This window comes from Lynx rufus, unplaced genomic scaffold (genome assembly GCF_022079265.1).
Source record: "Lynx rufus isolate CCGP_SWC_20201006 ecotype Redwood Valley unplaced genomic scaffold, mLynRuf1.p SCAF_4, whole genome shotgun sequence".
NCBI lineage: Eukaryota > Metazoa > Chordata > Mammalia > Carnivora > Felidae > Lynx > Lynx rufus.
The window spans coordinates 59445344-59589522 of NW_025814856.1; the positions used below are offsets into that span (position 1 = coordinate 59445344).

General features: G+C 45.3%; 1 protein-coding gene and 1 non-coding gene across 3 annotated transcripts; one reads left to right on the forward strand and one right to left on the reverse strand.

Moving 5' to 3' along the window:
- Positions 1 to 23772: 23772 nt before the first annotated feature.
- On the forward strand, positions 23773 to 112507 carry ALDH1L1 (aldehyde dehydrogenase 1 family member L1). Of its 2 annotated transcripts, XM_047096253.1 has the most exons (22): positions 23773 to 23902; positions 25981 to 26215; positions 26983 to 27148; positions 28920 to 29021; positions 29858 to 29947; positions 30891 to 31028; positions 39450 to 39575; positions 42761 to 42852; positions 70838 to 70985; positions 72634 to 72753; positions 74034 to 74161; positions 78121 to 78271; positions 79431 to 79501; positions 82600 to 82705; positions 84173 to 84260; positions 98801 to 98894; positions 101311 to 101410; positions 102697 to 102795; positions 105736 to 105901; positions 109175 to 109280; positions 110453 to 110652; positions 112452 to 112507. In XM_047096253.1, the coding sequence occupies exons 1-22, from the start codon at positions 23776 to 23778 to the stop codon at positions 112505 to 112507; spliced, it is 2709 nt and encodes a 902-aa protein (XP_046952209.1). In that variant the 5' UTR covers positions 23773 to 23775. The 2 variants fall into 2 exon arrangements, with proteins under 2 accessions (XP_046952209.1, XP_046952208.1); XM_047096252.1 differs by lacking the exons at positions 26983 to 27148; positions 28920 to 29021 and having other exon boundaries at positions 23776 to 23902; positions 25981 to 26204; positions 29882 to 29947.
- LOC124525297 (U6 spliceosomal RNA) lies at positions 68107 to 68213 on the reverse strand. Its single transcript, XR_006965482.1, has one exon. It is a non-coding gene; the product is annotated as a U6 spliceosomal RNA (small nuclear RNA).
- Positions 112508 to 144179: the final 31672 nt, after the last annotated feature.

A 144179-nucleotide genomic window follows, 5' to 3' on the forward strand; every position in this document is an offset into this window, starting at 1 on the left:
GTGATGTATTACATTGATTGATTTGCAAATATTGAACCAGCCCTGCAGTCCAGGAATGAATCCCACTTGATCATGGTGAATAACTCTTTTTTTACACTGTTGAATTCGATTTGCTAGTATTTTGTTGAGAATTTTTGCATCCATATTCATCAGCGAAATTGACCTGTAGTTCTCTTTTTTTTTTGCTGGGTCTCTGTCTGGGAATCGAAATAATGCTGGCTTCATAGAATGAGTCTGGAAGTTTTCTTTCCCGTTCTATTTTTGGGAACAGCTTTGGAAGGATAAGGTATTATTTCTGCATTAAATGTCTGGTAGAGGGGGATTCTAGGGAAGATGGTGGCGTAGGAGGACGCTGGGCTCACCGCATCCTGCTGGTGACTTAGATTCCACCTACACCTGCCTAAATAACCCAGAAAACCACCAGAAGACTAGCAGAATGGAGTGTCTGGAGCCAAGCACAGATGAGAGCCCCACGGAAGAGGGTAGGAAGGGCAGAGAGGCAGTGCGCGCTACACGGACTGGTGGGAGGGAGCCAGGGCGGAGGGGCAGCCTGCCGGCCAAGCAGAGCCCCCGAGTCTGGCTGGCAAAAGCGGAGGGGCCGGACGGAGTGTGTTCGGACAGCAAGTGGGACTTAACATCTGGAAGGTTATAAGTTAACAGCTCTGCTCGGAAAGCGGAAGGCTGGAGGACAAAGGTAGGGAGAGCTGCTGAGCCCCGGGACGACAGAGCTCAGTTTGGTGGGGAACAAAGGCGCTCGCCAGCGACATCTCCCTGGCCCATCCCTCAGCCAAAATCTCAAAGGGAACCTGTTCCTGCCGGGGAACTTGCTGGCACCGCGCAAACACCGAACACTGTGCTTCTGAGGATCCATCCCTCCGGCGGTGGGTCTGACTCCCTCCCGCTGCCACAGGGCCCCTCCTGAAGTGGATCACTGAAGGAGAAGTGAGCTAAGCCTGTCCCTCCCGCCCCCGTGCACCTTGCCTATTCACCCCAGCTAATATGCCAAATCCCCAGCACCATAAGCCTGGCAGTGTGCAAGTAGCCCAGACAGGCCACACCACCCCACAGTGAATCCTGCCCCTAGGAAAGGGGAAGAGAAGGTACACACCAGTCTGACTGTGGCCCCAGCGGTGGGCTGGGGGCAGACATCAGGTCTGACTGCGGCCCCGCCCACCAACTCCAGTTATTGAAGACAGCACAGGGGAAGTGCCCTGCAGGTCCACACCACTCCAGGGACTATCCAAAATGACCAAACAGAAGAATTTCCCTCAAAAGAATCTCCAGGAAATAACAACAGCTAACGAACTGATCAAAAATGATTTAAACAATATAACAGAAAGTGAATTTAAAATAATAGTCATAAAATTAATCGCTGGGCTTGAAAACAGTATAGAGGACAGCAGAGAATCTATTGCTACAGAGTTCAGGGGACTAAGGAATAGTCAGGAGGAGCTAAAAAAAAGTCTGTTAATGAGCTGCAAAGTAAAATGGAAATGACCACAGCTCAGATTGAAGAGGCAAAGGAGAGAATAGATGAACTAGACGATAAAATTATGGAAAAAGAGGAAGCTGAGAAAAAGAGAGATAAAAAAATCCAGGAGTATGAGGGGAAAATTAGAGAACTAAGTGATGCGCTAAAGAGAAATAATATATGCATAATTGGTATTCCAGAGGAGGAAGAGAGAGAGAAAGGTGCTGAAGGTGTACTTGAAGAAATAAAAGCTGAGAACTTCCCTGAACTGGGAAGGAAAAAGGCATTGATATCCAAGAGGCATAGAGAACTCCCTTCAGACATAACTTGAATTGAACTTCTGCACGACATATCATAGTGAAACTGGCAAAATACAAGGATAAAGAGAAAATTCTGAAAGCAGCGAGGGATAAACGTGCCTTAACATACAAAGGGAGACCTATAAGACTCGTGACTGATCTCTCTTCTGAAACTTGGCAGCCCCGAAAGGAATGGCAGGAGATCTTCAATGTGATGAACAAAAAAAATATGCAGCCGAGAATCCTATATCCAGCAAGGCTGTCATTTAGAATAGAAGGAGAGATAAAGGTCTTCCCAAACAAAAACTGAAGGAATTCGCACCACTAAACCAGCCCTACAAGAGATTATAAGGGGGATCCTGTGAGACATCGCTACAGAGTACCAGATTACCAGAGACATCGCTACAAGCATGAAACCTATGGACATCACAATGACTCTAGACCCATATCTTTCTATAATAACACTGAATGTAAATGGACTAAATGCACCAACCAAAAGACATAGGGTATCAGAATGGGTAAAAAAACGAGACCCATCTATTTGCTGTCTACAAGAGACTCATTTTAGACCTGAGGACACCTTCAGATTGAGAGTGAGGGGATGGAGAACTATTTATCATACTACTGAAAGGCGAAAGAAAGCTGGAGTAGCCATACTTATATCAGACAAATTAGACTTTAAATTTAAGGCTGTAACAAGAGATGAAGAAGGGCAGAATATAATAATCACAGGGTCTATCCATCAGGAAGAGCTAACAATTATAAATGTCTATGTGCCGAATACCGGAGCCCCCAAATATATAAAACAATTACTCATAAACATAAGCAACCTTATTGATAAGAATGTGGTAATTGCAGGGGACTTTAACACCCCACTTACAGAAATGGATAGATCGGGGCGCCTGGGTGGCGCAGTCGGTTAAGCGTCCGACTTCAGCCAGGTCACGATCTCACGGTCCGTGAGTTCGAGCCCTGCGTTGGGCTCTGGGCTGATGGCTCAGAGCCTGGAGCCTGTTTCCGATTCTGTGTCTCCCTCTCTCTCTGCCCCTCGCCCGTTCATGCTCTGTCTCTCTCTGTCCCAAAAATAAATAAACGTTGAAAAAAAAAAAAAAAGAAATGGATAGATCATCTAGACACATGGTCAATAAAGAAACAAGGGCCCTGAATGATACATTGGATCAGATGGACTTGACAGATATATTTAGAACTCTGCATTCAAAAGCAACAGAATATACTTTCTTCTCGAGTGCACGTGGAACATTCTCTGAGATAGATCACATACTGGGTCACCAAACAGCCCTTCGTAAGTATACAAGAATTGAAATCATACCATGCATACTTTCAGACCACAATGCTATGAAGCTTGAAATCAACCACAGGAAAGTCTCGAAAACCTCCAAAACCATGGAGGTTAAAGAACACCCTACTAAAGAATGAGTGGGTCAACCAGGCAATTAGAGAAGAAATTTAAAAATATATGGAAACAAACGAAAATGAAAATACAACAATCCAACCGCTTTGGGATGCAGCGAAGGCAGTCCTGAGAGGAAAATACATTGCAATCCAGGCCTATCTCAAGAAACAAGAAAAATCCCAAATACAAAATCTAACAGCACACCTAAAGGAACAGAAGCAGATCAGCAAAGACACCCCAAAACCAGCAGAAGAAGAGAAATAATAAAGATCAGAGCAGAAATAAACAATATAGAATCTAAAAAAACTGTAGAGCAGATCCATGAAACCAAGAGTTGGTTTTTTGAAAAAATAAACAAAATTGATAAATCTGTAGCCAGGCTTCTCAAAAGAAAAGGGAGATGACCCAAATAGATAAAATCATGAATGAAAATGGAATTATGACAACTAATCCCTCAGAGATACAAGCAATTATCAGGGAATACTATGAAAAATTATATGCCAACAAACTGGACAACGTGGAAGATATGGATAAATTCCTAAACACCCACACACTTCCAAAACTCAATCAGGAGGAAATAGAAAGCTTGAACAGACCCATAACTAGCGAAGAAATTGAATCAGTTATCAAAAATCTCCCAACAAATAAGAGCCCAGGACCAGATGGCTTCCCAGGGGAGTTCTACCAGACGTTTAAAGCAGAGATAATACCTATCCTTCTCAAGCTATTCCAAGAAATAGAAAGGGAAGGAAAACTTCCAGACTCATTCTATGAAGCCAGTATTACTTTGATTCCTAAACCAGACATAGGCCCAGTAAAAAAAGGGAACTACAGGCCAATATCCCTGATGAATATGGATGCAAAAATTCTCAATAAGATACTAGCAAATCGAATTCAACAGTATATAAAAAGAATTATTCGCCATGATCAAGTGGGATTCATTCCTGGGCTGCAGGGTTGGTTCAACATTTGCAAATCAATCAATGTGATACATCACATTAATAAAAGAAGAGATAAGAACCATATGATCCTGTCAATCAATGCAGAAAAGGCTTTTGACAAAATTCAGCACCCTTTCTTAATAAAAACACTTCAGAAAGTCGGGATAGAAGGAGCATACTTAAACATCACAAAAGCCATTTATGAAAAGCCCACAGCTAATATCATCCTCAATGGGGAAAAACTGAGAGCTTTTTCCCTGAGATCAGGAACACGACAGGGATGTCCACTCTCACCGCTGTTGTTTAACATAGTGTTGGAAGTTCTAGCATCAGCAATCAGACAACAAAAGGAAATCAAAGGCATCAAAATTGGCAAAGATGAAGTCAAGCTTTCACTTTTTGCAGATGACATGATATTATACATGGAAAATCGATAGACTCCACCAGAAGTCTGCTAGAACTGATACATGAATTCAGCAAAGTTGCAGGATACAAAATCAATGTACAGAAATCAGTTGCATTCTTATACACTAATAATGAAGCAAAAGAAAGACAAATAAAAAACTGATCCCATTCACAATTGCACCAAGAAGCATAAAACACCTAGGAATAAATCTAACCAAAGATGTATGCTGAAAACTATAGAAAGCTTATGAAAGAAATTGAAGAAGATATAAAGAAATGGAATAACATTCCATTCTCATGGTTTGGAAGAATAAATATTGTCAAAATGTCAATACTACCCAAAAGTATCTACACATTCAATGCAATCCCAATCAAAATTGCACCAGCTTTTTCTCAAAACTGGAACAAGCAATCATTAAATTCATATGGAACCACAAAAGGCCCCAAATAGCCAAAGTAATTTTGAAGGAGAAGACCAAAGCAGGAGGCATCACATCCTAGGCTTTAGCCTCTACTACAAAGCTGTCATCATCAAGACAGCATGGTATTGGCACAAAAACAGACACATAGACCAATGGAATAGAATAGAAACCCCAGAACTAGACCCCCAAACGTATGGCCAACTCATCTTTTACAAAGCAGGAAAGCAGATCCAATGGAAAAAAGACAGTCTTTTTAACAAATGGTGCTGGGAGAACTGGACAGCAACATGCAGAAGATTGAAACTAGACCACTTTGTCACACCATTCACAAAAATAAACTCAAAATGGATAAAGGACCTGAATGTGAGACAGGAAACCATCAAAACCTTAGAGGAGAAAGCAGGAAAAGACCTCTCTGACCTCACCCGTAGCCATCTCTTACTTGACACATCCCCAAAGGCAAGGGAATTAAAAGCAAAAATGAACTACTGGGACCCTATGAAGAGAAAACGCTTCTGCACTGCAAAGGAAACAACCAACAAAACTAAAAGCCAACCGAGGAATGGGAAAAGATATTTGCAAATGACATATCGGACAAAGGGCTAGTATCCAAAATCTATAAAGAACTCACCAAACTCCACACCCGAAAAACAAATAACCCAGTGAAGAAATGGGCAGAAAACATGAATAGACACTTTTCTAAAGAAGACATCCAGATGGCAAACAGGCACATGAAAAGATGCTCAACGTCGCTCCTCATCAGGGAAATACAAATCAAAACCACACTCAGATATCACCTCATGCCAGTCAGAGTGGCCAAAATGAACAAATCAGGAGACTATAGATGCTGGAGAGGATGTGGAGAAATGGGAACCCTCTTGCACTGTTGGTGGGAATGCAAATTGGTGCAGCCACTCTGGAAAACAGTGTGGAGGTTCCTCAAAAAATTAAAAATAGACCTACCCTATGACCCAGCAATAGCACTGCTAGGAATTTACCCAAGGGATACAGGAGTACTGATGCATAGGGACACTTGTACCCCAATGTTTATAGCAGCACTCTCCACAATAGCCAAATTATGGAAAGAGCCTAAATGTCCATCAACTGATGAATGGATAAAGAAATTGTGGCTTATATACACAATGGAGTACTACGTGGCAATGAGAAAGAATGAAATATGGCCCTTTGTAGCAACGTGGATGGAACTGGAGAGTGTGATGCTAAGTGAAATAAGCCATACAGAGAAGGACAGATACCATATGGTTTCACTCTTATGTGGATCCTGAGAAACTTAACAGAAACCCATGGGGGCAGGGAAGGAAAAAAAAAAGAAGTTAGAGTGGGAGAGAGCCAAAGCATAAGAGACTCTTAAAAACTGAGAACAAACTGAGGGTTGATGCGAGGTGGGAGGGAGGGGAGGGTGGGTAATGGGTATTGAGGAGGGCACCTTTTGGGATGAGCACTGGGTGTTGTATGGAAACCAATTTGACAATAAATTTCATATATTGAAAAAAAAGTAAAAAAAAAGTCACAAAACAAACAATAAAATAAAATAAAATAAAATAAAATAAAATAAAATAAAATAAAATAAATAAATGTCTGGTAGAATTCCCCAAGGAAGCCATCTGGTCCTGGACTCTTATTTGTTGGGAGATTTTTGGTAACTGACTCAATTTCTTCACTGGTTATGGGTGTGTTCAAATATTCTGTTTCTTCCTGTTTGAGTTTTGGAAGTGTGTGGGTGCTTAGGAATTTGTCCATTTCTTCCAGGTTGTCCAGTTTGTTGGCATATAATTTTTCATAGTATTCCCTGATAATTGCTTGTATTTCTGAGGGGTTGGTTGTCATAATTCCATTTTCCTTCATGACTTTATCTATATGGGTCCTCTCCCTTTTCTTTTTGAGAAGCGTGGCTACAGGTTTATCAATTTTGTTTATTTTTTCAAAAACCCAACTCTTGGTTTCATTGATCTGCTCTACGGTTTTTTTAGATCCTATATTGTTTATTTCTGTTCTGATCTTTATTATTTCTCTTCTTCTGCTGGTTTTTGGGGTGTCTTTGTTGTTTTGCTTCTGTTCCTTTAGGTGTGCTGTTAGATTTTGTATATGGGATTTTTCTTGTTTCTTGAGATAGGCCTGGATTGCAATGTATTTTCCTCTCAGGACTACCTTTGCTGCATCCCAAAGCGTTTGGATTGTTGTATTTTCATTTTTGTTTGTTTCCATACATTTTTTAATATCTTCTCTAATTGCCTGGTTGACCCACTCATTCTTTAGTAGGGTGTTCTTTAACCTCCATGGTTTTGGAGGTTTTCGAGACTTTCCTGTGGTTGATTTCAAGCTTCATAGCATTGTGGTCTGAAAGTATGCATGGTATGATTTCAATTCTTGTATACTTACGAAGGGCTGTTTGGTGACCCAGTATGTGATCTATCTCAGAGAATGTTCCATGTGCACTTGAGAAGAAAGTATATTCTGTTGCTTTGGGATGCAGAGTTCTAAATATATCTGTCAAGTCCATCTGATCCAATGTATCATTCAGGGCCCTTGTTTCTTTATTGACCATGTGTCTAGATGATCTATCCATTTCTGTAAGTGGAGTGTTAAAGTCCCCTGCAATTACCACATTCTTATCAATAAGGTTGCTTATGTTTATGAGTAATTGTTTTATATATTTGGGGGCTCCGGTATTCGGCGCATAGACATTTATATTTGTTAGCTCTTCCTGATGGATAGACCCCGTGATTATTATATAGTACCCTTCTTCATCTCTTGTTACAGCCTTTAATTTAAAGTGTAATTTGTCTGATATAAGTATGGCTACTCCAGCTTTCTTTCACCTTTCAGTAGTATGATAAATAGTTCTCCATCCCCTCACTCTCAATCTGAAGGTGTTCTCAGGTCTAAAATGAGTCTCTTGTAGACAGCAAATAGATGGGTCTTGTTTTTTTTACCCATTCTGATACCCTATGTCTTTTGGTTGGTGCATTTAGTCCATTTACATTCAGTGTTATTATAGAAAGATATGGGTTTAGAGTCATTGTGATACCTGTAGGTTTCATGCTTGTAGTTGTGTCTCTCGTACTTTGTGGTCCTTGCAACATTTCACTTACAGAATCCCCCTTAGGATCTTTTGTAGGGCTGCTTTAGTGGTGACGAATTCCTTCAGTTTTTGTTTGTTTGGGGAAACCTTTATCTCTCTTTGTATTCTGAATGACAGACTTGCTGGATAAAGGATTCTTGGCTGCATATTTTTTTTCTGTTCATCACGTTGATTATTTCCTGGCTTTCCTTTCTGGCCTGCCACGTTTCAGTAGATTTGTCTGCTACTACACTTATGTGTCTACCTTTGTATGTTAAGGTCCCTTTATCCTATGATATGTCGTGCAGAAGATCAATTCAAGTTACCTTCTGAAGGGAGTTCTCTGTGCCACTGGATTTCAATGCCTGTTTCCTTCCCCAAATCAGGGAAGTTCTCAGCTGTGATTTGTTAAAGTACACCTTCTGCCCCTTTCTCTCTCTCTTCTTCTTCTGGATTCCTATGACATGGATATTGTTCTGTTTAATTGCATCACTTAGTTCTCTAATTCTCCCCTCATACTCCTGGATCGTTTTATCTCTCTTTGACTCAGCTTCCTCTTTTTCCATAATTTTATCTTCGAATTCACCTATTCTCTCCTTTGCCTCTTAAATCCGTGCTATGGCCACCTCCGTTTTATTTTGCACCTCATTTATAGCATTTTTTAAAATTCATCATGATTATTTCTTAGTCCCTTGATCTCTGTAGCAATAGATTCTCTGCTGTCCTGTATGCTTTTTTAAAGCCCAGTGATTAAGTTTATGAATATTATTTTAAATTCTTGTTCTGTTATATTGTTTATATTGGTTTTGATCAATTCGTTAGCTGTCACTACCTCCTGGAGTTTCTCTTGAGGAGAATTCTTCCGTTTTGTCATTTTAGCTAGTGTTCTGCCCCTGATGCATTTTTAAAGCTTGTGTGCTCTGCACCTGTGAGCACTGCTATATTAATGGTGGGTCATACACTGTCTAGGGTGTGGCCCTTCAGGAGGTGTTTTTTCAGGGATCGTCACTTACTGTTATTGTGACTTTGGTTATTTTATTACCCTACTCGTATTAATATTTTATACACTCCACCAGGTGTGCTTTGATTTGTTCCTTGGAGTCGCCCTGTAAAGGAAAACAGATAGACAAATAGGAGACAAAAACATGCAAACACACAAATAACAAAAAACAAACAAATAAACAAAAATAAAAACCTCAAGACTTAAAAAAAAGAAAGCCCCCAAACACCGACTATAAGTAATGAAAAGGGTTTAGGCAGTGCTGATGGAAGAACATATACAAAGAAACAAATGCAACTGGAGGGGTGGGGTGGGGAATAAACATTGATTTGGCAGAGAGACCAAAAGGCTGAATTCCGAGAGAGAGAGAGAGAGAGAGAGAGAGCGAGAGAGAGAGAGAGAGAAAGAGAGAGAGAAAGGAAAATAAAGAAGGAGGTGGGGAAAACGAAACAAAGATAAAATTATTCAGGGAAACTATATGGCTTGATTTATTCCAGAGAGAGAGAAAGGAGTATAAAGAAGGAGGTGTAGAACATGTATCAAGACAATGGATTAAATATGCCTGTTCAGACAGACCAGTAACCAGAGTCACCAGCCCAGGGGAGGGAAGAGATAAGGAGGAGAAATGGGGGTGGGGGGGGAGAGTATATCTATATATCCAGAATGGACCTAGACTTAATCCAGGCAATGCTGCACCGCTTGTCAGGTGTAGCTGTTTGCAGGGTCTGTGCCGTTCCAGTAGATATGCAGTTACCCAGTACAAGGGGGTGTGGATTGGCGTTTTCTGGACCCACCTCCACTATGGGCCCTGGGAGTTATCCCTGAGGCCCCACCTTGGTGGTGGTGATGGTGGTGGTGGTGGTGGGCCGGGGGGGGGGGGGGATGGTGATCTCCCGGTCTCTTTTGCACAGAGCCAGACCCAGTGGACTCTGAGTCGTCCTCAATATGCTGCGGGTGCAGACAGCGGTGGTCCTTCTTGCTCCACCAACTCCCCTGACGCTGCTCTTGGCTAGGACTCAAAGTCCCACCCCATGTGCTCTGGTGCTGGGGAAGCACCTCTCAGTGCAGCAGTATGTGGTCCCAGCTGGCTGTGTCTGTGCCGCCACACTACAGGGAGGACTGACTTCTCCTATTGTGAACTGAGAGCTGCTGCCCTCGCCACCAGCCCCCGAGGTGGTGGACGCAGGCAGGCTTTGTCTTTTCCCACAGCACTCCAGGGAAATGGCTGCCTTATCCTCCTGCAGACTGTGCCCTAGCCCCAGCCACTGTACCCAAGGGCGGGGGGGGGGGGGTGGCGGACTCAGGCAGGTTCTGTGGTATCATGCAGCCCTCCAGGGAGGGAACCACTTTCTCCAGCTGTGCACTGAGCCTCTGACCTACCACCTCACCCAGGCCTGGCTCCCCACCTCCCCAGGTGTGTGAACAGGGAGCCGGCCCCAGTCCGGAGAAAGCCCAGCAGTTAGAGATTGCATCCTTCTCAGTCTCAGTCTGAGTGCTTTCTCCTGTCCAGCAATGGTCCTACACTTCCCTAGCCACTCTTTCTCTTCCCTTTGTCTCTCCGCAGAAGGGGGTCCCTCCCCTCCATGCCCACATAGCCTTTTTTTAATCTCCTCCAGTTCGCAGTTACCCACCTATCTTTTTTCCAGCTTTCCAATTTTCTTCCTAGTAAATTCAGTCTCTTTTCCTCCCAGGCTCTGGTGTTCAAAGTCCTTTGGCTTCTACACTTCTTTGTTTGAGAGACGCGGGATGTATGGATCCCCCTACTTCTCTGCCGTGTTTGGTTTCAGGTCTTACATTCAAATTGTTATAATCCATTTTGAGTTGAATTTTGTGTACGGTGGAAGACAATGGTCTAGCCATCATTTTTTTTTGCTTGTGGTAACCCACTTCTGGGTTCTCTATTCTGTCCCATTGATCTGAGTGTCTATTTTTGTGCCAGTACCATACTGTCTTGATGGTTACAGCTTTGTAGTATAGCCTGAAGTCTGGGATTGTCATGCCTCCATCTTCAGTTTTCTTTTTCAAGATTGCTTTGGCTATTTGGGGTCTTTTCTGGTTTCATGAAAATTTTAGGATTGTGTATTCTAGGTCTGTGAAGAATGCTGGTGTTATCGTGTTAGGGATTGCAATTTTTTAATTAATTTTTTTTTGTGGAGTCTTTAGGGCTTTTTATATATAATATTGTGTCAGCTACAGATAGTGAGTTTTAGTTCTTCCATTTCAATTTAGATGGACTTTCTTTTTTTTTTTTTTACCATTTATTCAGTTTTGCTATGAAACTGGAAGTCAACCACAAGAAAAAATTTACATAAGATAGAAGTAACAATCAACACCACAGAGATTCAAAGAATTATAAGAGAATATTATGAAAAACTATATGTGGGGCACCTGGGTGGCTCAGTCAGTGAAACATCTGACTTTGGCTCAGGTCATGATCTCACGGTTTATGAGTTTGAGCCCTGCGTCGGGCTCTGTGCTGACCACTCAGAGCCTGGAGCCTGCTTCAGATTCTGTGTCTCCTGTTGCTGCCCCTCCCCTGCTCATGCTCTGTCTCTCTCTGTCTCTCAATAATAAATAAACATTAAAAATATTTTTTTTAATCTTAAAAAAAAAAAGAAAAACTATATGCCAACAGATTGGACAACCTAGAAAAAATAGGTAAGTTTCTAGACACATAAACTACCAAAACTGAAACAGGAATAAATAGAAAACAACAGACTGATAAACAGCAAAGAAATTAAATCAGTAATAAAAAACTCCCAACAAACTAGAGTCCAGGGCCAGATGGCTTCACAGGTGAACTCTACTAAACATTTAAAGAAAAACTCTACCAAATGTTCTTCTCAAACTATTCCAAAAAATAGCAATGAAGGTAAATTTCCAAACTCCTTCTATGAGGCCAGCATTACCTGAATACCAAAATCAGATAAAGACTCCACTAAAAAAGAGAACTACAGGCCAATATCCCTGGTGAACATAGATGCAAAACTTCTCAACAAAATACTAGCAAATCAAATCCATAAATACATTAAACTGATTCACTACGATCAAGTGGGATTTATTGCTGGGTTGCAAGGGTGGATCAGAATTCACAAATCAATCAACATGATACACGACAGTAATAAAGGAAAGGTAAAAACCGGAAGATCATTTCAATATAGGCAGAAAAAGCATTTGACAGAGTACCACATCCCCCAAAGTAGGGATAGATGCAACATACCTCAACATCATAAAAGCCATATAAAAAAAGCCCACAACTAATATCATCCTCAATGGGGAAAAATGGAGAGCTTTTCCTTTAAGAAGAAAACAATGTCCACTCTCACCATGGTTATTTAACATAGTACTAGAAGTCCTAGTCACAGCAATAAGACATCAAAAGGAGATAAAAGGCATCTGAATTAGCAGGAAAGAAGTCAAATTTTCACTATTTGCAGACAAGATGATACTCCACATAAAAAAAATCCAAACACTCCACCAAAAGTTGCTATAACTAATTCAAAAATTCAGTAAAGTTGCAGGATACAAAATCAACACAGAAATCTGTTGCATTTTTTACATCAATAATGAGGCTGCAGAAAGTGAAATTCAGGAATCAATCCCATTCACAATTACACCAAAAACAATTAAGATATTTAGGAATAAATCTAACCAAAGAGGTAAAAGATCTGTATTTTGAAAACTATAAAACACTGATGGAAGAAATTGAAGATGATATAAAGAAATGGAAAGACATTCCTTGCTCATGGATTAGAAGAAAAAATATTGTTAACAATATCTATACTACCCAGGGACACCTGGGTGGCTCAGTTGGTTGAGCATCTGACTTCGGCTCTGGTCATGATCTCATGCTTTGTGATTTTGAGCCCCACGTCGGGCTCTGTGCTAACAGCTCAGGGCCTGGAGCCTGCTTTGGATTCTGTGTCTCCCTCTCTCTCTGCTCCTCCCCTGCTCACACTCTGTCTCTCTCTCAAAAATAAAGATTAAAAAAAATTAAAAAAAAATCTATACTACCCAAAGCAGTCTACACATTTAATGCAACCCTGATCAAAATACCAACGGTATTTTTCATGGAGGTAGAACAAACCATTGTAAAGTTTGTATAGAGCAACAAAAGACCCCAAACAACTAAAAGCAGCCTTGAAGAAGAAGGGAAAGCTGTAGGCATCATAATTCCAGGCTTCAACTTCTATTACAAAGGTATTGTGATGAAGACAGTATGGTACTGGTACAAACATAGGCACAGAGATCCATGGAACAGAATAGAAAACACGAAGAGATACATGCACCATGATATTTATAGCAACATTATCAACAGCAGCCAAATTATGGAAGCAGCCCAAATGTCCATTGACTGATGAATGGATAAAGAAGATGTGGTATATATATATATACACACACACACACACACACACACACACACTGGAATATTACTCAGCCATAAAAGAAAATGAAATCTTATATAAAACAATGCACAGAAATCGGTTGCATTCCTATACACCAACAATGAAGTCACAGAAAGAGAAATCAAGGAATCGATCCCATTTACAGTTGCACCAAAAACCATAAAATAACTAGGAATAAATCTAACCAAAGAGGTGAAAAATCTATACACTGAAAACTCTAAAAAGCTTATGAAAGAAATTGAAGAAGACACCAAAAAAATGGAAGAATATTCCATGCTCCTGGATAGGAAGAACAAATATTGTTAAATGTCAATACTAGCCAAAGCAATCTACATATTCAATGCAGTCCCTATCAAAATAACACCAGCGTTCTTCACAGAGCTAGAGCAAATAATCCCAAAATATGTATGGAACCAGAAAAGACCCCAAATAGCCAAAGCAATCTTGAAAAAGAAAACCAAAGAAGGAGGCATCACAATCCCAGACTTCAGGCTATACTACAAAGTTGTAATCATCAAGACAGTACGGTACTGGCACAAGAACAGACACTCAGATCAATGGAACAGAATAGAGAACCCAGAAATGGACCCACAAACATATGGCCAACTAATCTTTGACAAAGCAGGAAAAAATTTCCAATGGAATAAAGACAGTCTCTTCAGCAAGTGGTGCTGGGAAAACTGGACAGCGACATGCAGAAGAGTGAACCTGGACCACTTTCTCACACCATACACAAAAACTCAAAATGGTTAAAAGACTTCATTGTAAGAAAGGAAGCCATCAAAATCCTCGAGAAAAAAAGCAGGCAAAAACCTCTTTGATCTTGGCCACAGCAACTTCTTACTCAACACGACTCCAGAGACAAGGGAAACAAAAGCAAAAATGAACTACTGGGACCTCATCAAAACAAAAAGCTTCTACACAGCAAAGGAAACAATCAACAAAACTAAAATGCAACCTACAGAATGGGAGAAGATATTTGCAAATGACATATCAGATAAAGGGTTAGTATCCAAAATCTACAGAGAACTTATCAAACTCAACACCCAAAAAACAAATAATCCAGTGGAGAAATGGGCAAAAGACATGAATAGACACTTCTCCAAAGAAGACAACCAGATGGCCAACTGACACATGAAAAACTACTCAACATCACTCATCATCAGGGAAATACAAATCAAAACCACAATGAGATACCACCTCACACCTGTCAGAATGGCTAACATTAACAACTCAGGCCACAACAGATGTTGGCAAGGATGCAGAGAAAGAGGATCTCTTTTGCATTGTTGGTGGCAATGCATGCTGGTGCAGCCACTCTGGAAAACAGTATGAAGGTTCCTCAAAAAATTAAAAATAGAACGACCCTACGACCCAGCAATTGCACTACTAGGCGTTTATCCACGGGATACAGGTGTGCTGTTTTGAAGGGACACATGCACCCTCATGTTTATAGCAGCACTATCAACAATAGCCAAAGTATGGAAAGAGCCCAAATGTCCATCGATGAATGAATGGATAAAGAAGATTTGGCGTATATATACACAATGGAGTATTATTCAGCAATCAAAAAGAATGAAATCTTGCCATTTGCAACTACATGGATGGACCTGGGGGGTATTACGCTAAGTGAAATTATTCTGTCAGAGAAAGACAAATATCATATGACTTCACTCATATGAGCACTTTAAGAGACAAAACAGATGAACATAAGGGAAGGGAAACAAAAATAGTACAAAAACAGGGGGACAAAACAGAAGAGACTCATAAATGTGGAGAAGAAACTGCAGGTTACTGGAGGGGTGGTGGGAGGGATGATGGGCTAAATGGGTAAGGGGCACTAAGGAATCTACTCTGGAAATCATTGTTTCACTATATGCTAACTAGTTTGGACGTAAATTTTAAAAAATAAAAAATTGAATTAAATTAGATATCCATAAAAAAAGAGAGAGAGAGAATGAAATCTTGCCATTTGCAATGACCTGCTTAGAGGTAGAGGGTATTATGCTAAGCGAAATAAGCCAGTATTGTGGTCCAGGTTCATTCTTCTGCATGTCGCTGTCCAGTTTTCCCAGCACCACTTGCTGAAGAGCCTGTCTTTATTCCATTGGACATTTTTTCCTGCTTTGTCAAAGATTAGTTGGCCATACGTTTGTGGGTCCATTTCTGGGTTCTCTATTCTGTTCCATTGATCTGAGTGTCTGTTCTTGTGCCAGTACCGTACTGTCTTGATGATTACAACTTTGTAGTATAGCCTGAAGTCTGGGATTGTGATGCCTCCTTCTTTGGTTTTCTTTTTCAAGATTGCTTTGGCTATTTGGGGTCTTTTCTGGTTCCATACATATTTTGGGATTATTTGCTCTAGCTCTGTGAAGAACGCTGGTGTTATTTTGATAGGGACTGCATTGAATATGTAGATTGCTTTGGCTAGTATTGACATTTAACAATATTTGTTCTTCCTATCCAGGAGCATGGAATATTCTTCCATTTTTTTGGTGTCTTCTTCAATTTCTTTCATAAGCTTTTTAGAGTTTTCAGTGTATAGATTTTTCACCTCTTTGGTTAGATTTATTCCTAGTTATTTTATGGTTTTTGGTGCAACTGTAAATGGGATCGATTCCTTGATTTCTCTTTCTGTGACTTCATTGTTGGTATATAGGAATGCAACTGATTTTTGTGCATTGATTTTATATCCTGCAACTTTGCTGAATTCATGAATCAATTCTAGCAGTTTTTTGGTGGAATCTTTTTGGTTTGCCATATAGAGTATTATGTCATTTGTGAAGAGTGAAAATTTGACCTCCTCCTGGCCGATTTGGATGCCTTTTATTCCTTTGTGTTGTGTGATTGCAGAGGCTAAGACGACCAATACTATCTTGAATAACAGTGGTGAGAGTGGACATCCCTGTCTTGTTCTTGACCTTAGGGGGAAAGTTGTCAGTGTTTCCCTGTTGAGGATGATATTAGTGTTGGGTCGTTCATATATGGCTTTTATGATCTCGAGGTATGCTCCTTCTATCCATACTTTCTTGAGCGTTTTTATCAAGAAAGGATGCTGTATTTTGTCAAATGCTTTCCCAGCATCTATTGAGAGGATCATATGGTTCTTGTCCTCTCTTTTATTGATGTGATGAATCATGTTAATTGTTTGGCAGGTATTCAACCAGCCCTGCGTCCAAGATATAAATCCCACTTGATCGTGGTGAACAATTTTTTTAATGTAATAATTTGGAGCTGTTTGGCTAATATCTTGTTGAGGATTTTTGCATCTATGTTCATCAGGGAACTTGGTCTATAGTTTTCCTTTTTAGTGGGGTCTCTGTCTGGTTTTGGAATCAAGGTAATGCTGGCTTCATAGAATGAGTTTGGAAGTTTTCCTTCCATTTCTATTTTTTGGAGAAGCTTCAAGAGAATAGGTGTTAACTCTTCCTTAAATGTTTGGTAGAATTCCCCTGGAAAGCCATCTGGCCCTGGACTCTTGTTTTTTGGCAGATTTTTGATTACTAATTCGATTTCCTTACTTGTTATGGGTCTGTTCTAATTTTCTATTTTTCTGTTTCAGTTTTTGTAGTGTATATGTTTCTAGGAATTTGTCCATTTCTTCCATATTGCCCATTTTATTGGCATATAATTGGTCATAATATTCTTTTATTATTGTCTTTATTTCTGCCGTGTTGGTTGTGATCTCTCCTCTTTCATTCTTTATTTATCTGGGTCCTTTCCTTTTTCTTTTTGATCAGACTGGCTAGTGGTTTATCAATTTTGTTAATTCTTTCAAAGAAGCAACTTCTGGTTTCATTGATCTGTTCTACTGTTTTTTTGGTTTCAATAGCATTAATTTCTGCTCTAATGTTTATTATTTCCTGTCTTCTGCTGGTTTGGGGTTTTATTTGCTGTTCTTTTTCCACTTCCTTAAGGTGTAAGGTTAGGTTGTGTATCTGAGATCTTTCTTCCTTCTTTAGAAAGGCCTGGATTGCTATACACTTTCCTCTTATGACTGCCTTTGCTGCATCCCAGAGGTTTTGGGTTGTGGTGTTATCATTTTAATTGACTTCCATATACTTTTTAATTTCCTCTTTAACTCTTTGGTTAGCCCATTCATTCTTTAGTAGGATGTTCTTCAGTCTCCAAGTATTTGTTACCTTTCCCAATTTTTTCTTGTGGTTGATTTCGAGTTTTGTAGCATTGTGGTCTGAAAATATGCACGGTATGATCTCTATCTTTTTGTACTTAATTAGGGCTGATTTGTGTCCCAGTATATGGTCTATTCTGGAGAATGTTCCATGTGCACTGGAGAAGAATGTATATTCTGCTGCTTTAGGATGAAATGTTCTGAATATACCTGTTAAGTCCATCTGGTCCAGTGTGTCATTCACAGCCATTGTTTCCTTGTTGATTTTTTGATTTGATGATCTATTGCGGTGAATGGGGTGTTGAAGCCTCTTACTATTATGGTATTACTATCGGTGACTTTCTTTATGTTTGTGATTAATTGATGTATATATTTGGATGTTCTCACATTTGGTGCATAAATGTTTACAATTGTTAGGTTTTCTTGATGGATGGACTCCTTGATTATGATATAATGCCCTTCTGCATCTCTTGATACAGTCTATTTTAAAGTCTAGATTGTCTGATATAAGTATGGCTACTCTGGCTTTCTTTTGTTGACCATTAGCGTGATAGATGGTTCTCCATCCCCTTATTTTCAATATGAAGGTGTCTTTAGGTCTAAAGTGGGTCTCTTGTAAACAGCATATAGATGGATCTTGTTTTCTTATCCATTCTGTTACTCTCTGTCTTTTCATTGGAGCATTGAGTCCATTGACATTTAGAGTGAGTACTGAAAGGTATGAATTTATTGCCATTATGATGCTTGTAGAGTTGGAGTTTCTGGTGGTGTTCTCTGGTCCTTTTTAATCTTTGTTGCTCTTGAGATATATATATATCTTTTCTCCCCTCAGAGAGTCCCCCTTAAAATTTCTTGCAGGGCTGGTTTAGTGGTCACAAACTCCTTTAATTTTTGTTTGTCTGGGAAACTTTTTATCTCTCCTTCTATTTTGAATGACAGCCTTGCTGGATAAAGAATTCTTGGCTGCATATTTTTCTGATTCAGCACACTGAATATATCCCGCCACTCCTTTCTGGCCTGCCAAGTTTCTGTGGATAGGTCTGCTGCAAACCTGATCTGCCTCCCCTTGTAGGTTAGGGACTTTTTTTTCCCTTGCTGCTTTCATGATTCTTTCCTTACCTGAGTATTTTGTGAATTTGACTATGATATGCCTTGTTGATGGTCAGGTTTTGTTGAATCTAATGGGGGTCCTCTGTGCTTCCTGGATTTTGATGTCTGTGTCTTTCCCCAGGTTAGGAAAGTTTTCTGCTATGATTTGCTTACATAACCCTTCTACCCCTATTTCTCTCTCTTCCTCTTCTAGGACCCCTATGATTCTGATGTTGTTCCTTTTTAATGAGTCACTGATTTCTCTAATTCTTAAATCATGCTCTTTTGCCTTAGTCTCCCTCTTTTTTTCTGCTTCACTATTCTCTATAAGTTTGTCCTCTTTATCACTGATTCTCTTTTCTGCCTCGTTCATACTTGCCGCCGCTGCATCCATCCATGATTGCAGCTCAGTTATAGCATTTTTAATTTCATTCTGGCTTTTTTTTATGTCTTTTATCCCTGCATAAAGGGATTCTAATCTATTTTCAACTCCAGCTAGTATTCTTATTATCATGATTCTAAATTCTTGTTCAGACATCTTGCTTGTATCTGTGTTGGTTAAATCCCTGGCTGTCGTTTCTTCGTGCTCTTTCTTTTGGGGTGAATTCCTTTGTTTTGTCATTTTGAAGGGAGAAAAGGAATTAATGAGGTAGAAAAATTAAAATTAAAAAATTAAAATTAAAAAATTAACCCCCTCACACACACAAATCGAATAAATGATGCTAGATCCTAGGTGTGTTTTGGTCTGGGTGTTGAAAGTGGTTTGACAGATTAGAGAAAAAAGGGGAGGAAAAAGGAAAAAAAAGGAAATCGTTTGAGAATTTCAAAAAATTAATACACTGAAGTGGACTAAAATGAGATGATGGAAGTAAAATAAAATTTGAAAAAATATACACAGAAGTAAAGAATATAGTAGAAAAAATTAAAGAAATATTTTATTAAAAATTAAAAATAAAAAATGAATTTTTTCTTTTTCTATATTCAAGAGAAAGAAAAGAAACAAAAAAAAGAAAGAAGAAAAAGGAAAATAAAGGAAAAAAGGAAATCATTTGAAAATTTGAAAAAGTGAATACACTGTAGTAGACTAAAACAAAATGATGGAAGTAAAATAGAATTTGAAAAAATTTACATAAAGGCAAAAAATATAGTAAAAAATTAAAGAAAAATATTTTTAATAGAAATTGAAGGTAAAAATGAAGTTTTTCTCTTTCTGCTTTCAAGAAAAAGAAAAGAAACAAAAAAGAGTAAAAGAAAAAGAAAAAAAGCAATTGTTTGAAAATTTGAAAAGATCAATACACTTAAGTAGACTAAAATAAAATGGAAGTAAAATAGAATTTGAAAAAATTTACACAAAAGTAAAAAATATAGTAATGAAAGTTAAAGAAAAATATTTTTAATAAAAATTGAAAATTAAAATGAATTTTTTCTCTTTCTGTATCCAAGAAAAAGAAGTGTAAAAGAGAAAAAAAAGAAAGAAAATTGAATAGATGGACCTGCTAACAGATTGAAATAGGACTGAAATTACTTTCTTTTCCCCTAAAAGTCAGTCTATGTAGTGCTTTATAGTCCATAAACTAAGCCGGCGGTGAGACTTGTGCTCCTGAAGAGTGAAGTTGGCCCAGTTGGGCAGGGCTCAGTGTAACGGCCCCGATTTCCACTAGATGGTGCTGGTAGCCTACTGGGATGGATTGTTGTGGAGCTCGTAGGTGCGTATGTGCATGGGCAGGGATGGTGAAAATGCCTCCACCCAGCTACCCAGTCTGTTCTCCCAGATCAGCAATCACGCACCTGCCCTCTGTCTTCAGTTTTCATCCACTCCCTGCTTTTTCACTCTTTGTGACCAGGCCCCAGGCACTACCTCTCTCCTGAGTTTTGTCTCAGATGCAGCTGCTTTCCCCAGCCCCTTACTTCCAAAAGACTGCGGCTTTGACCTGTCCTGCCCCTCTGCAGAAGGGTCTCACCAATCAATGGCCAAATGCTGGTTGCACCCAGGAACACCTGCTGGACCCTTCTGCTGCTGGTGCCCCGACACTGCGGCCAGGTGCCAGCCCACCCCAGAAAAAGTTCATGAGATAGTGTAGCAGCAGCATTTCAGGGATTATGGAAGATCACAACACACATCTGGCACTAGGCTTCACCCTTAATGACCTTGTTCCAGCACCAGCGAATGTGGCCATTTTCTGGGGTCTGCTGGGACCAGGTGGCTTCAACAGTCTCTACCAAATGTCTTTCCAGCAGTGGAACTGCTTTTCCCCGTGTGGCCCAAGATCCTCCCTGACCCCACTCTGTTCCTGGGGATTTGCCCTTCCCTCCAGAGCACTGCCAGATATCGAGCTGCGGAGTTGCAGACTTTGCACTCCCCTTGTTTACAGTCTTAATGGAATTTAAACCCTCTCCTTTCTCCTTTCTCCCTTTTTAGTTTAGTCCCTGCAGCTGTTTCCAATTTTCCACTTTATCTCCAGCTGCTTTTGGGGAGGGGTGCTTTTCCCGTATTCTCTCCCCACTCCCCAGTCTCCATCCTCTCTCCGCTAGCAAAAGCACCTCCCTTCCTGCACCTCTTGCTCCCCAAGTCCACTTCTCTGTGCCACGTACCTGCTGAATTCTGTGGTTCAGGTTGTGCAGATTATTGTGTTAATCCTCCAGTCAGTTTTCTAAGTGTGTAGGATGGTTTAGTGTTGGTCTGGCTGTATTTCATGGACGCGAGACACACAAAAAACTTCCATGCTGTCTGCCATCTTGGCTCCTCCTCCATCCATAATTTCTTTATCCATTCATCAGTTGATGGACATTTAGGCTCTTTCCATAATTTGGCTATTGTTGAAAGTGCTGCTATAAACAACATGCTTAAACCTAGAAAACATTATGCTAAGTGGAATAAGCCAGGTACATGATTTCACTTACATGTGATGCCATGTATGGGCAAATTTACAGAGACAGAAAGTAGATTGGAGGCCAACAGGGGCTACTGGTGGCTAATGGAAAGTTACTGCTTAATGAACATAGAGTTTCTGTTTGGGGTGATGAAATAGTTGTGATACTTACACAATACTGTGAATGTAAAAGAGTTCTGAACTGCACATTTAGAAATTATTAAAATGGCAAATTCTCTATTACATATTTTTTACCATTATTACAAAACTTTTTAAGGTATAATAAACACAAAGATAGACAAACTGACAATGGAACAGAATACAAGCCCAGAGATAGATTTACTCATATATGGTACTGGAAAAATATCTCTGGACTTCCACTTCCTGCTATACACAAAAAATTCTGGAAGAATTGCATGCAATGAAATATAAAACGTAAAACAATAATTTTTTTTCTAATACCTCTCTTTTTAAAATTAACACTTTATTTTTTAGAGCAGTTTAAAGTTTGCAGCAAAATTAAAGGGAAGGTACAGAGATTTCTTACATTTCCACTGCCTTCTGCCACACATAGCACCCCCCCATCCCAACATCCCCCACCAGAGTGATACATTTGTTACAGTTGATGAACCTACGCTCACACAGTGTCACCCAGAGTCCATAGTGTACATTGGGGTTTACTCTTGGTGTTGCATGTTATATGGGTTTGGACAAAAGCATAATATACGTACTCATCATTATGGGATCACACGGTGTTTCTGCTTCCCTGAACATCCTGTGCTCCACCAGTTCATCCCTTTCCTCTTCTCCAACTCCTGGTAGCCACTGATTTTTATTGTGTCCAATAAAAATTGGGGTTTTGCCTTTTCCAGAATATCATAAAGTTAGAGTCCTACATTATGTGGCCTTTTAAGAGTGACTTTTTTTCATTTGATAATATGCATCTAAGATTCCTCCATGTCTTTTCATGGCTTGATAGCTCGTTTCTTTTCAGTCCTATTGTCTGAATGTCCCACAGTTTATCAATCCATTCACCTACAGGAAGACACTTTGGTTGCTTCCAAGTTTTGGAAATCATGAGTAAAGTTGCTATACATATCCATGTGCAGGTTTTTGTGTGTATGTAAGTTTACAACTCCTTTTGTAAAGACCAAAGAGTGTGGTTGCTAGATCATATGGTAATGGTATGTTTAGTTTTGTGAGAAACTGCCAAAATGCCTTCCAAAGTGACTGTGTCATTTTGCATTCCATCAGCAATGTGCGAGAGTGCATCCATTGTTTACTTCACAAATCGTTCCTTTGATGTTGTATCTAAAACTCACTGTATAACCAAGGTGATGAAATTTTCTTCTGTGTTACCTTCTAGGAGTCAGAATTTTGCATTTCACATTTAGGTCTGTGATGTATTTTGAGTTAATATTTAAAAAGGGCGTAAGGTCTGTGCCTGGATTCACATTTTTGCATGTGGATGTCCAGTTGTGCCAGCAACATTTGTTGAAAAGCTCTCTTTCCTCCATTGAGTAGACTTTGCTCCTTTGTCAAACAATAAAGATTTTAGAAGACAGAGAGCACTTCTTCATGAACTGGCAGTAGGCAACAATTTCTTAAGTAGAATACAAAACCCACTAATCATAAAGGGAAATTTTGATAAAGTGTACTATGTGAAGTTTAAGAACCTGTGTTCAGGGACGCCTGGGTGACTCAGTCAGTTAAGCGCCTGACTTTGGCTCAGGTCATGATCTTGCAGTTTGTGGGTTTAAACCCCATGTTGGGCTCTGTGCTGACAGCTCAGAGCCTGGAGCCTGCTTCAGATTCTGTGTCTCCCTATCTCTGTGCCCCTGCCCTGTTCTCTCTCTCTCTTTCTTTCAAAAATGAATACATATTTAAACAATTAAAAAATATATATCTCAGAGGACTCAACTCTCAGTGTTCCATGCCAACTTGGGAAGTTTCAAGGAGGAATCCCTAATTCTCCAATCTCCATGCAACTCACCTACTGTGGCATCTAAAATCCATCCCTTGCAGAACTTTCTCCTCTGGTCCCTTTCACAGTAGAGACTCCCTGCAGCGTCCTGATACTCAGGGAGCCCCAGAGATAACCCCAAGTGGTTGAGGAGGGCAGGGTGGCCAAGGTGCTGTGCAGCTGCCCACTTGGACTAGGGTTGGCTCTCCGAGGCCAGTGAGCCCTGTCTAATGCTGCAGTCTTATTCCATCCCCAGATCCTTCTGACAGATCCCTGCTGCCATGAAGATCGCCGTGATTGGGCAGAGCCTGTTTGGCCAGGAAGTTTACTGTCACCTGCGGAAGGAGGGACATGAGGTCGTGGGCGTTTTCACTGTCCCAGACAAGGATGGAAAGGCGGATCCCCTGGGTGAGTGGGTGGCCCAAGAGCAGGGAAAGGGGGTGCCCGGGCAGGCAGGTAGCAATGGGTGGTGGGTGGGAGCAGAAGATTGCAGGGTCTTGTGTTGTTTGTGGGCATCCCTGGCTGGAGGCAGCTGTACATACTCCACCTTGAATCCTGCTCAGGCACCAACTGGCTGCTGGGATTTTCTGGAACAAAGTAAAAGTCCCTTCCCCACCTGATCATGGGGTGGGGGTTGTGTCCTGGAGAAGGACCATGGAGAAGCCTGGCCTGCTCCCAGGGCCCTGCTCCCTGACTATTCCAGGCTTCTCTGACCCCAGCATCAGGCTCTGAAAGGGCTGCTAGGTGTGAGACACTGCAGGTCAGTGTTCTCAGATATGAATGTGCACCATATCCCCATCACTGGGAGTGCCTGTTATGCCCAGTCCTGAGCCCTGCCCTGGGAGTTTGTTTAGAGAGATGGGTGGGGTCTGAGAATCTGCATTTCTAACAAGTTCCCAGGTGAGGCTGGGCCTCTGGCTCTTGGAGGAGCACCGTTTGACAATCACTAGCCTCTGGGCTGGGAACCCACAGCACAGCAGGAACCCAGGGGAGGAAGGAGGGGTGCTCAGCTCAAATAAAAAGACCCTCCAGGGACATTCATAAGTCCTTCTTGGGCCAGATGGATGCAGAATATAAAGTGGGGCTTAAAAATGGAAGGCCAGATTGGGAAAGAGGCCTTGTGGGGCTGGCCAGGCACAGGGGTATGGTTCATAGAAATATCTCTCTAGACTGAAAAGCATAGGCTGACCCCTGGAACCAGCTCCAGCATCATCCTGATGCTAGCCAGTGCACACTCTTGGACTTGACCCCAGTGTGATCTGTGATACAACCTGAACTCACCACAAAATGAACCCTGATACCAGCCACTAAGTGACCACTGATACCAGTCTATGAGTCTGGACCCAGATGGATCCTGGGTGGGGCTGCTACTTGACCCTGACCTTGGATGTCTTGCAGAAGTATTCCTTGGTCATAGTGTGGACAGCTTTTGCAAGCACAGTCCAGTCGGCTCACTTTGATCCCACATTCCCTCAACGTCCCCAAATGCAGGGCAGAGGCAGAGGGGGCTACAGAGTGGGTCAGGTCTAGTCGGGGACCAGTTATCAGGATGGATGTTCTAATGGAGAACCCAGGATGGGGATGTGTTCATTACGTGCTGAAGAGGGGCAGGCAAAAGGGAACTCCAAGCTATCAGGGTAGTGAATGCAGCTGGCAGCTGCCACCTCCCAGGCTGGGGAAGTAGAAGGAAGCTGTGGTTTCTAAATCTCGGAAGCTTGGGGCTGGAATTCAGACCCATGAGGACTGCATGGTGCTCCTAGGTGTTGGTAACTGGGCAGGTTCAGGTGGGGGTGCTTGCAAGCTGAGACCCAGACTTTGGAAGGCAGACATGGTGGGAGGAAAGTTTACGTTTGGGTAATTCTGCAGATGTTGGGAAAATGGCAAATTAATCCAGCTGCTCCTCTGGGAAAGCACTGCTGCAGCTGGGGTTAAGAAGTGAGGTGGCATGGTTGGGTGGGGCTCTCAGGACAGGAACGTGACAGAAAGGAGCAAACCCCACCTCCCTCACTTTCCCCTTCCCCTCAACCTTTTAGTGTCCCTCCATTACCCCTTATTGGCAGTGCTTGACAGGGAGTATTTGACGAAGCAGGAATGCAGTTTGTAGGGTCCCAGCTGCCATCCCAGAAAGTTGAAGGGTGGAGGACAGAAGCTTGGGGACAGCATGGTGAGGCTTTGGGAGGGGTGAGGAGAAGAGCTTAGCTTTCAGGGGTCAGACAGGAACCTGGGAGAGCAGGGAGCTCAGATGCCTTGGTGGTCAGCAGAAGTGAGTCCAGGCAGAGCAGCCATTGCAACCTTGCCCTTGGCCAGTGGTGTCCCCTTGGTTGTGTTCCCTCTGTGCTGCCCAGTGGAGTCCCGTTGGGCAATGGGGAAGGGCAGGAGGGACAGGCTGGGAAAGAAGATGTAGGAGTCACTTTGCTGGGAAGGCAGTGGTGGCTGTGGGTGGATGGGTGCGGGGAGGGGCCGGTTTCTCACCTGCTGTTCCACAGGCCTGGAGGCCGAGAAGGATGGAGTGCCAGTGTTCAAGTTCCCCCGCTGGCGAGTGAAAGGACAGGCTCTGCCCGATGTGGTGGCAAAATACCAGGCTTTGGGTGCCGAGCTCAACGTCCTGCCCTTCTGCAGCCAGTTCATCCCCATGGAGGTCATCAATGCCCCCTGCCACGGCTCCATCATCTACCACCCAAGTCTGCTCCCCCGGCACCGAGGGGCCTCGGCCATCAACTGGTGAGACAGGGCAAAAACACCCCCATCTGCCAAGAAGTCATCCTCCCCTAGCCCACAACTTTGCTCTGGGGCCACAGAACAGGCATCATGCAGGGGCCCCTCCTGTGCTGCCAGATGGCATCCACATGGCTGACTGGTGAGATGTTCTCAGTAGTGCCAAGAGTGCCAGAGAGAATCAGGTACAGACCTTGCTAAATGCTCTGGGTTCCTACAGTCAACTGTGAAGTACACACATCAGTGGTCCCACCCTGGCAGGCAGAGTCACTGGAACAGAATGGGTTAAGGGACTCGCCCAAGGGTACCAACCCAGGCAGTGTGGCCAGAGGCCTGCTTGAAACCACACCCACTGCCAGTACACAGCAGCATCCTACTTAGAAAGGGATAGAGATGGAGTAAAAGGTCATCTGAACAAGATGGTTTGACATGGTAAGTGCTAAGGGGACAAATGGAACCATGTGACTGATGGTGCAGTTTAGCTGGGTGATCAGCAAGGGGAGGCATCTGAGCTGGGAAGAGTGGGGGTTTGTAGCCAGACTGAGATTCAGGCTCACCGACCTCAGGGTCAGGCTCCCTGACCTCCTTGGTTATGTCTCTTCACTTCTTAGACCTTAGTTTCCTTATCCGTAAAAGGGGCATATAATGCCTGTGATACCTGTTGGGGTATTATGTCACATCAAGCATATAGGGCTTTTACCACAACACCTAGCAGGTGCTAGGTGCTCCCGGATTGCCCCCTAGACTCAGGCTTTAAAACTTGTGCTCCCTAGGACCCTTATTCATGGAGACAAGAAAGGGGGTTTTACCATCTTCTGGGCAGATGACGGTCTGGACACTGGGGACCTTCTTCTCCAGAAGGAGTGTGAGATCCTCCCGGATGACACCGTGAGCACTCTATACAACCGCTTCCTCTTTCCTGAAGGCATCAAAGGGATGGTAAGGGCTGGGAAGCGGCCATGCCATATGTGGGCCTCCCCTTACTGGTATCCAGGCCCAGCCTGCCCCCCAGGCTCTTTCCCCAGTTCCAGGATTCTAGAGGGAGAGAGCTCTCAAAGAGGCAGGATTAGGACATACAATGTATTGTTGTTAGCCAAGACTCTTGCTTACAACTGACCGAACCCAATTCGGAAAGCTTATCCACAAAGGGAACATTTTTGGCTCATTTAATATAGAAGACAAAAGACAAGGATGGTGCCAAGCATGGCTGAGTCCAGAGGTAGAAGCCATGTCTTAGGATTCTGTATCTTTGCCTTCCTTCTGATTCTACTTTTCTCTCTTTGATGAGCTTCATCTTCAGGTGGGCTGCCCTCAAATGAGAGGAAAAGTAGTCACTGATGGCTCGAGGCTTTTGCCTCTGGATTCCAAAGGAAGAAAAACCCTCTTTCTCACAAAATTCCTGAATGAAAAATCAGAGAAGCCCAACTGTAGTCATATAGGTTAAGTTGTCTGCAGGAGACAGGGTTCTGTTACCAGAGCAAGACAGACAAGAAGGACTGATGTCAGACACAATTGTGATTGGTACAGCAGGCAGGCCCCATGGGACCTGACCCCTTAGGGACTGGTGTTCTGTGTGGCTGCTGGTGGTGGAGCCAAAGGAAGCCAGCCAGAGTTGACCAAAAGGCAGAGACACACATGAACTTCTGGTTGGTTCCAGCAGCAGTCAGGAGTCAAAGAGGAGGCTATCTCAGAGAGGAGAACGTTCCCTGTTTGGGAGTAGCAATAAGCAGAGCAATGACGTGAGAGTGCTCACTGCTGCCCAGATGTCAGCCATCTTTTATTTTTTGTGTATGTCAAACAGATGCCTCTTGTATTCCCTCCCATGGAGTCCACCTGCTTACAAAAATAATGAACAAAGTAGACTTGCTGGAGATTTGATAGGAGAGACAGAGAAGGGGCTTATCTGACATATCCCACAGGAAACAACTTTAGTGGTTTAGAGCTGTGCCATCCAATATGACACCTGCTAGTCACATGCACCTATTAAATTCATTAAATTGAATTCTAATTAAAAATTGAGGTCCTCAGTTCCCATAGCTACCTTTCAAATCCCCAGTACAGGAACTACACTGGCCACTGTATTGGACAGTTCTGACACAGAACATGTCCCTCATCCAGAACGTTCTTCTGGGCAGTCCTGCTTTAGATGTTTCTGACATTCTCATCACTTCTTGGTTTGGGTATCTCTGGGGGTCCCCCCAGGACCCCCTCAGGATGGACCTAGGCTCCTTGTCTCTCCTGCCTATTTCCCTGATTCCTTCTTCTACAATCTTCCCTTTTCCTTCACAGAAAAACAGCTTCCTGCTTAATCTCAGACCTCCAAACACCTCATGGGGCTCAGAATCCACTCCCCTTAACAGACAGGGAAGGTTTTAGATGAAAATATGGGAATTGTGTTTGTTACATCTGTATAGGGCTTTGTAGTTTATATAATCTAAGTTCTCAGAAGGTATAAGATCTTCTATATAATCTTCTAAAACTGTGGTAGAGATGGCAGGGTTTTGTACTCCTCCTTCAGAATGGAATTAGATTCAGACTAATTGTACCCATTTCTATCAGGGATATTCCTTGGGTACCCATGGAGTACCTGGCATGGGGTCAGGCAAGTCTGGTCAGTGTGGGGCTGAGTCCAGGTTCATGGTGAACCCAGGGCCTGGGAGTGAGGGGAGGGTTGTAATGCTGGGGATGCCAACTGACCTGGTCTCCCCAGGTGCAGGCTGTGAGGCTGATCGCCGAAGGCAAAGCCCCCAGACTCCCCCAGCCTGAGGAAGGAGCCACCTACGAGGGCATTCAGAAGAAGGAAACAGCCAAGGTGAGTGCAGAGCCCTGCCCACCCCAAAGGCTGCCCATGCATGTGCTGGAGTGCAGAGGGTGTCCCAGGGAAGCTGGGGTTTAGGCTGACTAGCCAAGCTATAATTGTTTAAGGCCTGAAGAGAGAGCAGCCCACGCAGGAGAAGTGTGAGCAAAGTTCCTGTGACACCTGGACAGGCAGGCAACAGGATGTGTTCTGGGTTGTTCTCTGTTCCCCTTTAGGAAGAATGGACAGGCAGGGTCTCCAGGGAGAAGAGCTGAGGTGGGGCAGTGTGTAAAACATCAGCCACAGTGCTGGAAGTCTCTAAGATGAGATCCGAGAAGTAATTCAGTTTCTCAGAGCTACTGCAGCTTTGGGCATGGGGAAGCTTATGGGCTGTACCTCTGATCAGGGCTTATGGGGTGCATAGGGGTCTATGTGAGCCCTACAAGTGAGGAGAAGCTGTTGGGGGGCCTATGGGATGAGCCTGCACTCTGCTGGGGTGTCTGTGTCAGGCCTTGGCCACCTTAACTGAGTGTTATCTTCCCCAATCATCCTCCTAAAGTTTACACAACCAGTGAAAGGCTGGGGTCAGAGAGCACCCAGAGCTGGGGTACCAGAGAGAGGCCTGTTCCAGCTCAGGGACTCAGACCAGTGCCCAACAGGAAGCCAGATGTCCCAGCTCATTCCCCAGGGCTCCACTCAGTCAGGGTTCATCAGGGTGCAGGACAGGTTGGGGAGGGTGGGAAGTGGGAGGTTGGAGGGTGGTGGGGAAGGGAAGGAGAGAACAGGTGTGTTGTCTGGATAGCCAAGGAGTGGGGAAGAGACTGGCTGAGCACACACGTCCTGCCCAACAGATCAACTGGGAGCAGTCAGCAGAGGCGATTCATAACTGGATCCGAGGGAACGACAAGGTGCCAGGCGCCTGGACAGAGGCCTGTGGGCAGGTGTGTTTGTACTTGGCTAGGATTGGGTTGGATACACTCGTGTGCCCTGCTATCAAAATATGTCTGAACTGGCTGTCAAAGAGTCACTGCCTAGACCCCCAAACCCACCCAAGTGCCCCCAGTCACCTCAGTCCCTCTCCTAGGACCATTAGGTCTGTCCACCATCTGGTGGCTGAAGGATAAAGTTCCAGCACATCTCAAGGCCTCCGGATCCCTGCAACAGCTCTGGGTTCAAGCTATGTTGGTTGTAAAATATTTTGACTCTCACCCATGGGCTTACAGAGATCCCAAGTCCAGCTGTGACTTTGACTTGGTCCCAGTGGGGCGGAGTACCATGCTCAGGCTAGGGCTTGGGCAGTGGGCAGTCCATATACTGCAGATGGTGAGCCCTGGCACTCACAAGCTCTCAAGAGGTATAGGGATTTGGCAGGACTGTCATTGGGAACAATCTGCTCCCCACAGAGGGCAGTCTTGTTCTCCACAAAGCCTCAGACTGTCCAAACCCCTGACTGCTGACCAACTCCCCAGACTCCATCCATGAGTCTCTCTGCTCCCCCCATTGCCACAAGATTCTGTGCAATGTGACCAGTGCTTAGTGGCATCCCCAGGGTACTCTGTGATGCCTTGGGCAGATTTTCTCCTAGTGTCTCTCCACCTGAGGTCTGAGGCCAGCGGCCAATACATAGGATCCTAGGGGCACATAGAACTTGAGGGCTCCCTGAGGACTCTGAGGCTCTTCCAGGTCTTGTTTGTGCTACTGGAGGCAAAGTCCTAGGTGTTGCCTAGGACTAGTCTTGTGTTGTGGCTGCCCTAGCTGCCTCTCTCCTCCCCCTAGCCATGCCCAGCTCCCTTTCATCCCCTTAGCCCTGTTCAACTTTGCCTGGAATGCCAGCAGTGGGGGCCTCTTTCATCTACCATCTTTTGGTTTTCCTGTCCTCAACAGAAGCTGACTTTCTTCAACTCAACGCTAAACACTGCAGGCCTGGTGCCCGAGGGAGAAGCCTTGCCTATCCCAGGAGCCCATCAGCCAGGGATAGTCACCAAAGCGGGACTCATCCTTTTCGGGAATGATGACAGAATGGTAATGGTTCTGCTATGGGTCACATGTCTGTACTTTAGGCTCCAGGCAACACATACATGTCCAGGTGCTCAGCCCTGGCAGTTAGACCCCAGGCTACTCTGGAGAAAACATGGCAAAGTGAGGCTGCAGGCTCCAGGAAAACCCCTGGAAAACCCCTTGCTTGCACCCAACCCACTTCCCTGTTCAGGGAAGGCTGGCCCCTTGCTCTTTGTGACCAGGCCCCCCAGCCAGAGTTGGGTGCCCTGTGAGGGTATCAGAATCAGGGAGAGGCTCTGTACTGGGAGCCCTGAATTTGCAGCCTCCTTTCAGTCCAGCAGAGTGTCCAGGTGCCACTGGGTGTGGTGACTGAATCTCTGTGCCTCAGTTTCCTTCTTTCTGAACAGGGACATCATCGTGAGAACCCCGGGAGCCATGCCAGGCACACAACATGCCCTGACTCATGTTAGCAGACTCCACGACTCTGAGTAACAGCTACTATTTATGCAGTGCCTTCTGTGTGCCTTGGCACTATTTTAAAACAATTTAGATCTATTAAATTTGAGTTTCCCAACAACTATATGAGATATGTATTAATATTATACCCATTTGACAGCAGAGAAAACTGAAGCAAAGAGGTTTAAATAACCCTCCCAACATCACCAAGTTAATTTGTGGCAGAGTGGGGATTTAAGCCTTAAAATTCTGGCTCTGATGCCCAGGTTAATACTCCCTCTGTACGGTGGTTGGGCAGGTCTGGACTTTAAGATACTGGGGGCAGGGAAAGAGTACAAGCAGGGGTCTCCAAACACTGTGGAGATTTCAACAAATCTCATGGATATGGAATCATTGGCTGCATCAGTGTGTATAGACCACATAGAATGTGGAACAGCTTTGCTGGGGATGGATGCGAGCTCACTCTGGGTGCCTATCTTGCTGTGTCTTGCCATTGGAGGGCCTGAGGATGCCATTAATGTCTGCAATGTATAGTGAGTGGGTGTTTTAGGTATTCATGATGGATACATGCAGTTGAAAGATGCTATCTGTCTTGGGTCAAGTTCCTTTGAAGCAGTGTCTGAGACAGGAGTTCTTGTGCATGTGACTTATTGAGGGAGTACTCTTGGAAAATCTCATACAACATAGGGCTAGACTGGGGCAGAGGACAGTGCTAAGCAAAGATATAAGGGTTCTGGAGTCTGCCATCTTCTGTCTGATCCCAGGCACTGCAGTGTGAATTGCATCTGCTGATTATGCCCCTGCATACTCACATCGCTAAGTCCTCAGTTTCTGTTGCCCCTGGAGAAGGAGGGTGGCAATGAGGCATCAGCCCTGGGCCTCTCTATGCATGGCTGCACTTATCCGCCAAAAGCCATGGAGGAGGAAGGTACATGTAGACTGCTAACGACCTATACCGCATCAGCTGGAGGATGGGAACACGGGCTAGGAGGAGCTCTGGGTAGGGGGCAACAACTGTGCCCTCTGTGATGTCCACAGGGACAGCAAAGCAAAGGAAGTAGCCTTGGCGGAACCCTTGGTTGAAGTATCTTTCAGGAACTTTTAGCTGGGTCTAGCTGGGCTTTAGCTCACAGAAAGCTCCAGAATATCTTCAAAAGTCAAGAGGGTGGAGGCCAAGCAGGGAATCTGGCTTCAGATATGTCAGGGCATATAGAGAGTGTACCGTTCTTATCATTTGTTTTAAATTTTTAATATTTATTTATTTATTTATTTATTTATTTATTTATTTATTATATATAATTTATTGTCAAATTGGTTTCCATACAACACCCAGTGCTCATCCCAACTAAAATTTTTTTTAACGTTTATTTATTTATTTATTTATTTATTTATTTTTTTATTTTTTAAATAGGAGAAATTTATTGTGCACACACCAAAAAGGCAGTTTGCAAACTGGGAGCACTCAGACCAGAACGTGGAATGAGGCTCAGGAGTATATTGCTGTCAAGCAGCTTAGATAATGAGAAAGCAGTGATTGTTTATTCTTCACAGTGATTGGTTACAGCATGACAATTTTCAGTGGTTCCCTCCTAGCAAGCTGGGAAACAGTTCAAGTTTTGCTTATCGTTTGCAGAGGCACAAGCAAGAAATAATCCAGGTCAGGTTAGCCTTGCAAAATAAGCTAAATTAAGCTTTGCCTGCATGACTAAACTGGTTCTTTTATATATATATATATATATATATATATATATATATATATATATGAAATTTATTGTCAAATTGGTTTCCATACAACACCCAGTGCTCATCCCAAAAGGTGCCCTCTTCAATACCCATCACCCACCCTCTCCTCCCTCCCACCCCCCATCAACCCTCAGTTTGTTCTCAGTTTTTAACAGTCTCTTATGCTTTGGCTCTCTCCCACTCTAACCTCTTTTTTTTTTTTCCTTCCCCTCCCCCATGGGTTCCTGTTAAGTTTCTCAGGATCCACATAAGAGTGAAACCATATGGTATCTGTCTTTCTCTGTATGGCTTATTTCACTTAGCATCACACTCTCCAGTTCCATCCACGTTGCTACAAAAGGCCATATTTCATTTTTTCTCATTGCCACGTAGTATTCCATTGTGTATATAAACCACAATGTCTTTATTCATTCATCAATTGATGGACATTTAGGCTCTTTCCATAATTTGGCTATTGTTGAGAGTGCTGCTATGAACATTGGGGTACAAGTGCCCCTATGCATCAGTACTCCTGTATCCCTTGGGTAAATTCCTAGCAGTGCTATTGCTGGGTCATAGGGTAGGTCTATTTTTAATTTTCTGAGGAACCTCCACACTGCTTTCCAGAGCGGCTGCACCAATTTGCATTCCCACCAACAGTGCAAGAGGGGTCCCATTTCTCCACATCCTCTCCAGCATCTATAGTCTCCTGATTTGTTCATTTTGGCCACTCTGACTGGCGTGAGGTGATACCTGAGTGTGGTTTTGATTTGTATTTCCCTGATGAGGAGCGACGCTGAACATCTTTTCATGTGCCTGTTGGCCATCCGGATGTCTTCTTTAGAGAAGTGTCTATTCATGTTTTCTGCCCATTTCTTCACTGGGTTATTTGTTTTTCGGGTGTGGAGTTTGGTGAGCTCTTTATAGATTTTGGATACTAGCCCTTTGTCCAATATGTCATTTGCAAATATCTTTTCCCATTCTGTTGGTTGCCTTTTAGTTTTGTTGGTTGTTTCCTTTGCTGTGCAGAAGCTTTTTATCTTCATAAGGTCCCAGTAATTCACTTTTGCTTTTAATTCCCTTGCCTTTGGGGATGTGTCGAGTAAGAGATTGCTACGGCTGAGGTCAGAGAGGTCTTTTCCTGCTTTCTCCTCTAAGGTTTTGATGGTTTCCTGTCTCACATTCAGGTCCTTTATCCATTTTGAGTTTATTTTTGTGAATGGTGTGAGAAAGTGGTCTAGTTTCAACCTTCTGCATGTTGCTGTCCAGTTTTCCCAGCACCATTTGTTAAAGAAGCTGTCTTTTTTCCATTGGATGTTCTTTCCTGCTTTGTCAAAGATGAGTTGGCCATACGTTTGTGGGTCTAGTTCTGGGGTTTCTATTCTATTCCATTGGTCTATGTGTCTGTTTTTGTGCCAATACCATGCTGTCTTGATGATGACAGCTTTGTAGTAGAAGCTAAAGTCTGGGATTGTGATGCCTCCTGCTTTGGTCTTCTTCTTCAAAATTCCTTTGGCTATTCGGGGCCTTTTGTGGTTCCATATGAATTTTCGGATTGCTTGTCTAGTTTCGAGAAGAATGCTGGTGCAATTTTGATTAGGATTGCATTGAATGTGTAGATAGCTTTGGGTAGTATTGACATTTTGACAATATTTATTTTTCCAATCCATGAGCAGGGAATGTCTTTCCATTTCTTTAAATCTTCTTCAATTAACTTCATAAGCTTTCCATAGTTTCAGCATACAGATCCTTTACATCTTTGGTTAGATTTATTCCTAGGTATTTTATGCTTCTTGGTGCAATTGTGAATGGGATCAGTTTCTTTATTTGTCTTTCTGTTGCTTCATTGTTAGTGTATAAGAATGCAACTGATTTCTGTACATTGATTTTGTATCCTGCAACTTTGCTGAATTCATGTATCAGTTCTAGCAGACTTTTGGTGGAGTCTATCGGATTTTCCATGTATAATATCATGTCATCTGCAAAAAGCGAAAGCTTGACTTCATCTTTGCCAATTTTGATGCCTTTGATTTCCTTTTGTTGTCTGATTGCTGATGCTAGAACTTCCAACACTATGTTAAACAACAGCGGTGAGAGTGGGCATCCCTGTCGTGTTCCTGATCTCAGGGAAAACACTCTCAGTTTTTCCCCGTTGAGGATGATGTTAGCTGTGGGCTTTTCATAAATGGCTTTTATGATCTTTAAGTATGTTCCTTCTATTCCGACTTTCTCAAGGGTTTTTATTAAGAAAGGGTGCTGGATTTTGTCAAAGGCCTTTTCTGCATCGATTGACAGGATCATATGGTTCTTCTCTTTTTTTTTGTTAATGTGGTGTATCACGTTGATTGATTTGCGAATGTTGAACCAGCCCTGCATCCCAGGAATGAATCCCACTTGGTCATGGTGAATAATTCTTTTTATATGCCGTTGAATTCGATTTGCTAGTATCTTATTGAGAATTTTTGCATCCATACTCATCAGGGATATTGGCCTGTAGTTCTCTTTTTTTCCTGGGTCTCTGTCTGGTTTAGGAATCAAAGTAATACTGGCTTCATAGAATGAGTCTGGAAGTTTTCCTTCCCTTTCTATTTCTTGGAATAGCTTGAGAAGGATAGGTATTATCTCTGCTTTAAACGTCTGGTAGAACTCCCCTGGGAAGCCATCTGGTCCTGGGCTCTTATTTGTTGGGAGATTTTTGATAACCGATTCAATTTCTTCGCTGGTTATGGGTCTGTTCAAGCTTTCCATTTCCTCCTGATTGAATTTTGGAAGAGTGTGGGTGTTCAGGAATTTGTCCATTTCTTCCAGGTTGTCCAATTTGTTGGCATATAATTTTTCATAGTATTCCCTGATAATTGTTTGTATCTCTGAGGGATTGGTTGTCATAATTCCATTTTCATTCATGATTTTATCTATTTGGGTCATCTCCCTTTTCTTTTTGAGAAGCCTGGCTAGAGGTTTGTCAATTTTGTTTATGTTTTCAAAAAACCAACTCTTGGTTTCGTTGATCTGCTCTACAGTTTTTTTAGATTCTATATTGTTTATTTCTGCTCTGATCTTTATTATTTCTCTTCTTCTGCTGGGTTTAGGCTATCTTTGCTGTTCTGCTTCTATTTCCTTTAGGTGTGCTGTTAGATTTTGTATTTGGGATTTTTCTTGTTTCTTGAGATAGGCCTGGATTGCAATGTATTTTCCTCTCAGGACTGCCTTCGCTGCGTCCCAAAGCGTTTGGAGTGTTGTATTTTCATTTTCGTTTGTTTCCATATATTTTTAAATTTCTTCTCTAATTGCCTGGTTGACCCACTCATTCGCTAGTAGGGTGTTCTTTAACCTCCATGCTTTTGGAGGTTTTCCAGACTTTTTCCTGTGGTTGATTTCAAGCTTCATAGCATTGTGGTCTGAAAGTATGCATGGTATGATTTCAATTCTTGTAAACTTATGAAGGGCTGTTTTGTGACCCAGTATGTGATCTATCTTGGAGAATGTTCCATGTGCACTCGAGAAGAAGGTATATTCTGTTGCTTTGGGATGCAGAGTTCTAAATATATCTGTCAAGTCCATCTGATCCAATGTCTCATTCAGGGCCCTTGTTTCTTTATTGACCATGTGTCTAGATGATCTATCCATTTCTGTAAGTGGGGTGTTAAAGTCCCCTGCAATTACCACATTCTTATCAATAAGGTTGCTTATGTTTATGAGTAATTGTTTTATATATTTGGGGGCTCCGGTATTCGGCGCATAGACATTTATAATTGTTAGCTCTTCCTGATGGATAGACCCTGTAACTATTATATAATGTCCTTCTTCATCTCTCGTTACAGCCTTTAATTTAAAGTCTAGTTTGTCTGATATAAATATGGCTACTCCAGCTTTCTTTTGGCTTCCAGTAGCATGATAAATAGTTCTCCATCCCCTCACTCTCAATCTAAAGGTGTCCTCAGGTCTAAAATGAGTCTCTTGTAGACAGCAAATAGATGGGTCTTGTTTTTTCATCCATTCTGATACCCTATGTCTTTTGGTTGGCGCATTTAATCCATTTACATTCAGTGTTATTATAGAAAGATATGGGTTTAGAGTCATTGTGATGTCTGTATGTTTTATGCTTGTAGTGATGTCTCTGGTACTTTGTCTCACAGGGTCCCCCTTAGGATCTCTTGTAGGGCTGGTTTAGTGGTGACAAATTCCTTCAGTTTTTGTTTGTTTGGGAAGACCTTTATCTCTCCTTCTATTCTAAATGACAGACTTGCTGGATATAGGATTCTCGGCTGCATACTTTTTCTGTCTAGCACACTGAAAATCTCGTGCCAATTCTTTCTGGCCTGCCAAGTTTCAAAAGAGAGATCAGTCACGAGTCTTATAGGTCTCCCTTTATATGTGAGGGCACGTTTACCCCTTGCTGCTTTCAGAATTTTCTCTTTATCCTTGTATTTTGCCAGTTTCACTATGATATGTCGTGCAGAAGATCGATTCAAGTTACATCTGAAGGGAGTTCTCTGTGCCTCTTGGATTTCAATGCCTTTTTCCTTCCCCAGTTCAGGGACGTTCTCAGCTATTATTTCTTCAAGTACCCCTTCAGCACCTTTCCCTCTCTCTTCCTCCTCTGGGATACCAATTATGCGTAGATTATTTCTTTTTAGTGTATCACTTAGTTCTCTAATTTTCCCCTCATACTCCTGGATTTTTTTTATCTCTCTTTCTCTCAGCTTCCTCTTTTTCCATAACTTTATATTCTAGTTCACCTATTCTCTCCTCTGCCTCTTCAATCTGAGCCGTGGTGGTTTCCATTTTGTTTTGCATTGCATTTAAAGCGTTTTTCAGCTCCTCGTGACTGTTCCTTAGTCCCTTGATCTCTGTAGCAAGAGATTCTCTGCTGTCCTCTATACTGTTTTCAAGCCCAGCGATTAATTTTATGACTATTATTCTAAATTCACTTTCTGTTATATTATTTAAATCCTTTTTGATCAGCTCATTAGCTGTTGTTATTTCCTGGAGATTCTTCTGAGGGGAATTCTTCCGCTTGGTCATTTTGGATAGTCCCTGGCGTGGTGAGGACCTGCAGTGCATTTCCCCTGTGCTGTGGTGTATAACTGGAGTTGGTGGGCGGGGCCGCAGTCCGACCTGATGTCTGCCCCCAGCCCACCGCTGGGGCCACAGTCAGACTGGTGTGTGCCTTCTCTTCCCCTCTCCTAGGGGCGGGATTCACTGTGGGGTGGTGTGGCCTGTCTGGGCTACTTGCACACTGCCAGGCTTGTGATGCTGGGGATCTGGCGTATTAGCTGGGGTGGGTAGGCAAGGTGCACGGGGGCAGGAGGGGCAGGCTTAGCTTGCTTCTCCTTAGGTGATCCACTTCAGGAGGGGCCCTGTGGCAGCGGGAGGGAGTCAGATCCGCTGCCGGAGGTTTGGCTCCGCAGAAGCACAGAGTTGGGTGTTTGCGCGGAGCGAGCAAGTTCCCTGGCAGGAACTGGTTCTCTTTGGGATTTTGGCTGGGGGATGGGCGAGAGAGATGGCGCTGGCGAGCGCCTTTGTTCCCCACCAAACTGAGCTCTGTCGTCCAGGGGCTCAGCAGCTCTCCCTCCCTTTGTCCTCCAGCCTTCCCGCTTTCCGAGCAGAGCTGTTAACTTATGACCTCCCAGATGCTAAGTCGCGCTTGCTGTCGGAACACAGTCCGTCAGGCCCCTCCGCTTTTGCCAGCCAGACTCGGGGGCTCTGCTTGGCCCCCCTCCGCCCCGGCTCCCTCCCACCAGTCCGTGGAGCGCGCACCGCCTCGCCGCCCTTCCTACCCTGTTCCGTGGGCCTCTCGTCTGCGCTTGGCTCCGGTGACTCCGCTCTGCTATTCCTCTGGCGGTTTTCTGGGTTATTTAGGCAGGTGTAGGTGGAATCTAAGTGATCAGCAGGACGCGCGGTGAGCCCAGTGTCCTCCTACACCGCCATCTTCCCCTAGTTGTTTTCTTGATTCATATCCCGAGTAGTGCTTGAATTACTTTTGTCTAATAAGTAGGCATTTTTATGGAAATAATAAAATCATTACACTTAAAAAGAAGTGAGAAGGGGGGTGGGTGATGGAGAAGTGAGCTCTACAGTTTCCTCTGTGTTCCTGGAAGAGCAGTGTCTCCACTGTGAATGTCCCTCCTCATTAATCTTGTACCTTTCTTGTGGTGAGGGTTGGAGACGAAGTGTGTGGGGAGCCCAGCACAGTGCTCCGTGTGGAATTGCTCTCTTCCCTGCCATGCAGACAACCACAGGTACTGTGAAGCCTTCTTTTTGCAGCTTCTGGTGAAGAACATCCAGCTGGAGGATGGCAGGATGATCCCAGCCTCACGCTTCTTCAGCGGAGCAGACAGCAGTGTCCTTGAGCTGACAGAGGCAGAACTGGTCATGGCAGAGACTGTGCGGGTAAAAGCCCCCTTCAGGGATTCTGTCTGGTTTTGCAGGTTGTGCACTGCATCTGTGTTTTTTGACTCACACTCCCTGGAGTTGGATGTGCACACCCTCTGTAGATGTATGTGCTGACCCTGGGCACCATGTTGGTTCTATCATGTCTTGGGACTTTCTGATGCCCCCTTGCTCTTTTCCTCTGTCACTGGGACACTGGGATTTGGCCAGCTGGGTCTGACTCTTCTAAGGACTCACTGTCAAGAGTGGACAGATGAAGAAGCCCCTGGAATAGGTGGAAAAGGTTGGTGCCAAATCCATGGCCCTTTGATGAGAATGTGTGCAGTGTAACCTTCCAGAAAAGCTCCCTGAGAGGGAGCCTCCTGCACTGTGACCAGCCCAGGTGTCATAGTCAGGCAGACCTGGACTCCAGTACAGCAGTCATGGATGATGCAGGAGAGCACTTCACTCTCTGAGACTCAGTCCCTTCCACTGCAAGCGCAGTCAGTGGTCACCTCCCAGACTTGTTCCTGTTCCTTCCTGCTCCCTCTGCCCACTTCCTTCTCCCTGGAAGGCATAGTATGGATGGTATTTAACCTTTATGAATGAAGGCTGTGGATGAATTTTCAAGCATTCACTCGTTCAACCATGTAATCAATGACTTAAGAAATACATATGAGCTCCTATCAAATGCTGAGTGCTAAGCCAGCACTTCTCATGAAGTGTCCCTTTCCATGGGGAAAACAGCCAATGAACAGCCAAAGAAATGAACAGATAATTTCAGGCTAAGAGTGAAATAACAGGTTGATGGGAACAAGGTCCTTGGAGGCTGGGGGACAACTTTAGAAGGAATAACCAGGGCAGGCTTCCTTGGGCAGGAGAAGGGGAGGGTTTGACTTGAGACCTGAGTGGAGAGAATTCTGGGGGAAGGAGGGCTGGATGAGAGGACATGGGCCAGTCAGCAGCCACAGTGGTGACTGTGGGTGTTGATGACAAGTGCTAAAGACAGTACCCAGCAGGGAAGGGACACGAGAAGCTTACTCTGCTCCAGAGGGCACCAAGCACTTCCTCAGTAGAAAGCTGAACTTTCTGAATGTCTATAAAGAGAGACAGAGACAGAGACAGAGAGAGAGACAGAGACAGAGAGAGAAGCCTGTTCATTCAAAAATATTTTGGAGGAGCTGCTCTGGCCCCAGCCCTGTACTTGCCCTGGAGTTACAGGGCCAGCTGGACAAACTAGCCTTCTGGGGCTTATAGCTGAGTGGCCCTTGGGGTAAGGTAAGGTTGTGTGTGTGTAGAGCTAGGCCTGTGTCAAAAGCTGTTGTGACTGTGTCCTTCATCTGTGCACTTGAATAAACTGCATATCCATGGGTGTTGTGAGTGGTAGAGGAGAGAACACACATGGAAACGGGCAGTTTAACAGCACCTATAAGGACCTCAGTAAACATGGGCAGGGAGCCTAAGGGTCATCAAAAGAAGCACGTGCTTGCAGAGTATGTACACTGTGCAGCAGTGTTCCAATCACTTCAGGAACAGTAGTGTGTTTAATTACTGTAACAACTATGAAGTAGGTGTTTCTATTACTTTCAGCTCCCAGCAGAGGAGCCTGAGGCCCAAGGTGGGGTCACAAGAGATGAGCGCAGGCCTAGGCATGGAGCCCAGCTGGTGGTCCTGAATTCCTGGCCTCCACCACTATCATGCTATGCCACATGGCCTCTTGGTCATCCTTGGCATCATTGTTATTACACCTGTTGGTCGTAGCTGGACTGGCTCTTTCAGAATGCATGGTCTGGAGGTGACTGGGGTGGAGCAGAAATGGCTGGGGAGGAGAGGCCAGTGTGGGCCTCTGGTGTTGGTGGAGAGAGCCTAGCAACGGAACAAAATTTGCATTGTTGTGGTCTTTCTGTACATCAGGTACTCTGCCTGCCTCGTGTGAGGAATCCCCCACAGCCATTATCAGATCCTTTCACAGATGAGGAAACAGAGGCACTGAGAGACTCTCTGCATCTCCATGGCTTATCAGGAGCCAAGCTAGAGTGTGAACAGGCTGTATGGGTTTAGGGTCCACTGCCTTTCAGAGGTTCCACACTCATCTGATGAGGGCTGGTGCATCCCATAGGCATCATGCTGGTGTCCACATACCAGCAGGTGACCTGTGGCCCCAGGCCACCTGAGTCTGAAGAGCAGGCAGAGCAGTCAGTGAAGGGTTCAGGGAAGAGGGGCCACGGCAATTGGTCCTGGAGGATGCTTAGGATTTAAACATGAGCTGGAGGTCCAGAGAAGGACCTCACTGGTAGGCAAGGGCCCAGGCAGAGGTGTGGAGGACAGGCAGTAGTCAAGTGGGGACAGGGAATGGCTTAGCATGGCTGCTGATGGTCATAATGAGGATGGGAAGAGCAAAACCATGACACCTTTCAAAGAACAAAAGAAGGAGCCAGGTAGAGGTTGGGCCAGGTCCTAATTGGGCCTGACCACTTCCATCTGGCCCAGTGACCAGCCAAACACTGTCTGAAGCTCAGGCAGAGTGTGAGGCATCTTGATGCTCCTGTCCTCATAGGCCTGACTGGGAGCTCACCCAGAGAACAATTGTCCCATCCTGATCCACTGGACAGCCTTCTTAGAATTCTGGATGGTGTTGCCCACTCACACTGGCCTTTCCATACTCACCCACAAGGCTGGCTGGTGGGCACTGCTGACTTTTGCAGGCCGTGGGACAGATGGGCACAGAACCAGCTAGCCTGTCTGTGAGAAAAAGACCCAGGCCTCCTGAACCCCATCAAAGTACCTTGTTTTCACCCTCAGAACTCCCACCCACTTTTCTTTCCTTTCTACACTGCAACACACCCAAACACCAGGATCACTCTGGGAACCTCACCCGGATGAGAGCACCAAGGTGAGGCTGGGTGTGAAGGGGGCTGGGGAGCAGCTGGTGCACAGCCAAGCCCTGAGCTCTGCATGTATACTCTTCCTGCTGCACTGAAATGGTGTAGGGATCCCAAAGGAGCTGAGGACAGCTGAACTCCCTGGGCTCCTACTTCCCCAAGGACACAGTCACCCCAGGATCCTGGGAGCAGCAGCACCATGGAGTGGACAGAGCCCAGCCTGGCAGCAGGTGGGGCAAGCCCACAGCAGGGGCTGCTCTCACCCAGAAGACACATGCCCCTGGTTCCCCAGGGAGCCCTGTTCTCACCATGCCTGTTTTTCAGAGTGCCTGGAAACGGATTCTCCCCAGTGTCCTAGAGGTGGAAGACTCCACTGATTTCTTCAAGTCAGGGGCTGCATCAGTGGATGTTGTGAGGTAAGGCTGGGATTGGAGAGGTCTGGCCCCATGTGTCAATGGCCGTGTCACAAGCAATGCCAAGACTCAGTAGCAGGAAACAACCATCATTTCTTATGCTTTGGATCATTCCGGTCAGGGATTCATAAAAGACCTGCGTGTGCAGGCCTCAGGGGATCATCTTGAATGGCAGTGGGTGAGTGGGCTGGTAGCAGCTGGAAGAGACAGGCAGGGATATCTTCCTCCAAGCTAGTCTCTCTCTGTCATGCCTGGTGCATGGGCCTGGAGGGCTGGTGGCTGCTGAGGTGTTACTGCCAACCAGGTACCTATGTGTTGAGGCCCCAAAGTGGCTGCTTTGGGATTTGGACTTGTAAGTGGTGGCTTGTGGCTCTGAGAGTGCTGATGCCAGGAAACAAGGTAGATGTGGACCCAGCCTGGGGGACACATGACATCAATGCCACTGACCTGATTGGTTTCAGCAGTCACAGGCCTGACCAGATTTGGGGGCAAGGGCTGGGCACTGAGACCCAGGCCTCAGTGGGAGGAGGATCAAAGACTGTGTGACTCTGTTTTAAAACTGCTATAAGCCCTAACTCCCTCCAGTGAAAGCCAAGGTGTGTAGGGAAAGAAAATGGGCAGCTAGAGATCACCACAGAGTAGGTTACCCATTCTTCAACCCCATACGTATTGTCCTGCTTTCCATTTAACAGCAGTAAGTTCTAATTTGTATAAAGGGAAGAATGTGGATATGGTAGAACATCTTTGTTTGCAAGCAACAGTAGCTTAGTTCAGTCTGGTTTAAACAAAAAAGAACAACCAAGTCAAACCTTCCATGGTAGCTTTCTTTAGGCAGGGCTGGTTACTCCAAACACTCAAATTACATCGTTAACATTGTCATTGTCTGTTGCTTCATTTCGGGGGAGGATTTCTCCTCATAGTGACACATTGCCTGCACAGTAGTTCTGTTCTAATTTCTTGTGTTATCAGCATTCCCAGTGAAAAGGTGGTTGTTCTCATGGCAGTCTCCACATAAGTCCTAGACTTGAATTTGATAGGAGTTGGTGGAGTCATGTGCCCCAATAAGAACCAATCGCTGGCCAGGAGCAGGCATGCTCTGATTGGCCAAAGCTGGGTCATGTGCCTACCTCTGGCGTCAAGGGTTGAAAGGACTACATTCAACCCACATCTCTGGAAAGGGAGGAGAAAGTTGTTTCCTTGGAAAGTGTCAGTGCTATTGGTAGAGGCAGGAGAAGTGGGTGCTGTGAAGGCAGAAGCAGAGATGTATACCACATGTGGGGAGAGGATTCTCGTACTTGAAGAAGGTGCAAAGGAAACTCTGTGGAGCTCACTCAAGTAGAGAAAAATTCACATGGGAAATTAAGCAAAGCTGTGATATTGATAAGGTGTGCAGGAGAATGTCAGAGAAACACTCAACAGCCCTCTGCATTTTGGTTCCCTCGGTAGGGCTGTAGAGTGAGCAGTGCTGATCAGAGGAGGCACTGATAAGGGAAAGGGACCCAGGATGAAAAAGGATGTGTGAACTCTAGTCCCCCTGAACACAAGGGAAGACTTACATGTTTCCAAGACCTTTGGGGAAAAAACAGGGAGGAGACTAACCTCTGCACTCTGGGGTGAGCCAAGAATGCAGCTGCTGTCTGACCCAATTGAAAAATCCACCCAAGGCTGAATTGAGTAATGCCCAGTCATCCTGACAACAGGCCTCTCCTTTATTTTAAAATTGTTTTTAAAAAACATCATGTAAATAGTATTTGAGAAGGAGTTGTATGTCATCCACCTAGGGAAGGTTTTGGGGAGGGTTTGATTCAGAAGAGCAACTATGAGATAATGAGAATTGGGGGTACATATTTTACCTGTTAATTTTCGCTGTGTATCAAAGCTTCCCAAAACATAGTGGCTTAAAACACCACTACTTTTTAGGGTCGTGGTTCTGTGGGTCAACAGTTTGGGCTGGGCTCAGTTGATTTGGGCCAGACTGATGTTGGCTGGACTCACGTATTTTCAGTCAGTTACCAGGTCAGCTGGAGGGCTGGCTGGTCCAGGATGGCCAGTGCCATCAGAGGTCCAGTGCAGGTTTGTTCATATGGTCAGGGTAGGGTCTAGGAAGCAGAAGGTTCAAGTGAGCACATCATATCCACTACATGTATCAGCCAAGTCAAGTCATGGAGTTGACCCTATTAAGGAAATGGACACCATCTCCCAATGGCAGGTGCTGCAGTCACATCTCAAGGCTGGGACTACAGAAGGGGGGTGGGGAGTCTTGTGGACAGTTTTTCAACCTACCACACATATAAAAGCTGAATTGAGCCTCTGTGCTTGGAAACCTTGGGCACTACAGGTGTCTTATACCTCACTCTGACTTGTGTGGGTGGTGAGTATGAATTATAAAATCAATGGTTTTTATTATGCTCAGAAGAAGAATCAGACATCTGAGAAAATGATGTCCTGAGGACAACCCAGGGCTGTCTAGAGCTTCTGAGCTGAGGTTGATGGAGGATGAAGATAAAGCTGACTTTTTGTTTTGAGAATACTTCAGACCATATATCCTTTTGTTTTTATTATGATAAAAAACATATGAATTCTACATTCTTAACAAATTAAAAAAATTTTTAAATGCTTATTTATATTTGAAAGAGATTGAGACAGAGACAGAGCTTGGGCAGGGGAGGGGAAGAGAGACAGACACAGAATCCAAATCAGGCTCCAGACTGTGAGCTGTCAGCACAGATGCGATGTGGGGCTCAAACTCACCAGCAGTGAGTTCATGACCTGAACCAAACTCGGACGCTTAATGGACTGAGCCACCTAGGCACCCCACAATTTTTTTTGATAAGAGCTGAGGGAGGAGACAGACTGATAATCAGCCAAAGAGTCGTTTTTTTTTAAAATATGAAATTTATTGTCACATTGGTTTCCATACAACACCCAGTGCTCATCCCAAAAGGTGCCCTCCTCAGTGCTCATCAACCACTTTCACCTCCTTTCCACCCCCCAAAACCCTCAGTTTATTCTAAGTTCTTAAGTATCTCTGATGGTTTGCCTCCTTCCCTCTCTATAACTTCTTTCCCTTCCCCTCCCCCATGGTCTTCTGTTAAGTTTCTCAGGATCCACATAGGAGTGAAAACATATGGTATCTTTGTATGACTTACTTCACTTAGCATAACACTCTCCAGTTCCATCCACGTTGCTACAAAAGGCCATATTTCATTCTTTCTCGTTGCCAAGTAGTATTCCATTGTGTATATATAAACCACATTTTCGGGGCGCCTGGGTGGCGCAGTCGGTTAAGCGTCCGACTTCAGCCAGGTCACGATCTCGCGGTCCGTGAGTTCGAGCCCCGCGTCGGGCTCTGGGCTGATGGCTCGGAGCCTGGAGCCTGTTTCCGATTCTGTGTCTCTCTCTCTGCCCCTCCCCCGTTCATGCTCTGTCTCTCTCTGTCCCAAAAATAAATAAACGTTGAAAAAAAAATTTATATAAACCACATTTTCTTTATCCATTCGTCAGTTGGTGGACATTTAGGCTTTTTCCATAATTTGACTATTGTTGAAAGTGCTGCTGTAAACATTGGGGTACAAGTGCCCCTATGCATCAGTACTCCTGTATCCCTTGGATAAATTCCTAGCAGTGCTATTGCTGGGTCATAGGGTAGATCTATTTTTAATTTTTTGAGGAACCTCCACACTGCTTTCCAGAGTGGCTGCATTAGTTTGCAATCTCACCAACAGTGCAAGAGGGTTCCCGTTTCTCCACATCCTCTCCAGCATCTATAGTCTCCTGATTTGTTCATTTTAGCCACTCTGATTGGGGTGACATGGTATCTCAGTGTGGTTTTGATTTGTATTTCCCTGATGAGCAGTGACGTTGAGCATCTTTTCATGTGCCTGTTGGCCATCCGGATGTCTTCTTTAGAGAAGTGACTATTCATGTCCTCTGCCCATTTCTTCACTGGATTATTTGTTTTTCGGGTGTGGAGTTTGGTGAGCTGTTTATAGATTTTGGATACTAGCTCTTTGTCCGATATGTCATTTGCAAATATCTTTTCCCATTCCTCGGTTGGCTTTTAGTCTTGTTGATTGTTTCCTTTGCAGTGCAGAAGCGTTTTATCTTCATGAGGTCCCAATAGTTCACTTTTGCTTTTAATTCCCTTGCCTTTGCACATGTGTCGAGTAGGAAATTGCCGCAGCTGAGGTCAGAGAGGTTTTTTCCTGCTTTCTCCTCTAGGGTTTTGATGGTTTCCTGTCTCACATTCAGCTCCTTCATCCATTTGAGTTTATTTTTGTGAATGGTGTAAGACAGTAGTCTAGTTTCATTCTTCTGCATGTGGCTGTCCAGTTCTCCCAGTAACACTTGTTAAAGAGACTGTATTTTTTTCCCTTGGATATTCTTTCCTCCTTTGTCAAAGATTAGTTGGCCATACTTGTGTGGGTCCAATTCTGGAGTCTGTCTTCTGTTCCATTGGTCTATGTGTCTGTTTTTGTGCCAATACCATGCTGTCTTGATGATTACAGCTTTGTAGTAGAGGCTAAAGTCTGGGATTGTGATGCTTCCCACTTTGGTCCTCTTCTTCAATATTACTTTGGCTATTCGGGGCCTTTTGTGGTTCTATACAATTTTTAGGATGGCTTGTTCTAGGTTTGAGAAGAATGCTGGTGCAATTTTGATTGGGATTGCATTGAATGTGTAGATTGCTTTGGGTAGCATTGACATTTTAACAATGTATTCTTCCAATCCATGAGCGCAGAATGTTTTTCCATTTCTTTGTATCTTCTTCAATTTCCTTCATAAGCTTTCTATAGTTTTCAGCATACAGATCTTTTACATCTTTGGTTAGGTTTATTGCTAGGTAGTTTGTGATTCTTGGTGCAGTTGTGAATGGGATAAGTTTCTTTTATTCTCTTTCTGTTGCTTCATTGTTAGTGTATAAGAATGCAACTGATTTCTGTACATTAATTTTGTGTTCTGAGACTTTGCTGAATTCACGTATCAGTTCTAGCAGACTCTTGGTGGAGTCTATCGGGTTTTCCATGTATCATATCATGTCATCTGCAGAAAGTGAAAGCTTGAGTTCATCCATGCCAATTTTGATGCCTTTGATTTCCTTTTGTTGTCTGATTGCTGATGCTAGAACTTCCAACACTATGTTAAACAACAGCAGTGAGAGTGGACATCCCTGTCGTGTTCCTGATCTCAGGGGGAAAGCTCTCAGTTTTTCCCCATTGAGGATGATATTAGCTTTGGGCTTTTCATAAATGGCTTTTATGATGTTTAAGTATGTTCCTTTTATTCTGACTTTCTCAAGCATTTTTATTAAAAAAGGATGCTGAATTTTGTCAAATGCTTTTTTTTCCATCGATTGACAGGATCATATAGTTGTTTTCTTTTATTAATGTGATGTATCACATTGATTGATTTGCAAATATTGAACCAGCCCTGCAGCCCAGGAATGAATCCCACTTGATCATGGTGAATGATTCTTTTTTTACACTGTTGAATTCGATTTGCTAGTATTTTGTTGAGAATTTTTGCATCCATATTCATCAGGGATATTGACCTGTAGTTCTCTTTTTTTGCTGGGTCTTTGTCTGCTTTGGGAATCAAAGTAATGCTGGCTTCATAGAATGAGTCTGGAAGTTTTCTTTCCCTTTCTATTTTTGGGAACAGCTTGAGAAGGATAGGTATTATTTCTGCTTTAAATGTCTGGCAGAATCCCCCAGAGAAGCCATCTGGTCTTAGACTCTTATTTATTGGGAGATTTGTGATAACTGATTCAATTTCTTTGCTAGTTATGGGTCTGTTCAAGCTTTCTATTTCCTCCTGATTGAGTTTTGGAAGTGTGTGGGTGCTTAGGAATTTGTCCATTTCTTCCAGGTTGTCCAGTTTGTTGGCATATAATTTTTCATAGTATTCCCTGATCATTGCTTGTATCTCTGAGGGATTGGTTGTAATAATTCCATTTTCCTTCATGACTTTATCTATTTGGGTCTTCTCCCTTTTCTTTTTGAGAAGCCTGGCTAGAGGTTTATCAATTTTGTTTATTTTTTCAAAAGCCCGACTCTTGGTTTCATTGTTCTGCTCTACAGTTTTTTTAGATTCTCTGTTGTTTATTTCTGTTCTGATCTTTATTATTTCTCTTATTCTGCTGGTTTTGGGGTGTCTTTGCTGTTCTGCTTCTAGTTCCTTTAGGTATGCTGTTAGATTTTGTATTTGGGATTTTTCTTTTTGTTGAGATAGGCCTGGATTGCAATGTATTTTCCTCTCCAGACTGCCTTCGCTGCATCCCAAAGCGTTTGGATTGTTGTCTTTTCATTTTCATTTGTTTCCATATAGTTTTTAATTTCTTCTCTAAATTCCTGGTTGACCTTTCTTTCTTTCTTTCTTTCTTTCTTTCTTTCTTTCTTCTTTCTTTCTTTTTTGAACTCTCGAGGGTTTTTATTAAGAAACATTGCTGAATTTTGTCAAGGGCCTTTTCTGCATCAATTGACAGGATCATATGGTGCTTATCTTTTCTTTTATTAACGTGATGTGTCACATTGATTGATTTGCGAATGTTGAACCAGCTCTGCATCCCAGGAATGAATCCCACTTGATCATGGTGAATAATTCTTTTTATATGCCGGTGAATTTGATTTGCTAGTATCTTATTGAGAATTTTTGCATCCATATTCATCAGGGATATTGGCCTGTAGTTCTTTTTTTTTACTGGGTCTCTGTCTGGTTTAGGAATCAAAGTAATACTGGCTTCATAGAATGAGTCTGGAAGTTTTCCTTCCCTTTCTATTTTTTGGAATAGCTTGAGAAGGATAGGTGTTATCTCTGCTTTAAACGTCTGGTAGAACTCCCCTGGGAAGCCATCTGGTCCTGGACTCTTATTTGTTGGGAGATTTTTGATGACTGATTCAATTTCTTCGCTGGTTATGGGTCTGTTCAAGCTTTCTATTTCCTCCTGATTGAGTTTTGGAAGCGTGTGGGTGTTCAGGAATTTGTCCATTTCTTCCAGGTTGTCCAGTTTGTTGGCATATAATTTTTCATAGTATTCCCTGATCATTGCTTGTATCTCTGAGGGATTGGTTGTCATAATTCCATTTTCATTCATGATTTTATTTATTTGGGTCATCTCCCTTTTCTTTTTGAGAAGCCTGGCTAGAGGTTTGTCAATTTTGTTTATGTTTTCAAAAAACCAACTCTTGGTTTCGTTGATCTGCTCTACAGTTTTTTTAGATTCTATATTGTTTATTTCTGCTCTGATCTTTATTATTTCTCTTCTTCTGCTGGGTTTAGGCTATCTTTGCTGTTCTGCTTCTATTTCCTTTAGGTGTGCTGTTAGATTTTGTATTTGGGATTTTTCTTGTTTCTTGAGATAGGCCTGGATTGCAATGTATTTTCCTCTCAGGACTGCCTTCGCTGCATCCCAAAGCGTTTGGATTGTTGTATTTTCATTTTCGTTTGTTTCCATATATTTTTTGATTTCTTCTCTAATTGCCTGGTTGACCCACTCATTCTTTAGTAGGGTGTTCTTTAACCTCCATGCTTTTGGAGGTTTTCCAGACTTTTTCCTGTGGTTGATTTCAAGCTTCATAGCATGTGGTCTGAAAGTATGCATGGTATCATTTCATTTCTTGTATACTTATGAAGGGCTGTTTGGTGACCCAGTATGTGATCTATCTTGGAGAATGTTCCATGTGCACTTGAGAAGAAAGTATATTCTGTTGCTTTGGGATGCAGAGTTCTAAATATATCTGTCAAGTCCATCTGATCCAATGTATCATTCAGGGCCCTTGTTTCTTTATTGACCATGTGTCTAGATGATCTATCCATTTCTGTAAGTGGGGTGTTAAAGTCCCCTGCAATTACCACATTCTTATCAATAAGGTTGCTTATGTTTATGAGTAATTGTTTTATATATTTGGGGGCTCCGGTATTTGGTGCATAGACATTTATAATTGTTAGCTCTTCCTGATGGATAGACCCTGTGATTATTATATTATGCCCTTCTTCATCTCTTGTTACAGCCTTTAATTTAAAGTCTAGTTTGTCTGATATAAGTATGGCTACTCCAGCTTTCTTTTGGCTTCCAGTAGCATGATAAATAGTTCTCCATCCCCTCACTCTCAATCTGAAGTTGTCCTCAGGTCTAAAATGAGTCTCTTGTAGACAGCAAATAGATGGGTCTTGGTTTTTTACCCATTCTGATACCCTATGTCTTTTGGTTGGCGCATTTAATCCATTTACATTCAGTGTTATTATAGAAAGATAGGGGTTTAGAGTCATTGTGATGTCTGTAGGTTTCATGCTTGTAGCGATGTCTCTGGTACTTTGTCTCACAGGATCCCCCTTAGGATCTCTTGTAGGGCTGGTTTAGTGGTGACGAATTCCTTCAGTTTTTGTTTGTTTGGGAAGACCTTTATCTCTCCTTCTATTCTAAATGACAGACTTGCTGGATAAAGGATTCTCGACTGCATATTTTTTCTGTTCATCACATTGAAGATCTCCTGCCACTCCTTTCTGTGCTGCCAAGTTTCAGTAGGGAGATCGGTCACGAGTCTTATAGGTCTCCCTTTATATGTTAGAGCACGTTTATCTCTAGCTGCTTTCAGAATTTTCTCTTTATCCTTGTATTTTGCCAGTTTCACTATGATATGTCATACAGATCAATTCAAGTTACGTCTGAATGAGTTCTCTGTGCCTGTTGGATTTCAATGCCTGTTTCCTTTCCCCGATCAGGGAAGTTCTCAGCTATTATTTCTTCAAGTACACTTTCAGCACCTTCCTTTCTCTCTTCCTCCTCTGGAATACCAATTATGAGTATATTATTTCTCTTTAGTGCATCACTTAGTTCTCTAATTTTCCCCTCATGCTCCTGGATTTTTTTTATCTTTTTCTTAGCTTCTTCTTTTTCCATAATTTTATCTTCTAGTTCACGTATTCTCTCCTCTGCCTCTTAAATCGAGCTGTGGTTGTCTCCATTTTATTTTGCAGCTCATTGATAGCATTTTTTAGCTCCTCCTGGCTGTTCCTTAGTCCCTTGATCTCTGTAGCAATAGATTCTCTGCTGTCCTTTATACTGTTTTCAAGCCCAGCGATTAACTTTATGACTATTATTCTAAATTCACTTTCTGTTATATTGTTTAAATCGTTTTTGATCAGTTCGTTAGCTGTTGTTATTTCCTGGGCGATTTTGAGGGGAATTCTTCCATTTCGTCATTTTGGATAGTCCCTGGAATGGTGAGGACATTCGGGGCACTTCCCCTGTGCTGTCCTGAATAACTTGCGTTGGTGGGCGGGGCTGCAGTCAGACCTTATGTCTGCTCCCAGCCCACCGCTGGGGCCATAGTGAGACTGGTGTGTGCCTTCTTTTCCCCTCTCTTAGAGGCGGGATTCACTGTGGGGTGGCATGGCCCATCTGGGCTACTTGCACACTGCCAGACTTGTGGGGTGGGGATCTGGCCTATTAGCTGGGGTGGATCAGCATGGTGCACGGGGGTGGGAGGGGCAGACTCAGCTTGCTTCTTCTTCCATGATCCGATTCGGTAGGGGCCCTGTGGCAGTGGGAGGGAGGCGGGGTGGATCCGCAGAAGCACAGCGTTGGGGGCGCGGTGCAAGCAAGTTCCCTGGCAGGAACTCCTTCCCTTTGGGATTTTGGCTGAGGGATGGGCGAGGGAGATGGTGCTGGTGAGCGCCTTTGTTCCCCGCCAAGCTGAGCTCTGTCCTCCAGGGCTCAACAACTCTCCGTCCTGTTGTCCTCCAGCCCTCCCGTTCTCTGAGAAGAGCTGTTAGCTTATAACCTTCCAGATGTCAAGTCCCACTTGCTGTCTGAACACACTCCGTCTGACCCCTCTGCTTTTGCCAGCCAGACTTGGGGGCTCTGCTTGGCCGGCGGGCTGCCCCTCTGCCCCGGCTCCCTCCCGCCAGTCCGTGTAGCGCGCACTGCCTCTCTGCCCTTCCTACCCTCTTCTGTGGCCTCTTGCCTGTGCTTGGCTCTGGAGACTCCATTCTGCTAGTCTTCTGATGGTTTTCTGGGTTGTTTAGGCAGGTGTAGGTGGAATCTAAGTGATCAGCAGGACGTGCGGTGAGCCCAGCGTCCTCCTACACCGCCATCTTCCCTCGATATCTTGTGATTCTATTTCTTCTGTTTTGTTAATGTTTGTTTATAAATTTAAGTGGTCTGATGTTGAATTCATATATATTTATAATTATTATATCTTCTTGGTGAATTGGGCCTTCTATCATTATATAATGTCCCTCCTTTTCTCTTGTGATAGTTTTTGCCTTAAAATTGATTCTGTTAATACAAGTATAGCCACCTTTGCTCTCCTTTAGTTACCATTTTCACAGACTACCTTTTTTCCATTCTTTCACTTTCAGCCTATGTGTGTCCTTGAACATGAAGTGAGTCTCTTCTAGACAGCATGTTGTTGTATCTTGTTTTATCTTTTTTTAAAATCCATTCAGCCACTCTATCTTTTGATTAGGAAGTTTAATCCATTTTCACTTGAGGTAATTATTGATAGGGAAGGACTACTATTACCATTTTCATTAATTTTTTTTAATGTTTCTTTATTTTTGAGAAAGAGAGACAGAGCATGAGTGGGGGAGAGGGGCAGAGAGAAAGAGGGAGACACAGAATCTGAAGCAGCTCCAGGCTCTGAGCTGTCAGCACATAGCCCAATGTGGGGCTTGAACCCACAAGCTGTGAGATCATGATCTGAGCTGAAGTCGGACACTTAACTGACTGAGCCACCCAGGCGCTCCTACTATTACCATTTTTAAGAATTGATTTATGTCTTGTAGCTCTTTTGTCTCTTTTGTCCTTTTATTGATTTTTTTTTTTGTAGCGAAATGCTTTGATTTTTCTCATTTTCTTTTGTGTATCTTCCATAAGTATTTTCTTTGGTTACCATGGGGTTTATATAAAACATTCTATTTTAAGCTGATAAGAACTTAAGTTTAATTTTATACAAAAATTCCACTATTTTACCTCTCCCCCTCACACTTCGTTATTGATATTGTAACTTACATCTTTTTATATTGTGTCCATTAACATATAGTTTTAAAAAATTATTTTGTCCTTTAATTTCTGTTCCAGAATTTAAAGTTGTTTATGTACTGTTACAGTATTACAGTGTTCTGTATTTGTCCATATACTTACCTTTACCAGTGAGCTTTATATCTCCATATGCTTTCATGTTGTTCTTTAGCATCTTTTAACTTAACCTGGAAGGACTCCCTTTAGCATTTCTTGTAACGAAGGTATCTTGGTGATGCACTTCCTTAGCTTTTGTTTTTTAAGGAAATGTCTCTTCTTAATGTTTAAAGGACAGTTTTTGTGGATTTAGTATTCTTGGTTGGCAGTTTCTTTTTCTTTTAGTACTTTGAAAGAAATACTCCTTGCTGTTCTGCAATGTTCTTGCTAGAAATCTACTGAGACTGTTATGGAGGTCCTCTTGTATATAACAAATTGCTTTTTTATTTCTGCTTTCCAAATTTTCTCTTTGGATTTGACTTTTGACAATTTGATTATAATGCTTTGTGTGGACTTCATTTAGTTCATCTTTTTTTTAAATTTATATTTAGAATGTACATCCAAGTTAGTTGGCATATAGTGCAAAAGTGATTTCAGGAATAGAATCCTTAATGCCCCTTACCCATTTAGCCCATCCCTCCTCTCACAACTCCTCCAGTAACCCTCTGTTCTCCATATTTAAGAGTCTCTTATGTTTTGTCCCCCTTCCTGTTTTTATATTATTTTTGTTTCCCTTCCCTTATGTTCATCTGTTTTGTATCTTAAAGCCCCTATATGAGGGAAGTCATATGATATTTGATTTTCTCTGACTAATTTCACTTATCATAATATCCTCTACTTCCCTCCATGTAGTTGCAAATGGTTAAGATTTCATTCTTTTTGATTGCCAAGTAATACTCCATTGAAAAATATACCACATCTTCTTTATCCATTCATCCATTGATGGACATTTGGGCTCTCTCCATACTTTGGCTCTTATTGGTAGTCCATTTAGTTCATCTTATGGAAATTATTTGGATTTAAATATGTCTGAATCTTTCCCTAGATTTGGGACATTTCTGGCCATTATTATTATTTTTTAAATGTTTATTTAGACAGAGGGAGACAAAGCATGAACAAGGGAGGGATAGAGAGAGAGGAAGACACAGAATCTAAAGCAGGCTCCAGGCTCTGAGCTGTCAGCACAGAGTCAGATGTGGGGCTTGAACTCGTCAACAACGAGATCATGACCTGAGCTGAATTTGGACACTCAACCGACAGAGCCACCCAGGCATCACTGGCCATTATTTTTTAAAAAATAACCTTTCTTCCCTTTTTCTCTTTCTTCTTCTGAAATTCTCATAATGTATATATTGGTCCATTGATGGTCTCCCATAAGCCTTTTAGTCTTTCTTCTCCCTGTTTATAATTTTTCTTTTTGCTTCACAGGCTTGATCATTTCAGATGACCTCTCTACAAGTTCACAGATTCTTTCTTCTGCTTGATCGAGTCTTTTGTTGAATGCTTCTGGTGAATTGTTCACTTTAGTCATTGCATTCTTCAGCCCCAAAATTTCTGCTTGGTTCTTTTTTTATATTTTCTAGCTCCTTGCAGAATTCTCATTTTATTCATATATCATCTTCCTGAGTTTGTTGAGCATCTTTATGATGGTTATTGTGAATTCATTTTCAGGTAATTCATACATCTGTTTCTTCAGGGCCAATTTATGGAGTTTTATTCCTTTGATGGGGTGATTTCTTCATGTTTCTTGTAACTTTGGGTTTGTATTTGTGCATTTGAAAAAATAACCACCCCTCCAAGTCTTTACAGACTGACTTTGTACAGGGAAAGATCTTTACCCATAAGCCCGGCAAGAGATCCTGGAGGCCTCTCAAACATTTTCTGTGGATGTGTCTTCTTTGGACTTGTATATGTAAATTTCTAATTTGAGGAACTTGCTGGGTGTTTCTTGGTTTATTTGTTCAGGAGCTCATAATCTTTTGCTCCCTCTGGTGTCTGTCTGTTGTATCACAAGTTCTATGAAGTAGAATGACGCCCAGCTCTTTTTTTGTTCCTAACAGACTTCAGGCATCTAGAGTATTTTGGGTCCTGTCACTACCCTAAGTCAGACTAGACAGAGACCAGCACATTGAGTAACCCCCCAAAGTTGGAATACTGGATGCATGTTCCACATTCCACTCTTCTCATCCCCCTTGAGGGAGGAGACGCTGCTGAGCTGTGTTAGCCTTTGGCTCCTGTACCATGGATCCTCTGGAGCAGCAGCACATCGCCCAGATGTTTTGTTTTCCAATGGTTGCCAGGCATCTGGAACATGCCAGGTCCCATCAGTACTCTGAGACTGGTAAGACAGAAACCAGACCCTTGAGCAGCTCTCCTGAAAGATCAGAACATTGGACATGTGATCCATGCTTGTCTTTCCCTCCCAGTAAGAAGCTGGGAGCTTGGAATTTCCTCCCAATCACATAGTGCTGTACCAGGGGACAGACAGTATGGCAAGAGGGTGCCACAAATTTCCTAATGGCTTCAATGCAGCTGGTTTTACACTTGTCAGAGGTATAGGAGCCTTTATCTGGTTTTCTCTGGATTTCTCACAAAGGGGATTGGCTCATGTATTACTGAGTTAGTGTTTCTTTGGGAGGAAGAAGGATCTGGGTCTTTCTATTCTGTCATTTTCTTGATGTTACTTCAAGAGCATTAAGAACTCTGATTCTTTACCTTTCATTCTGCTTCCAACTTTTCCATCCACACACAGATGCTCTTGTTGGGGACAAAAACCCAACTAATGAGCCAGATTCTCCTAATGCTCAACTAATGACCTTATTCTCCTGAACTATCTGAACTCTTTCTTCTTAACCTCCAGTCTCCTACCAAAATCTTCTATTAGCCAAATAAAACCAGAGGTCCAAAGGTGAGTGACTTTACAGTATAAATGACTTTAATATAGTCCATGAAATCTAGCCTGCTAGGACACAAGATAGAGGAGAATGAAAAGGGATTCTGCAGAAGTAGAGGGAAAACACACATCTCACTGTGAGAGCTGGACTGCAACAGGCTTATGAAAAAAAAATACCTTGGCTTACATCCAAAATGCAGAATTAAGAATTAAAGATCCACCACAGAATGAATAATACTACCGAAAGCATATACAATAATAGAGAGATACCAGCATCTGCCCAAAGCTCACTTCTGTGTTCTTGGCTCTGTCCTTTACACTAGGCTATTCAACACTGCTACATATGTGTGCTGTATAGCCAACTGATACCTCTTAGGAATGCAGTAAAGCTGGGAGGATGGGAACACACTGGCTGAAAAATCAGGGTGTAAAGGCCCTTTGTGGAGCTGGACTCTTGTCCCCTTGCAACCAGATGAAATATATCAAAAACAAATGTAAGGTCCTCTTTGGAGCTCAGAAAACTCAAATACCTGCTAGAAGTGGAGGATGGAGGTTGTGGCTCAGAATTTGTGTTAATGAGAACCACAATGTGAGGTCATGTATTCATTAGTGGCTTCAACAAATTGAGCACTTAGTAGGCATTGTGCTGGAGTTATGATTTTAGTAGGGGACAAAACATATAATTCCAAGACTGTAAGTGCTTTGGGGAAGACAAAGTAAACAGACAATTAAAATTACACTAGTCTCTCATTCAAGTACTAACCAGGCCTGACCCTGCTTATCTTCCAAGATCATATAAGATCAGATGTGATCAAGGTGGTATGCACCGCCTGGGTTCCATTTTCAGTAACAGCTCCTGTGGAAGTGCAGAGTATCTTGGGGAAGCCATCCCTCACCATCCCTTTCTCCCCAAGGCTGACCAAGGTGGCCAAGCTTTTTTTTCAGGAAGTCCACTCTCCCATTCATGACTACAGTGTTGGAGTCCCCAGAATTCTCAGAATCTCCTCAGGCTACCAGTAGCATAATGATGTGTGACTTGGCTCTGGAAACCATTAGGAAGCAGCTGTGTGGCCAGCTTGGCAATGCCTACACTGGGCTCCAGTCCTGAGTGGCCACCACCAGCCACCAGGCTTCAGGAAGCACATGGCTCATCAGAGCCCCTTTGCTTCCCTCCCTTCAGATAGGCAGGCTGCAGCAAGCAAAAGCAGTTGGGATCTTTTATATCAAAACAGCAAAACACCAAAAAGGAAGTTGAGAGAACCCCACTCTTTACTATCCAAGCCACACACAAGCCTTGCTAACATTCTGTAAGCATGTGTGCCTTGTACCAAGTGGAAAATAAACTCTAAGTAGCCAGTAAATAATAATAACAATAATAATAATAATAAATAAAAGTAATAAAACTACATTTAACTATTATTTATGAATTGTCCCATTTACTCATCACAAAGTAGTAGAGGACTATTATTTTTCATAAACTTTTTATTTTATAATAGTTTTAGATTTCCAAAACCTTGTGAAGATAATACAGAGCATTCCCACATACTCCATATCTAGTCACCTCATTATTAACATCCTTCATTAGTATGGTACATTTGTCACAATCAGTGATCCAATATTACTACATTATTGATCATTAAAATTCATCTACTTTATTCAGATTTCCTTATTTTTCTGTGTAATATCTCTGTGTACTGTCCCAGTACCCCATTGGGACGCCGCATTACATTTAGTCATTAGGTCTCCTCTAGACTGTGATAATTTCTCAGACTTGCTTTGATTTCGATGACGTTAACAATTTTTAGGAATACTGGTCAGGTATTTTGTAATCTGTCCCTCAGTGGGACTCCTATGATTCAGGTGTTATTCCTTTTCAATAAATGAGTTCTCTAATTCTTGTACCACACTCTTTCCCTTAGTTTCCGTCTTTTTTTCTGTTTCATTATTCTCCATAATTTTGTCTTCTATATCACTGATTCACTGTTCTGCTTCGTCCAACCTTGCTGCTGTGGCATCCATTCAAAATTGTATCTTGTGGGGCACTTGGGTGGCTCAGTTGGTTGAGCGTCCAACTTCGGCTCAGGTCATGATCTCACAGTTCTTTGGATTCTCTGTCTCCCTCTCTCTATGCCCCTCCCCTGCCCTGGCTCTCTCTCTCTCTCTCTGTCTGCAAAAAATAAACATTGAAAAAAAATTTTTAATTAAAAAAAAAAAAGATTGCATGTCAGCTATAGCATTTTTTATTTCATCCTGACTAGATTTTACTTCTTTTATCTCCACAGAAAGGGATTTTATGCTTTTTTCAACCCCTGCTAGTATTCTTGCTATGATGGTTCTAAATTCTATTTCAGACATCTTGCTTGTATCTGTGTTGATTTAAAACCCTGACTGTCAATTCTTCCTGTTCTTTTTTTTTGGGGGGGGGGTGAATTCCTTTGTTTTGTCATTTGGATAAATAAAAATAATTTATAAAATAAAGATTAAAAACTAAGAAATTAAAACAACAGAAAAAATTTAAAAAAGGGAGTTAGATCCTAGGTGTGTTTGGTCTGATTGTTGAAAGGAGTTTGGTAGGATAGAAAAGAAAGGGAAAGAAAAGAAAAAAAAATGTAATAAAAAGTTTAAAAACTTTAAAAATTATCTGCAATAAAATAGAATTAAATGAAATAAAGAAAGCAAAATAGAATAAATTTACAAAAAAAAGTAGCAAAAAGAATTAAAATTTTTTCAAAAAAGAGAAATAAAGACAAAATTTTCTCTTTCTCTATACAAGAAAAGAAAGGAGAAAAAGAGGAATAAAAAACAATTTAAACGGGGTGCCTGGGTGGCGCAGTCAGTTAAGCGTCCGACTTCAGCCAGGTCACGATCTCGCGGTCCGTGAGTTCGAGCCCCGCGTCAGGCTCTGGGCTAATGGCTCGGAGCCTGGAGCCTGTTTCCGATTCTGTGTCTCCCTCTCTCTCTGCCCCTCCCCCGTTCATGCTCTGTCTCTCTCTGTCCCAAAAATAAATAAACGTTGAAAAAAAAATTTAAAAAAAAAAAACAACAATTTAAACAAAAGCAAAAAAAAAAAAAACAAAAAAAAACAACCCTGAATAGATGAACCAACAAACAGAATGAAAGCTGAATGGAATTACATCCAGTTTCCCCAGAACTGAAACTATGAAGCACGCAATAGTTCATACACTAAGCAGGTGGAGAGACGTGGTGGTCCTCTAGGGTGTGTGCGTGGTGGGTGCAGCTGGGCAGGGCTTGGTGTTACAGCTCTGTTCTCCACTAGATGGTGCTGCTTAGCTTCCTGGGGTGGATGGCTCTGGTGTGTGAGCATGTGTATGAGCCTGTGTGGGAGAGGTGAAAATGGTGTCACCCCGTTTTCTAGTTTCTGGCACAGGAACTCTGCTCTCACTGACCTGCAATCAAGCACCCCTCTTTTTGTCTTAGGCTTCTGTCCATGCCCCACTTCTACAATGTCCATGTTCAAGCCATCAACCTGTGAGGCAGCACCTCCCTCCCAAATTTTATCTCAGATGAGGCTATGTTTCCAAATCCATCATTTCTGAGAACCCTGCAGCTTGGACCCAGTCTGACCCTCTGGGGGAGGGTCTTGCTGAGCAATGGCTGAGTGCTGGCTTGCCCATGAAAAAGTTCGTGGGATCACACAGCAGCAAAAGTTTGGAGATTATGGTAAATCACAATACACAGCTGGCGCCAGGTTTTACCACACTCTGGTGTCTTTGTTCTAATATCAGCAAATGTGGCTGTTCTCCGGGGTCTGCTGGGACCTTTGCCTATGGAGAGTCAATATGGCTTCTACAAAATGACCTCCATGCAGGGGAAGGGCTTTTCCCCATGTGGTCCATGGGCCCCTTGGACCTCGCAGCCTGCTTCTGGGGACTCACCTTGTTTCCTCACCAGAACACCACTGGGTATTGAGCTCCAGAATTTCTGACTCTGCACTCCCCTATTTATAGAGTCCTAATGGTATTGAAACCCTCTTCTTTCTCACTGTCAGTGGTTTTGGGAAACAGATTCTTATTCAGTCCCTTGTGACTGTTTCCACTCTTTCTCTTTCTCTCCAGCACTTTGGCAGGGAGTGCTTTGCCTGTACTCTCCCATTATACCACACTCTCCCCCCACCCTTCCTTGTCCTCTCTCTGCAGAAACAGCTCCCTACCCTCCATGGCTTCTCTCTCTCCCAGTTCACCTCTCTGGAGTGTGTACCTGCTGAATTCTGAGGCTCAAGTTATGCAGATTGTTGTGTTAATCCTCAGATCAATTTCCTAGGTGTGCAAAATGATTTGGAGCTGATCTAGCTGCATTTCAGAAGCTGAGAACTTCCATGGTGCTCAGCCATCTTGGCCCCCTTTAAAACTGTCCTTCAGTGGAGATTTATCTGATGTTTTCCCTCATAATTAGTAAGGGGTATGGGTTTGGGGAAATACAGAGATAAAGTGGCATTTTCCTCACATATAAAGGGAGCATGCTATCAACATGATGTATCACTGTTGATGTTGACCATAATCACCTGGCTGAGTTCATACTTGTCGGGTGTCTGTATTGTGAACTTACTCTTTTCCTCCCATTTCCTTATTGTATTCTTTGGAAGGAAGCTACTATATGCAGCCCGTGTTCAAGGCTCCTGAAAACAAGAGTATTTACCTAAATTACTTAAAATTCTTCTGCATGGAGAGTTGTCTCTCTTCCCCCATTTATTTATTTATTCAGTCATTTATTTATAACAGTATGGAGTTAGAGATATTTTTCTTATACTTGGGTTAAATCCAATACTAATTTATTTATTTTTCCCCTCAGATTGTTTAAGCTTTGTCTATTGAAAACTCTTTCTGTTGTATCTTATATACATTTGACATGCCCCCATCCTTTTACAAACTCTTCCTTACTTTGTGGCACTACAAGATGTTCTTGTATATTCCCTGCCACAGCCCTGGAATCAAGCATTTCTCCTAGGATTTTTGTTTCCTTTTATTGGAGAATGGAATTAGAAACCAAGATATGGGTGCTAAGTGTGCTCATTTTCACTTGTGTGTTATTGCTTCTTGGCTCTCCCAGCTGACAGAGCAGAAAATATATCTATACCTATCATTCTCTCTATATATGCATGTATATCTACATATCTATATTTATGTATCTGTATTCCCCCCCCATATCTAATATATATCTGTGTCTATAAACATGAGGGTGTCAGGGTCTCCAAGACAAAGCAAGTAATGTCAACAAATTTCCTCAATTTTTGTTTTTCTGAGAAAGTCTTTCTTTTTCTTTCACTTAAAAACATTTTTTAAAGTTTATTTATTTTGAGAGGGAGAGAGAGCAAGAGCAGGTGAGAAGCAGAGAGGGAGAGAGAGAATCACAAAGCAGACAGTAGAGAGCCCATTGTGGGGCTCAGTCTTACCAACCATGAGATCGTGACCTGAGCCAAGAGTCAGACGCTTAACTGACTGAGCCACCCAAGTGCCCCTTATTTCACTTTTTAAGAATAATTTTGGGGCCAGGGTGCCTGGTGACTCAGTTAAGCGCCCAAATCTTGATTTTGGTTCAGATTATGATTTAATGGTTTCATGAGACTGAGCCCCACATCTGGCTTTGCATCGATAGTGCAGAGCCTGCTTAGGATTCTCTCTCTCCCTCTCTCTCTCTGCCTCTCCCCTGCTCATGCATGTGTACTCTTTCTCTCTAAATAAATAAATAAATAAATAAATATTTAAAAAACAAAAGAATAATCTTGCTGGATACAGAATTCTATGTTGACTTCTTCTTTTAATACTCTAGATAGTTCACTCCATTCTCTTCTTACTGGCATGGTTTCTGAAGAGAAGCCCAATGTAAATATCTTTCTTGTTCTTCTGTAGGTAAGACTCTCATTCCTCTGATTTCTTACAAGATTTTCTCTTTATCTTTGATTTTCTACAGTTTGAATAGGGTGTGCTTATGTAGATATATAGTTTTTTTAAAAAAAAATACTACTTTGTGTTCTTTGAGCTTCCTGTATCTGTGATTTAATGTCTCTCTAGTTTTGGAAAATTCTCAGCAATTATTACTTCAAACATTTCTTTGATTCTTTTCTCACTTTTCCTTCCAATATTCCAATTATGTTTACATTATTCCTTTAGTAATTGTCTCACAGTTTTGTACATTCTGCTCTTTTGCATTCCTTCTTCTTTTTGCGTTTTGGTTTTAGAAGTTCCTATTGACTTGTCTTCACACTTACTGATTCTTTTCTTCCTTGTGTTCAATCTACTGGTGAACCCCTCAAAGGCATTCCTCATTTATTACTGTGCTTATTTCTAGCATTTCCTTTTAATTCTTTCTTAAAGTCTCCATATCTCTGCTTACATTACTACTCCTTTCTTACATGTTGTCCACTTTTCCCATTAAAGCCCTTATCATATTGAGCATATTTATCTTTAACTCCCTAGTATAATAATTCCCAAATCTCTGCCATATTTGAGTCTGGGTCTCATCCTTTCTTGGTCCCTTCTGACTGCTTATTTTTACTTTTAGTATGCCTTGTAATTTTCTGTTGAAAGGTGGACATACTATATTGAGTAATGGAAATGAGTAGATAGGCCTTTACTGTGAGGTTTTATGTTTATCTGGTTAGGGGTTAGGCTGTGTTATAGTTGTAGGTGTCAAAGAATAAAACTTCTAGCATCTTTGTGTGTTCTCTCTTGTCTTTGGGTTTTCCTAGAGACTAAAGAGAATCTGCCTTCTTTTCACAACAACCCCCTATTATTTTGCAGGAGCACTCTTGATACAGAGTTAAGATGTGGTATGAAAGGAAGCCTTAGATAGTTGTATGATTAGGTCTCAGTCTTTTAGTGAGTCTGTCTCCCTGTGATATGACCTTCACAAGTATCTTTCAGTCTTTCTCTACTCTGGTGTTGCAGGAAAGGTAGAGAGGGCCAGAGGTGGGTATTACCCTTCCCTCAGGTTGGTTAACTTCTAGTAAAACAGTTTCTCTTGAGGGTAGGCCTTGTTAAGGCTACTACTACTTGTTAAGGCTAATGACTACTTTCCCCTCCTCCTGCCAGAAGCACTAAGGGATTTGCCTCCGATCTTCCCCTGAGAACCTGATGTGTGACTCCTAGAGGTAAAACTCACAAAATCATGGGGTCCCTCATAAGACCAGACCCCCAAGAATTTTTAATTCTCAACTAGTTCTCTATTTAGTTTTATTTATTTCTCAACAATTTTAATTCTCAATTAGTTCACATGATGCTTCCAGCAATTTTAAAGTGTTCCCATCAGCAGCTTCTACTTGTGCATTTCTGCTCAAGCAAGCTGTGTTTTTCTGCCTCTCCAGTGTTGGGGGCAGCACTCTGCCCTGTGACCTCAATTCTCTTGTGGATCTAAGAAGAGTTTTGATTTACAGTTTTTTCTTCTTGTGAGAATGGGAGTGAGGACCTCCAAACTCTTTACATGCTGGACTGAAATCTGGAAGGTTAGCAATCAATCGCCTCTAGATCATGAAAACAACATGGCTTATGCTCAGCACTTGCCTTGCTTTGGGGAGTCCTTTTGGTAAGTGCAAGGCATTGGGTGTATAGATGGCTAGCGTTAAGGAAATACCTTAGGTGCTGATTCTCTGGAGACACGGTGTAAAGACCTGTATTGTCATAATTCATTGCTGGAAGAAATAAGCATGTCCTTTGTGACTCCACTGGGAGACAGTCCTTGGCACCTTGCATCCGGCTTCCTCCTGGCTTTGATCATATGCCTTCTTTTGCTAGTTTTCCCTTATTTCCTTTCCTTGTAATAAATCTTAGTGAGAAGTATGATTACATAGTGAGTTCTGTGAGCTGTCTTGGTGGATCAGTGGGACTGGGTATGAAAAAAACAAAACAAAACAAAACATAGGAAAACAAACATGTTGGGATTTTAATAGAAGTGTCATTGAAACTGAAGATCACTTTGGGTAGTGATTCATCTGAACAATATTAAATCTTCTAATTCATGAAAATGGAGATTTTTTTCATTTTATTCAGGCCCTTTAAAATTTCTTTCTTATAGTTCTCAGTGCACAACTCTGTTTTCTCCTGAGTTACTTTATTGCTATTATATTCCTCTTGATGCTATTATAAATGAAATTGTTTCCTTAATTTCTTTTTTGTAGTGTTCAGTGCTAATGTATAGAAATGCAACTGATTTTCATGTATTGCTTTTATACCCCGCAACATTGCTGAGTTTGCTTATTGGCTCCAATAATATGTCAGGTTTTTTTAAAAAAATTATGTCAGGGGTTTTTTTTTTTTTTGGTGTGAAATCTTTGCAAGTGTGTGTTCTGATAAAACTTTATTTATAAAAACAGGCTGAGGCTAACTGATTTCTGCTTTAAACCAAAAACCTGGGGGTAATTTGCTGTGACCATGCACAGAGACACTGAGGACGCAACCCAGTTTGCTTATTATGTGAGCAAATAAGTCCTTTCTTCCTCCTTTACTGCCTTTTCTTGCTTCATAGCTTAAAAGCAGTTTTATTAATTTTCCTTTATTTAATAAAAATGTAAATATTTAAGGTATACAATAGTATGCTCTGATATATATAGTGAAATGATCATTACAATCAAACTAATTAACATATCCATCTCACATAGTCACTTTTATTTTTTGGCAGTGAGAGCATCTGAGAATTACTTTTTTCTTTAATTTTTTAAAACATTTATTTATTTTTGAGAGACAGAAAGAAACAGAGCATTGAGCAGGAGAGGGGTAGAGGGAGAGAGAGAGAGATGAACCCAAAGCAGGCTCTAGGCTCTGAGCTGTCAGCACAGAACCTGACATGTGACTTGAACCCACAAACTGTGAGATCATGACCTGAGCTGAAGTTGGACACTTAACCAACTGAGCCACCCAGGGGCCCCTGAGAGCTACTCTTTTACCAAATTTCTAGTACACAGTACAATATTATTAACTATAGTCAACTTGATGTACATTATATCTCTAGAACTTGTTCACCCTGTATAACTGAAACCTTGCCCCCTTGGCCATAAGGGGGCAACTGAGAATTCCACTTATTCACAGTGAATTCAGCTTACTAGTATTTTGTTGAGGATTTTTGCATTTTTATTCATAAGGAATATTGGCCTGAAATTTCCTTTTCTTGTAGTGTCTTTTTCTGGCTTTGGTATCAGGGTATTTTTGGCCTCATCAGATTAGTCAGGAAGTGTTCCTTCTTCAATCCTTCTGGGGGGGGGGATGATTTTGAGAAGGATTGGTGAAGCCATTCAGCCCTGGGCTTTCTTTGTGGGTGGTTTTGTGATTATTGATTTAATTTCTTTAGTAGTTACGGGTCTATTCAGATTTTCTACTTCATGAGTTAGTTTATGTAGATTGCATGTTTCTAGCAATTTGTCATTTAATCTAGGTAATCAATTTTTTTTTGCTGTATAATTTATCACAGTATTCTCTTATCCTTTTTATTTCTGTAAAATTGGCATAAGCACTTTCATTTCTGATTCTGGTAATTTAAGTCTTTTTCTATTTTTCTTTTTCTTGGTCAGTCAGATTTGTCAATTTTGTTGATTTTTGATTTTCTGTATTGTCCTTTTATTCTCTAGTTTATCTATATCTGCTCTAATCTTTATTATTTCCTTCCTTCTACTTGCTTTGAGTTTAGGTTACTCTTTTAAAAAATTCCTTAAGATGTACAATTAAGGTATTGACTTGAGATCTTTTTCAATGTATGCATTTACAGTTACAGATTTCTGTCTGTACTACCTTTGTTACAATCCATAAGTTTTGGCATGTTGTGTTTTTGTTTTTCTTTGACTAAAGGTATTTTCATTTTCTTTGTGATTTCTTCTTTCACCCATTGGTTGTTTAAGGGCATGCCATTCAATTTCCACATATTTGTAAATTTTCCAATTTTTCTTCTGCTACTGATTTCTAGTTGCATTCCACTGTGATCAGAAAAGATGTTTTATGAGATTTAAATCTTTTAAAATTTATTAAGACTTATTGTGTATCCTGGGGAACCTGGTGGTTCAGTTGGTTAGGCATCCCACTTTGGCTCAGGTCATGATCTCTCAGTTGGTGGGTTTGAGCACCACACCGGGCTCTGTGCTGACAGCTCAGAGCCTGGAGCCTTCTTCAGATACTGTGTTTCCCTCTGTCTATACCCCTCCCCTGTTTCACTCTGTCTCACTCTCTCTCTCTCACACACACACAAATAAACATTAAGGGAAAAAACAACAAAAAGATTTATTGTGTAGCCTAACAAATAGTTTATCCTGGAGAATATCCCATGTGTACTTGAGAAGAATGTGCATTCTGCTCTTCTTGGGTAGAGTATTCTGTATATGTCCGTTGTGTATGTGTATAATTGGTTTATAGTGTCGTTTAATTATTGAAAGATGGGCATTTTAGTCTCCAACTACTATTGTAGAAAATTCTATTTTTCCTTTCTGTTTTTGCTATATATATTTCGGGGGCTGTGTTGTTGGTGCCTGTATGTTTATAATTGTTATATTCTCTTGCTGTGTTGAACCTTTTATTAATAGTCTCTGTTTCACATAACCCATTTTTATATACAGTCTATTTTTTTCTGACAGTAATATAGCAACCCAGCTGCCTTTTGGTTAGTCTTTGCATGAGATACATTTTCCATCTTTTTGCTTTGAATTTTTTGTGTGTACTTACATCTGAAGTGAATATCTAGCAGCATCTGGATGGATGATGTATTTTATCCAACTTTTCAATGTATGTTTTTAATAGGAGAGTTATTTTCATTTAACCAGATTACTGATAAAGAAGGATTTACTTCTCTTTACCTATTTGTTTTGGGTATGTCTTTTATGCTTTTTGTTTCTCAGTTTTTTTATTACTGCCCTCCCTTTTCTGGGTAGTGTGCCACTTTGATTCCCTTTTTAACAGTTATTTCTTAATTACCTTAGAGATTACAATTAACATATTACAGTGTAATTTAAATAATATCAACTTAGTTTCAATAGTATATACTCTAATCCTATATATCTCTGTTCCTACCCCAACTATTATTGTCACAGATGACATCTCTATGCACTGCATAGCCATTAATATTGACTTAAAATGATTGTGTTCTGCATTTGGCTATTATATAGGAAAAAGAGAGAAGTTGCAAACCATACCAAAAGTACAGTAATACTGGCTTTCATATTTACCCATGTGGTTACCTTTACCAGTGTTCTTTACTTTTTTCTTATTACTTTGAGTTACTCTTCAGTGTCCTTTCATTTCAGCCTGAAAGGTTCTCTTTAGTGTTTCTTTTTTAAATTAACTTTTTAAGTTTTTTAAAATTTATTTGTTTATTTTTTTAACAGGAAGTTTTTTAAAAATTTTTTTTAATATGAAAAAATATGGAACGCTTCACAAATTTGCGTGTCATCCTTGCGCAGGGGCCATGCTAATCTTCTCTGTATCATTCCAATTTTAGGATATGTGCTGCTGAAGCGAGCACTAAAATTTATTTTTGAGAGAAAGTGCGAGTGGGGGAGGGACAGAGAGAGAGAGGGAAAGAGAGAATCCCAAGCAGGCTCCACACTGTCAATGCAGAGCCTGATGTGGTCTCAAATCCACAAGCCATGAGATCCTGACCTGAGCTGAAGTTGCCGCTCAACTGACTGAGCCACTCAGGCTCCCCAAGGGAAATCAACTTTTAATTTTAGGGAAGATCCTTTGTAGGTGATGAGTTCGTTTTCTCTTACTATTTTCCAAATTCCTTATTTGTCTTTGGGTTTCAACAAATTGTAATGTGTTGTGGCATAAATCTCTTTGAGTTTATCCTCCTTGGAATTGATGGATGTATATATTCATGTGTTTCCTCAGACTTGAGAACTTTTGGGACATTATTTCTTCAAATATTTTTTCAGCCCTTCCTATCTCTCTTCTTTGGAACTCCTAAAATGAGAATGTTGATGAGTTTGATGGTGTCCCACAGACTCTATTCATTTTTATTCATTCTTTTTTCCTTCTTTTCTTCATACTGGATAATTTCAAGTTCAGCAATCCTTTCTTCTGTTTGGTCAAATCTGATTTGAACCTCCCTAGTGAGTTTTTTATTTTAGTTATTGTATTCATCAGCTTGAGAATTTGTTTGGTTTATTATTAAAATTTCTATGTCTTTATTGATATTCTCATTTTTTCTTACATCGTTTTCCTTATTCCCTTTACTGTTTCCCAGGGTTTCCTTTAAATCATTGTACATCTTTAAGATAGTTGATTAAATATCTTTGACTAATAATTCTAATATCTGGTTTTACTAAGGATGATTGCTTCCAAATTCTTTTATTTTTACTGCAAATCAGCTATATTTGCCTGTTTCTTTGTATGTTTTACTATTTTTTGTTCAAAACTGGACATTTTGAGTGTTATGTTGTATAATTCTGAGAATGTATCCTCTCAGTCCTCAGTAATTGCTAAGTCTTGCTTGTGGAGGGTTTCATTTATCTGTTTGTGACTTTTCCCAACTTTTTTTCTTTTGTAAAGTGTGTATTCCTCATTGTATGTAGTAATTGAAGTTTCTGTTTTGTTATCTCTGTGATCAGCCAGTGGCCTAGCAAGGATTTTCTTAAATGTCTGACTCCCAAAAGAGGGGGGAAAGTACTGCCTTTTAAAATTTCCTGGAAGTTGCTTCAGCCTTTGGGGGTTAAAACTGCAGCTGCCAGTCTTTGTGCTGGCCCCTCAGTGATCAAAAGGAACATCAGCACTCAGAACATACAATCTACATGTAGGGAGGAGAAGGTCCTTACTGCCCACCCTGGCTCCAGAAAGCTGCACCAGGAACAAGTTCAGCTTCCCCCACTGCCTCCTACAGAAGGGATGGGGAGTAACACCTCATGAAATGCTGAAATTTGCTGACATTTACCAACCTCTTCATCATCTTCTTCCCTGGGTGTTGCAAATGTTTGACTGACTCTAGAGTTCCAGAATATTTGATTCAGACAATTCTGCCAGCTTAGGAGCTGTTTAGGTGGAGGAATGGATCTTTGGAGCTTCCTACTCTACCGTTTTCTGTCTATATGTAGGTTTTTATTTCTCTTGAGTAAATATCTGAGAGTAAAATGGGAAGAATATGTTTAATTTTTAAGAAACTGCCAAACTGCTCTCCAGCATGGTTTCCAAAGTACCATTTTAAACAATCCCACTAGCAGTGTATGAGAGCTCAGTTGCTCTGCATCTTTCCCAGTGATATGTATGGTCAGTCTTTAATTTTAGATATTCTGGTAAGTGTGTAGACATATTCCATTGTCATTTTAATTTGCATTTCCCTAATGATGGGAAATTGTGATGTTGAACATACTTTCATATGCTTTTTTCCATCTGCATTTCTTCTTTGGTGAAGCATCTGTTCAATCTTTTGCCCATTTTTACTTGGATTGTTTCTTTTTTTGTTAGTATTGAAATATGAGAGTTCTTTATATATTCTGATTGAAAGTCCTTTATCAGATATTATTTGGAAATATGTTCCCCCAATCTGTGGTTTGCCTTTTCATTATTTTTATTATTATTTTTTTTTAGAGAGTGAAAAAGCAGGGGAGAGAGGCAGAGGGGGAGAAAGAGAGACAGAGGATCTTAAGCAGGCTCCACACTCAGTGCAGAGCTCGATGTGGGGTTCTATGCCACGGCCCTGGGATCATGACCTGAGCCGAAATCAAGAGTTGGACGCTTAACTGCCTGAGCTGCCCAGGCGCCCCAAACTTTTCATTATTTTAACATATCTTTCAGTGACTATTATTAATCTCTTATTATTATCAACATGTAGATTGTCTCATTTGCTTATCAGAAAATAGTAGAAGAGGTATTATTCCAGTTTTGCTGGTGAAGAAACTAAGGCTCAGAGGAGTTTTCCACTTGTGCAAGGTCACATATTAGTAAGTGGTGGAGCCACAACTTGAAACTAGGGCCTTCTGAATCCATGGATTGGGCTCTTAGCCCCAGTTCTAGCTTAACACCCACACTTTGGCTGTTAATATTAAGTTCCCTTCTGGGTAAATGTTTGGCACCATAACCTCTGCCACTACAATGAGGCAGGTCTGCCCAGCCTCTTTCCATGATCCCGCTTTTCCATCTTCTTTTCTCCAGACTGGTTGAGGAAGTGAAGGAGCTGTGTGATGGACTGGAATTAGAAAATGAAGATGTTTACATGGCAACCACCTTTGGGGACTTCATCCAACTATTAGTGAAGAAGCTACGAGGGGACAACAAAGAGAGCGAGTGCATCATTGACTATGTGAGTCCTGGGCCCCTCCACGTGGGCTTGGCTCTGCAGACTTCTCAAACACTCACATCCGTGGATCCACAATGACACATGGGGAAAACCTGGACATCCCAGAAACCAGGGCACTCAAGAGCCCAGCTTCAGTGTCCCAAACTCTCCCTGGTAACCCTGATAGCCTGAGGCTGCCTGTCCAATTAGCCCAGTGCAACAGAGGAAATTGTTGTCTATGGGACAAATTCCGACCCCCAAAGATATGAGAGTAGGATATTAAGAAGTGGCTTTTACAGAGTACTTCTCACCCTCTTTCTCCTTTGGTGGTTTTTCCCAGTAGTTGCCTCCTTGCTGCTGTGGCCCTGGCCCCTACCGGATCACCCTTCCAGGACTCTAGTTCTGCTGGGGGACCCTAGACCCTAGTTCTGGGACCACCACTTCCTCCCTTTGTCCTTCTAATCTAGTAATGGCAGGCGCTTGCTGCTGTTATCAATCTCTGGGTTGACTCATGGCCTCTCAGCTCTTTCATCACCTGTGCAACCAACTGCATGCATTAAATTCCTTTTGTTGAAATGCCAAAAGAGAGAGAAGAAGGGATGGAGGGAGGAAGCTAGACAGGAAGAGAGGGAGAGAAAGAGACAGAGAATGAGGAATTGGGAACTTTTTCCCAATAAGGGAAACAAGTGATCCTATACATCCAATTTGTATATATGGAAGTGTAATGATGTAATTGCAAATTTATTTTTAAATTTTTAAATGTTTTATTCATTTTTGAGAGAGAGAAAGAGAGAGAGAGAGAGAGAGTGTGTGTGTGTGTGTGTGTGTGTGTGTAAGTGGTGAGGGACAGAGAGGCAGGGGGCAGAGTATCTGAAGTGGGCTCTGTGTTGACCATAGAGAGCCCAATGCAGGGCTTGAACTCATGAATCTTGAGATCACCCAAGCACCCCTGCTAGCTTATTTTTAAAAGAAACTCTTGAAAAATCATCCTGAGGTGTATTGGTAGGCTACGAGCTCCCACAGGAATTATCATTGGGATAGTTTGGAACAAAAGCTGATGAAGAAAGTGTAGGCAGCCAGGATGGATACCAGGTTGGCCTTAGGATTGCAGACAGATGACTGATGAACAGATTTCAGGAGAAGAATGGTGTCCCAGAGGATGCCATTTGGGATGGAATTTCAGGTCTACAGGGAAGTGAGTGATGGGGTTGGTGTCATGTCTGGTGACTCACAAGTGTCTGTCTGCCAACTGGCACTTCCTACTTGCAGAGGCCTAGCAACCAGCCTGAGATCACACAGCAGGTAAATGGCAGGACAGGGGTTGCAGGCCAAGCAGCCTGACCTCAGATTCTGTGCTCTTCATCGCTTCTTATTGTTCAGCTGCCACCACTGCCCACATAATAGCTCCCCGAGCCAAGGAAGGCAGCAGAACTGGATTTGGCTAGAGACCTGAGAAGGCCAAGGGGCCTTGAGCCCTGGCCCCTTGGCTATCTGTGTGTGTGTGCATGAGTGTGCACAAGTGTGCATGAGTGCACACGCATGTGTGTGCATGAATGGTTATCTATCCATCTCTGAGTGTTTCCTATGTCCTTCTGTGGGTCCGTATCTGCCACTGATGCACATTGTGAAGGATCCACACTGCAGTGAATCCCTGTAAAACTTCCTTTCCCAGGTGGAAAAGGCGGTGAACAAGCTCACCCTCCGAATGCCCCACCAACTCTTCATTGGGGGACTGTTTGTGGATGCTGAGGGTGCCAAGACCTATGAAACCATCAACCCAACAGACGGAAGTGTGAGTGCAGGTTTAGCACCCCCTTCTGCTCTCCTTCCACCTGCCCCCTCCTTGGCCTTTTCTTCTCTCTCATCTACTCCCTCACCTGGTGTCTGGGGACCCCTGCTTAGGGGACCTCTATTCGCACACAGAATGGTTGTAGTCAGTTTCCAGCCTTCCCTACAGGAATGGCCCAGAGGGGAGCTAGACCAGGAAGGCAGGAGGATTCCAAAGGTCTGGAGCCTGCTTCAGAGATGGACCAGAGCTAAAATCCCCCATGGAAGAAATGAAGCCATTCCCTCCCCCTCCACGCATCAACAACAACCTCAGCATGGGCCTTACCCTCTTGAATATGTGTACACCCCACTGTTGGGAATTCTTCCTTGAATCTCATGTTTGTCAGACTTTCTTGACTGTGACCCTTTTTTGTCATAACCCAGTATGTGCATATTGTATTCTCACATACACACCTACCTGAAACAACACTTACTCCTACAGGTGTATACTCAGTTTTCCATTCTGCCCTACCTATGGCATCCCTCAGGGCCTGCGGAAAGCACATAGCACACTCAACTGGGTCACTGGAAGGGAGTTTAAAGAAAATAATTGACAAAGGGGTGGACTGGCTGTGGGGACACAAACAAGGGGATACAGTACCCTCGGGCAGAAACATGAGCTGTTACCACCTTGAGGCCTATTTGGGGAATCCCAGAAGGGAAGCTGTCTGGACAGGGTTGCCTGGGTGCTGGGCCCTTGGGCAGGGAGGGTGTACCATGCCTTTGGTAACAAGAAGGGTGCTGGCCTTGCACCTCCCACTTCTTCTCCTCCTGGCTTTCCTTTGGCCATGCCCAGGTGTCAGGAGGTGTGGGAACCTGCACTATAGTGCAAGTGGGCACTGTCAGGACACAGAGCAAGGATGGGGGACAGGAATGGTCCTGTCACCTTCAACATCTAGACTATTTCACTTAAGAAATAGACTTTCTGCCTAGAACTTACCAAATTAATGGGCTTCTGCTCTTGGTTTGACAATGCTAAGCTGATCCTCAGCCTCATAGCTGCAGCCTGAGTCTGTTACTCTATTTGGGCTCAGTGGGCAAATGAAAAGAAGGGTCCTGGTATGTAGAAACACAAGCAAACCTCTTTGAAGGTCCCTAGCTTTCCTCATTGTGCACACCCTTCCATGGCCCTCCTGTTTGCCTACTGTCCCCACTGAGCCCTCCCAGGTAGCCAGGGGAGCGGCGGCATGGGGCGTCTGTGTACGCGGAGTCCAGGGAGGGCTTCATGGCTCTGCTCCACCATAGGTCATCTGCCAGGTGTCCCTGGCCCAGGTTAGCGATGTTGACAAGGCAGTGGCTGCCGCTAAGGATGCCTTTGAGAATGGATTGTGGGGGAAGATCAGTGCACGGGATCGAGGCCGGCTCCTGTACAGGTGAGAACCCCACAAACTCCTGTCAGCTACTTCACCTTATGTTTGGGTTGGAACTGCATGCTCGGGTATTGCCAGGAGGAAGTTGGGGTCCCAAACAGGTTGTGTGACCAAGGCCTGAGACTCAGAAAAGCTTCTCAGAGGAAGTGACTTGAGATGCAGGAAGAATTTCACCAGACACAAGTAGCCTTAAGGGAAAAATGTCCTCACTGGAGGGAACAGTGTGATTGAAGATAAGGAGGCACAAAAATGAAAGTGCTGATAAGATGGGAGCGGCAAACTGGCAAAGTTAACGGATGGTCCTGGGCAGTCTCAGACATGTACAACACTTTTCTGAGTGGACTGGACCAGAGGAGGGATCACAGCTACTTTATGCAGAAGCCAGCAAGGGAAGGATGGGGTCTGTTCTTCCTGCTGGTCCTTGCTCAGATCTCCCTGACTGCTGGAATCTCACATTTTCTTTTTTTTTTTCTAAAACCAGGGAAGAAGGGGCTCTCTCCCCTTAGCTTCATCAGAAGTATTAGGGAAGGATGTAGAGTTTATCCACTTATGACCATGGGGTGGGAGTGTGGCCTGGAAGAGAGATACTACTCCCCTAGAAATAGGTGGTCCCAATGGGGGAAGAGCAGTTGCCCCCCCAAAGAAGTGGGGTGATGGTTACAGAAGGGAGGGTGCTGCACAGATGAACTAAGCAGTGTCGAAAAGCCTAGTGAACAAGCCAGTTTCAGGAACCTGACTTTATGCTCTGGGTCCTGGGGAAGCTGTCAGGCATAGAGTCTGGTCATGATGTGGTCCAAATGTTCTTGTCATCTGGTGGGAGAGAGGCCCCATCTTGGCCTTGCGGTCAGAATGTCATTTTCTTTCCTATTCAGAGGCCAGAAACACCAGGACAGCCTCCAGCACAGGAAACCAGAGAGAGGGTCCTGTCTAGTTTCCAAATGGAATAGAGATGGTACGGGTTGGGGCAGGCAAGGGTGCACCCAGCCTGCTCTAACTCAAGTTAGTTTCAAGACCCCTTGAAGAGCCTATCAATTTTAGGAAGCCATTGCCTAGTGACCTAGTGACCCCAGATTAGGCAAAACTGAAACATGCAAGCCCAGGCTGGTGATCCTGAGAGAGGAGCCTTCTGGCCCTGAAGCAGACTCCAGAGGTAGATGTTTGCTGATCCAAGAGTGTTTCCCTTGAGCAGTTCTGCTGCCATCTAGTGGCATGTGTCATAATAACACCACCAGCAACATGATAGTGAAGGGTTGGGTGCCTGAACAGCTCTAAGTAGAGACCTGGACTGCTTTGACAGACATCTCAAGCCCAGACCTGAGAACTCCTAGGAACCTGGTCCTGCCTCATGCAACCTCCCAGTCCCCATGGTGGAGGTTCGCCCATTGCTGGCTCAGCAGCCCCTGGTTCAATGAGGAAAATAGACCACCATGGATACATATTATGGAATGCAGAATGCATTACAGGGTTCAGACATTATGCAATTGTGGGAGAAGCTGGGAAGAAAGATCTAGAAAAGAGAGTTAAAGAAAGTCACTAGATGGGCCCCAAGAACCACTGAGGGACAAGATAGAGCCTCTCAGGAACCTAGAGAGCCAGTGTCCCCAGCTGCCAGAGACGGACCACCAAGAGCTGGTGGCAGAGTCTGTAGGAAGCTGTCACCTTTTGTTCAGACACTTCCTTAGGTCCACAGACAAGAATCTGGTGGTGAACCAGGCTGCTGGGAGTGAGGCTGAGCCTTGTGGCACCCCACACTTGCCTTTTGCTCATGGCTGTCCTGAGGACCTCTGGGGTGACTTTGGTTGCTTCACTGCCTTTCCCACCCCTGGTACTTTCTGGGGACAGGATGCTGGAGGCAGAGGTACAGCTCAGCAAAGTTGACAGTGAACAATCCCACTCAGTTCTCGCTGAGCTTTCCAAATGGCATGCTCAGGTGATAGTTACTTTAGGGTTTTATGACATGGCCACATCACATGCAGGTGACCTTGTCTGGTAGAATTGGAGGGGTTTGGGGCTGATCAAGGGAAAAGATAGGACTATGAGAAGTAGAAACACAATACAAGTTTCAGGAGGCATCACTCCCATAGTGGGAGACCCTCCAGAGACCTCCCTATAGTGGGGGGTCTCTACTCAGAATAGGAAGAGTGCAAAGCAACTCTTGGAGGTTGGGGGATCAGAGGGGGGCGGGCTCCCATGTCCTGGCAATGTTGCTCAGCAGCAGAACAGGGATCTTTGGGTCAGAGGGCTGGGAAGGCAACAGCTGTAAGTGCATAGTCCATCTCTCCAATGATAATAGCTGTCAAGTGGGATTCCCAGGGGATGTAAAGCAAGACTTTAAATAGCTAAAAGTCTGCTTATTTGGGTTATGTTTAAAATAATTGGATACCTAAATGTGTATCCAGCAAGCTTTTAAGCTGACAGGTCTCACCCTGCAGTGAAGAACCTAGGGGCCAATACACAGAGACCATCTTTGGCTTATTTATTTTTTTTAAGTTTTTTAATGTTTATTTTTGAGAGAGAGAAAGAGACAAGCAAGGGAGGTGCAGAGAGAGAGGGAGACAGAATCCAAAGCAGGCTCCAGGCTCTGAACTGTCAGCACAGAGCCCAATGTGGGGCTTGAACTCGCAAACCTCGAGATCATGACCTGAACCAAAGTTGGATGCTTAACCAACTGAGCCACCCAGGTGCCCCTGGCTTATTTATAATATAGATTTATACCTGTGACACATCTCTTTTTCTAGTTGATAGAACCCTAGTCTTTGAAATGCCACAACATGGTGTTTCATTATTTGGTCTATAATCCTTCTCAAAAAGTTATTTACACTTTTGCTGTTCTTAACTAGAGAAGTACCTGGGTGTGTCACTCTGTCTGAAGTAACCATGTGACTATGCCACTAAATTGCTCATGTCTGTTCAGCCCACAGTTTCACTCACAAGCCTTATGCTACATACTGACTGTGTGCCCAGTGGGTGTAGGAGGTCCAGTAGGGAGCAGGAGACCAAATCCTGTCCCAGGCGTCAGGGAGAGGCAAATAGTCCTGGAATACTCAACTAAGTGAATAACTGTAACAGTCATGCAAGGTTTGAAGAAAGGTAGAGGTTGCTATCAGGACACTGGAGGGATATGTTATTAGTGTAGAGAGGGCAGGAATTAGGGTTGGCTTCCCAGGGAGAGTGTGTACTTGGGGTGTTTAGGCCATGCCATGGCTGAATGCAGAGAGGAGCTGGTCAGCAGTCTTTTGTCCCAGACTTCTCTCTGGGCCAGAACTCCCCCATGTACAAGTTTGAGAGCCACTCTGGGTCTGTGGCCTCCACCTTCGTCTGGGCACCCTGTTCCCTGGGCACTCTGCTTTTGGGGCTCCTTTATATCAGAGAGGGGGGCAGAGTCCTAATTCCCAGGCTGCCCATAGCAGCACACCCACCAGAATCACAGGAGGGCAACTGGATTTCAGAGAGCTAACAAGGAGAGCTGTGTAGATGAACCTTCCCTTGAATCTCTCCCATCATCTCCCCTCCCCCTTCCCACAGATACCATCCTTGGGGGCACACTCCACTGGATCAGCTGGTGCTTGAAGCTGGACATGCTTTCCCCTCATCAAGGTTGTCCAGAGACAGGGTGACCTTTTTGGATGGTGACCTCCTTACTGCAGAGGCAGAGGGACTGCTTTTGCAGAATCATGTGTGTTATTATAAAGTAGTTAATGCATCCATATTTTATGAAGGAAGAAAGGAAAAGAGAGGAGAGGAGAGAGGGACAGAAGGGCATCATCCTCATACCCATCCAGCAAAGTAAACCTTACTGTCCCATCTCACAGATCAGAAAACCGAGGTCAGCACATCTGAGTGTGACAGAGCTGGGAGTGCAGGGCAGAGGCGCTTGTTCATTGAAGAAGGGCCTCGAAAGAATAAGCAAGGCTGGTCCTGACCTGAGCCCATCTCCCTCCCCTTCTCCACCCCTTGCCCAGGTTGGCAGACCTCATGGAACAGCACCAGGAAGAGCTGGCCACCATCGAGGCTCTGGATGCAGGCGCTGTCTACACACTGGCCCTGAAGACCCACGTGGGCATGTCCATCCAGACCTTCCGCTACTTTGCTGGCTGGTGTGACAAAATTCAGGTGGGGCTGAGGCTCTTACCCACCAAGTGAGAGCTCACACAGGCAAGCTGGGCTCAGCAGGAAACTCTAGGGCAGTGTGTTAGCCTACATACTGCATAAAAAATGACCCAGTTTATTGGTTTAAAACAACCCATCAGCTTACATTTCTGCAGATGGGAAGTTCAGGCAGGCTTGGCTGGGTTCCATGCTAGGATTTCACAAGATCAGTGTCTAGGCTGGGCTTTATCTGGAGCTCTGGGGAGACCCTGCCTGCAGGCCTGTTCAGGTGTTGGCAGAACTCAACTCCTGTTGTTGCAGGACCGAAGGTCCAGGTCCTTGCCAGCTTCTGGCCGAGGCTACTGAAGGCCTCACTCTGGCCCTTGCCACCGCCCACCCCCCCTTGCCTTTCTCAGGCTTGGCATCCCTCTCTCTTAAACTGGAGAAAACTCTGCCTTTATGGAGGTTCCCGAGGTCATGCTGGGGCCATCTGCATCATCTCCCTGTCCTCAGGTCAACTGTGCCATTCCACATCTTTGCAGAAGGGGTAGCTCACCATCTCCTGGATCCCAGGGATCAGGATGTGACCTTGGAAGCCATTTCCAGTGGTTTGCCCACCAGAGGCAGGGATGGGTCAACCCTTCCCCAGAGATATCCATTACCAACAGGTTCATTGGGGTCTCTGCCAGAAATGGGCTCCACGCCTCCTATCCTCTCCATGGGGCTGAGAGGTGCAGGTATGATGGCAAGCCCAACTTCTGCTCCTCCTTCTACTGTTGCATCACTGTTGGCTGGAGCCGGTCCCCACCTGGGGCCTCCTGGGCCGGCACAGTCTCTAGAGACAACTTGGCCCCCCACCTCCTCCCTTGTCTGCCCCAGTGTCAAAGCCAGAGGCCTTACCTGTACCAGGACCAGTTTCTTGTCTGAGGATTCTGCCAGTCTCAGTGCAGGAGGCACCTTACCCCTGATGGCTGCCTGCTCCACCTGTACCTGAAGTCCTCAGATACCCCTGTTGTACATAATCTGGAAGGTTTGTGTCTCTTGCCTGTCTCAGTCATGGGGGTTTCAGGATGCAGACAAGACCCTGTTCCTTTCTGAGCCCCAAGCACAGTCTGGCTGCCCAGGGGGAAGGGGGAAGGAAACAATGGAGCCCCCTATCAGTGACTCCCCTTGTTTGTTCCAGGGCTCCACCATCCCCATCAACCAAGCCAGACCAAACCGCAACCTGACCTTGACCAGGAAGGAGCCTATTGGGTGAGTCACAGCGTTGGGCGAAGACTCGCCTCACGTTAGGCACTTTTCGCGCGATTTGTAGTGTGAGCACTCATCCCCTTTTTACACATCTATCGAATGCTATTTATTCACTAATTACTACATGCCATACATTTCAGGTGCTGGATATACAACAATGATCAAAACTGATGAGAATGCCTGTCCTCAGGGGACTTATATTCTAGCAAATAAAACAGCTTTCACGTCTAAAGTAGCTGCTCTGTGCCAAGCACTGTTTCAGTGGCCTTATAAGTATAATTTTACTTAATCCCCACAATAGCCCTGTATCAGTCAGGGTCATAGTGGGAAACAGAGGGCACACCTGAAAAATTTTATCTGCAAAGAGTATAATAATGAATATGCATAAAAATTAAGAACTACACAGAACCAAGGAGCAGGGTAAAAATAATAGAGAAATAGACAAGGATAGGAACCAGTGCTCAACAGGAGACAGACACCTGCCCAATCAACATAGAAAAGACTAGGAATTGGGGAAATTATGTTAAACCCAGACGTGAGGGGCCTTGCCTCACCATCAGATGGTCCAAAGGCCTAAGGAGAGAGAAGCCTCCTCACACTGCCTTTTGGGGTGGGGGGGAGGTGAGCAAAGGATCCACCTTTGTGAAAGGCAATGTGGCAGTGCCTATTCAGTCCCCAAATGTACCCCATCACAGGCATAACTATGGTGGCTCACTGACACAGGTGCACAAGGAGACAAGCCCAAGAGCACTCACAGCAGCTGTGCTGGGGCCTTGACAACAAAACCCTGCACAACCCATGCTGAACACTGCAGCCTCCTAACCAGGGCATGGCTTGTGGCTGTGTGAAGGCATGGGACAGAGCTATGGGGACCATGAAGAACAGCTCCAGGAGAAACTTGTTTGAGGGAATCACACTGATGAATGCCCTCTAAATCATCAAATGTGCACCAGAGGCCCAGAGTGGTCAGCACCCAACAGGCATTCCCACCTACCCTGTGCCCCTTACAAGCGAGGGGCCTCTGGGATCCACCAGCAGGGACCTCACATCCCTGTGGATGGTAGTCAAGGGCACTCAGCTTCCTTGGGAATGTGGGGGTATGTCAGAAGGAGAATGTGTTCAGATGTCATTTGCATCGACAGAAATGAGTACAGATGAACACACCAGGTCCTGAAGGACAGGCCTGCTGGTGAGGGCAGCCCCTGTTGGGAGAGTGGGCTGTGGATATAGGAAAACCCTGTCCTGTAGCCCCCAGAGAGGGGGCAGCCTGGGAGGGAAGTGGCACTGAAGGCAGGGGTTCCCACCCAGCCTTTCCCCCAGAGGACACAATATGTAGACGGTGCCCCAGGATAGGCCCCCACAACAAGGAACTCCCCTGCCCAGATGTCAGAGTGTAGAGTGAGAGCCCTGCATAGCCCATGTGCTTGGAGTCCCTTACTTGGGCGCAGGCCTGAGAAGGGCTGGGCAGGGGGACCAGGGCCCACCTGGCTACCAGTCACAGGAATTTGCATGGTCACTGCTCTTCCAGATGCCTCCCAAGGAGTCTGTCCCCATCAGACTGAGGAGGACACTAATGCAGAGCCTCCCAGGGAGTTTGGGGGACTAGGAAAGTTGTCCCTATATGGGCAGGTTTATGGGTCTGCTAGAGCTGCCATAACAAAGTACTGAAACTAAGAGACTCAAGCAGCACACATCTGTTGCCTCAGCATTCTGGGGCTGGAAGTTCCAGATTCAGGTGTCAGAACGTTGGTTTCTTCTGAGGGTATGAGGGAGAATCTGCTCCAGGCATCTCCCCCAGCTTCTGGTGGCTTACTGGCAGTCTTGGGTGTTCCCCAATCTCTGCCCTCATGTTCACTTGGTGTCCTCCTTGTGCATGTCTGTTCACATGGCTCTGTTTTTTGAAGGACATCAGTCCTATTGGGTTAGGTACACACCCTATTTCAGTATGACCTCATCTTACCTAATTACATCTGGGATGGCCCAATTTCCAAATAAGGACATTCTGGAGTTAGGATTTCAACTGCGAGTTTTGGGGAGTACAGTTCAGCCATGACAGTGGGACTTCCTGACGTCCATTCTCCTTTGGAGCCCCCACAACCCTGATGACCTCACCCTCTTCCCTGGACAACTCACCGTGCTCCCTCCACCTTCTCATCCTGTTGGGTCTGCTGGGTGTACATGGGGTGGGGAGTGGCTCTCCAAACCCCCGAGTGCACCCTGTTGTTCCCAGGATGGTGTGCTGGTCCCCAGATTGTCCTGATCTCAGCCTTCACACACGCTCTTCCCCTTCCTGGGTTCAGCTAAGTCCTCTTTTGGGAAACATTCTGTGGTGATGATGATCATGAATATGATGAAGAAAACAAATTAGGTAGCCTGAGCAGTTCTGTGTGGACCGGCTCATTAATTGTCGACACTGATGAAGACAGTGCCCTGGGTTTTACAGGAGTCAGGGGAATGCAGGGCCTCATGCCTGCTGGGACCACATGTGTCATCATTAGGCCCCCCAGGACCATGAGGGGCTTCCCTTTGATGGAGTCTCTGCTCACCCAGAGGCTTTCTCTGGGACCAAGGGGCACACTGATCCTGGGTACCATCTCTTAATACAAAGCAGACAAGCCTTATTAGGCCTCCTCAGCTGACTGCTTCCTTCTCTCCATGGGACTTCACCCTGGCCTCACACCCAAGAGGACCATCACCGACTTCCTCCTGTCCCACCCGTGTGATCCCACTTCTCTCCCATACTCTCTCTGCCCACCTGGGTGGTCCCTGGCCTTCTCCCTGGCCCTGCCTTCTGTCAACTCCTGCACTGCCTGGTGTCATGCCCTACTGGACTATCCTTAGACAGGTCTGACAGTTCCGATGAGAAACCATGTTCCCTAGCATTTTGCCATGCCAGGAAGAGGGGCTATTGCCACGCTGGACATACTGCCCCATCAGGGGCTGGAAGGCCAGGGGTGAGCTCTCTCAGGGGGACCTTGGGCACCATATCAAGATGCTTGGAGTAGAACGGGTGTCAGGCTTGGGGAGAGGAAGCAGTTGGCAGGTGCAGTCTGGCACCCAGGCTGAGTGGAGAGATGAAGATACACTTCTTTGTACCATAGGGTCTGTGGCATCGTCATCCCCTGGAACTACCCCCTGATGATGCTCTCCTGGAAGACAGCTGCCTGCCTGGCTGCTGGGAACACAGTGGTGATCAAACCTGCCCAGGTGGGTCTGGGTGTGTTCCAGGTGGGGCCTATGGGCTGTAGAGGAGGAAACAGGTGCCCTGTTGGGCCCTTTGACCACCTGGGACTGGTTCTTCCTCAAGGGAGGAAAGGAACTACTGATGAGGGCTGGCCTTCTGTGGGCCCGGCTCACAGCAGCAGAGGCAGCAGGCAGCAAGGGTCAATGTGGGGTGTAGGCAGAGTCTGTTCATTCGACCATGGGGTGGCTGAGTCAGGTTAGCCATGTGTGTACCTGCAGCTGCTTGGTGAGCAGAGTTATTTTCCCACAGATACCAGCCCTCTGGATTTGGGGGAGCAGAAACTCTATTTGGTCCCTTGTCCAGGCCCCATGCTCTGAGACAGCTTTGGTCGCTTATTTGGCTTCAGAGACTGAAAGTCCTGGAGGGAGCAAAGGAGTGGTGGGATTTGTGCCCCTGCACCCTCCCCCCCCCCCACCAGCCCTTCACACAGAAGCTGCGCAGGTCAAGGTCACTCAGGCAGGCTGGAAGAGCCTGAGCAGGGTCCCCTGGGGATGAGGAACCCCTTGCACGAGCCTCAGCTTCTTCACCTGTATACTGAAAGTAACAGCCTGTCCCCTGCCTGCCCCCAGGGGTGTTAGGAACTGAAGGCAAGATGCTCCATCATGTGGCTCTGGACAGCATGCCCAGGTCTCCTGGCTACTTTGGGGAAACTTGGCTCCAAGAAAGTTATAATTTAAAACCCAACAATAGCGACAGCTAGCATTTACAGTATTCACCCTGAGGCAGCATTTTAGTCCATAACAAATTACATGAAAATTAAAAATTTGCACACATTTGCTTGTTTGAGCATGACAACAACCTTCTGAGATGACCCATAACCTCTCACATTACTGGGGGCTTGTTGTGCACAGATCCAGGCAATTGTCCCTGGAAGACCCGGTAACAGGCCTGTGCCCTCCCAGCGCCAGCACCCCACAGATTTGGAGGCTCAGCCTAAGGCCAGGTGGTAGGTGGGACACAACCCAAACTTTACAAGGAAAATTACCTGGGCCAGAAGAGGAACCACTGCTAGCAGGCCAGGGGAGAGGAATGGCCTCCAGCCACGACATGGTAATTAGAATCTCACACCCACCAGGGAGTTCTGGGCACTGCCTGGCACTGAGGTGCTTCCAGGCAGTCCTGGGACACTGCACTCTTTGAGTGAAGAAGGTATGAATGTTCAGGAAGGGGCCAGGTCTGGCCACAAGGCTGGAGCCTGCCAGGAGAAGGCACTAGAAGACACAGGAGGTAGCAGGCCTTACTCCCCACTTTCCACTGAAGCTCTGGGGGAAGCTGGCTGGGTTGGCAGTACCCACTATGATGGGGCTTACCCTGGAGGGTCCTCCTGCCATGACTGCTCCTCCCTGCTTGCTACCTAGGCTGCTGGGAGAGGAAGGCCGAGCCCCACTTCCTGGTCCTTCCTGACCCAGTCTTCTTCCCTCCCTCCCCAGGTGACTCCACTCACAGCCTTGAAGTTTGCAGAGTTGACCTTGAAGGCTGGCATTCCCAAGGGCGTGGTCAATATCCTCCCTGGGTCTGGTAAGAGATGTAGACAGGGGCATCTGGAGGTGACAGGGCTCCAGGAAGTCAGAGATGCACTTGGTCAGAACAGGGCTTGCTGCATGATGTGCTCTAGTAGGGAAGAGTTATTGCTGGCCCAGTGATCCAGTGGGGATGGCCAGCCTGTTGGAGAGATGGCTGTCTCCCACCGTGGGAGGGACCCAGACCTGGAAGGGTTCTAGCTTTCAAATGTTTCCCCAAAGGTTTTCCATTTTTTGTGTGTTGTATATACATGCTCTGGAATAAATTACATGTCTTGGGAATTATTATACTTAAGAGACTTTATCTGTAGAACATTCTAGACTTAGAGCATTTAGGGAGGTATTACATGAATTGCTTGTTTAGTTTCTTCTGTGGTTAGTGGTCTAGTTTATTGGAAATGTTGTCCCTTCTGGCACACACTTAAAATACATTGGCATAGAGTCGTATTAATAATTTCTTATAATTAATTCCTTTTTTGATTCTCCCTTTGATTGTTATAATATCCCCTTATACTTTTCACTTTTTCTTTCTCTTTTAAAATTGATTATATTTGTGAAAAGTTCTTGTTCCTGTACTTCCCTCAAAAAACAAACAAAATAGCTCTTGAATTTCCTTACCCATCCCATTACTATTCTGTCATTTTTTTCTGCTTTTATCATTTTTATTTTCTTCTCTGTCCTCCTGTGTGCTTTTTTTGGTAACTTTTTGAGTTGAAAGTTTAATTCATTTATTTTTTTTTTTTGTCATTTAAAGGAAAGCATTTAAATAGAACTTTGGCAATACCTCATACTTTTTTATTAATATTTTCATTATTATAAATGTCCCTATTTATTTCCTTAATAGTTTTTGTCTTAAAGTTTGCTTCATCTGATATTAGCATAACTACTCTAGCTTTCATGTGGTTCTTGTCTGCATGATGTATTTTTTTCATCCCTTTACTTGCAACATATTTATATCTGATGTCTCCTTTGGACAGCATATATGTGGATCTTGTTTTGATCCGTTGTGACAGTTTGCCTTTCTGACTGGATTGTTTAATCCATTCACATGTACTGTGATTATTGACATAGTGGATTTGTGTCTGCCATTTTACTTTTTGCTTTCTGTGTTTCCTGTCTTTTGTTTCTATTTCTCTTTTATGGCTTTCTTTACATTAGTGAATATTTTCTAGTGTAACATTTTAATTCTTTTAATCATTTTTTTCACAATAGAAATTTTAGTTATTTTCCTAGTTGGTTTCTCTAGGATTTTATCAGAAAATACTTCAGATTTATGCTAATTTAATTCCAGGGAAATATACAAATACTATTCCTAATAGCTCTATTACGTCTGTGCTGTTATACCACATATTTTTGTGCACACCTCACATTGATATACATTACAAACCCAATAGTATGCTGCTATAATTTTATATAATTTTATGTCTATGAGAGAAGTTAAAGAGAAAGGGGAGCAAATATATAATTACGTAGTTTGCTATATTAACCTTATTTACATTTCTGGTTCTTTTCATTTGTTCCTCTTGTTGAGTTACTCTGGTATCTCTTCCTTACTCCTTTTCAGTTTTGCTCCCACCTACCTCTTTTCTGCTATTGTTGTCAAATATATTTCATTTATATTTGTTGTAAATCCAACAATACAATTATATACACATTGTTTTTATACAATTGCTTTTTAAATCAGTTAAGAAAAGAAAGAAAATATACATTTAAGCTGTTTTTTATAATTATATAATTACCTTTCCTGGTGGTCTCTGATGGATTACTGTCTGAGTCACTTGCTTTCAGCTTGAAGAACTTCCTTCAGTATTGCTCACAAGGTGGGTCTGCTAGCAACAAATTATCAAAGTTTTTGTTTATCTGGACATGCCTTTATTTTTTGCTTTTATTTTTTGAAAGATAACTTTGCTAAATATGAGATTCTTGGTTGACAGTTTTGTTCTTTCAGTGTTTGGAATGTATCATCCCACTACCTTCTGGCCTCTGTTGTTTCTGATGAACAATCAGTTGTTTCTGTTAATCTTATTGGGGTTCCTTTATAAATGGTTAATCATTTTTCTCTTGATACTCCCAAAATTTTCTTCTGTATCTGTTTTTCACTATTTTTACTAAGATGTGTTTGAGAGTGGATCTCCTTATGGCTAGTCTACATTAAGCTTCATGGATTGAGCTATTTACTGAACTTCATGGATTTTTAGAGTAATGTTTTTCCATCAAATTTGGGAAGTATTCAGCTGTTATTTATTTTAACATTTTTCTCTGCTCCTTTCTGTTTTTCTCTCTTTCTGTAACTCCCGTTATGCATATGTTGGTGTGTTTAATGGTAACCCATTCCTTTCTGAGGCTCTTTTCATTTAAAGAAGTTATTTTTCTCATTTTTAGATTGCATAATGTCTATCTTAAAGTTCACTGATTCTTCTGCCAGTTCAAACCTACTGTTGAGCCACTCTACTGATACTTTTATTTCAGTTACTGTACTTTGTAATTCAAGAATTTCTAGCTGGTTCTTAAAAATTTTATTATTGGGGGAGGGGCCAACATGGTGGAGAAGTAGGGGGAATCCATACTTCCCACATCTCTCAAACAAAGAAGTGTAGAAGCCGAAGGACTTTGAAAACACCAGAGCCTGGGAGGAAAATAGACTGAAACTACAAGGAAGAAAATGGGAAAGCTGGAAAAAAGATAGATGGGCATGGAGGGGAGGGACCCCCTTCTGTGCAGAGACAAAGGGAAGAGAAAGAGTGGCTAGGGAAGTGCAGGACTGTATCTAGACAGGAGAAAGACCTCGGACTGAGACTGAGAAGGATTCGATCTCTAATTATGGGGCTTTCTTCCAACTGGAGCCGGCTCCCTGCTCTCACATCTGGGGAGGAGGGGAGCCAGGCCTGGGTGCTGTGGTAGGTCAGAGGCTCAGTCCGCAGTTGGAAAAAGTGGTTCCCTCCCTAGAGGGTTGTGTGATAATACAGTACCTGCCTGCATCCGCCACCCCTGGGCACAGTGGCTGGGCCAAGCATGTGGTCTACAGGAGGAAAAGGTGGCCATCTCCCTGGAATGCTGTGGGAAAAGACAAAGGCTGCCTGCGTCCGCCACCCTGGGGGGTTCCCGGTGAGGGCAGCAGCTCTCAGTCTGCAGTAGGAGAAGGTGGTCCTCCCTGAAATGCAGTGACACAGACAAAGCCAGCCGGGACCACATATCGGACCACACTGAAAGGCACTTCCCCAGTGCCAGAGTGCATGGAGCAGGACTTTGCATGCTAGCCAAGTGCAGGGTCAGGGGAGTTGGTGGAGCTAGAAGGACCACCCCATCTGCACTCTTGTCACAGTGAAGACAACTCAAACTGACTCCATGGGGTCCGGCTCCATGGAGAAGAGACTGGGGAATCACCATTTCCCCCCCACACCAACACCACCACCAAGACTGGGCCTCAGGGATCACTCCCGGGGTCCTTAGTGGAGGTGGGTCCTGATTACACAAAACCACACCCCTTTGCACTGGGTAACTGTGTATTCACTGGAGCTGCACAGATCCTACAAACAGCTACTCCCGACAAGCAATGCATTACCTGGATTAACTCTAGGTCCACTCTGCATATATAGATATATTTTCCTCCCCCACCATTTCTCTTCCTTATCTCTTCCCTCCCCTAGGCTGGTTACTCTGGTTATTGGTCTGTCTAAACAGACATATTTAATCCATTGTCTTGATACATGTTCTACACCTGCTTTTTTACACTCCCTTCCCCCTCTCTGGAATAATCAAGCCATAAGTTTCTCTGTCTGGGTAACTTTATCCTCGTTTTGTTTTCCTTGCCTCATTCTTTATTTTCCCTTCTCTCTGGATTAAGCCTTTTAGTCTCTCTGCCTAATCAATGTTTATTCCTCCCCCCCTCACCCCACTCCTGTTGTTTCTCCCTTTGTATGTACTCTTCCATCAGCACCACCTCCATCCTCTCCTTTACTTGTAGTTGGTGTTTTGGGTTTTTTTTTTTCTTTTTTGTCTTTAGTTTTTTGTTTTTGTTTATTTGTTTGTGTTATTTGTTTGTGTGTTTGCATGTTTTTGTCTCCTGTTTGTCTATCTGTTTTCCTTTACAGGGCTACTCCAAGGAACAAATCAAAGCACACCTGGTGGAGGGTCCATATTATCACTATGAATAGGGTACTAAAACAACCAAAGTCACAACAACAGAGAACAAGTAACAATCCCCGAAAAAACTCCTGAAGGGCGAGGCCCTGGACAGTGTATAACCTTCATTTAATATAGCAGTGCTCTCAGGTGTAGAGCACACAAGCCTTTAAAATACATCAGGGGCAGAAAACTAGCCAAAATGACGACATGGAAGAATGCTCCTCAAAAGAAACTCCAGGAAGTAGTGACAGCTAACGAATTGATCAAAGCCGATTTAAGCAATGCAATGGAACAAGAATTTAGAATAATAGTCATAAACTTAATCACTGGGCTTGATAGGACAGCAGAGAATCTATTGCTACAGAGATTAAGGGACTAAAAAATAGCCATGATGATTTAAAAAATGCTATAAATGAGGTGCAAAATAAAATGGAGACAGCCATAGTGCAGATTGAAGAGGCAGAGGGGAGAATAGGTGAATTAGAAGATAAAATTATGGAAAAAGATGAAGCTGAGAAAAAGAGATAAAAAACCTAGGAGTACGAGGGGAGAATTAGAGAAACTAAGTGATGCAATCACATGGAACAATATCCATATCATAGGAATTCCAGAAGAACAATGAGAGAGAGAAAGGGGCTGAAGGTGTACTTGAACATATCATAGCTGAGAACTTCCCTGATCTGGGGAAGGAAACAGGCATTGAAATCCAAGAGGCACAGAGAACTCCCTTCAGACATAACTTGAATTGGTCTTCTGCATGACATATCATAGTGAAACTGGAAAAACACAAGGATAAAGAGAGAATTCTGAAAGCAGCGAGGGATAAATGGGCCCTAACAGGTAAAGGTAGACACATAAGGGTAGTAGCAGACTTATCTAATGAAACTTGGCAGGCCAGAAAGGAATGACAGGAAATCTTCAATGTGATGAACAGGAAAAATATGCAGCCAAGAATCATTTATCCAGCAAGTCTGTCATTCAGAATAGAAGGAGGGATAAAGGTTTTTCCCAAACAAACAAAAACTGAAGGAATTCATCACCACTAAAGCAGCCCTACAAGAGATCCTAAGGAGGATTCTGTAAGTGAAATGTTGCAAGGACCACAAAGTACCAGAGACACCACTACAAACATGAAGCCTACCAACATCACAGTGACTCTAAACCCATATCTTTCTATAATAACACTGAATGTAAATGGACTAAATGCTCCAACCAAAAGACATAGGGTATCAGAATGGATAAAAAAAAAAAAAACCCCACAAGACCTATCTATTTGCTGTCTACAAGAGACTCATTTTAGACCTGAGGACACCTTCAGATTGAAAGTGAGGGGATGGAGAACTATATTACACTACTGGAAGTCAAAAGAAAGCTGGAGTGGCCATACTTATATCAGACAAAGTAGACTTCAAATTAAAGGTTGTAACAAGAGATGAAGAAGAGCATTATATAATAATTACACGGTCTATCCATCAGGAAGAGCTAACAATTATAAACGTCTATGCACCGAATTCGGTAGCACCCAAATATATAAAACAATTAATCACAAACATAAGCAACCTTATTGATAAGAATGTGGTAATTGAAGGAGACTTTAATACTCCACTTACAACAATGGATAGAACATCTAGACAGAGAATCAATAAAGAAACAAGGACCTTGAGTGATATATTGGAGCATATGGACTTGACAGATATATTTAGAACTCTGCATCCCAAAGCAGCAGAATATACTTTCTTCTCAATTGCACATGGAACATTCTCCAAGATAGATGGCATACTGGGTCACAAAACAGCCCTTACCAAGTATAAAAGAATTGAGATCATACCATGCACACTTTCAGACCACAATGCTATGAAACTTGAAATCAACCACAGGAAAGAGTCTGGAAAACCTCCAAAGCATGGAGGTTAAAGAACACCCTACTAAAGAAAGAATGGGTCAACCAGGAAATTAGAGAAGAAATTAAAAAATATATGGAAACAAATGAAAATGAAAAGACAACAATCCAAACACTTTGGGATGCAGTGAAGGCAATCCTGAGAGGAAAATACATTGTAATCCAGGCCTATCTCAAGAAACAAGAAAAATCCCAAATACAAAATCTAACAGAACACCTAAAGGAGATAGAAGCAGAACAGCAAAGACACCCCAAACCCAGCAGACAAAGAGAGATAATAAAGATCAGAGCAGAAATAAACAAGAATCTAAAAAACAGTCGAGCAGATCAATGAGACCAAGAGTTAGTTTTTGAAAAAATAAACAAAATTGGTAAACCTGTGCCAGGCCTCTCGAAAAGAAAAGGAAGAGGACCCATATAGATAAAGTCATGAAGGAAAATGGAATTATTACAACCAATCCCTCAGAAATACAAGCAATTATCAGGGAATACTATGAAAAATTATATGCCAACAAACTGGACAACCTGGAAGAAATGGACAAATTCCTAAGCACCCACACACTTCCAAAACTCAAACAGGAAGAAATAGAATATTTGAACAGACCCATAACCAGTGAAGAAATTGAATCAGTTATCACAAATCTCCCAATAAATAAGAGTCTAAGACCAGATGGCTTCTCTGGGGGATTCTGCCAGACATTTAAAGCAGAAATAATACCTATCCTTCTCAAGCTGTTCCCAAAAATAGAAAGGGAAAGAAAACTTCCAGACTCATTCTATGAAGCCAGCATTACTTTGATTCCCAAAGCAGACAAAGACCAAGCAAAAAAAGAGAACTACAGGTCAATATCCCTGATGAATATGGATGCAAAAATTCTCAACAAAATACTAGCAAATCGAATTCAACAGTGTAAAAAAAGAATTATTCACCATGATCAAGTGGGATTCATTCCTGGGCTGCAGGGCTGGTTCAATATTTGCAAATCAATCAATGTAATACATCACATTAATAAAAGAAAAGATAACAACCTGTCAATCCTGTCAATCGATGCAGAAAAAAGCATTTGACAAAATTCAGCATCCTTTCTTAATAAAGACCCTCGAGAAAGTCGGGTTAGAAGGAACATACTTAAACATCATAAAAGCCATTTATGAAAAGCCCACAGCCAATATCATCCTCAATAGGGAAAAAACTGAGAGCTTTTTCCCTGAGATCAGGAACACGACAGGGATGTCCACTCTCACTGCTGTTGTTTAACATAGTGTTGGAAGTTCTAGCATCAGCAATCAGACAACAAAAGGAAATCAAAGGCATCAAAATTGGCATGGATGAACTCAAGCTTTCACTTTTTGCAGATGACATGATATGATACATGGAAAACCCGATAGACTCCACCAAGAGTCTGCTAGAACTGATACGTGAATTCAGCAAAGTCTCAGAACACAAAATTAATGTACAGAAATCAGTTGCATTCTTATACACTAACAATGAAGCAACAGAAAGAGAATAAAAGAAACTTATCCCATTCACAACTGCACCAAGAATCACAAACTACCTAGCAATAAACCTAACCAAAGATGTAAAAGATCTGTATGCTGAAAACTATAGAAAGCTTATGAAGGAAATTGAAGAAGATACAAAGAAATGGAAAAACATTCTGCGCTCATGGATTGGAAGAATACATTGTTAAAATGTCAATGCTACCCAAAGCAATCTACACATTCAATGCAATCCCAATCAAAATTGCACCAGCATTCTTCTCAAACCTAGAACAAGCCATCCTAAAAATTGTATAGAACCACAAAAGGCCCCGAATAGCCAAAGTAATATTGAAGAAGAGGACCAAAGTGGGAGGCATCACAATCCCAGACTTTAGCCTCTACTACAAAGCTGTAATCATCAAGACAGCATGGTATTGGCACAAAAACAGACACATAGACCAATGGAACAGAAGACAGACTCCAGAATTGGACCCACACAAGTATGGCCAACTAATCTTTGACCAAGCAGGAAAGAATATCCAAGGGTAAAAAGACAGTCTCTTTAACAAGTGTTACTGGGAGAACTGGACAGCCACATGCAGAAGAATGAAACTAGATAGACCACTTTCTCACACCATTCACAAAAATAAACTCAAAATGGATGAAGGACCTAAATGTGAGACAGGAAACCATCAAAACCCTAGAGGAGAAAGCAGGAAAAAACCTCTCTGACCTCAGCTGCGGCAATTTCTTACTCAACACATGTCCAAAGGCAAGGGAATTAAAAGCAAAAGTGAACTATTGGGACCTCATGAAGATAAAACGCTTCTGCACTGCAAAGGAAACAACCAACAAAACTAAAAGCCAACCGAGGAATGGGAAAAGATATTTGCAAATGACATATCGGACAAAGGGCTAGTATCCAAAATCTATAAAGAACTCACCAAACTCCACACCTGAAAAACAAATAATCCAGTGAAGAAATGGGCAGAGGACATGAATAGACACTTCTCTAAAGAAGACATCCAGATGGCCAACAGGCACATGAAAAGATGCTCAATGCCACTCTTCATCAGGGAAATACAAATCAAAACCACACTGAGATACCATGTCACCCCAATCAGAGTGGCTAAAATGAACAAATCAGGAGACTATAGATGCTGGAGAGGATGTGGAGAAATGGGAACCCTCTTGCACTGTTGGTGGGAATGCAAACTGGTGCAGCCACTCTAGAAAACAGTGTGGAGGTTCCTCAAAAAATTAAAAATAGATCTACCCTATGACCCAGCAATAGCACTGCTAGGAATTTACCCAAGGGATGCAGTAGCACTGATGCATAGGGGCACTTGTACCCCAATGTTTACAGCAGCACTTTCAACAATAGTCAAATTATGGAAAGAGCCTAAATGTCCACCAACTGACGAATGGATAAAGAAAATGTGGTTTATATATACAATGGGATACTACTTGGCAATGAGAAAGAATGAAATATGGCCTTTTGTAGCAATGTGGATGGAACTGGAGACTGTTATGCTAAGTGAAGTAAGTCATACAGAGAAAGACAGATACCATGTTTTCACTCTTATGTGGATCCTAAGAAACTTCACAGAAGACCATGGGAGAGGGAAGCGGGAACAAAATTTACAGAGAGGGAAGGTGGCAAACCATAAGAGACTCTTAAATACTGAGAACAAACTGAAGGTCGATGGGGGGTGGGGGAGAGGGAAAATGGATGATGGACATTGAGGAGGGCACCTGTTGGGATGAGCATTGGGTGTTGTATGGAAACCGATTTGACAATAAATTACATATAAAAAATTTTTATTGATATTGTCTACTTGATGAAGACAAGTGTGGTCTTTATGCATGGTTTCCTTTAGTTCTTTGAACATATATATAATGGCTGCTTTGACATCTTTGTCTGTTGAGTATGACATCTGGGCCCTCTCAGCTTCTATTGCCTGCTTATTTTTCTCTATCCTGTGATAGGTTATGCTTTCCTATTTGTTTGCATGCATCATAGCTGTGTTAAAAGCTGGGACAATTTAGGTAATATCCTCTTCTTCCCTTTGCAAAGTTTGTTTTCATTATTTGCTTGTTTATGTCTTTAATGACTTGGCCAGGCTATTTGAGTGAAGTCTATTTGCCCTGTGGTGTGTAGCCAGTGATGGCACTCGTTAGGGACACAGCCTTGAGCATGGGATGATAGCAGTTTTAGCAGGGCTCTCTATGACTCTCTTTTCCCCTGTTCTCTATGTTGCTATCTGCCCTTTTGGTGTCATATTCAGCAGTTCAGCTCCACTAACTAGTCTGGTTGCTCTATTGTTTTCAACAATGGCCTGGGACATCAATTGCTCCATGATAGGATCCAATTAAATTTGGACCCCTTTGCAGGGGTAGTTTTTGAGGCCAGACTTTGAGGTTTGTTTCTATCCAGAGGGCTCTCCCCTGGTTCTCTCTGGTAAACTAACTGACCTATGGCTTACCTTAATGCTGTCATAGAGCTATCAGCCTTCTCTTAAGGGCTCATCCCCAAAATCTCCGTTGTTTTTGAGAATGCCCTTAAAATTCAACCTCACCACACAGTTTCAAATAAAGTCAGTATTTTTTAGAAGCTCTCAGTTCTTACAGAAATCTTCTCCCCCTGCCCCAAATCTCTGAACCTCTGGCACAAGTGATGGGTCCTATGAGGGAGCTGGAATTAGGCAGATGAGGCCCCCTGGTCTCAGCCTGCCACACCTGGGTTAGAGCCTTCTCTTTATGAGTAGGGACTAGGTGGAAGCCATAGTCAGCAAGAATTTAGCCTTTAAAACACAGAGTTGGGGGCACCTGGATGCCTCAGTTGTTTATGCATCCAACTTCAGTTCAGGTCATGATCTCACGGTCTGTGGGTTCAAGCCCCGCGTAGGACTCTGTGCTGACAGCTCAGAGCTTGGATCCTGGAACCTGCTTCATGTTCTGTGTCTCCCTCTCTCTCTGCCTGCCCCTCCCCTGCTCATGCTCTGTTTCTCTCTCTGTCTCGCAAAAATAAATTTTTAAAAATGTAAAAAAAAAAATTAAAAGAGTTGGAGGAGGTGAAAAATGGTGAGATGTCATATCCCTGGAGTGGGAAATGGAGGAGAGGAACCCTGCCTTCGTGGCCACACCTGTCTGGGGTAGAGTTTCCATCACCTGGAGGGAGAGAATGGTTCATGGCTTGGTTACCACAGACTCTCACTGTTCTTACTGAGATTTAGTAGATTTACTTGAATAAATGTTTCTTCATTTGCTTAAATGGAAGTTTAGGAAAATTTTCAGAGATTGTATATGTTTTTTTTTTTTTGTAAATCATTTTCACCAGTTATTGTTATTTCCCTGGGAATTGTCATACTAGTCTTCAGCAGTGACTCCAACCTCATGCTTTTTGAATTTATTGTGTTCATATTTTTATTATTCTTTTAAATTTTTTTTAATGTTTATTTATTTTTGAGACAGAGAGAGACAGAGCATGAACGGGGGAGGGTCAAAGAGAGGGAGACACAGAATCTGAAACAGGCTCCAGGCTCTGAGCTGTCAGCACAGAGCCTGACGAGGGGCTCGAACTCACGGACCACGAGATCGTGACCTGAGCCGAAGTCAGCCGCTCAACCGACTGAGCCACCCAGGCGCCCCATCATATTTTTATTATTCTTAAATAACATACAACTGTAGCTTTGATATCTTATTTGACTCAGTAATACTTTAAAAAATCCAATTGTTTTTTCTTTCTAAAATTCTGTTTCTATGTTTCTAGTTTTATTATGTCATGATCAGAGAATATGGCCTTTGCCTGTTTGTTAGTGCTGCCATAACAGAATACCACAAACTAGGTAGCTTAAGCAACAGAATCATACCGATCAAGTAGACTAGAAATCAGAGAGGAAGGTGTCACTAAGGCGATGCCCCCTCTAATGGCTCTAGAGATGATCCTTCTTTGCCTTTTCCTAGCTTTAGAAGCATCACTGATTTCTGCTCTGATCTCGACATGGTAATTTGTCTCTATGTGTGTCTGTATTCAAGTCTCCCTCCCACTTTTTTTTAAGATTTATTTATTTATTTATTTATTTGGAGATGAGAGAGAGAGAGAGAGAGAGAGAGTGCCAGCAGGGGAGGAACAGAGACAAAGGGAGAGAGAATCCCAAGCAGGCTCCACACAGCACAGAGGCCGATGTGGGACTCACACCCACAAATCATGAGATCACGCCCTGAATAGTAACCAAAAGTCAGATGCTCAACTGGCTGAGCCACCCAGGCACCTCTCAAATTGTGTCAGAGGATACCATTGACCTAATAAATCCATTACTGGGTTAAGGCCAACCCTAATGATGTTATTTTAACTAATTACATCTGTAACAACACTATTCCCAAATAAAGTCACATTCTGAGGATATCAACATATGAATGGGGGAAGACACAACCCAACCCACAATAGCCTGTAAACATTCTGCTTTCTAAAATGGAGAATTTCTGGGGCACCTGGCTGGCTCAGTCAGTGGAGTGAGCGACTCTTGGTCTCAGGGTTGTGAGTTCAAGCCTCACATTTGGTGTAGATATTACTTAAAAACAAAATCTTTAAAATAGAAATTTTCTTTTTTTTGATGTCCTTTTTTAAAATGTTTATTTACTTTTGAGAGAAATAGCTCAAGCAGGGGAGGGGCAGAGAGAGAGACACACACACAGACACAGACACAGAATCCGAGGCAGTCTCCAGACTCTGAGCTGTCAGCACAGAGCCCAATGCAGGGCTCGAACCAACAAGTTGTGAGATCATGACCTAAGCCAAAGTCAGACATTTAATCGACTGAACCACCCAGGTGACCCTAAAATGGAGAATTTCTTTGTGATCTGATATATGACACATTCTTGTGAATATTTCTTGAACAGCCTGAAACAGTGATGGTGATGATGATGATGATATACACTTTATTTTTCAGAGCAGTTTAAGGTTTACAGAAAAATGGAGTAAAAAGTACAGAGAGTTCCCATATACCTCATATCCCCACGTGTGTACAGCCTCCCTCACTATCGACATCGCACAACAGAGTGGTACATTTGTTACAATTGACAAACTTACACTGACACATCATTATCACCCAAAGTCCATAGTTTTCATCAGGATTCACGCTTGGTGTTGTACATTCTATGACTAATGTGTTATGACATGCCTCCACCATTGTGGTATCATATGGAATAGTGTCACTGCCCTAGGACTTCCCTGTGCTTCACCTACTTTGCCTCCCTTCCTCCAACCCCTGACAATCTTTCACTGTCTCCATAGCTATGCCTTTTCCAGTACATCATATAGTCAGACTCATATAGTATACAGTCTTTTCAGAGTGGCTTCTTTCACTTAGTAATATGTATTTAAGTTTCTTCCACATCTTCTCATGGCTTGATAGCTCATTTCTTTTTGGTGCTGAATAATATTCCATTGTCTGGATGTGCCACAGATTATTTATCTATTCACCTACTGAAGGACATCTCAGTATCTTCCATGTTTTGGTAGCTATGAATAAAGCTGCCATAAACATCTATGTGTAGTGCTTTCTGTAGACATAAGCCTTCAACTCACTTGGTAAATACCAAGGACTGTGATTGGTGGATCATATGCTAAAGTTATGTTTACTTTTGTAAGAAATGACCAAACTGCCTCACAAAGCAATTGACCCACTTTGCATTCCTACCAGTAATGAATGAGAGTTCCTCTTTCTCCACATCCTCTCTAGCATTTGGTGCTGTCAGTGTATTGGATTTTGGCCATTCTAATAATTGTGTAGTTGTGTCTCATTGTTGTTTTAATTTGCAATCCCTAATGACATATATTGAGCATCTCTACATATACTTATCTGCCATCAGTATATCTTCTTGATGTGGTATGTGTACAGACACTGCCTGTGCAATTTTTTCATTGGGTGGTTTACTTTCTTAGTGTTGATTCTTTTTTTGAGATCTTTGATATATATTTTTTAATGTTTATTTATTTTTGAGAGAGAGAGACAGAGAGAGAGGGAGACACAGAATCTGAAGCAGGCTTCAGGTTCTGAGCTGTCAGGACAGAGCCTGATGTGGGGCTCAAAACTCATAACCATGAGATCATGACCTGAGCCAAAGTTGGACACTCAACCAACTGAACCACACAGGTGCCTCGAGATCTTTGTATATTTTGGATAGCAGTCCTTTATCAGATGTGTCTTTTGCAAATATTTTATTTCCCAAACAGTTATTTTCTTTTTAACAAGAATTGTGGAATGGAATTAGTTTCTTAACTATATGTAGAGGATGAGAGTGTCCTACTTCAAACCAACTGAACCAGAATCTTCACAGGTGCACCTGGGCACATGCAGTTTTACAAGCTCAGAGGCAGGGGAGCCATGGAAATGAAGGGGTGACTGGGTGGAGGAGACCAGGAATAGGCAGTTGATAAGGTGGGGAAGGGAAGTAAGTATCAAGACTGACTCCCAGTTCTTGGCTTGAACAACTGGTTGCAAAGAGAGGTTGTTTACTGAAATGGAGAACCTGGAGAAGGAACACGTCTGGGGAAAGATTAAGAGTTCAGTGTCAAATATGTTGGATATGAGAGGCTGCAAGGCATCCAAGTGGAGATGCCGAGCAGTCAGAGGAATCATAAATGGATCCAGATCGCAGGCAGATTTAGAGGATGATGTGTCTGAAGATGGCATTTGAAGAGGCGAGCCAGGGTGAGGTCAAGCTGAGGAGACAGTGTGCGTTGAAGAAAGGAGAAGATGGCCTTATTTTAACTTACCTCTTTAAAGACCCTGTCTCCAACACAGTCAGATCTGAGGTACTAGAGGTTGACATAATGAATTTTTAGGGCATGCAATTCTGCCCACAGCAGAGAGGGAATAAGCCCCGGGCATGGAGGGTACTAAGTACTTGGGGTGCACAGCCCAGAGGCCTGGCCTAAAGAGGCACGTGTGAGGGGTGGCAGAGCTTGTACCTCACCCTCAGCACCTGCTGGCTGCCCTGACTCCCTCACTGACTCCAACCTGCAGGCTCGTTGGTTGGCCAGAGACTCTCAGACCATCCCGATGTGCGGAAAATTGGGTTCACAGGTTCCACAGAGGTGGGAAAACACATCATGAAAAGGTAGGTGTTGGGGGTACCCCTAGTCACAGTGTGAAGATGTGGACAGTGCTGTGTGTGAGCTTGAGGCAGGTCCGGGCCCAGTGTCTGAGTTTCTGACCAGCCCCTGTGGAGGCCAGTGCAGCTGCTCCACGGAGCACACTCAGACCTGGGGCTGCTGGAGGCTCCATGCGATTTGGGGCCCTGAGCATGCATGGCCACTTGGGACAGAGCTGCTCTGAATTGAGATGGGCTTCAAGTGTCAAAGGCCCCCTGGATTTTGAAAACTTAGCGCCCAAAGTAGCTCATTAATAACTTTATATTGATGGCAGTTTGAAATAATTTATGAATTGGGCTAAATAAAATACATTTAAATTAATTTCATTGGTTTCTTCTTAGTGTTTCTTTTAAAACTAAAAGGAATTTACTTTTGTTTTTTAGTGGTTAGTAAAACAAAAATTCTCTTACATTTGTGGCTGGTCTTTGAGGCTTTTGTTCTATTCTATTGGACAGCCCTGTTCTAGAACATCCTTTTGTCTCTTTTTCCCGGGACTTGCCTCAAACCACCTGGGTTTCTATGCCCTGGCTCTGTTAATAATTCATGATAGGACCAGGGCCAAGTCCTGACCCTCCGGGCCTCAATTTCCCTACCAGTTGAGTTTGCATGCTCCGAGGTGCTGGTTTGTGCAAACAACAAGCTTGGGGCTACAGACAGGGCTGGACTGCAGCACAGTACCTCATAGCCCTGGCTGTCCCAAGACAAACACTGGATGCCCCAGCACGACCCCACTGAAGCTGAATTCTGGGGATGGGTTTCAGGCATGTGTACTTGAGTAATAGTTACAAATAGAGAGGAGCTGGAGTTTCTGTTGGACATAGTGATGCCTTTCTCTGAGGTCACATGACCACCCACCACTGCCTGTGCTATAAGACTCGTGTGTGAGACCTTCCAGAGCAGTCCAACTACATGACAATTACACGGGAGAAAGGCTTCTCTTGTGTTAAAACACCACCTTATTGTAGCCCCCAGTGCAGAGCAGTGTTCTTTTTCCCTGGGACACTTCTGTAGCCCATGACCCTGCTCTCCAGGGGCCTCTCTGTGCCCCCACAAGATGGGGTCCTCACCCCTTGGCCCCACACATGCTCTCTGTGGGACAGGATGCATCCTGGGCCCTGGTGCCTTCCTTAAGTGGGCACCATGTTTATGAGGATCACAGCAGCTTTACATGGCATCCTTTTCTGGGCCAGGAGCCACAGCCAATGTGGCTGGTAGAGTGTATCTTTAGGGTCAGTGGAGGCTGACATCACAGCCTGTGAATGGGTCCAGGAAGAGCAACTCTGAAGTGTTTTGAGTGCAGCAGAGCAAGCCTCAGCATTGAAGAGAGGGAGGCTGGTGGTGGTGCAGGACTGATAGTTGGGGTGCAGATGGATGGATGCGGGAGTGGGGGCAGGGGCTAACTGCAAGTAGTCACAGCAGTTGATTTACAAGTAAATCAGCTGGTCTTCCCAATGCTGTGTAGGCGATAGTCCCATGTAAGCACATATGTGCTAGGGTGAGTGAGGGCTCAGTAAATGTCAGCTCTGAGGACTTCAGGGCAGGAGGGCTTGGGTGGATGTCCTGTGGCTCGGGGACTGCCATCATCTGAGGACATTCCAAGAATACCCTGAGGCTGGCGCCTGAGATGAGAGCCTTCTTCCCGGGTAAGTCCTGAGTGAGGAGACCCCCCCCACCACTCCCACCCTGTGCCATGCTTGTGTTTCACTGGCCCACTCCTGTGAGTGTCCCTTTGAGGACAGTATCAGTAAGTCCACTTTGTGCCCACTGATATAGCATGCGAAGGACCCCCAACTCCTCTCTGTTTGCACCTGTCACTAAACATCCAAGGGGACAAAGGCCCTATGGCACTGTAGCCACCCCAACGGGGGAATGGTTCTGTGTTTGGTTTATTCATTGGATAAACACAGCTGCATGACCAGACACATGCCTGTCCACCCTGGTGGGGCTTATTCTCTGATGGGCAGGGTCAGACACAAATACTCCACACAGCAAAGCACATCAGGCACAGAGCTCAGGAGCATGCAATTTATAGGGAACAACCAGGGCAGGCACCCCAGCAAGGGGACATTGGAGCAGAGGCCAGAAGGAAGTGATGAACCAAGTTCAAGGATATGTGAAGCAGGAAGGGTCCTGAGGGGGCTGTGAGAGCAAAGACCCCACTGTGGGCATAGCCTGGGTGTGGAGGAGGAGGAAGGCAGTGGTGTGGAGAGAGGAGTGAGGCAGGGAGAGCAGATGAGTGTGGGAGTGGGGAGAAGCCCCCTCTGACCCTCTTCTTGCTCTTTGAGTACAGCATGCTTTGGAGCTTCCCTCGGCTCCTCCACCTGGAGCCCCTGTGTCCCCATCTCCCAGGGACTCAGCCCTACCAACCTATGTCCCTTTCAGCTGTGCCCTGAGTAACGTGAAGAAGGTCTCCCTGGAGCTGGGCGGGAAGTCGCCCCTCATCATCTTTGCTGACTGTGACCTCAGCAAGGCTGTGCAGATGGTGAGGGCCGGCCTGAGGGGGGTGGGGGTGGACATGGGGTGCCCATCGCTGATTCCACAAACTCACAAAATTGGCCTAGACTGGCAGGAAGGGGCCTAGGGGACAAAGAATTCCATATGCCTTCCAGAAAAACAAACTTCCCGAGAAGTTTCATAACTGTCAGGATTTGAAATCAGCCTCACCGAATGGGAAATGTTAGCCATGTTCCCATCTGTTCTGGTCAGCATGAAAACCTTTCCTTTTTGCTATGTCTGTTTGCCCAGTTCCACCACTGACTCATTGGGCAGTTTCAGGCAAGTTACTTAACTTTTCTGGCCCTTGCGTTCTCACCTGTATCATGGGGAGAATACACCTATGGTTGCTACAGCGATTCAACATGCTAGTAAGTCTGAAGGGCTTAGAAGATGTAGCAGGTGCTGTGTGTCAGTTGTCCTTATGTTCGTATTGTCACTCATTGTTATGCCTCAGTCCCCCTCTCCACACTTTGGGAGCAAGCCAGTAAGGCCATGTTCAACCATGTGCCCAAATATGCCCCATTCTGTCTAAGTCTCAAGGTGTCTTGAAGCACAATGTGATGCCCAGCATGGACAGGAAAGAGAGTACAGCCTCAGGGAAGCTGAGGGAGACAAGTACATCAGCCCAAGGGTCTTGACCCTGGTGCCAAGGCCACTGCTGCAGGGCCAGCAGCCCAGGCCATGTCATTGGGCAGTGCAATCCCAGCTGCCATGAGAGCTGAGCTTGACCCAGAGCAGTCAGGCTCACCCTCCTCCCCTGGCCCCCCACATAGGGCTCCCCAGGTCCAAAATACAGGCTCCCTTGAACCACTGAGGACAGTCATTCTGGACCCCTGCCAGGAGTTCTCTCAGGCCTGAGCTGGCACCTTGTCCCTCAAAGACATGGGGCTGCTGCCTGCTCCAAGCTAACAGACCCTCCAGGCTCAGCCCCAAGAGGGTGAGTTCTGACCCCTCCTGTATCACCCCAGGGAGCATGCCTGTATACAGGGTCTCCAGGCTCACTCCCCGACTCCCACTTGTGCTCCACTCTCTGCAGTGTGGACACAGGTGTCCCCAGGGGATGGGACTCATCTCTCCTCTTGAGGTGACTGAGGAATGAGTGGACCCTGTATGCCCAGCACTGGCTGGGTCTGGCCCACCATCCCATCAAAGGTCAAGACATACACATTCTTCCCCTTCCTTATAGGAAGGGGGTACCTGGGGCCGATGGGATGTGGGGGGATGGTGCCTTGGGAGAGGTTGTAAGCCAGCATCTTTATCCATTCTCTGAAGGGGATGAGCTCTGTCTTCTTCAACAAAGGTGAGAACTGCATTGCGGCGGGCCGGCTCTTCATAGAGGACTCGATCCACGACCACTTTGTGCAGAAGGTGGTAAGTTATGCTGAAGAGTCCTCACCAGGAAGACTTGGGCTGCAGGGGGTTGGGGACAGGGAGACAGGGCTGGGCCAGGTGGAGTCGGGCACTGTTCATCTGAGCAAGGAAACCCTCAGGCAAAGCCATATCATTTTTACTGGTTTTTATTGTTTCAGCAAGAAATAGCAACCCTGCAGCTCACACTGGCATAACCAGAAAGGGCCTGTGCTAGGGCACGTCTGCAGCAGTGAAGCCTGAGCCAGGAATTCAGGTGCATGTGGCTTACTAAGGATGAGCTCTCAGGTGAAGACTAAGAGGTGAGAGGGACTAGGAGAGGACAGAGACAGGACATGGTCTCAAGTGACATCCCGCCCTAGCCTGACCCACACATAGGAGCTCTGGAGCAAGAAGGACAGCTCTTAGGTGTACCCCTGGGTCAAGGGGCCAGGCTTTTATCCCCTCTCAATAGTTGTTGGCTGTGAGTGTCCATGGACTAGAGGAGTTCTCCCTGGGACCTGGGACCATCAGCAACCACTTCTCATGGCTGCTGTGGGATGGGTGCCCACACGGGCATGGCGCTGATAGCACAGAACCAGAGGGAAAGTCACCCTGTCCCCACTGACTCTGTTAGAAAAGGCTGTGGGGGAGGATGTTGGTTGGCATGACTGGGTCCCAGGTCCATCTCTGGTCCATTTAGTGATTGCCGGACCCACAGGGCTCTGGTTGGCTCAGCTTCAGCCAAGAGCCCTTCCCCACATCCTGGAAAGGAGAGTCTGATCACAGTGGGTAAGGGAGGGGATGCTGGAACACAACCCCTGTGTGCAGGTTTAAACACACTGTATGAAGCCAGGAAAAAAGAGAGAGCAGGACTGAGACAAGGCAGGACAGGTGTTCAGAAGGAGTTCTGGAGAAGGTCTTTTGTTTTAGAGAGAGAGAGAGTGCATGTGCACTTCAGTGGGGGAGGCACAGACAGAGAGAGAGAGAATCCCAAGCAGGCTCCATGCTGTCAGTGTAAAGCCCAACATGGGGCTCGATCCCACAAACAGCGAGATCACTACCTGGTTCGAAACTGAAAGTTGGACACTTACCCCACTGAATCACCCAGGTGTCCCTGGAGAGGGTCTTGCATAATGGGTAAAAATATGAAAGGCAGGGAGGAAAGGAGCAGACCTTCTAGAAAAGGGAGTGTAACAGCTTTTTCCATGTCATAAGCTAGTCCCCAAACTTAGTGGCTTTGGTAAATGCTGTTCGTGCAGTCATAGTCCTGTGGGTTGGCACCGTGGGCACCAACCCAGTTTCACCTGAGGTTGGCTCGTGCATCTGCAGCCGGCAGGAGCACTGGTGGCTGCACTGGGGAGGCTCATCTTTGTCCTTGTGTTGCTTCCTCTCACAGTGTGTGCTCGGGCACATGCGGGGCCAGTGGCAGGATTCCCAAGAGTGAGAGCAAGAGTTGAGAGCCCTCTTGGATCTCTCAAAGGTTGCTCATGCCACATTCTACCTGCCAAAGCAAGTCACAGGCCACCCCAGTTTGAAAGGGTGGGAAACCAGCTCCACCCGGATGGGAAGTGCATACAGTGGGTGTATAACCCACTGTAGTTTGGGAGCTGGGCAGCCTGGTTGAGCAAGTCCTTCGCTGTGACATGCCCAGCACAGGAATAGCTGAACCTGGGACACGGATAGGGAATCATGATGGAGGGGATGGCTCACTGAGTGGATGTGGTTATGGGGAGTACAACCCTTCTGGAGTCTGCAAGAGAGTTATGGAACCCCCGCAGGATGAGGCCAGGGGTCAAAATCCCAGGATAACTGTCAGGATCATCTCAGTTCCCAAATATAGCAAGGGAGACGTGCACTCAGGACACTCAGCACTGTTGCTCTTGGAGTCCTAGGGAGATTGGGTGGAGGGTGGCCAAGTGAGAGCAGAGAAGGGGAACAAAGCAGGAGATGGGGACCCCCTTCAGCACAGAGAAGGGGTTCTTGGTGAAAGGGCAGAGGGTGTTCCTCGGGGACTTGAGTGTCTGCTGCATCTGATTAGGCCTGTCTGGAGTGTGTGCGCAGAGCCTGAATGGAGGGGTGAGACAGCCCTCGCCTCAGAGGTAGAGGAGATGGCCAGTCAGGCCTGATCTTGATGCAGCCACAGGGAGGGTGTGGATGACCTTGTTTGATTTTAGGAAACCAAGGAAGGAGCCTGGAGAGAGAAAAATGGAAGGGGTGGATCCTAGCCTGGAGCCCAGAAGTTCTGATGTCTACATCCCACTGGTTATGCCACCTGAGTTCTTTTCCATAGCACAGCATCCCATACTCAGAGGCTTTTATGACTCTCTGCATTCAGCCCCAGAATCCAGCAGACACCATCTGGCACATCCTTTGTGGAGACCCAGACCTGCGTCTCCAGGCAGCAAAGACTTTTGTGTTGGCTGAGGCAACAGGGAAGGCTTCCTGGAAGGAGGAGGCCCTGAAGCTGGGCCCTGAAGCAGGCAGAAGTGGGAGCAGGAGTGGGTGGACTCAAGGCCCAGGCCCCTCTGCTCTACTCTTACCACCGGGGCATTGCAGCAGGACTGGTGTTCCCTGGCCCCATCCCCATCCCCATTCCATGTTCTGGAATCCCCAGACAAATGTTCTTTCGGCTTCTCGGCCTGTGAAGCTGGGCACAGGACCAGTGTAGAGACACACTCTGTTGACACCACCCCCAACCCCATGTCCGGCCCTCACCCATATCCCTGGACACCTCTGTTTTCCCAGCTCATCTGATGGGTCTCCTTGCACATAGGATACATCTTGGGTTTCAGCCTGGAAGGCAGGTTTGGAACCAGAATATGGAACATCCTGAGGGTGTGTGGAATTTCTTCAGGGGCCAGTGGCTGGTGGCCAAATGCAGAAATGTCAGTGGGTCAGGTTTGGAGCATTGCCAGGAACTTGGGCACCTGAGCAGGACCTGACTGGGAGAACTTTCCACAGGTAGAAGAGGTGAAGAGGATGAAGATCGGTAACCCTTTAGACCGGGACACCAACCATGGGCCGCAGAACCACCAAGCCCACCTACGGAAGCTAATAGAGTACTGCCAGCGTGGCGTGGAGGAAGGGGCCACGTTGGTCTGTGGTGGGAGTCAAGTCCCTCGGCCAGGTCAGTCAGAGCACTCCACTTGGGTGAACTGAAAGGCCAGTAGCGTGGCCTCTGGTTTCCTGTCTACTTCTGATTGGAGGTATGTGAAGGCCATGGTTAGGCTCCCAGGCCTCAGGGCCCATCTGTGACACTGGATGCCATGGCCTTGGCTATCTGGACACCTGCCAGACCAGGCGCGGTGCTGGCAAGGTGAAGACAGCAAAGCTGAAATCCAGTCAGTGCTGGTTTAATGTGTATCATAGTGGACTTTAATTTGCCATAAACCTCTGTGCATCCTTGAAATTCTCTCTTCCTATGGATTCCATGGCACTGGCTTTCATGGCTTTCTATCTTTGGCATTACTTCTCAGTGGCCACTCTTCACTGAACCTCCCTCACCACCTGTCCCTTAAGTGGAGGTATGCTCAAGTCTCTCCTGAGCTTGGAGTGTTGCTTATGGCAGACACTTTCCCTGGAGGATCTCACCCCCTGCAGTGGCTCGTACCCTCCCAAATATCTGTCTCCAAGCTCCTCCTCATCCAGAAATCCTGCCCACCTGGACACCTGTATGTCCACGGCCCCTTTGAACTGAATGGGTACCGAATCCGTCACATCTGAGTTCCCCCAGCCCCAACCTGACCCAGGCATACACCTGCCTCTCTGGAATCTTCCATCTGATCAAGTCACTGGAGCCAGAGGAGCAGGAGCTGCAGCATAGACTATTTGAACTGCTTCCTTGTTAGACTGCCTGCTACATGGGGAAAGACACTGTGTCTGTCTCTGTCTACACCATTAGGTCCTTCATGCCAGCACTGAGACTCATATGAAACCTGAGTTAATTTCATGGAATGAAGGAGGGAAGGAAACAATGAATATTAGACTCCTCTCTTTTCTTGACCCCCTACTCTAAATTAACTGCCTGATTCTCTTAAATTAAAAATCTTTCTTGCCTGCCCTGCATCCCTCCTACCATCCTGCCGACTCTCCACAGCTTGTCCTGCCTGGACCATCATGTCTGCTTCCTGAGGAACCTCTTGAGCCATGCTAACCCTTCACTCATGTAGCTGCCAGAAGTCTGCTTATATCTTCCCCAACATTGGAGCAATTTCTACAGGGACCCATCCCCCTGCAGTGACAAGCTCAATCTCCTCACTTCATACACAGGGTCTTCCATGATCTGTTTCTAACTTGCTCGCCCATGACACATGCTCCAGCCATTTTTTATTCTCTCTGAATACATCTCACCTTTTCTTGCTCCCTGTGCATTTGCTGCTCCTCTGATGAGCAACCAGCTCCCGTTTCACCACCTGGTGAATTCACCGACCAGCTCAAATAACAGCCAGACCCAGACCATGTGTGCTCCTGTGTCACAGCTGCTCCCTGGCATCTTCTACAGTGACAATTGTATAGCCACTGACTGCCACTCTCTGCAGAGTTCAGAGGCTGATTGGAGAGAGTGAACTGAAGGCATGGTTTGCAGAGCAGTGAGGGGAGGGAGTGCATTACCTCGAAACCAGAAACAGTGGGGAGCTACCATCACCACCCCCTGGCCTGAGGGCCAAGAGGAGGGCATAGAATTCCTGGTATCCGGTGAGGAGTAGAGCTATGGGGTACAAACTCTACTAGAAGCCAGAAGATGAGGGAGCGTGGGCATACAGTCCCCCTCATGGGGCCCAGAAGGGCAGAGAAGAGTATGAAGGAACAGGAAAGGGACAGAGCCTGGCCAGCCCAGAGCCTCCAGCACCTGATGGGCAACAGTTCGTTTGCAGATTGAGTGAATACAGGCCACACCACATGAGCCAATATGTGTTCATACCTAACTTTTAAAAAAAGTATTTATTTATTTTTGAGAAAGAGAGAGAGGGAGAGAGAGACAGTGTGAGTGGGGGAGGGGCAGAGAGAGAGGAGACATGGAATTTGAAGCAGGCTCCAGGCTCTGAGCTGTCAGCACAGAGCCCGACACGCGGCTCGAATTCACGAACCACGACATCATGACCTGAGCCAAAGTTGGATGCCTAACCGACTGAGCCACCTAGGCACCCCTCATACCTAACTTTGGTTTTAAAAATTGTAATTAATGTTACAATATAATTTACAAATGTGTGAAAAATATGGAATATTTTATTTAAGCTACTTTTAAATTTTTTTTAAATTTTTTTTTAACGTTTATTTATTTTTGAGACAGAGAGAGACAGAGCATGAACGGGGGAGGGTCAGAGAGAGAAGGAGACACAGAATCTGAAACAGGCTCCAGGCTCTGAGCCGTCAGCACAGAGTCCGACGCGGGGTTTGAACTCATGGACCGTGAGATCATGACCTGAGCGGAAGTCAGCCGCTTAACCGACTGAGCCACCCGGGCGCCCCTTAAGTTACTTTTAAAGTTAATTTCTTTTTGTTTTTCTTTTTTTTTTTTTTTTTATTTTTTTTTCAACGTTTATTTATTTTTGGGACAGAGAGAGACAGAGCATGAACGGGGGAGGGGCAGAGAGAGAGGGAGACACAGAATCGGAAGCAGGCTCCAGGCTCTGAGCTATCAGCCCAGAGCCCGATGCGGGGCTCGAACTCACGGACCACGAGATCGTGACCTGGCTGAAGTCGACACTTAACCGACTGCGCCACCCAGGCGCCCCTCTTTTTGTTTTTCTAAAAACCAGAAAGAGAAAATTTCACGTCTCTCAATTTTCCCTAGTGAGGCTAAATGAAATCTCAGTCAGGTAGTGTCTCAGGGCCCCTGCACTCTGTTTCTAGAGGAGAAATAGAGGAAGCATTTCTGCGGTCAGAGGTGGTTCCACCTAGAACCAGGGCCTGTAGGGGCAGCAGTCTGGATGGGAGTAGGTGGTGGACATGTGTTGACAGGAGAGCAGGAGGCACTTGCCTCTGTGCCTGGGGCATCAGCACCCACACTGAGGTGTCTGGAAGGAGATGGGAAGCAGTTCTGGGAGATTCTGTCTATCAGAACTCGTGTCCGACCTCCCCCTACTCAATCTACTCCACAGGGACTGATGGAGAGCCACCTGAAGGGCTATACTAGGTACAGAATCACTGTTCTATCACAGACCAACACTGAGCATTAGCCTCATTTTCCTCAGCAACGTTTAGTTGAAAAAGTTGTGATAATCCCATGGACTCATATTCCTGAGGCAGGAAAGGCACCCACAGCATGTGGTCTTCACCACACAGGTGTCACAAATTGCAGTGCCAGAGTGGGAATGTGTGCATGGTGGCCAACAGGACCAGGTCTGGCCTGGGAGAGGACCACCCACCTACACACCACGGACCTCTGTCTCCCCCTTAGGTTTCTTCTTCGAGCCAACTGTTTTCACGGATGTGGAGGACCACATGTTCATAGCCAAGGAGGAGTCCTTTGGGCCCATCATGATCATCTCTCGGTTTGCTGATGGGTAGTGTGCCCTGCTTATGTCTCTTGAGAACCGGATCCTCTTCCATGCTTTACTGGGTTCTTCCCTTGAGCTTTGTGGGTGGTGGGTGTGGCCAGAAGGAGAATTCAGGTGGGGTGGAGGCTAAGGATGAAGCCTAGCCTAGTCTTCCCAGTCCTTGTCAACCACTGAAGTTAGGAGAGTCCCAGGAGGTCCAGGAGGGCTGGTTCCAACTGAGAGCATCCACTTCATCTCTCTGATGCCTCTCACAGCCTGCTGGTCCTGTTCCCATTATCCACTGCTGTGTAAGAAACCATCCCAAACTCCAGTGGCTTGAAATAACAAGTTACTTATTTCACTTGTGAATCTTCAATTTGGTCAGCATTCGATGGGACTGGCCATATCTGCCTCCATGTCAGGGCCTCTCCTTAGGCTTTCCGTGGCATGGCAGTTGCTGCTTGGCACCTCACTCACCCAAAGAGGGCCAGTGGAAGATGTAACCCTCCTCAAGAACCATCAGTCAGCCTCAGAAACACTGGAACCTCACTTTCCCCTCTCTTATTGGTCCAGCAAGTCATCGAGGCCAGGAGAGGAATAGGGACCGGCCATAATTGCTTTACCACAGGTTCTTTTCCTGACTATTATTTTTCAAAGTAGCACCTCTGAGCAGATTCTAGAATGGCACCTCATCCTCAATACACCATACTTCCAGCTGTCAAAAAATTATCAAAATTATCTTCACATGCTGTGTTAGAATGAGACACTTTTCTGCCATCTATCAAGCAAATATTGTGCTGAATCTTCAAGCCTATAATGTCTGTGGTGGGGACGCCCCCAGGACAGCTCCATGAGGAATGCCTGACAGGTGTTCCTTTCCATGTGGGTGTGGCTTGAGCCTATCCCACTCTCTGGGCTCCTATCCCCTGGTCTATAAAGTGAGGGATTCACCCATGATGACCAGAATGGTCTGACTTTACTCTGCCTCCTCCCTGTCATTCTTTCCTCTTCTCTCAGCTGCCCTATCTCCTCCATACTTGCTGTCGGCCCAGCATGATTTCTCAGAGGGTCCTGCATGATGGGAAGCTTGGAGTGGGTGGCACCTCCCCTCGGAGGAGGGGGGTAGGTCTCCCTGCATCCCATGCCTCAGGTGGCCCCATGACCCTCTTCACAGAGTTCTTCCTGGGTTTTCCCCGCAGTGACGTGGACACCGTGCTGTCTCGGGCCAATGCGACAGAATTTGGCCTGGCTTCTGGCGTCTTCACCAGGGACATCAACAAGGCCCTGTATGTTAGCGACAAGCTGGGGGCAGGCACCGTGTTTGTCAACACATACAACAAGACCGACGTGGCCGCTCCCTTCGGAGGGTTCAAGCAGTCTGGCTTTGGCAAAGACCTCGGTAACCTAATCCTGAACACCTGTAAGGTCTCTTGGCCCCCGCCCGCCCAGTCCTGGGGGCCAGGGGTGTAGCACTGACAAGATGGCTGCCAGTGCTCACCTCTTACCAAGAGGGGACAGGCGATAATTCAGGCGGTATGCAAGATCTTGCTAGAAAGTGAGGACTGCAGGAAGCAGACAAGACAGAGTGATCTGGCCAGGGAGACTGGGAAGGTGACTTTAGCGGGGACCAGGGTGGGCCTTTCCCAGGAGGAGGTGCCTGCACTGAGACACCAGTGTCTGGAAGAGGCAGAATAAAGACCTGAGGGTGTGTGCTCCTGGCAGAGGGGATAGCAGGTCTTGAGAGACCAGCTTTGGTCTTGGAGCTGCAGAGAAGGGCCTCAGTTCAGGGACAGGAGGGCCGGAGGAGAAGAGGCTAGGGAGGCTGGCAGGGGCCAGAGAGCAGTGTCCTGGTGGCCATGGTCAGAGCTTCATCCACAGAAATAGGGGAAGCCATGGAGGCTGAGTATGGAGGCCTGTGGGGCGATGTGAGTCCCCAGTTAGGGACAATGTCACCCAAGCGAGTAGCCACATACAACCCGCCTGGCCTGCCAGGAGAAGTGGAGATCTGGTCTGGCACTCCTCTTTCCCTGGGCTGTTGCATGATTTAGGATGAGTGCCACTCTCCCCATCCTGGCACTATGGAGTCTAGCAGTTGAAGACTGGTTCCAGTTGGGGATTCTACCTCTGAGGCCCAGCCGTGGTGAGGGGGGCAAGGCGTGGGAGAGCAGCTGTCTCCCAACACTCCATCCCTGAACCCAGCTCAGGATCCTCAGGGAGGTGGTTGCTATTTTGTTTTCTCTCCCACCCCTCCATCCATCCTTCACATGCTGTGGGAACCCCCAAAGGTTCTGGTTAAAGGGACCCCAACAACACCCCCCAAAGCCTGGTACCACACTGTGCACACAGAGGTGGGGCTCGCTCACATGCACGTGCACAGGTGTGATGTTGGACAGTCCTGCTCCATTTGTCCTTGTCTGCCACCTCTTCCCACCTCCTCTTCTTGGTGTCCTCCATGGAAATATGCAAGGGCTATTGTCATCCAGGAGACTGTGGGTGCCAAGTCCCCAGAGTCTAATCTCTGGCACTTAAGGCTATGCCCCCCGAGCTCCTCAAGCTCATCCTCTCTGCTGCCACCTCATCCCCAGTGTCCTGTGCACATAAACCAGGCATCCCCAATAGCCCATTGAGGCTGAGCCAAGAGAACTCAGCAGGCCCTGTCTGGTGAAGTGTGGCTCCTGGAACTAACCTTAGTGGGTGGGGGAGATGTCAGGCAACCACAGACCCAACATACTGGTCATGGGGCCAGACATACAGCTGCAGAACACAGACAGCTTCTGGGTGCCTGTGAGTTCCCTTTCCTAGTAACGGCATGACCTAGAATTAGCTGGGGGGCAGCAGTGGGAACAGGCACCTCTGGTTAGTAAGGGCCCCAAAAGAGCCTCTTGGCTGCCCTCTGGCTGATGGGGCTGCCATCCCTCGAGAGGAGGTAGTCAGAGGAGGGAAGTTTCTGGAACATTTGCCCCAGATTGGTCTGTATTCTGATGCCTGTGGTGGAATCCTCACCTCCCCCTATCCACCCAATTCCTGACCCCCCAGGGCCTCAACTTCTCATCTGTAACTGGGGCTGAGCCTAAGCTGACCCCACATGGTTGCTGCATGGATCTGTGTGACAACAGGGGTGCAGTGCTCAGAACAGTGTCAGGCCTGCTATAGGGGCTGCTGTGAGGATGTTTCCCAATGGCACATGGTGTCTTGCAGGAGAGGAGGCCCTGAACGAGTACCTGCGGGTCAAGACAGTTACTTTTGAGTACTGAAGAAAAGATGTCCTGAGAGAATGCCCCACTCTCTACGATGTGTCCTCGCCCTGCACAACCGGGCCTGCCCTCTCAAGGGGAGGCCTAGGCTGCTCCCCCAGAGGTCTCATGCTCTCACCCCCTCCCGAGTGCACAGCACCCCACTTGAGACACTGTTGGAAACCTTCCTATCCACACTCTCTGTCCCTGCTGGGACAGCCCCACCCTTGCCCAATCATAGTGCCCTTTGTTTGGGTGAGAAATTGGCCCCAAGGCGAATAAAGGTTCTGACCAGTGGCAGCAGGACTTCCGTGTCTCTCCACTCCCTCTGTGGGTACCCCTGGTGACCCTGCAAGTCCTGGCACTCGAGTGGCATTGCCCAAGGAAGGTGTCCTGGGGAGAGGTGCAGGAGTAAAAAATGTTCATCAGCTTCAGCCTGAGAAGATGGGTGCTGAGATGAAGCTAGGAGTGTGAGATATTTGTGGCGTGATCCCTGGGAAATGCAGAGCAGAGGAAGAGGGATGGGCAGCAGAAGCGTCGTGCCGGGATGCAGCTGTCTCCCTGTGTTGCAGCAGCCTCCCTGGATGGGACAGGCCCTGCCCCGCCTGCCCAGCCCTCCACTTTGTTCACTCTTTCTCCTGTCACCCCGCAGGACTCTGGGGCCCTCCCTTCTGCACTCCCACTCCTGAGGGCACAAACATTACACCTTCACTTACCTGCTGTTGCCCCAGTTTACCCCACATGGCACTCTGCTCGGCATCCCACCCCTCCACCCCTACCCGGCTCTGCCCCTCTGAAGTTCCCCTCCTCCCCCTGCAAGTCCTGGCCATGCTGGGAGTGTCCTGGCCCAGCCTCTGCTCATCTGGGAGCATCTTCAGTCCTCCTCCTTTAGCCAAGTCTGTCCCCCAGGACCTATGAAATCTGTCTCCCTCCCGCAATGGGAGGTCCCTATGCCTGGCTACCTTCCATGATGGCTTCTCTTCCTTTCAGGACACACTTTTACAGAAGGCCCGTCCAGACTACCCTGGTAACAGTGAGTGGTAATAGTAGTGAGAAGCAGTAGTTCACTGAGTACTAACTGGAGGCATGGAGGTTCCAGGCCCTCACTATGTATTTATCTCATTTAATCCTTCCATTAGCCCAACTGCTTTTGTCCCCATTTATAAACAAGGAAATTGAGGCAGAGACATTTACTTGCCCAAGGTTACAAGACCACTTGAAATTGCATTCCCTCTAGTTTCTGAGTGAGAAGGACTCTGAAGCCCTTTCTGCCTACAGAGCAATTCACCCCTCTGAGAGCCCCTCAGTATTGAGTTCCTGACTCCCTCCATTGCTGGGGGTCAGGCCCACTTGGATTTGCTCTTTGACAGGCCTTAGCTGTTGTGGTCTGGGGGGAGCAAGCTAATCCACTGGCTACTGCTCCCGTCTTGGGGTAGGGGTCCTCTACCTCCCCATGTCTGCTGTAGCCCAAGCAGGAAGTGGGCTCTTCTATCAACCCCCCATGTACCACTGCCAGGAGGCTGTAACTTCTCATAAGGGCTTCTTAGAGGGTCATGAAGAACTGACAATTCTTACTCCATGAGCCAACTCAGAACCCCGAAGCCCAGACCCATAGCCCTGAAGTGTAGGCCCCATGGGAGGCACTTGTACCCATTTCCCACCTGGCTGCTTGCAGCAGGGCCAGCTCACCCCACCACCAGAACTGTGGTCTCAATGCTCGTGCCCACAGAAGGGAAGAAATGTGTTGTTCACCTCAGCCTAAGCCTCTTGGACCCTGTTTCCTCCCTGGGAATTGATCGTGATGATTGATGGCAGAGAACCACTTCTCTGAGAGAAGACCTTCTCCCCCACCCACTTATTTTAAGTTCATTTATTTATTTTGAGAGAGGGGGCATGAGTGTGTGAGTGGGGAAGGGGCAGAGAGAGAAGGGATCTTAAACAGAGACAGAGAACTCTAAGCAGGCTACACGCAGAGCCCAATGTAGGTTTCCATCCCACAAATTGTTGGATCATGAGCTAAAATCAAGAGTCAGATGTTCAACTGGTCTAGCCATTTAGGCATGCTGAGAAGAATTTTCCTGTCCCAAAGGGGTGCAGATCTGCCTTAACACACATCCAACAAGATGAGTCCCTTATCTTCCCCTTTCCCAGGTCCCCTTTGTTTCACCTCAAACAGCCCCAGGGCCAAGGGGGTCCAACTAATGCAGCCAGAAGCCTGCCCAGTGTCTGGCGGGGTCTGCCCTGTCTTCCCTGCAAACAGCTCTTCACAGTAGAAGAGCAGGAAACATTTGGAGCGCAGGCTGATCCAAACCCAAATTGAGCCCAGAAACCTTCTTCTCCCCTCTTTAGACACACACACAGAGCTTGGTTTCAGCCAGGTTGCCCCACTACACTTCCATCTTGACACCTCTGGTTTGAATGTGCACAGCTGGGCTCCTACCTTTCTACCTTCTCCTCTCTTCAAGAATTCTTCTGAAACTATAAGGTAAGTACTTGAGAAAAACTACCCTGCTTTCCCTTCCTATGTACTTCTTTCCTATTGTGTCTCCTTTACATTTACATAGAACACTTCACTTCTGATGCTTCTGGTCACCAAATGTGGGGGGTGTTTCCCACATCAAGCAATTCTCTGTGACACCAGCTGCGTGTCCTACAATTTAACTCAACTGTCGACACTATCCATCACAGACAGTGTCAGATCCCACAGGTTAAGAGCTCAACTCCAAAATACTGTTCCAACCTACTTTAGATGTCAGTCACAAGTAGTAGGTGTCCAGGTTACCCACAACTTGTATCTGATTTGGCTATAAATTGGAGGTTCCCATGAGTCCCACTTTGAGTTATATTAATTTTCTAGAGCAGCTCACAGAACTCGGGAAACACATTTGCCACTTTAATAAGGATATGATAAAGGATACAGATGAATAGCCAGATGAAGAGATGCATAGGGTGAGGTCTGGGAGGGTCCTGAGCATGGGAGTTTCTGTATCTGTGGAGTTGGGGTGAGCCACAGTCCCCTCTCACACACAGTGTAGATGTCTTTACTAGGACTGGAAGCTCTCTAAAACCCATACTGCTGGGATTTTTATGGCCACTTCCTCACATAGTCATGACTCATCGTTAACTCCATTTCTAGCCACTCTCCCCTCTCTGGAGATTGGTTTGGTGGGGCAGGAGGGGGTGAAAATGCCAAGTTTCTAATCATGGCTTGGTCTTTTTGGTGATTGGCTGCCATCTGGGAGCCCACGCAGAGTCACCTCAATAGAATAAAAGATGCTCCTATGCCCTTCTCACTTGGGCAATTACAAGGGTTTGGGGAGCACTGTGTCAGGGTCAGAGACAAATATTAGCATTCTTATCACTTAGGAAATTACAAGGGTGTCAGGAGCTCTGTGCCAGGAACCATGGGCAGAGACCAGTACACATTTTCTATTATCTCACAGTAAGAATGGTAAGACTATCGGTTTATGCATTTCCATTCCTTTATCCCCTTCTTTCTTGAGTTCTAGAACCCCAAAGTTTGCATGGGTCCATGGCTGACCTGAAGAAAGACAGAATTCCCAACCTCCTTTGCAGTTAGGTCTTGGTCATAGAACCAAGTCCAGTGGACAGAATGTGAGTAGAAGTGCTCACTCCAGAGATGTGCCCCTTAAAGCAGGGAGTCATGCTGTTGCTCTCCCTCTTTTCCTTCCCTTGGACTGGCTGGAAGCAGACCCAGGAAAGAGGGTGGTGGGCATTTTCAGACCATGCGGATATGGCACTACCTTTGGAGGGGGACGGAGCAGCACACAGTGGCAGACATCTGAATCCCCAACATCATGGAGGTGAATATGATCCAAGGTGACCTGCCAGCAGTCATTGGTACATGGGAGAAATAAAGTTGTCTTTTTGTAATTTTTTTTTAATTTTTTTTTCAACGTTTATTTATTTTTGGGACAGAGAGAGACAGAGCATGAACGGGGGAGGGGCAGAGAGAGAGGGAGACACAGAATCGGAAACAGGCTCCAGGCTCCGAGCCATCAGCCCAGAGCCTGACGCGGGGCTCGAACTCACGGACCGCGAGATCGTGACCTGGCTGAAGTCGGACGCTTAACCGACTGCACCACCCAGGCGCCCCGTCTTTTTGTAATTTTAAATGCATTTATCTTTCCATGTTAAAGGCATTTAAGAAATATAATGAACAAAATGAAAATATGCATGTGTGAATAGGGCCAAGGAGGAACACAGCACAAAGATAAAATCAGGAGTGTGGTTAGTATCAAAACTGTGTTCTGTGAAATTTTATACCATTCTAAAGTTGGAGCACAATTTAGCTCAGAGCTTTCTAGCTGACAAGAGTGTGAGGAAACCTAATCTGTGGCCCAATTCACAGTGTCCATGTGACAGAAGAAACAAACTAGTTTTTCTGGAGTACAGAAAGAAATCCATCTTTTATGTCCTGAAAATAATATGTTTTCTCATGTGATGACCACTGCCTTCTACTATTTTATAGTAGGGCGTTACGCTGCAGATGGCTGTTTCTTATGACCTTCCCCAAGGTAGCTGAGCACATGATGACTTACTGGAGGCACAAGCGACCCCCCTGGTAGCATGAAACACTACATATTCGTCCAACTACAGTGGGGTGGGGTGGGGAGGAGGACAGACCTTGGAGCCCACTGTAGCATTCTGTTGATCTGTCTTGATCCAAACATGATGAGCCAGAGGAAATGGAATTCACCAGAAGCCATTTCAGGCAGTGCCTTCTGTCATGCAGAAAAAATGTTCTGACTAGGTAAAAAGGGGCTGGTGGGGATGTTCAGGATCAGAAAATGGCCACAGGCTTGCTCTATGTAGTACAGGGAAGAAGATTTTTGAAGTGTGTATAGGAATGAGGTGGCGAAGGAAGGAGGTAGACTTGGCAGGCGGGGGGAAAGGCAGGGAAGGTGATCCCTTGGTGGCCAAGGCAAAACGTCTTTGAGATATATCAGGGAATAGGTGGTGGAAATTCCTTTCCCTTCTCCCTCCAAGGTCAACAATTCCTCATTATTCCTGTGCTTTCCTGTGAACTTGCTCCTCTTGGTGAAACCCCAAAGAAGAGATGGTCTGTGTGCCCAAGGGGATACAGGCAGAGCAGAGTGCAAGAGCAAAGAACGTTCCAGAGAACATCTGGTTGTGTGAGTGCAAACTTGGGCACAAGGTTGTGTTGCATATCCATTGGTAATCCTCCAAAAGTGCCACTTCTCCTAAGGGAATGTGTAAGGTACATTGGGCAGTGAGTCCCTGGCAGGCACTATAACCACAACCCTAGTGTTGTGGGGTCCACTGAGCTGGACCAAGGAGTGAAGTGTCCTTATAAACTGCATTTCAAATGGGTAAATGAGTTTAACAATAAATATATTAAGGGCATGAGGACACGCATCTCTCTACCAAGAGTATCACATTGAAAGCTTTCCTTCTGTCTAGTAAACAGTCTTGCCCAGAATACCCATGTGAGACCAATTCACTTGGAAACACAGTCTTGGTACATAGTAAACATTTGATAAGTACCTAGGAATGAATGACTTGGTAAACGTGTCTCATCCTGGCCTTACGTGAGTTACTGAACTTGCTCTGTGCTTCAATACCCTCATCCGTAAAACCTCACAGTGTTTTGAAAATAGCCTAACAGTGAGGACAAGATAAATGTTAGCTTCCATATGATTCATGGAGTGGATTAAATCAATTGCAAGGTCTAGGTTATATTAAACTTGTATTTGTTCATTGAACAAGTGTTGAGTTCTAACTGAAAACAATGAAGGCAGAACACACAGCTTGTTTACTTCACTATTCCCAGTGCTTAGGACAGGCTTCATGTATAATAGGTGCTCAATAAATGTTGATTGACCAAATGAATAAATCTGTATGCTGATCATTCTAAATTCTCACTGCATTGGGTTATCTTGTGGAAAAAAAGATACGTGACTACAATTCTTTTAAGAGGTAGTAAAGAACCTGACCAGATTTGTTCACTCTTGGAAAAACATGGAAGATCCAACAAGGAGTTACTTCTGTATCATTGATGATTGGCTAGCTTCACAACTCAATGAACTTGTTTCTTACTTACGCTCTGTGTCCATCATGGATGGTCAGGGACTCTGTTCCAGGGCTCCTTGGTCTAAGACACTGACATGTGCCATGGCCAAGGGGGAAACACCCTGGTGAGTCTGTGTCAGCACTTAGATGCTCTCCACTGAAAGTGACACAACACTTCTACTCCTAACCAACTGGCTCAGGCTAGCCACAGTGACCCATCCAACCCAGGGAACAGGAAGTTCAGTCTCCATGTGTCCAGAAGTGGGAAACCTGAGGATCAGTGGGCAGGATGAATCACTACCTCCAACAAGGCTCTCAGCTCAGACAAGGAAAGTTGTTTATTAAGAAATAGAGGGGCGCCTGGGTGGCGCAGTCGGTTAAGCGTCCGACTTCAGCCAGGTCACGATCTCGCGGTCCGTGAGTTCGAGCCCCGCGTCGGGCTCTGGGCTGATGGCTCGGAGCCTGGAGCCTGTTTCCGATTCTGTGTCTCCCTCTCTCTCTGCCCCTCCCCCGTTCATGCTCTGTCTCTCTCTGTCCCAAAAATAAATAAAAAAACGTTGAAAAAAAAAATTAAAAAAAAAAAAAAAGAAATAGATAATTTTTGGGGTGCCTGGGTGGCTCAGTTGGTTAAGCGTCCAACTTCAGCTCAGGTCACGATCTCACGGTCCGTGAGTTCGAGCCCCGTGTCGGGCTCTGGGCTGATGGCTCAGAGCCTGGAGTCTGCTTCCGATTCTGTGTCTCCCTCTCTCTCTGCCCCTCCCCCGTTCATGCTCTGTCTCTCTCTGTCTCAAAAATAAAATAAACGTTAAAAAAAATTTAAAAAAAAAGAAATAGATAATTTTCTTTTTTTTTTTTTTTAAATTTTCTTTTTTCAACGTTTATTTATTTTTGGGACAGAGAGAGACAGAGCATGAATGGGGGAGGGGCAGAGAGAGAGGGAGACACAGAATCGGAAACAGGCTCCAGGCTCCGAGCCATCAGCCCAGAGCCCGACGCGGGGCTCGAACTCACGGACCGCAAGATCGTGACCTGGCTGAAGTCGGACGCTTAACCGACTGCGCCACCCAGGTGCCCCAAGAAATAGATAATTTTCATATCTATGTTCCAGTGCATAGGAAAAGATGAAAGTTTTATCATTCTTTCTGTAGAACTATCATGTCTCTAGTGTCCAAATATGACAACGACAGCATAAAACCAAATGAATAGAACAATCATAAAAATGGCAACATAGTTAATGTTTGCAATAACATGCTCATAAATTGAATTCATCTCTATAGAGAGAATAATTTCATTATAACCAAACTCTAGCATCCTAGGAATACAAGGATGGCTGAAAGGAAAATAGAATCCCCTCCACTGACAATGAAAGGGCATTTTCATGTACCTGTGTTCAAATCTACAGTCTGCCACTTAATAACTCTGACTTTGGAGAAGTATATAACCTCTCCAATCCTTAGTTTTTCACATCTGTAGAGTGCAATCTTCACCGTCCTTACTTCCCAGGGTAATTGTGAGGCTAAGACAATGAACATGAAGTGTTATTCAGCACCTGCTTGTGTGTGATGTCAGTGCTCAGTGCCAGCTGATTCTATTACTATTATTATTATCATGGCATTGAGTCAATAGCTGGTTCAGAACTTATGTATCTATTTACTCCACAAATATATATTGAGCACCTATTGTGTGCCACTTTCCAAGAGGAAGTTTCTGCCCTCATGAAGCGTACATTCTAGTGGGCAAAAACCGAGGAAACCAACAAGCAAATGAGTCTAGTGTATACCATGGAGGAAAAAAAATATGGAGAAAAAATACACGAGTGAGAGAATTGCAAATGCTGTCTGTGGGCGAGGGTGGGATGGGTGAGGCACTATTTGTACAGGGCGCTCAGGAAAGATCCTTCTGGTAAGGTGGGATCTGAGCAGAAATCCGCAGGAAATGGGAATGAGGTAGGACACCATTCAATATGTGGTGCTGTTCCATCAGGAAATGGAGTTTAGGGGCACCCGGCTGGCTCAGTCAGTTGGGCACCCAACTTCAGCTCAGGTCATGATCACACAGTTTGTGAGTTCAAGCCCCGAGTCAGGTTCTGGGTTAACAGCTCAGAGCCCAGAGCCTGCTTCAGATTCTGTGTCTCCCTCTTGCTCTGCCCCTCCCATGCTCATGCTCTGTCTCTCAATAATAAATAAATGTTAATTTTTTTTTTTATTTTAAGGATATGCAGCTTTCAGTCCCTCTCTGCTTGGAGCTACCTCCCACCCTATGAACAAGCTTGAGCCAGACTGGTAGAGATTAAGAGACACGTGGCCCATCATTGGTCTGCATCTTACAGGTGAGGAGGCAGGCTTTCCTTAGGCTCTTGTGTCTGGTGAGTGGCTGACTCCTAGTCTTTTCCCCTTTGCCACCTGCTCTTCAAAGTGAAGTCAGCGAAACTTGTGGGACTATTTTTAGTGGCAGATGCAGTGACCTTAGCCCTCCTTCTGGGGCCCTGAGGCTTCTTCCCAGTAGCCCAGGGGTTGTTTTTGAGGTTCCTATAACCCTTGAGGTGTCAGCAGCTGAGTGTGCTATCCTCCTTCGTGGGGCTATTCCCTCCTGCGTCCCCAGGCTGTCAGGGGCCTGGATGTGAGCCCAGTTGCTGTGACATTCCTACCCGGAGGAAAAACCAGCAGCTTCACTGAGGGACACCTGAGTCCATGCCCCTACCGGGGCACTGTAAGTCTACTTGCATGAATCTCAACAAAGACAAGAACGTCCCTGGCTGTTAAGCCATTTTTGGGGTGGAGAAGACTCCTAGGGTCTGCTGTAGGGAGGTTTTCTAACAGAGGCATGATCATCCCTCACATTGTAAGTCCAGCACTGCCAGACACTCTCTAGGGGCAAGTCTCAGTTTCCTCATTGGAAAATGGGAATGGTAATGTCTGTTCTGCCTGCCCCCAGGTCTGTCACAATGATTCAATGATATCATGGATGTAAGCATGTGTTGGAAAGTCCTAGTAAAGTGCAAGGTACTGTTTCCATTATAGCATGAACAGTGTTTTTAAGTTTTTTAATTTACTTTGAGAGAGGGGGAGTGAGAGCATGAACAGGGGAGGGGCAGAGGGAGAGGAAGAGAGAGCGACTCCCAAGCAGGTTCTGTGCTGTCAGCGTAGAGCCCAACGTGGGGCTCGAACTCACAAACCATGAAATGATGACCTGAGCCAAAATCAAGAGTTGAACGCTTAACTGACTGAGCATAAATATTTTTGTTCATGTTTATGCAAATTACAAGAGGGTTTTGAGTAGTGGCGCTGTCTTCCTTCCTGGCAGCTCTCGATACAAGGGTGGTGGTCCGGGCCTAGGGCAGAGAGAACTGCTGCAGTCCTGTCCCACCTTGAGGCCCGTGTGCTTCGTCCTGCTGTCACTGGGTCATGGGGTCATGGATTTGGCAAGACCAACAATAACAATAGCTCACTTCTCCACGTGTGTGTGAAGCCCAGGAATGGCCTTTGGGTGTGGGTGGGCAGGCTGGGGTGGAGGGCAATTAAACCAGCCCTGGATTATTCAGCATGCCAAGCAGGGGTGGTGAGGGGCAGACCCTGATTTTAAGATATCTTCCTCACCAGACAACAGATTTCTTACTTGGAATTTTATAGTTTCCTGTGTAAATTTGATTATAAATCAAAGAGCAGCTAATTCAGTCAGTAGTCATCTTTGAGCCAGAACACTAGATGAATCGGAGCCTCCCCCTATTTATAAAGCACTCATCCGTTCATGCCTTCATTCTCTTGTTCCCTTGTGTGAGAGAGGCAGCTTGGTTGATGGAATGGAAAATGTCATCTTTAGATTTCATTGGAATGGAGTTTGAATTCTGGCTATGCCTCTCAGGGCTGTGACCTCCAGCAAGTGGAGGAACTCTTTAGGACCTCAGTTTCCTCATCCATATAAAAGGTAGGAGATATTCCCCTCACAGGCTTGATCCAGAGGTCAGCACTGATTTGCAGATGGCAATCTGCACCTGGAGTAAGTGGCTGGCAGGCACCCTTTTCCCTCCATCATTGCACCTTTTTATTTATTCTGCAATCAGCAAATGTCTTTCCAGTGCTGCAGATGTCCCTGCCACTGCCCCACTCAGGTTCCCCTCCAGCCCTGGGCATACCTGCCTGACTTCTTAATGTGGGCCCGCAGTGATTCCCAGGAAGGCCTTCTCTGCCTGTGGGAGCCACTTGGCCCACCTTGCCTGACAGTCCATCAGGCCTGAAGGACTGGGGCACTATTGTCCCCTGGAAGTAGTCCTCATGTAAAGATAGGTGGGAGTTAGGATTTGTACACCCTTCAGGGGCAATATCTCCGAGGCTCCCAGAATTCCAGGCAGGACTGAGCTCCAGATGCCCACGGAGGTAACTTGCTTGGTAACGAAACTTCATTGGCTGCCCTCCTTTCCCTGCTTCACCTCCTCCCTCTCCCACCAACGTTTTCTGGGGTCAGCTCCCAGATAAACTCCTTGCACTTGAATCCTCATCTCAAGGTCACTTCTGGGGGCTGGGAGTGGGGGCAACCTAAAGCAAGTGTCTACTATGTACTAGTGGAGATGTTCAGAGATGAACAGACAGAGTCTCTTCCCTTGGGGAATTCACAGTCTGAGAGGCAAAAATATCCCACCTAATATGGCACAATGACATAGTTAAGAGGTGTTGGGGGATTCCAAGGAAAGAGGCTGAGGGGCATGTGCTTGACACTTCCCAGGGGAGGACAAGCCTGAGCAGAGGCTAAGGGAGTCATTGCAGAGGGCACCACTGCAGGGCAGGACCAGGTAGGAGGCTGACCTTGCTGCAAGGTGTGGTCTCTGAAAGGATGGCTGAGTGGCAGCACAGGTGTTGGTGGGATTGTGGAAAGAAGGTGAGGTTCCTAAACTCCAAAGTGATTTGTAGTATCTATAGTATGTCTTTGTGGGTCAGTCTGCGAGGCCGGGCGATGGCCCTCCACTCTGGGCAGTGGGGCAGTCAGGGCTTGGCCAGCCCATCATACGGGCCTCTGAGACTGTGGGGGACAGTGCAGCAGTGGAGCAGAGGGCTGGGAAGGATTTGAACTGGGGCTGCTGCCTCCAGGCTGAAGGCCATTTGGAGAAGACAAGGACTGGTTGGGAACGAAGGATGGACGGTATGGTGGCAGAGCAACAACAGGAAACTGGAACAGGCATGAGGAAAGCTGTGGGCAGGGTAAGGCCCTCCTTGTGCCCCAAGCCTGCTACAACGGTCCATCCATGTGCCTAGAATCACCCCCTGCTTGTGATTTGTCCTGTTAGAACATTAATGGTAACAGTAAACATAGTAGCAGGAAACATGAATTGAGCCCTTGCTACATGTGAGGCACTAGATGTGAGGACTTTACATGGATTGCTTCCTGTCGCCCTCAACCTTTTGAGGCAGGTACTAACATTAACTCCACTTTACAGATGAGAAGACTGAGGTTCACGTCTTTCCTAAGCTCAGCTTGTGAAATTTTTTTTAAACTTAAAAAATGTTTATTTATTTTTGAGAGAGAGAGAGAGAGAGAGCAGGGCAGGGGCAGAGAGAGAGTTAGACACAGAATCCAAAGCAGGCTCCAGGCTCCAAGCTGTCAGCACAGAGCCTGATGTGGGTCTCGAAGTCAGGAATCATGAGATCATGGCCTGAGCTGAAGTCAGCCGCTTAACTGACTTAGCCACCCAAGAGCCCCTTAAACTTTTCAAAAAATGTTTATTTACTTTTGAGAGAGGGGAGGAGGAATGAGCAGGGGAGGGGCAGAGAGAGGGGGAGACAGAGAATCCCAAGCAGTCTCTGCCTTGTCAGCACAGAGCCTGATGAGAGGCTCGAACTCACGATTGTGAGATCATGACCTGAGCCAAAGTCGGAAGCTCAAACGACCGAGCCACCCAGGTGCCCCTCATTTAACCTTTATAACATCCTTATAGGTATTATCCTCAAGTACGGTCACATTGCGAGTTAGGACTTTAATATACAAATTCAGGGTAGGGAACAACACAACTCAGTCCATAATATCTGCCAACATTTTATCATTTACAAATGTCTTTTGTGTCTATATATCTTAAATTTCCATCCCAGGACTACAGTTTTGGTGTAGTATCTCTTTGTAAAGCTACTCACTGCCAAAAGTTCAGCCAGGCCTGTGGACTCCTAAGGCAGCACTCTGGGCACTTCTAGATGCCTGTTAGTGAGGGGGAAAGAATGGGGCATGAGCTAGTTTGCAGGATTTGGTGCACACTGCTGGCCACTTACCAAGGCCCTGAAGAATGGGTCCTGTGTCCGGGTATTGCAATTGTCCTTTGGAACTTGGCTGGGGCTGTCCCCTTTGCAAGAGTGCTACATTCTCCCTGTGGTTTCTTTACTACTGAAGTCAACTGTTAGTTGCCATTTATCCTCATGCTTCTGATGGTTTATTTTTCTTGCATTAGAGGTAAGTAGAAAATAAAATATTTCTTATAAGTATATTGACACAAGATAAGCCCACCTCAAAATTTACAGGGCAAGATTACAAACGGGGGCCCACAGGGGCACCTGGGTGGATCAGTTAAGCATCTGGCTTTGGCTCAGGTTCCTGGGTTCAAGCCCCACATCGGGCTCCGTGCTGACAGCTCAGAGCCTGGAGCCTGCTTTACATTCTGTGTCTCCCTCTCTCTCTGCCCCTCTCCTGCTCGTGCTCTGTCTCTCAAAAATAAAAGTAAAAAAAAAAAGTTAAAACAAACACAAATGGGGCCCCCACAAACCATATGTTTAAATACATATGCAAGGAAAACATAGCTGTAAAATAGAGTCTATTCTGTTTTCTGGCCTTGACAAATGTACTTCCATAGCAACTTGGGAGGTCAGGTTCAAATGTAGAATTCTTGGGGCGCCTGGGTGGCGCAGTCGGTTAAGCGTCCGACATCAGCCAGGTCACGATCTCGCGGTCCGAGAGTTCGAGCCCCGCGTCGGGCTCTGGGCTGATGGCTCGGAGCCTGGAGCCTGTTTCCGATTCTGTGTCTCCCTCTCTCTCTGCCTCTCCCCCGTTCATGCTCTGTCTCTCTCTGTCCCCAAAATAAATAAATAAATAAATAAATAAAATGTTGAGAAAAAACAAATGTAGAATTCTTGGATTCTTGTATAAAGACACAGGTCATGCCCCACAACTGGTTCATTCTCTGGGGCACTGATCTGAGTATATATCCTAGCAGTGGGCTTGGAGCCATTCAGAATTCCCAGGACTGGGAGCTGGAGCATTGTCTGGAAAGTTTAGGGCAGGATTACTGGCTACCAGTAGACATGAATCCTCTTTCCTTGGGGAGGGCAGGAGGTGCCAGAGGATGGCTGGCCCCCAGAAGCCTAGATGGGTAAGGAGGTGTGCAGGCAGTACCCAACCCAGATATAGGACAGGACACCTGCTGAAAATCAGGGTGTCTGTAAACCTGTAGAATATATCTATATCTATATCATCTATATCTATATCTATATATATATCTTTGTGTTTAACATGCAGATTTGTCTTTTGCTGAAATAATATAGCATAGGACTAAATCTTGTTAAATATCTAGCAGTCACATGCCCTTGTGTTTCCATTCATTTTGGACTTTCGTCTGGTTCCACTGATGTTCCGGCTCTGTGGTCATGAACAGGTTTCTTGCAAAAACCATGAGGATGAACTTTGCCTGAGGCTGTGTCCCCCCAAAATCTTTCATCCCTCTTTAGATGTTGGTCAGAAGAGGCCAACAGTTAAGACTGTTTTGAGTCAGTTAGGAAAAATAGAACTGGACTGGGTATTGCTAACTTTGTTGGGTGTGATACTGGTATTATTGAGGATGTTTGAAAAAAAAAAAAAAACCTTAATGATTGGAGAAACATGCTCAAGAATTTAAAGGTGAAATATGTCTGCCAGAATGCTTTAAAACTACTCCAGGAAAAAAAAAAAGTGTGTGTGTAGGGGGAGGGATATAGATGGGGGAAAAAAACGGCAAGATGCAGACCATGATGGAAGCTGGCCTATTGGTTTGTGGGACCATTTTATTATTCTACTTTTGGTGTGAGTGAACATTTCTCATAATAAAGAAGTTAAAACACAAGAACAAAACGCTGTCCTGGAGAGCTGATGGAGCTCTGGCTGCAGGCGAAGCAGCTGTTCCTTAAGAATGGCCAGTCTTCACACACCCTTTACAGACGGGATCCTCAAGCCCCCTTTCCTCCTGGGTGGTTTTACAGCCCTAGACTCGGTTTCCTTCTTTGTAAACCAGGCCTCAGCACACGACTTCCCCCTAAGGGCTGTTTCGAGCATTAACTGCAGCAAAGGAGGAGAGGAGCTTGGCACGCTCAGGAAACAATCGGGTTTACAGCCCAGAAAGACTTCTGGCTCCACGTGTCCCCACCACAAAGGCCAAGCTCCAGGGTCCCGGGGGCAGAGTCTGCGTGGCCCTGACTTCTGGCGCGCTCTGGGTCGAGCAGCGAGACCTTGGAGCTGGGGACACCCCCTCCCCACCTCCCCTCGGGCCCTGGGCGACAGGGCCCCGCCTCCAGGTAGCCCCGCCCAGTCCCGCCCCGTCAGGCTTTCGCCGGGTCCTGAAACCGCCAGGCAAGTTGGCCTGAAGATCTGGCGTTCCCTGTTTCCTCATCGAGCCGTCCTCTTGGCCCGCGCGCCTTCTGCTCGCCTCCTGCACGCTGCTGCCCGGGAGGGGATCGGGTAAGCGTGGCGCTGCGCCCCAAGCGGGCCTGGGCAGGGGTGCGGGAAGTCTGGGGTAAAGCGGCGATGGAGTCCAAACGGGGCTGTCTGGGTGTGTAGAGATGTCACACTGAGGAGGCCCGGCCCTGGGGAAGCGCTGGGGTTGGGGCGCAGAGTGGAGGATGAGCAGTAGAGGGAGTAAACCCAGGGCCTTTGGAGGGGGACCTCGGGACACGGTGGGGCACACTTGGAAAGTTGCCTGGGCAACGCAGAAGAGGACGTGAACCCAGAGCTGGGGGAGTCCGGTGGGACGCCAGGGGCCTGCAAATAGGCGAAAGTAAGGGAAAACAGGAAGGGGAAAGAGAAAGTGGTACCAGAGGGGCCTTGGGCAGAGGGGGCGCCTGGGGAGGTATCCAGGTAAGGCCCCAGGGCTGGGTCCTGGATGACGGACCTGGGATGGAGGGAGACAAACCCAGGGCCCAAGGCGGGTTTGGTGTCCGGGGGAGGAGGGGGGGGCAGAGGGGAGGGGAATCCAGACTGAGGGTTGGGCAAGTCTTCAGGTATTTCTGAGGCTTTCTCTCCCGCATAGCCAGTATCTTGGCTTACTAGGCCTGCTGTCCCCCCACCTACTTATCAGAAACTACCCAGGTGGGTATTCCAGCTGATTCTGATGCAGCTATAATTTAAGAGGCACTGGTCTGAAACATTAGAGCTTTGAGGGATTTGAAGTGGGAGAACCAGCCAGGTGTCCTGTGATGCAAGTGCATTATTACATTTAATCTTCACAGCCTTGTGAAGTTGGTGCTCTTGTCCCCATTTAACAGACGAGGCACAGAAATTTCACTTTTCCAAGGACCAGCATCTAGGAAGAGGAAGAGCTGGGATTCAGACCCTCAAGGTAGGCTCCAGGGTGCTCCCACTGAACCAGGTCTCCTGTAAAGTCCAGAGGTAGTTTGGCCTCACAGCAGGTAGTGGGCAGCTGAGTGGGGCCGATCGGTTCCAGCATTTTGGCTGTGCAGTGAATAGTTAGGACTGGCCTTGTCTCTTGCCTTGGGGTGAGCACTAGTTTGTATGAGGTCCTGGTGACCAGGTCTCAGACCTGATGTGTTGGCCCCAGGGTGCCCAAAGGCCCTAGATTCAAGGCCAGCTTCTCCCTGACTCACGGAGAAGTCCTCCTCAGTCTGATGGGTACAGACTCCCCAGGAGGCATCTGCAAGAGCAATGACCTTACAGATTCCTGTGACTGGCAGCCAGGTGGGCCCAGGTCCCCCTGCCCAGCCCTTCTCAAGGCCTGCGCCCGAGGAAGGGGCTCCAAGCACACGGGCTGTGCACGGCTCTCACTCCACACTCTGACACCTTGGCAGGGTAGTTCTTTGTTGTGGGGGCTTGTCCTGGGGCACCGCCTCCATATTGTGTCCTCTGGGGGAAAGGCTGGGTGGGAACCTCTGCCCTGGAGTCAGTGCCATCCCCCCCAGGTTTCCCCCTCTCTGGGGGCTACAGGACAGGGTTTTCCTGTGTCCACAGCCCACTCTCCTGACAGAGGCCGCCTTCACCAGCAGGCCTGTCCTTCAGGACCTGGTGTGTTCATCTGTACTCATTTCTGTCGATGCAAATGACATCTGAACACATTCTCCTTCTGACACACCCCCATGTTCCCAAGGAAGCTGAGTGCCCTTGACTACCATCCACAGGGTTGTGAGGTCCCTGCTGGGGGATCACGGAGGCCCCACACTGTAAGGGGCACAGGGTAGGTGGGAATGCATGCTGGGTGCTGACCACACTGGGCCTCTGGTGCACATTTGATGAGTTTAGAGGGCATTCTTCAGTGTGCTTCCCTACACAAGTTTCTTCTGGAACTGTTCTGTGTGGTCCCCATAGCTCTGCCCTACACCTTGAGAGGAGGCCGCTTTCTTAGCAGTCAGGGAACCCTTCAGTTTAGCTCGGCTGCTGGCACTTGCCTCCTGGTGCCTACCTGGTTTCTTGGCGTATTTGGAAACTCATTTGTATTCTGTCTGAATCCCACCTCCATGAGTGAGTCATCCAGAGGGTTTTACTCATTTTGGGAGGAGAGAACGAAGCTTTGTGGTTCATGCTTCTCTAATTGTCTAGTGTTTGTGAACGCTTTTGGGCCTCTTTTTTTAATGTTTATTTTTGAGAGAGAGAGACAGATGGAGCATGAGCAGGGGAGGGGCAAAGAGGGAGGGAGACACAGAATGTGAAGCAGTCTCCAGGCTCCGAGCCTTCAGCATACAGCCCGACCTGGGGCTTGAACTCATAGCTGTGAGACCATGACCTGAGCCGAAGTCAGACACTTAGCATACTGAGCCACCCAGGCTCCCCATTGGGCCTCTTTTTAATTGGTTATCTTGTCTGATCTGTGCCCTTCAGCCGGTGAGCCTTCCTGCTCCCTGGTTATCCTGTGACTGTGGTGATGGGTGATTTCTCTTCCCCTTCCTCTGGTTCCTGCTTTTCCCAGTGCTGTCTTGACTTTTCCACTCCTTCCTGCTTACATGCGTGAGTCTTCTTGAAGTGAAGCATTGTGATTAAGTTGTCAAAAGCAGCTGACTAAAGTCAACAAAGGAAGGATTCTCTGGTAGGCTGTATCTCATCCTTTGCTGACTTTAATTAGTGAATGATTTTGTCTGCTGATTTATTTTGTTCATTATTGGCTTTATACATTTTGTATTAATTTAACTTTTCTGTTTTGATATCATAATGAACTCATGGTCCTTTGCAGACTCAACTTGTGAAGTGGTAACTATACTATATTATTATTAGATGCTGAAGTTGTCACCGATTGACAGTGGTAGTCTGTTTACAATTTTGTTCCTTTGTCATTTTAGTCCCTCCTCTGACACCTTTGAAAGCATCTTATTTTCTAGCAACCCCAGAGGGTTCCAGAGCCATCTCATCTTTTCTCCTGCCCCAAGTTATGGGATTCATTGTCCTCCAAGAGTCCTGTTTTGAGTATTAGACATGAAAATCTGAGTGCAGAGATACATGGCCCCCAGACTAGGGGGACATGTTGTTGCTTTGGACTACTTTTAGAAGTGTCAGAGCCAGAAAATACATCTTGTTTTAAGGTAGAGTTCACATGGACTTCCAGCGGTTTGATGCTCTGTACCCAACTATCTTTGAAGTACATAGTGTCACGGGCAGCTAAGATTTTTCTCCCACATTGGCAGTCCTCAGCTCAGCACCATCTCTCACCCCCAGAGGAGGGCAGCTAAACTGTAAATGAAATCACAGAGCTGGAACATTGTCAGTTATCTTTTGATGCATAACAAAGTACTGCCAAACCTAGGGACTTAAACAGACAGTGATTTATCATTTCTCAATGTTCTGTGGGTTGCTGGGGTGTATCTTTGGCTTCATGGGGGTGATCTAGGGTCACTCAGGGGCCCTGATCCCTTTTTAGTGGGGGAAGCAACAGAGTTGTCTTTTGAAAACATAAACAGTCACTCTGAGGAAGAAGCATGTACTCCTTGCTCTGCCTGTAAGACCCTAGGTGACTGGCTGCCTTGTCCTCCTTTCCTGCCATCCTCTTGTATCTACATACCCCAGACTGTTGGCCTCTTTGCCTTTCCTTCCTTGGAAGCACCAAATTTGCCCTACCACAGTGCCTCTGTACTCGCTGTTGTCTGCTCGCAGGGCTCCTCCCCTAGATCTTTGCACAGTTGGCTTTTTTTTTAAGTTTTATTTATGTATTTTTTAGTAATCACCACACCCAGTGTGGGGCTCAAACTTGCAACCCCGAGATCAAGAGCTGGATGCTTTTATGACTGAGCCAGCCAGGCACCCCTGCACAGGGGAAATTTTTTTATACTTAGGGTTCATTAAAATGTCACCTTCTCGTCTTGAGTCTTTGATCCTCCATCCACACCCTACCCTACACTTTCCAAGGATAGTCCCTGTCAATTCACAGTGTTTAATTTATCTTGTTCACTTACTTGTTCTCTTGTTTATTTCTGTCTTTGCTTCTAAAATACAAAATTTCCTGAGAGCAGGACTTTATCTGTCTTGCTTTCCACTGCATTCTTGGTGCCTAGAAAACTCCTTGCATAAAAGGAAGGAAGAAAACATTTGTTGAATGGATGATAAATCATTCATGCACCAAAAGAGGAGAGGGATGAATAGGTGGAGCACAGAGGATTTTTAGGGGAGTATAACTACTGTGTGTGATATAATGATGGATGCATGTCATTCTACATTTGCCCAAACCCATCGACTACAACACAGGAGTGACCCCTAGTGTAAACTGGACTTGGGGTGATCATGATGTGCCAGTGTGGGTTCATCAGTTGTAACATGCTCCTGTCTCGTGTGGGATGTTGGGGGCAGGGGTATATGGGAACTCTGTGTACATTCCTCTCAATTTCTCTGTGAACCTAAGACTGCTCTAAAAAATAAAGGTGTTTTTTTCTTTTTAAAAAAAAATTTTTTTTCAGCGTTTATTTTTATTTTTGGGACAGAGAGAGACAGAGCATGAACGGGGGAGGGGCAGAGAGAGAGGGAGACACAGAATCAGAAACAGGCTCCAGGCTCTGAGCCATTAGCCCAGAGCCTGATGTGGGGCTTGAACTCGTGGACCGTGAGATCGTGACCTGGCTGGAGTCGGACGCTTAACCGACTGTGCCACCCAGGCGCCCCTTTTCTTTTTTTTTAAATAGTGCACATCCATTGGAAAGAATTCTGAACAATATAGACATACATATAAAGTCCAGAGGATTACATGCATACCTTCTGTACCCCAAGCCCTTTCTGTTTATATCCGCACTTCTTGTGTTGACTGGCTGGGTGGCTGTGATGCCTTTCATGGGAAAGATGAGATTAAGAGGTGGAATGGGGAAACTGCAAGCTCTGTGTTAGACCGAGGGTGCCTGAAATGACTCTCAGACCCGCTGAGTGGGAAGTTGGCTCTCCGTGTCTGGATCCTGGGCTGAGGACCGAGCTGGGAAATGTGATTGGGAGGTAGTAGCAGCATATCATTTTTACTTCAGGCTGTGGGACTGGGGGAGGTCCACACACAGGCTGTAGACAGAAGACAAGTGAGGAGAGTCTGGAGTGTCAGCGTTAGAGATCAGAGGGAGAAGCCACACCAGGAAAAGAGGCAGGACACCCGTGGAGTAGGACAAAATGAGGCATGCATGGAAACCTGGGAAGGGCTGCCAGATAAAACACAGAATTTGAGAGAATCAGTGACTCACTTTTCAGCATAAGTATGTCCCATTTTACCTGCGAAATCTGACAACCCTAAGCTGGAAGAAGGCATCTCAGCCTTTCCACAGTGATGCTACAGGCCAGGAATGCCCGCTGGGCCTATACTACTTGTGATGATCCCCCAGCGGGTTCCCCTCCTGGAGCCATTGTTGAAGCTGGATCAGCCCTTGTGGTTCTTGTTATATTGTAGGAAGAGCCTCAGCAAAATCATCAGGGAACTTTGGAGAACAAGATTTATTACTCACAGGTCCTGGCAGGTCCATGGCACGTGCGAAGGCCACACAGCCACACAGTATAGTCTCAGGTGGAGAGGGAGGGAGGATGTGTGGGCCTGGGGCTCTGCATTTGTTGGGATGAGATAATTAGGGTTTCATGGGTTCACTGATTATCGGATGGCTTAAAACATGAGAACAAGAAGTAGGATAAGGGAAGGGAGAAGCAGAGTCACTCAAGCAGTCAGTGATCTAGATTACCCAGGACTTGCTAAAAGGGGAGCTTTATGGGTGTGGGTGACCTTATGGGGTTGGTTTGCTAGGAGCTGGCTGCCTTTGACATGGATGCCTCAGCTATCAAAGGCTTCTTGACATGCACACACTAGGAGCCCCAGGAGAAACAAAATCAGTCCCAGCACCATTAACCTAGACTTTATTGTAGAGTGCTGAACACAGGAAAGCTCCAGAAGAGCCTTTTAACAAGGGGGAGGTGGGCAGAATGTTTTAAGGGCTTTAGGGGGAAGGTATTTGTCAGAGTTCCTGTAGATGTTGCAGGAAGGGGTCAGCACCAGTGCGGCCATTTTCGGAAATGAGAGCAGGGCATCATACTTGATAGCAGCTCTTCTGTGCAGGATGGACTAAACTTTATCAGGAAAGAGGAGAAGGGATGAAAAGGAGCAGGGGCTAAAGTCACACGCAGGAGGGGTGGGGGGGACACCACAGTGGGCAAGTCTCAAGTCCTTGAGTCTCTCATGCCCTAGTGAATCTGTATGGAACCAGACTAGAATGCTGGCGGAAAAACCTGGCACACAGGAGGGCCAGCGGTAGTAAATCTGGCCATGGGAGATTAATCTCTTGGTGGAACTTAGCCAGGGTTTCCTTGAGGGTGCGATTCATCCGCTGTACTTTCCCTAAGCTCTGAGGTTGGTAAGCAGTGCACAGTTTCCAGGTAACATTGAGGGATTTTGTTAGGGTTTGTATAATGTCTGCCACAAATGCAGGCCCATTATCACTGTGTATGGTTAAGGGTAGACCAAACCAAGGCACAATCCCCTGTAGAAGAGCTTTGGCCACCTTGTGACTTCCTTCCATTCTGGTCTGGAATGCTTAGACCCATCCCAAATATGTGCAGATTATTACAAGAAGGTACCTGAAACCTTTATTTGGTTGTATGTCAGTAAAGTCCACCTCTAAGTCTTTGAAAGGGGTGGCCCCTATCCATCACGTGCCAGGCAGGGGCCGTGGGGACAGATGAAGCATTGTTTTTGGCACACATTCCACCTTGTTCACTGACAGCTTGGCATAATGCTGGCAGCTGGCTGACAGAGTTGTTCTTTTGGAGGAGGGCCTCTAGTGCAGTTTTTCCTAGGTGTGTGAGTTGGTGATGTTCCTTCACTAGGTGATTTCCCACAGAAAACAAAGGGGACAAAGATGTGTCCATTTGGCATGACCCACCATCCCTCTTTGCTTAGTGTGCCCCCTTCTGTCGAGGCCCAACTTATTTCTTCTTTGGTATACAGGGGAGGGGAGGCTTCCCTCTGGGGTGCAAGAGTCATAGTGTAGGCAGGAGCTTCACCCGGGGTTACCACAGGTGGCCGCTCAGGCTGTTTTGTCAGCTGGGTGACTTCCTTGAGTTATGGGGTTGTCTCCTTTCTGATGTCCCTTATGGTGTAGGATGGCTACCTTGTCTGGCAGCTGGGTGGCCTCAAGAAGCTTTAGTATTTCTTCCTTGCTTTGGATCATTTTCCCTCCAGCGGTAAGGAGGCCTCTTTCCTTATAGCCGGCCCCGTGCACCTGCACAGTAGCAAAGGCATCAGCTTCATGGGAATCAGTGTAGATGTTAACTTGTTTACCTTTGCTAAGGATGAGGAACCGGGTTAAGGCGTACAGTTCAGCTTGTTGTACTGACCATCCTTCTGGCAAGGCCTTGGCTTCCAGAACGTCGGTGGTTGTGGTTACCGCATATCCTGCTCTTCGGCTGCCCTCTTGTAAATAGCTGCTCCCATCGCTGAATAGGTGATCTCTGGGCTTGTTATAACCTGGTCTTGGAGGTCCGAGCGGCCGGTGTAGACTTCATCCACTACTTTGGAACAGTCATGGTCGGGTTCTCCCTCCTCCGTGGGAAGGAAGGTGGCCAGGTTGATGTTCTTACTGTTTCAAGAGTGACCCCTGGGTTTTCATAGAGAAGGCCTTGGTATTGTGTCAGCTGAGAATTGGAGAGGAAACGATATCCTTGAGCGCTTGTGAGGGACACGACCGCGTGTGGAACCTTAACATTAAGTGTTTGTCCCAGTGTGAGTTTGTCTGCCTCCTTGATGAGCAGGACTGTGGCTGCCAGCACTCTGAGGCACGGTGGCCATCCTGCAGCCACGGGATCAAGTTTTTTTGACAGGTAGGCTACTGGCCGTTGCCAAGGCCCCATGCCCTGAGTGAGCACTCCAAGGGATGTTTATTCCTTTTCATGCACGAAGAGGATAAAGGGCCTCTGTGTCAGGCAAACTCAGGGCTGGGGCTCATCCCAGAGCCAACTTTATTTCTGTGAAAGTGGTCCTTGCTTCCTCAGTCCATGCAAGGGGCTCCCGGTCTTGCCCTCCCAACAGGTCATAGAGGGGCCTCGCTATGGCTGAGGATGCAGGGATCCAAATGCGACAGAACCCCGCGGCCCCTAAAAATTCATGCAAGCCTAGTTTTGTTTGGGGCTGTGGTGGTGTAGTGATAACGTCCTTCCTTTCCAGTCCTAGTTCTCTTTTTCCTTTTGTGAGGAGGAAGCCTAAGTAGCAGACCTGCTGCTGACAAATCTGTGCCTTTTTCCAAGAGGTCCGGTACCCCAAGTAGGATAGGAGCTGCAGGAGGGCCTTGGTACCTTTCATACAGTTGTCTTGAGTGTCGCTGGCAAGGAGGAGGTGGTCTATGTATTGGAGGAGGACACACCCTGTGGTTTCCCTCAGAACGTTGGCGAGGTCTGCAGCTAGTGCTTCCCCAAAAAGAGTGGGCGAGTTCTTGAAACCTTGGGGAAGTTGTGTCTATCCAGGTCAGCTGCATCTGGCACCCTGTAATGGGTTCAGTCCACTGAAAGGCAAACAATGGTTGACTTTGAGGAGCCAGGTGGAGGCAGAAGAAAGCATCCTTCAGGTCGAGGCATGTAAACCATGTGGCTGACCCCGGAATTTGGCTGAGGAGAGTATATGGGTTCGGAACCACTGGGCGTAAGGAAACAGTCACTTTGTTAATGGCCCTCAGATCCTGTACTGGTCGGTCTCCTCCTCCTGGCTTCTTGACTGGCAAGAGCAGGGTATTCCAAGCCAACTGGCACTCAACTCGAATACCTGCTTCTCTGAGCTTGGTCAGGTGCTCTTGTATAACCCATTCTAGTCTTGAGTGGGAGGGGGTACTGCCTTTGTCTCTGAGGTTGGGCTCCAGGGATCAGGTCAACAATGATGGGGGCCTGATTCCAAGCTAGTCCAGGTGGGTTATCTTCAACCCATACGGAGGGGAATGTGAGCCTGAATTCTGAGGGGTTACAGAATAAGGCCTGGATTTTAGAATAGTCTCCATTCTTCTTCGCTTGGCAGGGTAATCGCCAAGACCAGGGTTTCCTTCTGCCTTGGGTTTAATTGGAGGTGAGTGCATCCAGTGGGTTCAAAAGTCATCTGGGCCCCAAGTGTGGAGAGCAGATCCTGGCCCAGGAGAGGACTTGAGCAGTCAGGTAAGTAGAGGAACTCATGCCGGACCTTGTGACCCCCTAAGTCCACACTGTCGAGCTTGACAGAAGAGCTGCTGTATCACCCGTGTCCCAGTAGCCCCAAGTATGGCTGCTGCCTTTTGGCTTAAGGGTGCCACAGGGGAAGTAACAATGGAGTGTTCAGCCCCAGGGTCAACCATGAAAGTTATTGTTCGGCCCCCTACCTTCATTTCGACTGTGGGCTCATGGGGGCCAAGAGAGAAAGAGCCCGGCCCCCATCAGTCCGATTCTACCCTGGCCAGACCAACGAGGTTCTCACCTCGAGGTTCCTCCCAATATTGGCTGGGTTTTGAGTGTCCCTTCCGATTCGGACATTCATTCTCCTAGTGTCCCTTCTCTTTGCAGTATGCACATCGGTCCCTTGCTAAGGGGGCTCTGGGCTTCTGCCCTTTTGGTGGTTGGGGTCTTCCCACCTTCGCAGCGTCTGTTCCTTTTGGTTCTGCTGCGAGAAGCGTGGCTTCTTAGTCTTCTCTCTGCTTCTCTTTCAGCTGTGACTTCTCTGTTCATGAAAACCTTATTGGCGACCTCTATCAACTGAGTGATATTCATCCCGGCAAAGCCTTCCGACTTCTGGAGTTTTCTTCTGATATCTGGGGAAGCCTGTGCCCCAAAGGAGGTATTTACCATCTGTTGACTTTCTGGTGCCTTGGGGTCAAATGGGGTGTATACATGGCATGCTTCACATAATCTTTCATAGTAGTCTCTGGGAGACTCCCCAGGGTGCTGTGTGACTGGGTTTGATGTTTGAGTCATGTTCACGGGCTTTTTGGCTCCAACTAGGACTCCCCAAAGGAGGGCTTCCTGGCATCATCAGATGTGAACCTGTCCCTCTTCTGTGGTGAAATCCCATGTTGGGTGTTCTTCACGCATGGCAGCTTGAGCCCAGACAGCAGGGTCATTGATCCCCGGCGGTGCGTGATCTTCTAGGTAGTGTTGTGTTTCCCTCCTCCTCCTCCTCCTCCTCCTCCTTCTTTCTTCTTTCTTCTTTCTTCTGTATTAAACAGAGTACGGAGTAACTGTGACAATATTCCCAAGTCCGTTGGCGGGTCTGGAAGAGGGACTCCAAGTCGGCCATTGCTTGAGGCTTTTCAGAGTATGATGGAGTGTTGTGTTTCCAATTGAGGACGTTGGTTGTAGAGAAAGGTTGATAATACATCATGGAATGGCTGGGCTGGACGGTTCCATCCTCATTCTGTCTTTCAGGCTCTCTCATCTCCCTTACAGGCATTTGGAGAGCATTAGGTCTGGGTCTGGGGCAGAGTTTGGCTGCTGGCCCCTGTTGGGGAGGATTCTCCGGGTGTGAGAGGGGCAGGGAGATGGGTGGCGCTGACTGTGGTGGCAGCAGCGGCAGCAGCGGTGGCGCCCATTGCTTGGCGGCGACTTTGGCAGTGGCAGCGAGAGCAGCCAGTGGCCTCGGTGGAAAGACAGATGGGGGAGGAGTTTCAAGCTCAGGGGGAGCAGGGAGGGAGCTTGATGAGTCATAAGGAGGTGGAAAGACAATATCTTCCTTCGTGTCTCCTTTGAATCTTAGAGGAGTGGCAGGTTGCTTCGTTGGCTCCCTGGGTGAGCCTCCGGATAAAGTGGCTAAAACCTGTGCCTGGTTCTGTTTGCTAACGATGAATCGCACCCAAGGCGGGGGATTTTGGGCAATTTCAAGCCAAGGAGTCAATGTATGGAAACTGATCAGAGTGGCCTGGGTTCCCAGTGACTATTAGCCCGACCCACTGCACCATTTGAGCATCTAATGTCCCTTCTGGGGGCCATCCTACATTGAATATGGGCCATTCTAGTTCACAAAAGGTCCTTAACTTCGTGGGTGTCATTTTCACCCCATAATCACCTGAAAATCCCTTTTTAAAATTTTTGAGCATGACCTCTAAAAGCAGAGGCTTACTCTGTTTTGATCCCATTATTAATTCCTATCTCGTGTTCAGTGTCACAAACACAGACAAATGAGATGACCTTCAGATGAGAGGGCTAATCAGATACTCCTCTGGTCATGTTCCTGAGGGAAATGTTAGGTGAGGTTTGGCCGTAGCGGACTCAGCTTTGTGACTTGTGATCAGAATCTGATCCAATACTGCCCCAGACCTTATACTCTCACCACGACACAGGAGAGCCCATTCAGACTCCATAGACTTTTGGGGACCTTAAGGGTGCCTGTCCATGGAGCCACAAACTCGAACTCGGCTGGCAAGCCTAGCCAAGCCGCTCATTCTCCTTCTCTGTCTCTGTCTCTGTCTCTCTCTCTCTCTCTCACACACACACACACACACACACACACACACACACACACACACCAGAGTCTATTACATTGCCTCCCACAAAATTTTCTACCTGTGAGACCTATTAGGGCCTCTGGAGATTGATCACGTCCCTCTTCCAGGCACTTGGGTGGGCCTGACTTCTTTGGGGCCCCAGCCTTACTGGTTCCGATGTTGGGTCCAAGTCCTCACCTACCAGTTGTCTTTGAGTCCAGCGGGAACAAGGGAGCGGGGCCAGCCCGAGGCAACCGAGAAGGAGACTGCCGAAATCCAGGCAGGGCACACCTTCTCCCTTGCAATCCCTCGCTCTGTCACCACCTCGCCATTCTCCCAAACAGGTGGCAACAATGGGCCAGCATGGTTGGGTTTCCTGATCAGGAAACCAAGTGTGTTACGGAACCAGGCTGGAACGCTGGCGGAAAAACCAAGCGGCACTCGGAGATCTTGGTGCATTGGAGATTTATTTAACACCAGCGGGTTCAGAGGAGACTGTCTCTCCAAAGATCTGAGCACCGAATGCAAGTGGGGAGGGTAATTTATAGTTGTCAGCTTCCATATCTGTGGGTGGGGGTTTTGGCGCACACAGCAAACAAAGGAAGAAGAACCCAGAGGAGGGGGTCTCGAAGCTAGAGACCGGAGTCTGTTTTAGCTCCGTCGGCCATCTTTGGCATACTTTATTCACTTGTCCAACATTCCCCCCTTTGGTGCCCTTTAAAAAACTTTTAGTAGGCATCATCTTTCAGTTTTACAGGTTGGTGCTCTCAGAAGACTAAGATACGTGCAGTCGTTTGGCGAGCAACAGTGTTTTCAATAAAACGTACCATGGCATTCAGTATACAGGGGCCAATGGATCCAAGTAAAATTATGGAGAGGAGGGGCCCCACCAGGGCAGGAAGCCAGGATGCCCAATCCGTGAGGTCCCATCCTTTCCATTGATTGATAGTTTCCTGTGGTCTATGTTGAATTCTTTCCTTGAGCTCCTTAACCTTTGTTGTAACTATTCCTGACAGGTTTATGCGATAGCAACATCCCTCCCCCGGAAAGATGCAAGTCCCTCCTTTTTCTGAAGTAAGAAGGTCAAGGGCTCGCCTGTTTTGGAGGGTCAGTGCCACCAGAGAGTTTATTTGGCTCTGTAAGGTTACCAGAGAATCTGCCACCCATTCGATGTCTTCACTTAGCTCTTCAGATAGTCTATGGTATAGTCCTATGGATGAACCTATGCCCCCTCTTCCAGTTCCTATTCCTGTCGCAATTCCTGTGCCTATCAGAACGGGTAGCAGGACTGCCCATTTAGCCCAGGACTTGGGGCTACAGGCTGTTAAGAGCTGATCTTCAGTGTATACAGATACTTCTGGGGTTGGGAAGACGGAATAACAAAGCTGAGTCCAGTTGGGCTCTAGGCATCAGTAGGCCGATTTAGAACACAGATGGACCACCCCAGGGATTGAACATAGGGTTGCATTCCTCTTTAAGGTTATATTTCTTCCACATAGAAAGGTACCATTCATACCTTCAGGGACTGTACAGATTAGATTGTCGGCATTTGAAACAGATCCCAGTGGCCAGGGGTCCAATTAAGACAAAGGTATTGGTTTTGAGATTTTCAGGAGCTTCCCAGGTCAAAGGGATGGGAGTGGCTAAGTTAAGCCCTCCGGCTGAGGGGGCAAGCACATCCAGCAGATTTGTATGTGATTATGTATTTTATGGAGGACTTGTAGAGTAGTGTTGGCCCAACGCTGGAGTGGGGAATTGGTAAGCATCTGACTGAGGGCTAAAAAGTTCACACCTTGGTAGGCTGCCAGGGGAGTGGCCACCTTTATGGCTTGCATTTCCCCTATCCTTTATAACTGTTTGAAGGGCCCTGTCTTGCACCCCTCCCCCATCTGAGATTCCCCCATTGAGGAAGGTAAGTGTAGCAAGCTCACTTCCCTCTCCAGAGGCCCTTGTTGTGACATGGGTTCCTGACATTTCGGGTTATCTCTATGATCCAATACTTAGTCCTTGGGACACCGGGCGACTGACAGTGCGTGTTTTTCCCCTGTAGTGATCTTTGTGGAGGGAGGTGAAGGCGCTGGATGCCCTTGCCCCCCTTATTGTCATATAACAATCCTGGGGGCAAAGTGGGTAAGTGGCAGTTGTGAGGGTGAGAGAGATTATCCTAACATACAGGCAATACTTACTAATCCTCCCATCCAGAGGAGGTATGCAAGGCCCAGAATGCATCTTTTTGTCCCATGTCCAGCTTGTTGGTGCAGTCTCTATCAGCCCAATGGTAAGAAGTAAGATCAGGGCTATGACACCAGTAAGGGGCAAGGGCTGGCAGAGTTGCATCCAAACCCCCGGGCTAGGTTCACGCATTGATTCCTCAAGCTTCTGCCATGCACAGGCCAGCCAGCTTCTGGGGTGTGGCTGGAGCAGGGTTGGAGGTCTCAAGGGCCAGTTTCCCTTTTGAGGGTCAGTTTAAGCGGGTTGACTGGATCTGGATCACTTCACCAGGTTGTGGGTTCTTCTGAGTTGTCCTTCTTAGCTCTGGAGTGATGGACCCATGGGGGGTGATACCTGAAACTCAATCCTCTATTTGGTTGTATGTCTGTAAAGTCTATCTCCAAGTTTTGGAAAGGGCGGATTTCTGGTAACTGTCAGATCAGGTTTAGGGAAGCTATGATTTGTGTATTTAGGGATCCATCCTGTTTTCCAGTTGTGTAAATAATCATATGCCCATGGGGTGTTATTTTTATCCCCATAGAATAACAAGCACAGAAAATTTCCTATACATGAAATAGTTTGACAATTTTCTGACGTTTACCTCAAGTTGTTTAGGCAAAAACCAAACATTTAAAGGTGATCATGACTAGAATTTAACATTCTTAACGGTGCATTGTTGAAACAGTTGTTCTCTAAAGACACACACACCCCCTCCCTTTCCAGAGATAGCTAAATAGAGACCAATGCATCTGTAGAACAAATCCAGTCTTAACAAATCTGACCTAATTATTTACATAAGCTCAGCAAGAATAGCGATTGGTCATGAGGATCTTGTAAATTTTCTTTGTTGGAGCTTTTTATAACCAATCTCTGGGTTGAATTTTTAGTAGCCTATCCAGGCCAGGAGCCAAGCCAAATACTTGCCATCAGACAGGCCTGCAATACCTGTAGAATTGGGCAAATTCCTCTTTGTGAGGTCCCCAAGATATCCTGAGTTTCCTGCACCTGCCAGGAAGTGGCCGTCTTTACCTACCTGTTGAGGCTGCTGAGAACTCAGCAAGCAAGGCACCAGGCCAACATTTCCAAGGGGCATTATGGCTCCATGTTTTATAAAGCCAACCCTAATTCCTTAAAGCTGTCTGTTCATATCTGAGTTTATGAATGTCATCCTCAAATATGACATTCCAGTGAAGCCTTGGTAAAATAACCAGTATTTCCAATGATGACCTGTTGCATGATGAACAGATTATTATTGAACTTATGCAAAAAATTGTAATTCCCATGAAAGAAAGAATACTCATTGAGAGTTTCGAATTTCAAGGGAGTTATGTAGAGAAAAAGATAAATGCTTCAGTTTACAAATGCATACTTTATGACATTTTTGTATATCATAGATATCTTAAGAGAAAGTTTCCTTAATCTGGGAGATGAAATATTAGAGAACCAACAATATTTTCAACAAGAATCATAAAACTAAATTTCCTCAGTTTATTTAATCCCATGTTCCTAATTCTTGTTCAATTTGAATGCAGCTTTTTAGTTCTGGAAATTCTTACCCATTTTAGTATTAATTTTAAGATGTCAGATACCTGTATTTATCCACAAAGTCCTTGGAATAAATCTCCTTGAAGAAGATATACGTTTTGTGAGAGAATAAGAACAATTATAAATGACAAAATCTCAGAAATAGACATCGTTAAAGATTTGATGAGAGTTCATTATGATGCAATTGACAAAGAAATGTGGTTATTTCTGTGACACATAACATCTCAAGTAATCAGAATATTGTTGACCTTATATCAAAACATTAAAACTTTAGGAATTGCATATATTTGGGCAGTTACTACATTTACCTGTGCAATACAACCTAAGGTTTACCATTGTATGACAGTGCTTTTCCAAGTAATTTAGCATCCCAAATAAAAGGGCCTAATTGGTGAAGAAGACTTCATTTACCATTTAAATCCTGAGAAGTTTGTTAAAACCCCAGAAGTCATAAATGCATCCTAAATAGGATTAAAGATCATTACAAATCTTACAATTTTATTTATTCAACCAAAGTGGCAATAAAAGATCTCAAAGGTGAATGTATAGCATTATACAGTTGTTATCAAAACCTAGGTCCTTTAACATTGAGAAGTTTTAACTAAGTAATCAAAGACCTGATAGAGAGGAGACATAAAACTTTGATTTTCCTGGAGGATAAACCTTTTTTTGCATTGTCTTATCAAGAGCAGATGAACAATTCAAGAAAACTTTGTCATTTTAGCAGAAAGAAAAGCAGAATTTCAACCTTATACCAGTATACTTTTAAAATTCCATTCGCTCTCTCCCCGGTATCTCACCGCTGCGTCAGTGCAGGCATCAGCAAATCAATGAGAGGAGAGGAGGCCCCTGCTCTTGGGCACCCGCAGGAACTTACTCCAGCTCCAGACACACCGTAAACACTTTCATCTAACGGAAGATAAGCTGTGAAATCGGATTTCTGAACCACAAGACAGTTGTGTAAAAACTGCATTCCATGCCAGGCCTGAAATGTTCCAAAGCTCAGTTCGCTATCAGCATCCCAGGTGGCGCAATTAATAAAGAGCTAGCGTGGGGCCACTGGCACAAACAAGGCAGCTCCTTAGAACCTGAACTTCCTATTTGTTCCATTCCTTGGGTAGATAACGCCTGTTAATTACTCTGGAGGTTTTGTTAGAACATTCTATCTGGTCTCGCTGGATCAAGCTCTCCTCTCCAGATCGCCCTATATGGGGAACTGAAAATAATCCTCGTTTCAATGAAATTATTTTGGCAAGGAGAGAGGGAAGATGGCGGCGTAGGAGGATGCTGGGCTCACTGCGCGTCCTGCTGGTCACTTAGATTCCACCTACACCTGCCTAAATAACCCAGAAAACCGCCAGAGGATTAGCAGAATGGAGTCTCCGGAGCCAAGCGCAGACGAGAGGCCCACGGAAGAGGGGCCCCTCCTGAAGTGGATCACCTAAGGAGAAGCGAGCTAAGCCTGCCCCTCCTGCCCCCGTACACCTTGCCTACCCACCCCAGCTAATACGCCAGATCCCCAGCATCACAAGCCTGGCAGTGTGCAAGTAGCCCAGACGGGCCACGCCACCCCACAGTGAATCCCGCCCCTAGGAGAGGGGAAGAGAAGGCACACACCAGTCTGACTGTGGCCCCAGCGGTGGGCTGGGGGCAGACATCAGGTCGGACTGCGGCCCCGCCCACCAACTCCAGTTATACACCACAGCACAGAGGAAGTGCCCTGCAGGTCCTGACCACGCCAGGGACTATCCAAAATGACCAAGCGGAAGAATTCCCCTCAGAAGAATCTCCAG

Bases quoted from the DNA above. Each gene is read 5' to 3' on its own strand.
- ALDH1L1 (XM_047096253.1), top strand. From the start codon at position 23,776: ATGAAGATCGCCGTGATTGGGCAGAGCCTGTTTGGCCAGGAAGTTTAC. The intron at 29,948-30,890 runs GTGTGTTTGTAC...TGTCCTCAACAG, and splicing joins GGACAGAGGCCTGTGGGCAG to AAGCTGACTTTCTTCAACTC. The intron at 70,986-72,633 runs GTGAGTCCTGGG...TTCCTTTCCCAG, and splicing joins GCGAGTGCATCATTGACTAT to GTGGAAAAGGCGGTGAACAA.